General features: G+C 40.0%; 3 protein-coding genes, 1 long non-coding RNA gene and 1 pseudogene across 6 annotated transcripts; 3 read left to right on the top strand and 2 right to left on the bottom strand.

The window, feature by feature from the left end:
- Positions 1–3,215: 3,215 nt before the first annotated feature.
- On the top strand, positions 3,216–76,349 carry DDX46 (DEAD-box helicase 46). Of its 2 annotated transcripts, none has more exons than XM_072841103.1 (23): positions 3,216–3,449; positions 6,545–6,733; positions 9,763–9,906; positions 15,152–15,248; positions 18,630–18,795; positions 21,107–21,258; positions 22,804–22,917; positions 23,516–23,681; positions 24,396–24,516; positions 25,926–26,101; positions 27,034–27,155; positions 30,299–30,377; positions 32,154–32,236; positions 44,259–44,423; positions 44,934–45,096; positions 55,419–55,612; positions 57,363–57,500; positions 57,823–57,972; positions 62,930–63,106; positions 65,102–65,320; positions 65,831–65,975; positions 72,694–72,767; positions 74,529–76,349. In XM_072841103.1, the coding sequence occupies exons 1-23, from the start codon at positions 3,433–3,435 to the stop codon at positions 74,574–74,576; spliced, it is 3,099 nt and encodes a 1,032-aa protein (XP_072697204.1). In that variant the 5' UTR covers positions 3,216–3,432; the 3' UTR covers positions 74,577–76,349. The 2 variants fall into 2 exon arrangements, with proteins under 2 accessions (XP_072697204.1, XP_072697205.1); XM_072841104.1 differs by having other exon boundaries at positions 62,930–63,103.
- LOC140642069 (U4 spliceosomal RNA) lies at positions 9,976–10,057 on the bottom strand (annotated as a pseudogene).
- Positions 76,350–82,292: 5,943 nt separating the features above from the next.
- Positions 82,293–93,713, top strand: C10H5orf24 (chromosome 10 C5orf24 homolog). 2 transcript variants are annotated; one of them, XM_072841106.1, is made up of 3 exons: positions 82,503–82,643; positions 88,046–88,147; positions 89,212–93,713. In XM_072841106.1, the coding sequence occupies exon 3, from the start codon at positions 89,215–89,217 to the stop codon at positions 89,779–89,781; it is 567 nt and encodes a 188-aa protein (XP_072697207.1). In that variant the 5' UTR covers positions 82,503–82,643; positions 88,046–88,147; positions 89,212–89,214; the 3' UTR covers positions 89,782–93,713. The 2 variants fall into 2 exon arrangements, with proteins under 2 accessions (XP_072697206.1, XP_072697207.1); XM_072841105.1 differs by lacking the exon at positions 88,046–88,147 and having other exon boundaries at positions 82,293–82,643.
- An 8,845-nt stretch (positions 93,714–102,558) lies between these two features.
- Positions 102,559–113,012, bottom strand: LOC140641379 (uncharacterized). Its single transcript, XR_012037902.1, has 2 exons — positions 112,776–113,012; positions 102,559–102,770 (listed from the first exon to the last, which is right to left on the bottom strand). It is a non-coding gene; the product is annotated as an uncharacterized lncRNA (long non-coding RNA).
- On the top strand, positions 112,236–127,077 carry TXNDC15 (thioredoxin domain containing 15). The gene is made up of 5 exons (XM_072841107.1): positions 112,236–112,420; positions 117,222–117,709; positions 119,399–119,562; positions 124,329–124,459; positions 126,378–127,077. Exons 1-5 carry the CDS (start codon positions 112,354–112,356, stop codon positions 126,572–126,574), a joined length of 1,047 nt encoding a protein of 348 aa, XP_072697208.1. The 5' UTR covers positions 112,236–112,353; the 3' UTR covers positions 126,575–127,077.
- The last annotated feature ends 224 nt before the right edge of the window (positions 127,078–127,301 follow it).

Consider the following 127,301-nt stretch of genomic DNA (forward strand, 5'->3'; position numbering starts at 1 on the left):
CAGGGTTGTGAGATCCAGCCCTATGTAGGATTCCATGCTGAGCGGGGAGTTGGCTTGAGATTCTCTCCTTTTTCCTCTGTCCCTCCCCTGGCTCACACTGTCTCCCTCTCTCCCAAATAAAAAAAAAATTTTTTTTTTTTAAGTGGAGTTAGAAATGAAGTATCTTGAAAACAGCTCTGGCCTGGGTATCAGATACTTGGGTTCTGGTTCCAGTTTAGTTTCCAAAAAGATTAGTGACCTAGGATTAAGTTTGTTTCCGGAGTCTCAGTTTTCTCAATTAAAATCAAGAAATTTAAGTGTGTGACTTAAAAGATCTGTTCCGGGGTGCCTGGGTGACTCAGTCAGTTAGGCATCTGCCTGCAGCTTGGGTCATGATCCCAGGGTTCTGGCATCGAGCCCCATATTGGTCTGTCTGCTCAGCAGGGAGCCTGCTTCTCTTTCTCCCTCTTCATCCCCCTGCTTGTGTTCTCTCATGCTCTGTCAAATAAATAAATAAATAAAATCTTAAAAAAAAAATCTGTTCCAGTTGTAACATTGAGTTTTATATGGCTTCATCTAGTTTCATGGCTTCAAATACCGCATTCTTATACATCCTATAAAATACAAATAGGGGATCCCTGGGTGGCGCAGCGGTTTAGCGCCTGCCTTTGGCCCAGGGCGCGATCCTGGAGACCCAGGATCGAGTCCCACGTCAGGCTCCCGGTGCATGGAGCCTGCTTCTCCCTCTGCCTGTGTCTCTGCCTCTCTCTCTCTCTCTCTGTGTGACTATCATAAAAAAAAAAAATACAAATAGACTACTTCTATTTCTCCCTTGAACTCCAGACTCACGTATCCCCAGTGTGGCATTACCTCCTGGATATATAGTAGGCATTTTTTTTTAAAGATTTATTCATTCATTCATTCAGAGAGAGCGAAGAGAGAGGCAGAGACACAGGCGGAGGGAGAAGCGGGCTCCATGCAGGGAGCCCGACGCGGGACCTGATCCCGGGTCTCCAGGATCACACCCCAGGCTGCAGGCGGCGCTAAACTGCTGTGCCACCGGGGTTGCCCTCTAGTAGGCATTTCAAACATCACATCATTATATCAAATCCATTGATTTTCTCTCCATCCCCTGCCAAATTTGCTGCTTCGACCCCTTTCTCTACAAGATAACCACAATCCACAGCTCTCTTGAAAGCTTGAGAGTCCTCTTTATGCTTCTCTTTCCCTCACAGTTCACAGCCAATTTATCAGTATTTGGAGAGCTGCCTCTGGAATGCATCCAGAATCTGACCACTTTTCAGTGTCTCCATGTTTGTTTGATTTTTAAAGATTTTTATTTATTTATTCATGAGAGAGAGAGAGAGAGGCAGAGATGCCAGCAGAGGGAGGAGCAGGCTCCATGCAGGGAGCCTGATGTGGGACTCGATCCTCAGACCCAGGATCACACCCTGAGCCAAAGGCAGACGCTCAACCGCTGAGCCACCCAGGTGTCCCTAGTATCTCCATGTTTAAGTCATTAGTGGTTTCCTATTTCTCTGAGACTGAAACCCACACTTGTTACCTTTAGCCTACTGACAAGCAAGGTAGAATGGTTCTGATATGTGCTCTCCATTATGTCAGGCATCAGCCCCGTGCCTCTTTTGCCCTGGGCATGGATTGTACTGCTGCTACAGATGGGCAGGAAGGCACAGAAGAAGAACAGAAGCTCTTCAGTTTCTTTTTTTAAAATCAAATTTATTGAGATGAAATTTACATACAGTAAAATGTGCCAATTTTAAGTTTACAATTCAATGAGTTTTGACAAATGTGTACATTCATGCATCAGCTGCCACAATTACAACCTAGAACTTTTCAGGGATGCCTCAGGGCTCAGTGGTTGAGTTTCTGTCTTTAGCTTAGGTTGTGATTCCAGGGTCCTGAATGAAGTCCTGAATCAGGCTCCCTTCATGGAGCCTGCTTCTCCCTCTGCCTATGTCGCTGCCTCTCTCTCTCTATCTCTCATAAGTAAATAAGTAAATAAATATTTTAAAAAAGCAGTCTACAACTCCTCTTCCTTAAGTATAAAAAAGTAAAATCGTAGAGGCATGTAAACTATGACAGCCTCTCTCTTAACTGCATTACAGCTTTGCATCAAAGCAGCACTTAACATTTCTGTATGTTCTGCTAGGTGAGTCATTCTCAATCTTAAGTGTACTTCAGAATCACCTAAGAAGCTTAAACATCCCAGTGCATAGGAGGCACTCCAAACTGAGTATATCAGAATATTGGTATGGAACACATGCATACGTGTGTGTATATATATATATATATATATATATATATATATATAAAATTTTTTAAGATGTTATTTTTAGGTAATCTCCATACCTGGCCTGAGGCTTGAACTCGTCTCTCTGAGATCAAGAGTCACATGCTCTATAGACAGCCACCCAGATGCCCCATCATGTATTTTTTTTTAAAGCTTCCAAGCTCAGGGAATGTTGAGAATCACTATAATTTTAGGAATATATTCTTAGCTCTTCTTCCTCTTCTCCACCAACTTAACTCCTACTCAATCTTCACATCTCACCTTAAAGGTCACATCCTCAGGGAACTCTTTCTAAACCTCTCCCTTATGCTGTAATCTCTCTCTCTCTCTCTCTCTTTTTGTATTACATTTGCTTGTGTTTTTATGTCTATATCCCCCACTAACTTGTACTCCCTGGATGTAGGACGGACGTAACCCACACACACAACAATACATACCAATGGGACGCCTGGGTGGCTCAGCTGTTTGGCGCCTGCCTTAGGCCCAGGGTATGTTCCTGGGGTCTTGGGATCGAGTCCCACGTTGAGCTCCCCGCATGGAGCCTGCTTCTCCTTCTGCTTGTGTCTCTGCCCGCCCCCCCCCCCCGTTTCTCTCATAAATAAATAAATAAATAAAACGTTTAAAACAAAAACAATACATATCAATGAATGTAATATAAATGAATGAAAGTGAATGGAGATGTTGGTAGCATCACTCAGCGCAGATTAAGGGGGACAGTATTATAGGTCGGGAATGCATACGGCGCCTCGGTAGCCCTTGGAGGAAAGATCTTCCCAGGGCCTGCAAAGCCAAGGCATCTTCCTCCACAGCACCAAAGCGCACAGACAGACCTTCTAGGCACTGCAGGGAAAACCCAGCCAAGGTCGCGCGCCTCTCGGCGCGGCCGGCGCAGTGCGGCCTCCAGCCCAGAGGGGGCGCTGTGGAGAGCCAGCAGCTTCCGGCCCGCTTGTCCCGTCTCTCTGCCGCGGCGCCCGCACGTCCTGTTTTCGTTGGCCGCTCTCGGATGGCCGCTGCAGCTGTATTTGCTGCTCCCTCTTAGTGCTGCTACTCGCCGGGCTGGCCGAGGGCGGCGGGGCCTCCTTCTTTGTTCGGTTCTTCCGTGCGTCGTCCCGAGGGGAGCCGCTGTCGGCGCGGGCGGCACCATGGGCCGGGAGTCACGGTGAGACGGCGCGCCTAGCGGCCGAGCGGCGGGCGGCGTCCCCGGGGTGGGGGAAGAGGCGGGAGTTGAGGTGGCGGCGGGACCAGGCCTGAGCCGGTGCAGCCCCACGTGCGGCCAGCGCGGCCCGCGGCCCGCGGAGCGGCAGGGGGGCCTCGGCCGAGAGAGTGGCTGTCCTTGGGCCGGTGACGGTCACTGGGTTCCCAGCACTGCCATGGCCCGTTGCAGCGCCTGGAGCGGAGCCGCCCCTCCCGGGGGTCAGTGATGGGCACCACGTCCCGCCATTTCCGCGGGGCCCACCGTAATCCCGCAGTCACTAGTGATCCCCGTTGAAGTTCTTAGCAGTTCGCGTTTGCCACGTTTTCTGGGCGCCTGTTGCTATTTTAGTTCTTTGTGCGTGTCTCGTATTTTCCCAAGTCAGTCGAAAGGAGCCGAAGACTACGTATTTTTACATCACCTACAACATTGAACATGACTAGCCTTTTAGCAGGTTACAATACATGCTTGTGGCATGGAGATTATGTCGCAGATATATATCATATTTCTTTATTAGGTGTTTTCTATCCTATTAAAATTGTGGATTGGGGGGGAGGTCTTACTAGAATTATGGTATCTCTTCAAAACTTTAGATTGTTACGTGGTTTGGGACCTTGAGGCTTTTATCTTAGAGATGAATGTTTGCTGTGTATTTAGCAGTGAGTGAAAGGTCCTTTTTATCTGAGATATAAGTAATGAGTAAAGTAATAGTAGTTTATTGAAGTACAGTGAACGTTCAGGGAAATGGACAAAGCTTAAGGATAGAGAGCTGGATGAAAATTTAACAAATCCATAATCTGTGTAACCATCACCTGGATAAAGAGAATTTCTTTGTTTACAGAGAATCCCTGTGAAGATCTTCTAAAATTTCCTTGAAGGCTATTTATCTGGCTATGCAGACCAGGAACCTGGAAGTGATTATTTATTTGATTCATTTTTCTCTCTTAACTGTCTAAACCCAGTAAGATTCTACACTCTGTTTTCATTCTTGCTCTCCCTAACCTAATTCCAGCCCTGATCATTTAGTACTCAGAATGCTACACTTGCCTCAAATTATCTTCCTGTGATCTTGCTCTTCTAAAAATTCCTCACACTGCCGCCAGAGTGATACTTCTAGAATAAAGATTATGCCATTCCTCTCTTTTCATCTGCATTGATTCTCATTGCCTCCAGGATGAAGTCAGACTCTTCAGCACAGCCTTCAGGGCCCATCTCAAGGAAGCCTCTTATAGCCCCCCCCCCCCTTGTGCTCTAGGTTAATTCAAGAAGTTATGAAAGGCTCAGAGGTGGGATGGAGCAAGGTGTTTGAGAAATAAGAGCCTAGTTTGCCTACATATATAGGTGTCATGAAGAAAAGTGGTAGGAGATAGGTTCTGGAAGGGAATTGGGTCCAGAATGTGAGTGGATTGTAGATTTAGTTTTGAAGGTTAGAATTTGAGAGTCTTTGAAGGTTTTGAGTAAGAAATGTGTACCTATGTTAATATAATGTGGTCAGAACTCTGTTTTACAAAGATTACTGTAGCAGCAACGAGTAAAACATTTCAGGGAAAAGGGCTTAGAAGTAAGAAGACAGAGATCTTCTAAAATGTCCTAACTAGAAAGCTCTGATGTGGAATAGTGAGTGAGAACTCTGAGGAGGTGATAATAGTGTGCAGAGAATTTACAGAAGTGAAATTAGTGATACTTCATGTTCTATTAGTTGTGTAGAATGAGAAAAATACTGAAAGTAACTGGTATTTTGAGCTTACTGACTGCAAGTTGGGATGATAAATGGCTTGGGGAGGCAAAGATAGTAAGTTTGGGTTTTAAACATTGAATTTCAGGTGCTTGAGGGATGATGTGGTGCGCTTATTCCCTAGCCATCTTATCCATGTTTATTGCTTTAAGTAACCTTTGTATACTGATGATTCCCTTCAACTCTAGACTCGTGTTGCAACTACCTACTTACATATCCATGGGAATGCCTAATATCCTGATTCCCACCCACCCCCCAACATGTGTTCCTTCAGGCTTCCCATCTTAATAAATAGCAATTTTATCTTTCTGCCCAGTCCAGCCACGTAGCTCAGAAACACCCATGAATTCTCCCTTGCTGTCACGCTTGGCATTGAATTAATCCTTAAATCAGGCAGTTCTAGTTTGAAAATCTCTAGATTTTGACACGTCCTAGAAACTCTCCACCTAACATTCTCATCCAATGCACCACTTTCTTACTTGGATGATTGTGTTAGCATTCTGCCTGTTTTCCCTGCTTCTGCCCTTGGCTTCAATTTGTTCTCCCCTCAGCAGCCAGACCAGTGCTTTAAAAATATTAGTGAGGTAACATTACTTCTGCACTTAGAATCTTCCAGTAACTTCTCAACTTACAGAGAGTGAAAGAAAAAATCCTTAGAATCGCCTCTAAGGCTCTACAGGGCCTTCCATGTTTGGCTGCCCTACTGTATCTCTCACCTCATCACATGGCACTCTCTCTTGGTTGTTGAGCCTTAGCCACATCTGCCTTCCTTGCTGTTTCTTGAGCACACCAGTCAAGCTTCCTCCTCAGGGACTTTGCATTTGCAGTACCTTTTGCCTGAAAAGTTTCTCCCCCCTGTATCTTCAAGGTTCCTTTTATTTTCTTCAAACCTCTGAAATATCTGTTGATTGGCAAGTTTTTCTCTTACCACCTGGTATAAAATAGCAAACCTGTGCCCCGTCGTCTCTCTCTTCATTTACTCTGATGTGTTTTTCTCCATAGCACCACATGATGTATTGTGTATTTATTGCTTTAGTTGTCTCTCATCTCTTCATTTACCAGAATGCAAGTTGCTTAGGGCCCCAAGGCAGGAGTTTGGTCTATTCTAAAATTTTTGCTGTCCTTGCTTCCTTTTCAGTATAGTTTTTTCCTGTCTACACAGACTGTAGATAGCTACAGGCATCATTCCTTTCCCCAGATTTTAAGAGTTGATGAATAAAAAGTCATTTCAGTGTTTGTCTGTTAAGATCTTTCGGGGAAAATCTGAGTAATTAAATATAGAAGCTACCTGTGTTTGCTAAACCTAATCTTGAACTTAACATTCTAGCCACTATCGAAAGCGATCAGCATCAAGGGGGCGCTCTGGAAGTCGTTCTAGAAGTCGCTCACCCTCAGACAAAAGAAGTAAACGTGGAGATGACAGACGGTCTAGAAGCAGAGATAGAGATAGAAGGAGAGAGAGGTCTCGTAGCAGAGATAAAAGAAGATCTCGGTCAAGAGACCGGAAGCGCCTGAGGTAAGACTAGTTTCCTAAAAATGATAAAGTGGGCCTTCTCAGGTAAATCAGGCTTCTTCAAAAGTGGAATTTAGTGGCCCCTTTGTGGGCATTCTCCTTAAACCCAGTTCATTTGATGAGGTCCAGAGGTGATTTGCCTGAAGCAAAGACTATTAAACGGTGTTTTAAGTTTGGAAACGTTAGGCTATATTTCTTGTAATCCAGAGAGAATCCCCAGAGTCCCCTGAGAAAGGTGGTTTTATTTTATTTTATTATTTTATTATTATTATTATTTTTTAAAGATTTATTTATTCATGAGAAACACACACACACACACACACACACACACAGAGGCAGAGACACAGGCAGAGGGAGAAGCAGGCTCCATGCAAGGAGCCTGATGTGGGACTCGATCCCTGGTCTCCAGGATCACACCATGGGCTGCAGGCGGCGCTAAACCGCTGCGCCACTGGGGCTGCCCTGAGAAAGGTTTTAAAAACAAGTGAAAGGTAAGGTAATATGTCATCAGGGCTGTTCTGTTCTAATTCTGTCCCAAGAGAGCTGACCACTGTGTTCAGAACAGCCACTAAAGGCAACAGGAGAAGGAAAAGGGCAGAGCCATCTGCAATCCCTGTTTGCTGTTTAACACTTTAAAGAAAAATGGGGGATCCCTGGGTGGCTCACCAGTTTAGTGCCTGCCTTCAGCCCAGGTCCTGATCCTGGAGTCCCGGGGTTAAGTCCCGCATCGGGCTCCCTGCATGGGGCCTGCTTCTCCCTCTGCCTGTGTCTCTGCCTGTCTCTCTGTTTCTCATGAATGAAAAAATCTTAAAAAAAAAAAAAAAAAGAAAAGAAAAAAAAAAAAAGAAAAATGGCTTTTTAAAAGCTTTTTATTTTTAAGTAATTTCTTTACCCAACATGGGCTCAAACTTATAACTCTGAGATCAAGAATTGCATTCTCTACAGACTGAGCCAGCTAAGCACACCTGGCCCACCCGGCCCACCCACCTCCCACTTTTTAATTTCTAAAAAAAATTCTATTTATTTATTTAAAATATTTTATTTTTAAGTAATGTCTGCACACAATGTGGTGCTTGAGCTTGCAACCTCAAAATGAAGAGTTGCATACTCTACCAACTGAGCCAATCAGGCAACCCTGTTTGACACTGTTTTATTTATTTTTTAAGATTTTTTAAAAAAGTTTATTTATTAGAGAGAGAGAGAGAGAGAGAGAAAGAAAAAAGAAAGAAAGAAAGAAAGAAAGAAAGAAAGAAAGAAAGAAAAAAGAAAAGGAAAGGAAAGGAAAGAAAAGAAAAAAGAAAAGAAAAGAAAAGAAAAGAAAAGAAAAGAAAAGAAAAGAAGAAAAGAAAGAAAAGAAAAGAAGCAGGCTCCATGCTGGGAGCCTGACGTGGGACTCGATCCCGGGTCTCCAGGATCACACCCTGGGCTGAAGGTGGCGCTAAACCACTAAGCCACCGGGGCTGCCCTTGGTAGTTTAAAAAACTTTTTTTTTTTTTTTAATTTTTATTTATTTATGATAGTCACAGAGAGAGAGAGAGAGAGAGGCAGAGACACAGGCAGAGGGAGAAGCAGGCTCCATGCACCGGGAGCCCGATGTGGAATTTGATCCCGGGTCTCCAGGATCGCGCCCTGGGCCAAAGGCAGGCGCCAAACCGCTGCGCCACCCAGGGATCCCAAAAAACTATTTTAGATTTAAACAAAAGAACCTCCTAATTTTTATTTTACTTTCACTTGCTTACATATTCCTCCGCATCAGTCAAGCAGCTGTAACCTTTCTAGCTGTTGAAAACATTGTAAATAAAAATAATCTTCCTTACACCAAAAAATCGTTTGATAAGTTTCTTATTATTATAATAGGAAATTAGACAAAGTTATACATGTGCTATGAACTGATCACAAAAAAACTGTCTTTTTCAAACAGCGGAAGAAGAAATTGAAAAGGTATTACAGGGTACTCAGGGAAAATACTCATTTATGAAAATGTGCATAGTGCTAACTTACTCAGTTTTGTATCATGTGGTGCCAGGAACAGTTTCATAAAATTCATTCATGTACTTGTTAAGTGAAATTGATTTTTTGGGATTTGGTCTTTGACTTTCAGGAGTGAAAGTAGAATCACAAGAAGAGCAAGAAGGATTTTGAGATTATCTAAGTGAATTCTCCATATTATATAGATGAGGAAGCTGTGACCCAGAGAGTTGATCTGCCCTGTGTCATCTCACAGTCAGCTCTAGAATAGAAATTGTTTCCTAGTCTTTTTTTTTTTTTTTTTTAAGATTTTATTTATTTATTCATGAGAGACACAGAGAGAGGCAGAGATACAGGCAGAGAGAGAAGCAGGCTCCATGCAGGGAGCCTGATGTGGGACTCGAACCCACATGATAATCCTAGTGTAAACTCTAGGATTACACCTGAGCTGAAGGAGGCAACGAACTGCTGAGGCACTCAGGCATCCCTGTCTCCTAGTCTTAATTTCTGTGATCTTTCCTTTTTTTTTTTTTTTTTTTTTTTAAGATTTTATTTATTCATGAGAGACACATAGAGGCAGAGACATAGAGGGAGAAGCAGGATTCATGCAGGAAGCTTGATGTGGGACTCCATCCCAGGACCTCACACCGTGAGCCAAAGGCAGACATTCACCCAGGCGCCCCTTCTGTGATCTTTCCATAGCCCCATTGTGCCCATCCTTATACTTAGGTTTTGGCTGACTGAAATTTGGATTTTCTACTCTAGACCATAGATTTTTTTTTTTTTTTTTTTTTTTAGACCATAGATTTTAAAAAGATTTATTATCACAGATTTGCTGTTTTTCAACAAATACCATTTTGGCATTAGTATTGTCATTTTTTTCTTTAACCACTTGTAAGAATTGGCTTTACTTGTTCCTTGTTTATCTGACTTGATGGTTAATTGAAATCTCAGCCTTTAATAATGGTAATAGTTAAAAGGGTTCTTTCAATACGGGACAGAACCATTATCTGAAAGAAATTTTACTTGGTTCATAGAATGAATGAAAAGTGTCCTCCTTTTAGGCGTTCCAGAAGTAGAGAGAGAGACAGAAGTCGAGAGCGAAGAAGATCTCGAAGTCGAGACAGGAGACGCTCAAGGAGTAGAAGCCGAGGCCGGCGATCCAGATCCTCCAGTCCTGGCAATAAAAGCAAGAAAGCTGAGAATAGGTAATGTTATTGTTGGACCATATCTCTCCTACAGTTTGGGAACTGACTCTTCCTTATTCTTTCCTTTTTTTATTTTTTATTTTTTTTCAATTAGCAATAATCGCGCCTCGGATAAACCTCATTGGCTACGATACTGCCACTGCGCAAAGCTCTTTCCTTTTTTTAAAAATTTTATTATTTATGAGAGACAGAGGCAGGCAGAGACATAGGCAGAGGGAGAAGCAGGCTCCATGCGGGGAGCCCGAGGTGGGACTCGATCCTGGGTCTCCAGAATCACGCCCTGGGTCGAAGGCAGACGCTCAACTGCTGAGCCACCCAGGCGTCCCTCCTTTTTTTTTTTTTTTTTTTTGTCTTTATAAATAATTACTTATTTTGTCTCTTATGAACTGTTGGTTGAATTTTAATTATAAAGCTTATAATTCTATTGAAAAGTACTAGGTTCAATTAGTTTTAACATTCATAATATATTCTCTTATTTAATACCTACTGTTAATGGTCAGGAATGTCTTGTATAAATATCTTTGTAGGAACTCTTTTTTCCTTTTTTTAAAAATTTTTATTTTTTAAATATTTTATTTGTTTATTCATGAGAGACACAGAGAGAGAGAGAGGCAGAGACACAAGCAGAGGGAGAAGCAGGCTCCACGCAGGGAGTCCGATGTGGGACTTGATCCCAGGACTCGATCACGCCCTGGGCCGAAGGCAGATGCTTAATCGCTGAGCCACCCAATTGTCCCTCTTTTTGCTTTAAAATGATGATCTTAGCATTTCTGACATTGGTTGACAACTTTTTAACTCATGATGTGCATTGCTGAATTGCTCTTCAGGATAGGTGTGAACTTTGCTTGTGTTAAGTTAAATGTACATGTTTCCTTAGGATGCTAGTACCATTCAATTTTGAGAGATATATATCTGTTAGACATAGTATGTTTATCCTTTATGTTTCTCTTTTTAGTGGTTTGTTCTTTGCCTATTTCTAAAGTGGCGACATACGATAGTTGATATAGGAGTTTGTTTCTGTTTTCTCTATATTCCTCTTATTAATCATGAGTTTTTCTCATGTCATTAATTTTATTTTATGAATTTTTTTTATTTGACCAAGATTGGTATAATAATACTCACTGAGATTATTTTGAATTAAAAATAAAATATAATTCAGAAAAGTGAATGAAATAAATGTGCAATCTATTAAATAATTATAAACCAATATCCACATAACCATTACCAAGGTTAAGAAATAGAACATGTATCTCCAGAAGCCCTCCATGTCCCTTCTCTAACTCAGCTCTCTACTACCCCAGATAAAACCACTCCTGACTTTTATACTCATAATTTCTTTGTATTTTTTTTAATAGTTTTACACCTGTGTTCACATCTGGAAAAAGAATTGCTTAGATTTATATCTTTTTTAATATTACCTGAATAAGTCACATATTCTTTTGTGTCTCTGTTGATTATTGTTTGAGACTCATCTGTGTTGCTTACAACAGTTTATTTTCATTGCTGAATGCTATTCTGTGGCATAAATATACCACTGTTTATCCATTCTACTGAGGTAGGTGTTTGGGTTAACTTTTTGGCTATTGTGAACATTTTTATATATGTGTCATAGTATACATGTGCATGAGTTTCCCTAAGGTGTATATCTAGGAGTGAAATTATATGGTCGTAGAATAAACATAGCTTCATTTTTTTTTTTTTAAGATTTTATTTGTTTGTATGAGAGAGAGAATGAGTGGGAAGGGTAAAGGGAGAGGGAGAAGCAGATTCCTGCTGAGCAGGGAGCCGGGTGGAGAGCTTGATCTCCTGGGATCATGACCCAAACCGAAGGGAGACACTTAACTGATTGAGCCACCCAGGTGCGCCCCCCCCTTTTTAAATTTATTTATTTGAGGGAGAGAGTGAGTGTGACCACATGAGCAAGGGGAGGGGCAGAGGGAGAAGAATAGAGACTCTAGTAGGCTCCCTGTTGAGTGCAGAGCTCAAAATGGGGCTCTTTTTGAGCCCTGAGATCTTGGCCTGAGCTGAAATCAGGAGTCATTCACTCAACCAACTGAGCCACCCAAGCACCCCAACATACCTTCATTTTTACTGTGTAATCCCAAATGCTTTCCAAAGAGGGAATACTAATTGTACTCCAGTGAATAGTGTGAGACTTGTGTTGCTCCATACCCTTCCCAATATTTGGTATTGCCAGTCCTTTTAATTTTGTTAATTGGTTATACATGTTATACCAGTTAATTGGTTATACATGTTATACCAGTATTGTTGTGCTTTTAATCTGTATTTCTCTGATGACTAGTGAGGTTGAACATCTCTTCATATGTTTATTGGTCATTCGGATTTCTTCTTTTCTGAAATATGTTAAAAATCTTTTGCTTCTTTTCCTGTTGTAGGAGGTTTTTGTTGTTTTAAAATACTCTGGTTGTCATTTGTATGAATGGCACGTATATTCTCTTACTCTGTGGCTTGTCTTGTCACTCTGTAATAATACTTCTGGTGAACAAAGACTTATGAAAGAAGAAATATTTCTCAATTCATGTTATGTATTTAGAAGAAAGTAGGTATTAAAGCCTGACAAGGGCAGTATGATAGAAGAAAATTAAAGTCTATAATTAATCTAAACATAAAAGTTATTATACCAAATCCAAAAATATATAAAGAAAATAACTATGAACTAGTTATATTTATTCCAGGAATGGATGGTTGATTTAACATTAGAAAATAAATCTGTTTAGGGGTGCCTCTGTGGCTCAAGTTGGTTAAGCGCCTGCCTTCGGCTCTGATCGTGATCCTAGGGTCCTGGGATCGAATTCCGCATCTGGGTTCCTGCTTTGCAGGGTGGTGTGTGTCTGTCTGCTTCTCTGTCCTGCCCCTCCTCTTGCTTGTGCTCTCTTTCAAATGAAGAAATAAAACCTTTAAAAAAAAATCAGTGTAATTCTTTATTAATAGGATTCAAAGTGTGCTTGCCTCAGGAGCACATATACTAAAATTGGAATAAGATTCAAGGAGAAAAGTCATGGTTATCTAAGTAGATTTAGAAAGAGCTTTTTTTATTAACTTCAAAATATATTCATGTTTAAAGTTCTTAGTGTACATGAATATAAAAGTGTTTCACAAACTGATTATAAAATTAGAAATGCAAGGGCATAAAGAATCTTAAAGAACAAGAGAGGAGGGCTACTAGATATTAAAACTTGTCATACAATTGTAGGAATTAAGTGTGGTTTTAGTAAGGATAGACAAATAGATCAGTGGAACCATATAAAGAGCCCAGAAACAGATCCCCACATACATGGTCATTTAATAAAAGACAGCAAAGACAGCGTAATTAGTGGGAAAAAGTTCTTTCAATAAGAAGTACTTGGTGGGGGGGGCACCTGGGTGGCTCAGTCGATTAAAAGTCATACTTGATATCAGTTCAGGTCTTGATCTCAGGGTTCTGAGTTCAACCTCAGTGTGGAGCCTACTTTAAAAAAAAAGTGGTACTGGGGACATTTGCTACCATATAATGAAGTAGGATCACCTACCTCATTCTGTACAAAAAAGCAGATTAAAGACCAAATTCAGGGATGCGTGGGTGGCTCAGTGGTTTAGTGTCTGCCTTCTGCTCAGGGTGTGATCCCGGAGTCCCAGGATGGAGTCCCACATTGGGCTTCCTGCATGGAGTCTGCTTCTCCCTCTGTCTCTGCCCTGCTCTCTTTCTGTCTCTCATGAATAAATAAATAAAATCTTTAAAAAAATAAAGACCAAACTCGATGGCATAATTGTAAACTATTTAGAAGTCTGTACTAGAAAATTGTCTTCTTTTCTTCTGGATGGCTTCATCAAATCTGGAAAGTGTAAAATGTACCAAATTTAAAGGGAGAGGAAAAAAAGACTGAATTGATTGCTTTCAAATTTTTTTTTTTTTAAGATTTTTATTTATTTATTCATAGAGACACAGAGCGAGAGGCAGAGACATAGGCAGAGGGAGAAGCAGGCTCCATGCAGGCAGCCCGATGTGGGACTCGATCCTGGGCCTCCAGGATCACACCCCAGGCCGCAGGTGGCACTAAACCGCTGTGCCACAGGGGCTGCCCAGAATTTTTTTTTCTTTAAAGATTTATTTATTTATTTATGATAGATATATATATATAGAGAGAGAGGCAGAGAAGCTCCATGCCGGGAGCCCGACATGGGACTCGATCCTGGGACTCCAGGATCTCGCCCTGGGCCAAAGGCAGGCGCTAAACCGCTGAGCCGCCCACGGATCCCCAATGTTTTTTTTTCTTACAAGATACCACACATAGGGGTGAAATGCAAGCCTTTGGGGGTTTTATTTTTAATTTTTTTATTTTTAAAGATTTATCTATTTATTCGTGAGAGACACAGACTGAGATAAAGAGACAGAGACACAGGCAGAGGTAGAAGTAGGCTCCCCATAGGGAGCCGATGCAGGACTCGATCTTGGATCCCAGGATCACGACCTGAGCTGAAGGCAGGCACCCAACCACTGAGCCACCCAGGCGTCCCCCATGCTGGGGTTTTAAGCATTATATATTAAATTATCGTACAGAATGTTAATGTTTTTTTTTTTTTAAGATTTTATTTATTTATTCATGACAGACAGAGAGAGAGGCAGAGGCAGAAGCAGGCTCCATGCAAGGAGCCCAATGTGGGACTCAATCCCGGCACTCCAGGATTATGCCTTGAGCCAGAGGCAGGCATTAAACCGCTGAGCCACCCAGGGATCCCCAGAATGATACTGTTTTCATAAATTTCTTCTTGTGTTAAATTTTACCTCTCAAATTTTGTCATTTTTATGATATGTCTAATTTTTCTTGGCCAAATTGCCAAATACTTAATAATATTTGCAATTAATGTTATAGGATTAAATTTTCAACTTATTTCCAAGGTGATTATTAATATAAAAGTTAAGTTGACTCTTGGAAGTTTCTTACCTCAAAAGTAAAATGCAAGTCTTTAAATGTATTTTATTATTATTTTTTTTTTTTGAGAGAGCGTGTGTGTATGTGAGCAGGGTATGGGAAGGGGCAGAGGGAAAGAGACTCTTAAGCAGGCTCCATGCTCAACATAGAGCCCGTCGTGGAGCTTGATCCCACTATTCTGAGATCATAACCTGAGCTGAAATCAAGAATTGGACACTTAACTGACTGAGCCACCCAGGCGCCCTCTTTAAATGTATTTTAAATGTGAATTTAAAGCACAAATAGATAATGTTTCTTTCTCTCTTTTTTGGTAGGTCTAGATCCAAAGAGAAAACAGATAGTGGGGAAAGCTCTAAAGAGAAGAAAAAGGACAAAGATGACAAAGAGGATGAAAAAGAAAAAGATGCTGGCGTATGTTTACTAACATGAATAATTGTATAGTATCAAATTTGTTTCTGTGATCACAAACTGTTGGGGTTTTATTATTGCTATTGATTTTATTTTATTTTATTTTATTTTATTTTATTTTATTTTATTTATTTTTTTAATAAATTTTTATTTATTTATGATAGTCACAGAGAGAGAGAGAGGCAGAGACACAGGCAGAGGGAGAAGCAGGCTCCATGCACCGGGAGCCTGATGTGGGATTCGATCCCGGGTCTCCAGGATTGCGCCCTGGGCCAAAGGCAGGCGCCAAACCGCTGCGCCACCCAGGGATCCCTTGTTTCTTTTTTTTAAGTAGGCCCTGCATCCAACATAGGGCTTGAGCTCACAACCCTGAGATCAAGAGCTCACAACCCTGAGATCAAGAGCCACCTGAGCCAGTTAGGTGCCCCTATATATTTTTATTTTTATTTAATTTATTTTTTCTTAAAAGATTTTATTCTTTTATTTGAGAGAGAATGAGAGAACACAGCAAGGGGAGCAGCAGAGGAGGAGGGAGAGGCAGACTCCCTGCTGAACAGGGAGCACAACGGGGGCTCCATCCCAGGACCTCAAGATAATGACCTGAGCCAAAGACAGATGTTTAACTGACTGAGCCATCTAGGTGCCCCTATTTTTATTTTTAAATAAACGATAACTTATAAAGAAAGAAACAGGTTAAGGAAAGAACAGTGAAAGCTGTTCCCATTAGAAAATTTTTTTCTCAAAAATCTTTCATGTCTATGTACATTATCTGTTTTTACTTAAGAAAATGTGACCGTAACATATATACTATGCTATACCTTGCTTTTGTTCTGTTTTTTTTTTTTTTTTTTAATTAAAAAATCTCTACTCCTGATGTAGGGCTCAAACTCAACCCCCAGATTAAGAGTTGAGGCTCCACTAACCCAGCCAGGTGCCCTCCTTTTGTTTATTTTTAAGTTATGCATTATTTTATCAACACATAAGGTCTGAAGAAGAATAAACAGCAGTAGACCCACTATCCAACTTAAATAGATTGCCACACTGTTTTATTTATTATATATTGGAGGTCTGTCCTCTGTAACTGCATAAATGATATAGCTCAATGTTTTTAATGTCTGCATAGTGTTCTGTTGAAACAATGTAGAGAAATCACCTTTGATGGGATGGATATTTAGGTTGTTTCCAGGCTTCGTTATGAATAGTGGTATGTGAATCCTTTTACGCATGTCTTTTGTGAATATAGTATAGGTAAATTGGTATCAGTGAAATGGCTTTATCAGTGTGTTGCATTTAATGTTTTAAAAAATAGCATCAATTACCCTCTAAAAGATTTGTATACTTTTTAAGAGTTTATTTATTTATTTATTTATTTTAAATCTTATTTATTTATTTATTTATTTATTTATTTATTTTATTAAATTTTATTTATTAATGAGAGACACAGAGAGAGAGAGGCAGAGACACAGGCAGAGGGAACAGCAGGCCCCATATAGGGAGGCTGATGTGGAACTCTATCCCGGGACTCCAGGATCATGCCCTGAGCTAAAGGCAGGCGCTCAACTGCTGAGCCACCCAGGTGTCCCTTAAAGTTTGTTTATTTAAGTAATCTCTACACGCAACGTGGGAACATTCAATGTGGGGCTAGGCTACTCTTGCCACCTCAAGATCAAGAGTCATGTGTTCTGACTGAGCCAGCCAGGTGCCTTAAGTTTTTTTTTTTTAATTAAGTTGGAAATTTTAATTCCAGGGTACTTAACATCCAATGTTATATTAGTTCCAAATCACCATTAAAATTGTGTGGTATTGGGGATCCCTGGGTGGCTCAGCGGTTTGGTGCCTGCCTTTGGCCCAGGATGAGTCCCGGGATCTTGTCCCACGTTGGGCTCCGACATGGAGCCTGCTTCTCCCTCTGCCTGTGTCTCTGCCTCTTCCTTCCTTCCTTCCTTCCTTCCTTTCTTTCTTTCTTTCTTTCTTTCTTTCTTTCTTTCTTTCTTTCTTTCTTTCTTTCTTTCTTTCTTTCTTTCTCTTTATGTCGATCATGAATAAATAAATAAAATCTTTAAAAAGAAAGAAAACTCAGGGGAAAAGCTTTAAAAAAAAAAATTGTGTGGTAGTGGATGCCTGGGTGGATCGGTGGTTTAGTGCCTGCCTTTGGCCCGGGCTGTGATCCTGGAGGCCTGGGATTGAGTCCCACATAGGGCTTCCAACATGGAGGCTTCTTTTCCCTCTACCTCTGTCTCTGCTTCTCTCTCTCTTTCTCTCTCTGTGTCTCTCGTGAATAAATAAATAAAATCTTTAAAAAATAAAATTGTGTGGTAAATTTTCCTGTTTTTTGATATATATATTTCCATATCTGTCTATAATTATGGCATATGTAAATTATTTTTTAAAAATTTTATTTACTTGAGAGAGAGAGATCAGAAGCTGGGGGAGGGGCAGAGGGAGAGGGACAAGTAGACTCCCCGTTGAGCACTGAGCCTGAAGCAGGGCTTGACCCCAGTACCCCCAAGATCATGACCTGAATTGAAATTAGACACTTAACTGATCTAGCCACCCAGGTGCGCCAGCATATGTCAACTTTTTTTATTTCTGTGGTGCTTAATCATTAAGTTTCTGCTTATGGCTGTGAAAATGGTTTGTTGTCACCTTTCCAGAGTATTATTAATCATCTTGATAATGTCTTTAGAATGGCTGTTTTTAGGAAACCTAGACCTAAAGACTAAAAGACCAAAACTTTTTAATCATGTTAATAAATCGCTTTCACTGACTCACTTATTTGTAATAGAAGATTTCTTTTTCATGGAGGAAAATTTGGAGTTTAGTGGATTTAAAGTTGAGAATAACTAATAACTGGAATTTTGCTTGTTAATTTATCTAGTGTCTAGTTTGAGAAAGTGAATTCATGTGTGTATCTAGCTTTTAATTAAAATGTGATTAGTTTATTGTCTTTGAAGTCTGCTTTCTTAGTTGTAGATGCCTTTTTAAAAAGATTTTATCTATCTATCTATCTATCTATCTATCTATCTATCTATCTATCTATCTATCTATGAGAGACACAGAGAGAAAGAGGCAGAGACACAGGCAGAGAGAGAAGCAGGCTCCATGCAGGGAGCCTGATGTGGGACTCGATGTGGGACTCGATCCCGGAACTCCAGGATCACTCCCTGAGCTGAAGGCAGGCATCCCTGTTGTAGATGCTTTTTATTGTGATTTCATTTTGCTGGTATATTTTAAAAGATGTGTGATCTAAATCTGTTCTAATTTGAGGAATTTGTAAAAACGTCTGTTTTCCCTTTTCCTTTTTTATAATTTGGACAGTTTATTTGGAATGTCCCTGGAATAAAGTTAATCTTTTTTTCTCTGTATCTCTCATTTTCCCCCAAGAATTTTGATCAGAATAAGTTGGAGGAAGAAATGAGAAAGCGAAAAGAAAGAGTTGAAAAGTGGCGAGAAGAGCAACGTAAAAAGGCCATGGAAAACATAGGAGAACTGAAAAAGGAAATTGAAGAGATGAAACAAGGGAAAAAATGGAGTTTAGAAGATGATGATGGTATATTCATTTGTTAGACTAGTAGCCTATATAACAATTCATGTAGAATATTCTAGAAATATGAGTCATATTTCATGCTGGGAATTTTTAGGCCATTTTTTACTGTGGAAAAATATAACATTTTAACCATTTTTAAACTTTATTTATTTATTTTTAAAGATTTTGTTTATTTATTCATGAGAGACACAGAGAGAGAGGCAGAGACAGAGGGAGAAGCAGGCTTCCGGCAAGGAGCCTGATGCAGGACTCAATCCTGGGATCACGCCCCGAGCTGAAGGCAGACGCCCGACCACTGAGCCACGCAGGTTTCCCTAACGATTTTTTTAAAAAGATTTTATTTATTTGAGATAAGAGCATGAGCAAGGGGGTGGGGCAGAGGGAGAGGGACAACAGAACTCCCTATTAAGCAAGGATCCCGATGTAGGGCTCGATTCTAGGGCCCTGAGATCATGACTTGAGCTGAAACCAAGAGTCAGAAACTCAACCAATTTAGCCACCCAGGTGCCCAGATTTTAACCGCTGTTAAGTGTATAATATTGTGGCATTAAGTACATTCATGTTTTTTTTCATCATCCATCACCACTGTCCATTTCCAGAACTTTTTCGTTATTCCAAACAGAAACTCTGTACCCAATAAAGATTTTTCTTTACCTTTTTTAAAGATTTTACTTAAAAAAGAAAAAAAAAAGATTTTATTTATTTATTCATGAGACACACAGAGAGAGAGAGAGAGAGAGAGAGAGGCAGAGACACAGGCAGAGGGAGAAGCAGGCTCCATGCAGGGAGCCTAATGCGGGACCCGATCCCGGGACTCCAGGATCACACCCTGAGCCAGTGGTAGGCACCAAACCACCAAGCCATCCAGGGATCCCTCAAGATTTAAAAAAATTTTTTAAGTAATCTCTATACCTGATGTGGGACTTGAACCTACAACCCTGATATCAAGAATCACATGCTCCACTGACTGAGCCAGCCAGGTGTCCCTGTACCCAATAAAAATCAATTCGCCATCTTGCCCTTCTCTCTACTTCCTATCTCTGGTAATATCTATTCTATGAATTTGCCTATTCCAGGTACCTCACATAAGTGTAGTCATACATTATTTCTGCTTTTGCAAGTGGGCTTATTTTATTCACTGTTATGTCCTCAAAGTTCTTCCATGTTGTAGCATGTATCAGCCTCTCATTCCTTCTTTATGGCTGAATCATAGTCTATTGTGTGTATAATACTACATTATGTATACCTTTTTTTCTGTTGGATATGTGGGTGGTTTCACCTTTTGACTATTGTGAATAATGCTGCTATGAATATAGTGCAAATATCTCTTTGAATACCTGCTTTTGGTTCTTTTGGATATATACCTAGAAGTAGAATTACTGGATTCATATTGAGCTATTAAATCTCTTGTAATATTTATTAATATGTAAATTGTAGGTCAATGTTCTATTTTTTTTTTTAAGATTTTATTTATTTATTCATGAGAGACACAGAGATTGAGAGAGAGAAAGAGAGAGGCAGAGACACAGGCAGAGGGAGAAACAAGCTCCATGCAGGGAGCCTGACATGGGACTCGATCCTGGGATTCCAGAATCATGCCCTAGGCTGAAGGCAGGTGCTAAACCGCTGAGCTACCCAGGCTGCCCCTAGGGCAATGTTCAATAAGGAATTACTGATTTTACTTTAGACTGGAGAGTTGGGTTCTTATGGGCATAGTCAATAAATAGCTTTTTAATTTTTTACTACAAGTAAGAATGTTAGTAATGAAGGTAAATTAAGGGTATGTTTTTAGGTCCTTCCTGATTTTTCATAACTTGGAAGTATTTCCCTATCATATCTGATTTTGATTTTTAGGTTTTAGTGAAGTAGGCAAGTATGAAATTTTATAGGAAAATGGAAATTTGCTTCATTTTTCTGTGCAAAATACAGTGAATTTTTCAATTTTTGTGAAAATTTCAGAGTGGTTTAAATAGATGAAGGAATTGTATTCTTAAGGGACAATGATGTCTTAGTTGAAATTAAAATGTGCTATTTTTTCCTGTGATTTTAAAAATAGGTAATTGAAAGAAAAGAAACCTATAATTTAGGAGTTTTTAGTCTTTTTCAGTTTACCTTATAGTTTATTATTATTACTACTTAAAACTGATATATGTTTTATTTAGAAACTCATAAATGTATTTGCACTGCTGTGTACCTGGGTTGATTGGAAGGGAGGTTGTTTGTGCAGTGAGAGAATCGGTAGTGGTGGGATGCAACCTGAGTATGAAGTATTTCCTTTGAAAACGTGTACAGAAAAGTGATTCTGCCATTTTAGATGATGAAGATGATCCTGCGGAAGCTGAAAAGGAAGGAAATGAAATGGAAGGTGAGGAGTTAGATCCATTAGATGCTTACATGGAAGAAGTAAAAGAAGAAGTAAAGAAGTTTAATATGAGAAGTGTGAAAGGTGGTGGGGGAAACGAAAAGGTAGGTCATTTTCTCTTATTTTTATTTTATTTTTTATTTTTTATTTTTTTTTAAAGATTTTATTTATTTATTCATGAGAGACACACACACAGAGAGAGGCAGAGACACAGGCAGAGGGAGAAGCAGGCTCCATGCAGGGAGCCCGACGTGGGACCCGATCCCAGGTCTCCAGGATCATACCCTGGGCTGCAAGCGGTGCTAAACCGCTGTGCCACCAGGGCTGCCTTTCTCTTATTTTTAAAGATTTATTCCTAATTGGGTAACTTGAATTATTGTAGTGACCTACTAGGGCTGGCTTGCCTAACTTTAGGAAATTATTTCCTCTTCCATCTCAAGAATGCCGGTACTTTTTCTCAGTACTGCAGATACTTGAGAGTTTTAGCTATAAGCATTCTTTGAGAATTAATTTTTTTGTTTTAAGGATTTTATTTATGAGAGAGAGAGAGAAAGCATGTATTGGTGGGGAGGGCCGGAAGGAGAGAGATAGGCAGATTCCCTACTGAGTAGAGTCAGATGTAAGGCTTAATGCAAGGACCCCAAGATCATGACCTGAGCTGAAGGCCAAGGCTTAACTTACTGAGCCACCCAGGCACCCATGAAAAGTCAGTCTTAACACCATCATCTTTATTTGGTATCTATGTTTGCTGTTGACTTCTCAGTAGGTCCTCTCCACATTTTTTCTTTTTCTTTTTTTTTTTAAGATTTTATTTATTCATTCATGAGAGACACACAGAGAGAGAGGGAGGCAAAGACACAGGCAGAGGGAGAAGCAAGCTCCATGCAGGGAGCCCGATGTGGGGCTTGATCCTGGGACTCCAGGACCAGTGGCTTAACCGCTGAACCACCCAGGCGTCCCTAGTAGTAGTTTTTTTTTTTTTTTTTTTTTTTCAATTTATTCATTAGAGACACACAGAGAGAGGCAGAGACGTAGACAGAGGGAGAAGCAGGCTCCATGCAGGGATCCCGATTTAGGACTGAATCCTAGGACTTTGGGATCACACCCTGGGCCAAAGGCAGGTGCCAAACTGCTGAGCCACCCAGGCGTCCCCCTAGTAGTATTTTTTAAATGAACTATGTTACATAATTAGATTTTATATAAAATGATATAAAATGATAAAAAATTATAATCCACAGTATTAAGTAAAAACTATATGCTATATAATGCAGTTACATTGCATTTTAAAATTTAAACAAGTTCATAAAGAAAGACTCCTTTTGTCTTTTTTTTTTTTTTTTTTTTAAGATTTTGTTTGTTTATGAGAGACAGAGAGGTAGAGACACAGGCAGAGGGAGAAGCAGGCTCCATGCAGGGAGCCTTACGTGGGACTCAGTCCGGAGTCTCCAGAATCATGCCCTGGGCTGAAGGCAGTGCTAAACTGCTGAGCCACCCGGGTTCCCCTCCTTTTGTCTTTTTTGTCACTTAAGTTTTCAGTAGTAATTAAGTTAATTCAAATTATAAATTGTGACAGTTGTTACTGTATTTCATTTGCACACAATTTGTTTTTCATTTTTACAAATACTTTATATATTCTTGTTTCATTTTAGAAGTCTGGGCCTACAGTCACCAAAGTTGTCACTGTTGTAACAACCAAAAAAGCAGTGGTAGATTCTGATAAGAAGAAAGGTGAACTGATGGAGAATGACCAGGATGCCATGGAGGTAATTCTTCATTAATTTTGACTTTGTTCATACTATACTAGAAGTTATTTATTAGAAAGCATTGATGGAGATGTACTTTCTAGTTACAGAAACTTCTGTTAAGAGGAATTCTTGCTATTCTCAACTGTTTTGTTGCTAAATATCCAGTGGATAGAACATTCTAGTATCTGACCTTTTTCTGTATGCCCACTTTTTGCTTCCTCTCTGCCCCTCATCAGCTCACCTCAGGCATATAGGGTGGGAGAAGAAATAAAGTGACAGAATGAATTGAATTTCTTCCTATTGACCTGCATTGTAAAGATTTGTGTGGAGAGAACTATATCAAAACTTCCTTAAAGCCATATTAGAAATATTTTGTCATTTTAGCTTTATGCTGTCATTAGTAGGAGTTTTTGTGAGGGCCAAGAAAAAAGAATAAGTTGAAGAATTCAGAATGTAAATAAGTAAAAGCCAAAGAATATTTTCTAGGACAGGAGAATTTCCTTTATTTATTTATTTAAATTGTTTTTAAGAGATGAAGATTTTAAAATCTAGGAATATTGCCTCCCATAAGGTGAAATTAGTAATGGATTTAGCTTTTTACTTTTTTTTTAAATAGTATTCTTCAGAGGAGGAAGAAGTTGATCTTCAGACGGCTCTTACAGGCTATCAGACAAAACAGAGAAAGCTTCTAGAACCAGTGGACCATGGAAAAATTGAATATGAACCATTCAGAAAAAACTTTTATGTTGAAGTTCCAGAATTAGCAAAAATGTCTCAAGAAGGTAAAATTCTTTTATTAATGTATTGGCTGTTGTGGAATAGAGAGGGATATGCTTTGCTTTGCTCAGGAGGACTATGGATAGGTGTGTGTTGATGCACTAGCAGAGTCATTTGCATAGCTTACCTGAAGAAGTGAGAGAGGAAACTAGATCTCAAGAAGTCATTCTAATGAGTATGAGCATCATCTCCAAAGATTCAGACCAGTTAGGAATCAGTGTAGCTTTGAAGTTATTTTAAAAAATGAGAGTAATTAGTTTGGGTCATGTAGTTGAGATTTTTAGGGTTCAGAGTACTCTTCATTTGAAGTTACCAAATGAATTACTGTTAGTGTTTAACCTTCTAGGGTATGAACATTAGGAACCAATGTGAATCTGTATAATACTGGTAGATAAGGATAATCTGGGCAATTCTTGCTTGGAGAAATACTGTATTACCTGCCAATCATTGTTTGTTATTGATGTTGCAATATAAGACATAATAAAAGCCATATTATAGAAATTGGAGTATTTCTTTTTGTTCCCAGTTAGTGTAGCACTGATTGTATTAACCCTCCCTGAGCTGATCAATACTTGGTCCTGTAGCTTTCTGCAGAGTTAATCTTCAGTAGCACTAAAAAAAAGAATTGAAGATTCTTAATCTTACCATGCCTGATTGAAAAGTAGAAGGCATTAATGGAACAATATTTAACAGTTTATAATCTGGATTTTGTTTTGTAGAGGTAAATGTATTTCGGTTGGAAATGGAGGGCATCACTGTCAAGGGAAAAGGTTGTCCCAAACCAATTAAATCTTGGGTCCAGTGTGGAATTTCCATGAAGATCTTAAATTCTCTCAAAAAGTAAGTGGTTAGCAATTATATACACATTTGTCTTTCTTTCCTTTCTTCCTTCCTTCTTTCCTTCCAGATTTTATTATTTATTTGAGAGATCACAAGAGGGAGCTCAAGAGTGGGGGAAGGGGCTAAGGGAAAGGGTGAAGTAGACTTCCAGCTGAGCAGGGAGCCCAACATGAGGCTCAGTCCCAGGACTCTTGATCCAAGCTGAAGGTAGGCACTTAACCAACTAAGCAACTCAGGCACCCCATCTACATTTTTCTTTTTTTTTTTTAAGGATTTATTTATTTATTTATATTTATGATAGTCACAGAGAGAGAGAGAGAGAGGCAGAGACACAGGCAGAGGGAGAAGCAGGCTCCATGCACCGGGAGCCCAATGTGGGATTCGATCCTGGGTCTCCAGGATCGCGCCCTGGGCCAAAGGCAGGCGCTAAACCGCTGCGCCACCCAGGGATCCCTCATCTACATTTTTCAATGTCTTAGTATTCATAGTGGCTCTTTTATACAGTTAACTACATTACATTTTTATTTATATTTATAGGAAAAACTTACTATTTTTTTTTTTTTTTAAGATTTTATTTACTTATTCATGAGAGACACAGAAAGAGAGGCAGGCTCCCAGTGGGGAGCCCAATGCAGGACTCGATCCCAGGACCTCGGGATCATGACTCGAGCCAAAAGCAGATGTTCAACCACTGAGCCACCCAGGCATCCCTTACTATTTTTTTTCTTAAATACCTTTATTGAGATAGCATTTACCATGTTATGAAGTATACTCTCTCAATGTATAGTCCAATGATTTTCAGTATACCTACAGAGTTACACAGTCATCACCATAATCTAATATTAGAAAATTTCCTTATCCCAAAAAGAGGCCTATATCCATTCACTTCTCCCTTCTCTTTCCTAGGCAGCCACTAATCTACTGTCTCTAGATTTGTCTATTCTGGACGTTTCCTATAAATGGGATTCTACTAATGTAGTCTTTTGTCACCAGCTTCTTTATTTTATTTTTTTTTAAGATTTTATTTACTTATGCATGAAAGATACAGACAGAGAGAGAGAGAGGCAGAGACAGGCAGAGGGAGAAGTAGGCTCCATGTAGGGAGCCCGATGTGGGACTTGATTCCGGGTCTCCAGGATCACACCGTGGGTTGAAGGAGGTGCTAAACTGCTGAGCCACCTTGGCTGCCTAGTCACCAGCGTCTTTAACTTAGCATAACATTTTCAGTGTTTATCTGTGATGTAGAATGCCTTAATACTTTATTCCTTTTTGGCAAACAAAAAAAATACTTTATTTCCTTTTTTTTCATTGTTATGAATATACCACATTTTGGACAACTTTATTTTGGGACTTTGGGAGATCCAGAGATCTCACTTTTTATCTTGTCTTCCTTTGGTTTGCTTTATAAGGCATGGCTATGAAAAGCCCACACCAATTCAGACCCAGGCGATTCCTGCTATCATGTCCGGACGAGATTTGATTGGTATTGCCAAGACAGGAAGTGGAAAGACCATTGCTTTTCTGTTACCCATGTTTAGACACATCATGGATCAGAGGTCATTAGAAGAAGGAGAGGGGCCAATAGGTAAAATTCTTTTCATTAAACTATTTTTTCAGGTAACAACTTTGTTGTCAGTTAATCAGAAAGACCTAATACTTTATAATGTTCTATTATATCAATAAAGATGTCTTTATGTACATTTCCTTTATAAATTTGGCACTTTGGGGCTGATTTCCCCTTACCAGCAGGTGGAGTGAGAATCTTCAGAGCTCTGGAGTGACATCTCAGAAGTACAAAAACAGCCTCTCCTGGCACAGCTCAATTTTTAAACTCTGACTCGGCAGGTAGACTCCTCGTGCATCTATCTGTTTATTTATATTGAGGTTTGTGCTTAGCGAGTATCATGGATCAATGAACTCAACGTAGAAGACTGTAGCGAAATATATTTTCTTTTTATTTTTGGTCTTAAAAGGCTATATAGTGCCAGCATTTCATTCCGGGAGTAGGTCTTCAGATTCATTTCTTCATTCATTTGGTACAGATCTGTTTTGCAAATTCAAGTAGGGTTTTGTAAATTTGTTCAGGTCCTCTCTTGGAAAAAGAGGGCACAATATATTCCTACTCTGTCTGTGCCCCTCAGACCAAGGTTGTTTCCAGAAGCCACAGTATGGCTCTGCAGCACAGTGAGTCACTTGATTATCTTTGCTCTGTGATTTGCAGTTGAGAATGATTTGCATTCTTTTCAACCAAATGTTTTCCTGATGACTGAGTGAGGCATTTAACTCTCATTTATCTTTTCTATAGCATGTTTTTAAAATCTTAAAATTATCATACACCACAATTTCTACTATTGTAAAGCTTTTGAAATAGTTTTCAGAGGTCCATAAAACAAGTGAAAACAAAAACAAACATTAGACTAAGAAATCTGAATGTTATTACAGAGGTTAAATTTAACACTTTAAAGCATAGTTTGTAGAATTTTGGTGGTTAGGCTTTTGACATATTTATCTTTTCAGCTGTCATCATGACTCCAACTCGAGAACTGGCTTTACAAATTACTAAAGAATGTAAGAAGTTTTCGAAGACCCTGGGACTTAGAGTGGTTTGTGTTTATGGAGGAACAGGAATCAGTGAGCAGGTAGTTATAAAAGGAATATTTGGTTTTTTCATTATTTAATAATGTAAATGTGATTTGTTTTAGTGTTTTGTCTAGTCCTTGCTTTTATTTATTCATTCATTCATTTTATATTTAGTAGAGAGAATTGGGGAGGGGCAGAGGGAAGGGGAGAGAGAGAATCTTAAGCAGGCTCCATGCTCAGGATGGAGCGTTCTGTGGGCCTCCATCTCATGACCCTGAGATCAAGACCTCAGCCAAAGTCATGAGTTGGTTGCTTAATTGAGTAAGCCATGCAGGCACCCCCTCTGTATAGTGATTGCTTTTATTTGTTTATTTTTGTTTATTAATTTTTTAAAGGATTTTATATATTCATGAGAGAAGCAGAGATACAGGGAGAAGGGAAAGCAGGCTCCATGCAGGGAGCCTGATGTGGGACTCGGTCCTGGTACTCTGGGATGATGCCCTGAGTCAAAGGCTCAGCCACTAAGCCACCCAGGTGTTCCATATACTGATTGCTTTTAAAATCTTAAAAAATATGAGGTAGGAAAATAATAGGATGAATTATGCTAATGTTATATTTTAGGATCTTGAGTCTTTCTTTAAAAATATTCATTTATTTATTCCCCCCCCTATTTATTTATTTTTTAAAAATATTTAGTTTAGAGAGAGAAAGTTCAGGTGGGGAGGGGCAGAAAGAGAGGGAGAATCTTTTTTTTTTTTTTTTTTTAAGATTTATTTATTTATTTATGATAGACAGAGAGGCAGAGACACAGGAGGAGGGAGAAGCAGGCTCCACGCCGGGAGCCCGATGCGGGACTTGATCCCCAGACTCCAGGATCGCGCCCTGGGTCAAAGGCAGGCGCCAAACCTCCAAGCCACCCAGGGATCCCTGAGAGGGAGAATCTTAAACAGACTCTGCATTGAGCTCAGAGCCCACTGTGGGGCTCCATCTCATTTTCCTGAGATCATGACCTGGGCCGAAACCAAGTGTTGGACACTTAACTGACTGTGCCACCCAGGCGCCCAGGATTTTGAGTCTTTTTTTTTTTTTTTAAGATTTTCTTTCTTTATTCATGAGAGACACACAGAGAGAAGTAGAGACATAGAGGGAGAAGCAGGCTCCCTGTGGGGAGTCTGATGTTGGTACTCGATCCCAGGACCCCGGGATCATGCCCTGGGCTGAAGGCAGATGCTCAACTACTGAGCCACCCAGGTGTCCCTTGTGTCATGTTTTTTTTTCCTTGAGTCATTTTTATACCTTGTTTTTTCTGTTCCTCTTTGTCTTTCTTTGCTCAAGGAAGGCTGATCTTTTTTTCATTTTACAGATAAAGAAAAGGCCAGAAAAGTTAGCTACATTGATCAAAGGTTTTAGGTTAACAAATTAGTTTGTTCTAGACCCTAGGCCTTCTGCATTCTAGACCAGCATTTATTTTCTCTAATTCATGTGACATCTTCAAAACGTAGTGATGAGGGCAGCAGTTTAGCGCCGCCTGCAGCCTGGGGTGTGATCCTGGAGACCCGGAATCGAGTCCTGTGTCGGGCTTCCTGCATGGGGCCTGCTTCTCCCTCTGCCTGTGTCTCTGCCTCTCTCTCTGTGTGTGTGTCTCTATGAATAAATAAACAAAATCTTAAAAAACAAAACAAAAACGTAGTGATGAGTGCTTTGTGTTATATTAGTTTTATCTGTATCCTTAAATAATTTCAGCCAGAATTATTTAATCAGACATTCGTTTACTCTCTTACTTTGACATTTCTGTTTTTTTTAAATTTATTTTTAATTTTTTATTTATTCATTTAAGAGAGAGATTGATAGTATGAGTGGGAGTGGAGGAGGGGCAAAAAGAGAGGGAGATGCAGACTCCCTGCTTGGTGGAGAGCTCAGTCCCAGGACCCTGAGATCATGACCATAGCCCAAGGCAGGCACTTAACTGAATGAGCCACTCAGGTTCCCCTCTCCAAGTGTTTTCTTTTCTTTTTTTTTTTTTTTAAGATTTTATTTATTTATTTATTCATGAGAGAGAGAGAGGCAGAGACACAGGCAGAGGGAGAAGCAGGCTCCATGCAGGGAGCCTGATGTGGGACTCAATCCCGAGTCTCCAGGATCATGCCCTGGGCTGAAGGCAGCGCTAAACCGCTGAACCACCCAGGCTGCCCCTCCAAGTGTTTTCTAAAGAATGATAGTCATTAGATACTTTGCTATAACTAGAAGGAGGAAAAAAACCAGGTTCTATGATCAAGTAAATTTTGGAAATGTCACATTATGCAGTGTTAAAGTAGACTTTTTATTCTGCAGGACTTCTTAGTCTTTAATAATGAGTATGTTCTGTGATACTAGAAGAATGGGATAAATTAAGTGATATATATATATTTTTAAGATTTTATTTATTTATTCATGAGAGAGACAGAAAGAGGTAGAGACATAGGCATAGGGAGAAGCAGGCTCCTTGCAAGGAACCTGATGAATAATTCGATCCCAGGACCCCGGGATCACGCCCTGAGCCAGAGGCAGACACTCAACCACTGCGCCACTTGGGGTCCCTAAGTGATATTTTGCTGAACTTATTTAAACACAAAATCCTTTCTGAGGAATATTTGGTGTTGTTAAGCACTTTATGTTTTCTAAGCTCGTCTTCCTTGGTTGTTTTGATGACATTTTATTGTAAGAAATAATATTTACAAAAATAACTTGATACATGCATGAATATTATATTTATATAGAAGCCAAACAAAGTTTTATGATCTCTAACACATTCTCTTTTTTCCATTCTATTTCATTTTTAAAACCCTGGTTGCGACTTACATAATAATTCACTAGTGGAACCAGCTCTCTACTTGAAAATCATTGGTCTATATAATTGCTTTAAATACAGCTCTCTCATGTTCCTTTCTTGATTTTGAGGAATCATGTTAAATTAAAATTGGTAAAATTATCTGGTTTACATGGAGTTGAAAGGTACAGCCCTGTGTGCTCATGTTGCCGCTTCCTCTTCCTTCAGTAGTGCTCCAGCATTCCAAAGAACTGAGCAGGAAGCTTTGGGGTCTTTTAATCAGTCCTCACTGTCTTTACCTTATGGAGCTATACAAGGATCTTGGGCAGTATTTTCAGATCTGTTTAAATAAGAATTAGTGATAAATAGACTGTAATATTTAATCTTTTTCATTAGATTGCTGAGCTGAAAAGAGGTGCTGAAATTATTGTTTGCACACCTGGTCGAATGATTGACATGTTAGCAGCTAACAGTGGTAAGTCACGAGTGTTTTTTTTGTTCTCATTTCTCCTTTTTGAATTCTGTACATTTTTTGTTAAATCAAAGCAGATACAAGAAATCACTAAAGTGGTTTTATATTTCTTCTTAAAGCTGTAATATCTTAAAATTTGTATTGCAACACATTTGTTGTGAGCGTTCATATTGGAATTTAATTTACAACTTCTTTTGGGAACTAACTCCATCTGATCTTTTTAGCTCTTTAACATGGATTCTCAATCAAATTTTGGCCTAGCTTTGCTTTTAACAGGGGAGGGGTTTGGACTTTTTTTTTTTTTTTTTAATTCTGAACTTTAGACTTTTTCCCCCACAGGAGCTAGTATTTTCTTATAATACTGGATAAATTAAGGTATTGCAGCTTCAAGAAATTTTATCTTTTATAAATATTGCATGTTTTTTTAGCTCGTATGTTGTGCTTTGTTAAATTATTCCCTATCAAAACTGTTACTAAACTGTTGACATTATTTAACTTCTGTGGAGAAAGGCCCTTCAAGATTTATAGAACTGGGCTTCCGAGACGTAAGCCATCCAAGGTAGGTCATTTAATGCTGTTCCCAACCTTGCAGAACTAATGGGGGCTGCAGATGTTAGTGTGGAATACTTAAGTATTAGCATTTATTTTCGCTTCATTTCTTATTTTTTTTGAAGAAAATGCTTTCAAAGGTTTCCATTGCAGTATTCAGTATGTACATAATAGAGTATTAAAAACTGTGAGTAATGCATGTTTTTCATAGCATTCTGCTTGAATTTCTGTATACATTTACTTCTAATTCTCCGTGAAGTTGGCGAAGTGACATTGAAGTTGTTTGATAAAATCAGTGTGCCTGTACAGTCTACAAAAAGTTTTGGGTTGAATGCTGATAAAATAATCCCTCGTTTTTTTCTCAATGCTGCATTGATTAAGTCTCCTGAAATTCATCTTGATTAATTTTACCTTTTTCCTTTATCTGTCTTTTGGTTTATATTGAAATAACTATTTTATACGTGTTTTTGCCAGGTGATTGATTCATCATTTGATAGAAATGCTTGTGTTAATCCTTTAGAAAGGCTTTCCTGTGTATGTATTTAGTAGTTTTCACTGGCTAAGAAACACTTTGCATCTTTTTAAACCAGTGGAAGCATTTAATAAAATTGAATTTGTTATCTTTATATAGAAAAATGTATGTATGCAATACATTTGATATTTAAAGTTTTTGTGTAGTATTTTAGTTACCTAATGATGTTGAATAGCTTCTCATTAATATCTTGACATGCCCGTTAGAAGCTTCTAACTGTATGGAAGTAGTTTATAAATTAATATAAAAAGGAGGTTTTCTGCATCTAAAATAGTTAGCACTGGAACTTGCTTTCCACACATACGCTGTAATCTCTAATATGTTTTTTCCTAGGTGATGCTGTCAGATAATGGCTGATGTGGCTCGATGCTTCATCTCAGTCTTAGTTTTATGATGTGTTTTGGAGAGGGCTGTTTTCTGAATTTTACAGGTCCTTCAGGCCCTATGATGGTATGCAAGAGACGAGTTTGACAAAATAAAGGGCCTCATATACCCATTGTCAGAAAGTACTTGCCATTAGATTAAGATCTTGTAGACCAAAGTTTCGTTTCACTGTTTAAACATACCTAACTTACCCCTCTGGTTAAGTCAGGCATTTTAGTTCCCTTTACAGTTTTTTAAAGTTGTTGGTAGTCATAAAATGAATTGTGACTGATTTTTAGTTTTCCTTTTGTCTTTATTTTTTTCCCTCATTTTAGGTCGTGTCACGAATCTTCGAAGAGTGACATATGTTGTTTTAGATGAAGCAGACAGAATGTTTGACATGGGTTTTGAACCACAGGTAATCATTAAATGTCTTAGTGTTTTGAACTGTAAAATAAACCTTGTAACTGCCATGAGAATGAAATGTTCATATGGTGTTTGAGAACATATTGAATTGAAATACATTTTTATGTTTTGAATTCATCTTAAAACTGGTTCAGAAAGTATTTGTGCAGGCTTTGCTTATTAGTCTTTTAAAGGTATCCGTGGTAAAATTAAAATTGGAGTGCCAATAGTAGAAGCTTAAGCTTTCATATTTTATAGTTTTTGTTAATGCTTTTAAATAAATTCCTTCAATTCATTCTTTTAATTTTCAGTATAGTACATGCTGTTTACATTCTCCAAATGTAAAAACAAAGACCCAAGAGCATTTGTCTCTTTAGGTTTTCATGTTCCTCATGCATTCTTTGCTCAGATACAAAATTCCAGTGATATAAACTTAGAGGGACACGTTAAGAGGTGGTATTTTTATTAATGAGATAAGGAATGCGAGTTATCAGTGTGCTATGGATGCCCCTCAAAATTTACTTTCAGGGATCCCTCGGTGGCGCAGCCGTTTGGCGCCTGCCTTTGGCCCAGGGCGCGATCCTGGAGACCCGGGATCGAATCCCACATCGGGCTCCCGGTGCATGGAGCCTGCTTCTCCCTCTGCCTGTGTCTTTGCCTCTCTCTCTCTCTCTTTGACTATCATAATAAATAAATAAATAAATAAATAAATAAATAATTAATTAATAAAAAAAATAAAAACATTTGTCTTAAAAAAATTACTTTCAATCACAAACTGCATTATATGAGATATTAGAAAGGGACACAATTAAAATGATCTTTAGTCTTTTCAGTTTGTTTGGTCTCCAGAAATGCATTGCCTGTCACATAGTGACTGTATAGTGTTTAGATTTAGGAATAATCTAAATGAGAGATCTCGAGAGCACATAAGAGTAAAGAGGAGTGTAATGACCCCTGAACCATGTGAGAAATAGTTAAGGACATGAGGAATAATTAAGCTTGGAGTATAGGACTTAATAGCATCCTTTAAAAAGTCTGTCACATGAAAGAATCATTGAGGAGTGGACCTAGGACCTGTTTGGGAAATTGTATGAAGCTGGGTCTGAGTATAATGTGGGCTGGATAAACATTTGGACATGAAGCAGGGTACATTGTAGAAGGAGGGCAGATACTGAGTATGCTTTTCATCCATGAATTCAGATAGAGAGGCAGGGTGATCCATTTGTGGAAAGAAAGTAGAGGGACTTGATGAATCTGATGGTAGATGGGATCAGATCCCTTTAGTGTCTTTCCCAATCCCAGGAAATCTTAGACTTTATGGTAATATTTACAGTAGGTGTAAAAAAAAAAGTAGGTGTAGTAGTGATCGGGCCTTTATGGTCGATCAATTAAGTTTTGCCAGAGAGAGGTCAAAACAACATTTCCCATTGATATGCAGAGTGAATCATCCTTTGCCATTAGTGCTTACATCTCTTTAAGTACTCAAGGGAGAAATGCTGATTAGTAGTTTATTTGTTGATCACTAAAAACCATGAGAAGAAATTTTAGAGTAAGTTAATGATTATTTTGTGAGCTTGTAGTGTAGATTAAAAAAATGCTGGGTTTGGGTTCATTTCCACTATTTGAGTGTAAAGCAAGCAAGTAAAGGCACTCCAGTTTGAATCAAAGCTAGTTCTAATGAATGCACATGTGCATAATGGTCTCTATCTAAAGAAGAGTGGGCAGGCAGTATGTCTTCAGACATGATTTTGTACTGAAGAAAATAATGAAATTTGGGAACTAAATTAAATACATTCGCTGAATGTATATCTCTCTGAGGTCAATGTACAGTAAGTGTACATGTTGTGCAATGATATAGGCAGAAGGTACAAGACTCTACTTTTCTGTATTGACGTATGTAGGCTGGCAGGTCAAAAGACTTGAAGAAATCTTTGTGTATTGTTTTATTTTATTATTATTTATTTTTTATTTTTTTTGTGTATTGTTTTAAATTTAACACTTTCAAGCACCAAAACAAGAGTTTTTAGCATAAAGGTTAAAAGGATAAGATGATAGGATTTCTCAAGAACACCACAAGTGGTACACAAGTTTACATCTGTTTTAAACCTTATTATTTTTTTTAACTTACTAAAGAAAAACTTGTACTATCTAGTGGACATCTTCCAAAGGGCAGCAACAGAATGTGAAGAACTCCTTTCGGGTAAAAAAACCAAACAAACAAAAAGCCTTCTTTTGGAACCAAAGACAGTGGAAGAGTAGATTGGGAATCCATTTGGTCTTGTATCTGAAATTGAAATCTATTAAAACTTAGCATCTGATAGGATATTAAAAAGTGGTTTTTTTTTTTTAAGATTTTATATTTGTATTCATGAGAGACACAGAGAGGGCAGAGAGAGACATAGACAGAAGGAGAGGAAGGCTCCCTGTGGGGAGTCTGATGTGAGGCTTGATCCTAGGGCCCTGGGATCACAACCTGAGCCAAAGGCAGACTCTCAACCATTGAGCCACCCAGGCATTCTTAAAAAGTGGTTTTCCATAAGAAATTGCCCACAGTTTCTGGGTTTGTTCATTTAATTTAGTAGAAATAAAGAGTAAGAGAAGAAATTGATTAGATACAGAAGCTAATTGTTAGCTCAAGTTAGCCATAATGGGAGCTAGAAATACATGATTTGGTGAAAGTATGTAAATAATATTCCTTTTAGTTATAAAATGTTATTATTGACATGTTCTATTTTTATTGAGAAAGACAAGCATGTTTTAATTGGCCTAAATTTATTCATGCCTATGCCTAATACAAAGTGAAGGGAGCTAAAGATCCTGACGATATTTACTCTAGGTTTTTACTTTCTTTTTTCTTTTTTAAAATGTATTTATTTGAGAGAGAGAGCTCGTGTATGCAGGAACAGGGCGGGAAGGGCAGAGGGAAAGAATCCCAAGCAAACTCCCTGCTGAGCACAGAGCCTGACTCAGGGCTCTATCCCACGACCCTAAGATCATGACCTGACCTGAAACCAAGAGTCAGAGGCCCAACCAACCAAGCCACCCAAGCGCCCCACCGAGTTTTCACTTTCTTAAAAATACCAATCACATAGTAAAGTGAGACTGTAAATGTGCTTGTCAGTTGTACACTGCAAAGCACCATGTTTGCATAAGTCATTTTAAGGAGCTCACGGTCTCATGAGAGATTATTGTAACTTTGAAGCTTTCTTCAAATTAACATCAAAAATAACTCACTAGATAGATGATAAGACACTTCAGTGTCTGAGTCCTCTTTCTTCAGGCCACTGATGAAGGATTCGGTGCATAAGCAGTTACTGATGAATAAAATGGCTGCTCCTTAAGGAAATTGAGGCACTAAAAAAAGACAGAGTTTTGAAAGCTTATTGTTGAGTCTAATGTAATACTTAACATTAGAGGAAACATTCAGGGACATAATGACAGTTGACTACTCTCCCCCCAACACACACCAAGTTTTATTCCTATTTCATACTATACTCTAGTCCAGGGTAATTTTTACCAAACTACATATCAACATCTCAGGGACCCTATTCGTGATTTTAAAACTGGGATTGAGGGGCACCTGGGTGGCTCAGTGGTTGAGCGTCTGCGTTCGGCTAAGTTCGTGATCCCGAAGTCGTGGAATAGAGTCCTGCATGAGGTTTTCTGCAGGGAACCTGCTTTTCCCTCTTGCCTATGTCTCTGCCTCTCTCTCTCCGTGTCTCTCATGAATAAATACATAACACCTTAAAAAAAATAAAAATAAAAACTGAGATTGGGATATTTACATTGATGAGTAAATAAATCATTCACTTGGTAGCAAATTATTTTCTTGATGGTAAAGAAAAGCATTGCAGATCATCAGGAGAAATAGAAGACATAATGTGTTAAGCTTTTAGAACATCTCTAAAAGGAGCATATGCCAACAATCGAATTGAATTAGCAAAAAGTAGAAAACTGCTACTTGGTAAACATAGTGACTTATTGGACTAATGAATTTAATTTTAGTTTATAAGTGTGAAAGGGGAAGTTTATGGACTTGGCAAATCACAGCTGACTTGAAGTATCTGTAGTATGAGAGAAGGAACATATTGAAAAGTTTCAGGAACAGCTTTTAATCAGTAGCTCCCAATCTGATAGCCAAGGCAATCAAAATGTATACCAGTCATCACTGAAAAAGTGCATAATCATTAGAGTCATTCTACAGACATCTTCATGACCCTAAGCAGTACTAGATACTCAAAAGGTAAATCTAAGCTCCCATGTGCAGTACATTGTTATAGGAAGCACAGGATTTGTAGCTTATTCAGGAAGGTTTCTCTGCACTATGACAAGAGGAGAGTTAGGTTTGCTTCTCCAGAAAACTTTAATCCTTTGATAGTGTCTTTCTGCATATAGTGAAAATTAAAGGTTATTTGTGAATATTCTAGGAAGGCAGGATGTGTATTACTCTTTGAAGAGATTTTCAAGGCCACAGTGGGGCTTTAATATGAATTGTCTGTCTGGTCCTTGTTTCTACATCTATAAAATGAGAAGCTGAGGGACACCTAGGTGGCTAAGTCAGGCTGGGCATCTGCCTTTAGCTCAAGTCATGATCTCAGGGTTCTGGGAATGAGCACTACATCATGCTTTCGAGTCTGCTTCTCTCCCTGCTCCTTCCCCCACTTGTGCTTGTGCTCTTTCTGTCTCTCAAATAAATAAAATCTTCTTTTAAAAAATGAGAGGCTGAGACTAAATGAGCAGTCCTTTGACTTGTTTAGATAAGATACCTGAAAGTCACGATGCTTTGTAATGTCTTAAAAGATGGACACATTCAATACTATTATGTGAATTTGCAATGATACTACTGCCAAATTCATATTATCAGACCAGTCATGGTTAATGATTCCTATTTTTTTCAGTAATATACTTTAGTCATTCTGAAAGGAATGTCATTTTATGTAGGAAATTAAAGAAAGGCATTGCTGATAAGATGACATAAGAACTAAGTCCTCAGTAAAGTGAGAGGTTGAGCCAGGTGGGTATTTGGGAGAAAAGTGTTATAGGCAAAGAACCAGTACAAATGCCCTGACTTGGGAATTTGCTTGGCCAGTGTCCCTGCAGTAGAGTAAAGGAGGGGGATTTTGGTAGGAAGAGAGTAGAAAATAAGTACAGAGAGATGTGCTGATGGTGTGGTGAACATGTAAGACCCTATATGGCTGGGCTAGGAATTTGGATTATTTTTTATTTTTTATTTTTTATTTTTTATGATAGTCACAGAGAGAGAGAGAGAGAGAGAGGCAGAGACATAGGCAGAGGGAGAAGCAGGCTCCATGCACCGGGAACCTGATGTGGGATTCGATCCCGGGTCTCCAGGATCACGCCCTGGGCCAAAGGCAGGCGCCAAACCGCTGCGCCACCCAGGGATCCCTGGATTTTAATTTGATGTGATGAGTTGCTATATTGGAAGGTTTTTTTGTTTTTTGGTTTGAACACACCACCCTGAGATCAAGACCTGAGCTGAGATCAAGAGTTGAATGCTCAACTGACTAAGCTATTCAGGCTTTTCTATATTGGAGGGTTTTGAGCAGAGGAATCTGTCATGTAATTTTTTTTTTAATTTTTATTTATTTATGAAAGTCACATACAGAGAGAGAGAGAGAGAGGCAGAGACACAGGCAGAGGGAGAAGCAGGCTCCATGCACCAGGAGCCTGACGTGGGATTCGATCCCGGGTCTCCAGGATCGCGCCCTGGACCAAAGGCAGGCGCCAAACTGCTGCGCCACCCAGGGATCCCTGTCATGTAATTTTTTTACATTTTTAGTTTTCACAATGACATGTGCACATAGGTTAAATGGTGTCCCTCTGCTCCCTTCTCTTTAATCTCTTAGCTGATTTTTTTGGTATTCTACTTCTCTAAATGGTGTGCTTCTGTTTCTCCTTTTTATTTTTCTGTTTTTGATATCACTTACTGATTTCCCACAGGGGAACATAATTTCTGTTTTCCTTCTTCCTGTCACATTCTTGCATCATTTCTTCCCTTATTTTTCCAGTAGATTTTTGTTGCTGTCTTAATTGGATCAGTATATGACAATCTAAATGTTATTCAGAGCTGGGCAGTGTAGTAAACAAATTATTTTTAATTTCCTCTATAACTTTCTGTTTTCTCTAGAGATAATCATCTTTTTATGTTTGTTGCCTAGATTTCTTATATACTTAAAATTAATTAAATGCCAAACTCTGTTTGTTATATAAATCTATCAAGTAGTTGAAACACCCCAAGTTTTCTGTTTATTTCATCTTCCTTAAGGAATATCTTTCTTTTTTTTTTAAGATTTTATTAATTTATTCATGACAGACACAGAGAGAGAGAGGCAGAGACACAGGCTGAGGGAGAAGCAGGCTCCATGCAGGGAGCCTGACGTGGGACTCGATTCCGGGTCTCCAGGATCAGGCCATGGGCTTAAGGTGGTGCTAAACCGTTAAGACACCGGGACTGCCCAAGGAATTTCTTCAGAGCCTCTTGACTTGCTCCAGTCATTCATGGTTTATTGTTCTTTATGCTTGACATACATCTGCCATCCTGGAATCCATCATTCTGAGGGTCCCCTTTGTTTCTCACTTGGTTAGGATCCCCAAAGTTCTGTAATCCAAGAGTAAATCTTTTATTAATTAATTTTTTTTAAATGGAACGCTTCATGAATTTCTGTGTCATCCTGTATCATTCCAATTTCTTTTTAGTATATGTATTAACTGAAGCAAGCACTTAAGTGATTCATTTTTATTTTTTAAATTTATTTTTATTCAAGTATAATTAGCATACAGGGTTATATTAGTTTCAGTACTCACTGTTCAGTACAATATTCAGCAATTCTATACATCACTCAGTACTCATCATGGTAAGTGTATTCTTAATCCTCTTCACGTATTTCACCCATCCCCACACCCACATACCCTCTAGTAACCACCAGTTTGTTTTCTGTATTTAAGAGTCTGCTTTTTTTTTTTAACTTTTTTTCTTTGTTCGTTTGTTTTGTTTCTTAAATTCCACATGTAAATGAAATCCTAGGTTATTTGTCTTTCTCTGACTGACTTTCACTTAGCATTATACCCTGTAGGTTCATCCATGGTGTTTTTTTTGTTTGTTTGTTTTGTTTTTTAAGATTTTATTTATCTATTCATGAGAGACAACAGAGAAAGAGGCACAGACACAGGCAGAAAGAGAAGCAGGCTCCATGCAGGGAGCCCGATGTGGACCTCAATCCTGGGACTCCAGGATCACACCCTGGGCCAAAAGCACAAGCTAAAGCACTGAGCTACCCAGGTGTCCCAGTTTATCCATGTTGTTGCATATGGCAAGATTTCATTTAAATGGCTCATTTTTTCTTTTTTTTTTTTAAGATTTAATTTATTTATTCATGAGAGATACAGAGAGAGAGAGAGCCAGAGAGCCAGGCAGAGGGAGAAGCAGGCTCCACGCAGGGAGCCCAACATGGGACTCGATCCCGGGACTCCAGGATCATGCCCCCGGCCGGGCCAAAGGCAGACAGACGCTCAACTGCTGAGCCACCCAGGCATCCCCTAAATGGCTCATTTCTAAAGATTGCCTTCTACCGACATAGGATTTGTGTCCTCCAAATTGATTTTCTATTTGCTTTGGTTTCTGTATTCAGATCAGAGGCATTCTGTAGATGTCTGGGAATCTGTAGTTATCTACTTATCTTTAAGAGGTGGAGAAAAGGCAGCTTAAAATTCAAAGCTCTCTCTGCCAGAGCAGAACCTACTGACTACCTAAGTTTCACTATTGTGATCTGACTGAGTCTTTCTTTTGGTTGGGGACTGTCTTCTTCCTGTCTTCTTGGGCTGAGCAGACTGTCCCTGGAGAAATATTGGCTAGTCTCCGGCCAGAAATGTGAAGGCCTGTCTCTCGTTATGGGTTGAGAAAGAGGACTTGAGGGAGAGACGGGAGCCTCAGCATCAAACATTATGTATTTACTAAATGCTTTTCTTCTTGGGATGTTATCCTTGCCTCATCCAGTCATGCTTTTTTGTTTTATTCTCTCCAGAAGCTAAACCTTTAGGTTTTTGGCTAGGATGAGAGAAGGGCCCATTGCCTGGCTGAGTAGCAGTTACATAGAGGTTGGGTGATTTGATTGCTTCTTAAGCAGGCTTTGTAGCAATTCTCCTTATTTTGAGACCCCACCTTTCATCTCCATGTAGGGAAAACAGCTTTGTTCTCAACTTTTCTTCACTGCTAACGTGGGGCTCTGCTTCCTTGAGCTTGATTTATCTTTTACTGTCTTCAGGATTTTGTTGCTTTTTGCTTGTTTTGTTTTTGTTTTTGTTTTTTTTAAGATTTTGTGTATTAGAAAGCATGCCTATGAACTAGGAGAGAGGCAGAGGTGGAAGAAGACAATCTTAAGCAGACTCCCTGCTGAGTGCAGAGCCCGATGCAGCGCTCCACCTTACAATCTTGAGCTCATGACTTGAGCTGAAATCAATAGTTGGACGCTTAACCACCTGAGCCACCCAAGCACCCCTCCCATCTTGCTTTTATCTTTCTTTGTATGCCAGTACATTTGAAAGCTTTAAATTAAACAGACTAAAAAATAAGAAATAAATTTTTAATTTTCCCACAAGGAAACCACCAGTTCTGTTTCTTTTTTTTAAAGATTTATTTATTTATTTATGATAGAGAAAGAGAGAGAGAGGCAGAGACACAGGAGGAAGAACAGTTCCTGTTTCTCATTAGCAAGTTCTACCAGATATTCCAGGAATGAATAATTTTGTTCCTAATTATATTTTATTTCAAAGTATGAAGAAGGGTTAATATTCAACAATTAAAAAATATTCAACAATTTATAAGATCATTGTAATCTTTTTAAAAACATTTTCTTTTAAAAAATTTTTTAAAGACTTTATTTGAGGGGATCCCTGGGTGGCTCAGCAGTCTAGCACCTGCCTTTGGCCCAAGGTGGGATCCTAGAGTCCCGGGATTGAGCCCCACATCAGGCTCCCTGCATGGAGCCTGCTTCTCCCTCTGCCTGTGTGTCTGCCTGTCTCTCTGTCTCTCTCATGAATAAATAAGTAAAATCGTTAAAAAAAAAAAAAAAGACTTTATTTGAGAGGTAGAAAGAATGTGAGGGGGGAGGGAGGCACAGGGGGAGAGAGAAAGAGAGAGAGAGAGAGAGAGAGAGAGAGAAAATCAGACTCCCTGATGAGCAGAGAACATGATGTGAGGCTCAATCCTAGTACCCTGGGATCATGACCTGAGCTGAAGGCAGATGCTTAACTGACTGAGCCACCCAGGTCCCGCCTAAGGGCTAGGATTTCTGAGTTGTGTGGCAATTTGTTTGACTTTGTAAGGAACTGTCAGACTTTTCCATAGTGGCTATTTGATTTTATAGGCTAGTATAATATTGGTATCAAAATTCATCTACAATGATACAAAAGCCTAAAAATTATATTGCCCAATAGAGTAATGCTTAAAATAAATAAACAATAAACCATGCTGAAGTTGGTGTTTTTTTTTTTTTTTTTTTTTTAATGATAGTCACACAGAGAGAGAGAGAGGCAGAGACACAGGCAGAGGGAGAAGCAGGCTCCATGCACCGGGAGCCCGACGTGGGATTCGATCCCGGGTCTCCAGGATTGCGCCCTGGGCCAAAGGCAGGCGCCAAACCACTGCGCCACCCAGGGATCCCTGAAGTTGGTGTTCTTTAGATGTAAGGCTAGTTTAAGATTAGAAAAATCAAGTAAGGGACGCCTGGGTGGCTCCGTCATTTAAGCGTCCGACTCTTGGTTTTGGCTCAGGGCATGATCTTATGGGCCCTGAGATTGAGTGTTTCATTGAGAGTCTGCTTGAAGATTCTCTCCCTCTGACCCTACCCTCAGTTGTATGCACTCTCTATGTCTAAGATACATAAGTACATCTTTTCTTTAAACAAAGAAAAATTAAGTAATATAATCCTTCCTCTCAGAAGAGAGGAAAAAGCCATACATTATCTAAAATGTGGAAAAGGCATTGATAACATTTTATGATTTAAAAATTCAACATAGACTAGTGAGGAACCTCCTTCCCTAATAAAAGGTATCTACAAAAAACTCTGTAGTAAATGTTATACTTAGCGGTAGAACTTTTAACTGTTAACATAAAAAAAGAAAGTAAGGGAGTACTTGGGTGGCTCAGTTGATTAAGCATCTGCTTTTCGTTCAGGTCACGATTCCAGGGTCCTGGGACTGAGTCCAGCATCAGCCTCCATGCTCAGCAGGGAGCCCGCTTCTCCCTTTCCCTCTGTCTACCACTCCGCCAGCTCTTGCTCTCTTGCTCTCTCTGTCAAATAAATAAAATCTTAAAAAAAAAAAAAAGTAAAGTAGTTAACACCCCATTCAACATTTTACTAGAACAGAAAGAGTATAATGTTTAGAAAGGAAGTAGCAAGTGTGATTTACAGATGCTGGGACTATTTTTGTAGAAGATTTAAAACAATCTACAGATAAGAAGACTGTAAAGTTTCTGGGTACCAACTCAGTAAACAAAAGTCATTTACATTTCTTTTTTCAGCAAGTTAGAAAATGTACTTTAAAAATAATTTACAGAAGCATGAAAAAATAAACCTGACAAAAGATATCTAAGATCTTTTGTAGAAAATTATGAAGATTTACTGGAAAACATTACAGAGGATTTCCAAAGTTATGTAAAGACCAAGCAGTGAAGAGTAACCCTCCTGTGGAAGAGAAACAGGATAGTGTGCTTCTTAAAAATCTAGTTAATTCTTATTTTAGAATTATGTTTTCTTGGGTCTGGGTACCATTTAGTCAGAATGTTGTTATCATCTCCTATCTTATTTTCTTACTGTCTTCGCTGGTTTGTGCAATTTTTAAAAACAATCCCCGTACTGTTACCTTTTACAGCGTTTCTCAGGGGAATTGAAATAAATGTACGTGGTCAGCCAATAGTCTTTAACTGAGAGTACTGACACAAAAGCCATCATTTTGGTTGCTGGATAGAGAATAGCTTGGGTAGGAGTAAAAGCTGGGAGATAGTTGGAATTAGCCAGCTCAGAGATGGTTGATGTTTAGGCCAAGAACCCAGATTTCCAAGTGCATTCGGTAGGACTGTCTGTTTCATAGATTTCACATCATTGATTGGAGTGAAGATCTGGTCTTAGAATTCTGTATATTCCTGGCAAGACCTTCACCCTTCCCATTTTCCAGCCACTCACCACTATCTACCTTGAAATCATTATTGGGGCAGCCTGGGTGGCTTGGCGGTTTAGCACTGCCTTCAGCCCAGAGCCTGATTCTGGAGACCCGGGATTGAATCCCACATCGGGCTTCCTGTGTGGAGCCTGCTTCTCCCTCTGCCTGTGTCTCTGCCTCTCTCTCTCTCTCTCCCTCTCTGTGTTCTTATGAATAAATAAAATCTTAAAAAAAAAAAAGAAATCATTATTAATGATTATTCGTTATTTCTATTTTTCTTGTTTATTCCAGTCATAGTAAGACTCCTAGGATTTCTCCAGGGATCTATAGAGGTACCTATATCCTACTCCCTCAGCAATGTGTCCGCTTGAATTGTTCTCTTTGTTTCTGTTGCTCATATCAACCTCTGACACATAATATGTGTCTCTCTTCCTTAGAATAGAAACTCCCCAAAGACAAATTTTTATTTCTTTTTATTGAATATTCCAAGCACTTCGAGTGATGCTTGACACATAATAGTTGCTCAACAAAAATGTTGAATAAGTGAAGGAACAGTGATACTAAGAGAAAATAGTTGTATTCCAGATAAAATTTTAAGATTAAGAATATTGAATTTGTGAATTAGGGGTGAGATGAGTGAAAGAGACTAGTGACAGGTGACTCTTCCATCTTTGCTCTAAATTTGTGGGTAACTCTAGATGCCATTCTTAGGAGGGGGAGACTGAGTGGAACAATGAAAGGTAACAAGTTTCAAAGTCACTGAATAGATGTTCTCAAATTTTCCTTTTACTTGGTTTTGACATTGTATGGTTTTTGGAGACTATACTCACCATATTTATTTGCAAATATGTTCTCAGGTGATGCGCATTGTGGATAATGTCCGTCCTGATCGACAGACAGTTATGTTTTCAGCTACTTTTCCCAGAGCTATGGAGGCTTTGGCTCGCAGAATCCTGAGTAAACCCATTGAAGTGCAGGTTGGAGGCAGGAGTGTGGTTTGCTCAGATGTAGAGCAACAAGTGGTAGGTACAATCTTTAGGAAATCCTCAGTTCCCTGTGTGTTGTTTAGGCAATATATAATCCTTTGGGGATCATTGTGATGAAGGCACATAATTTCTAATGTTAAATAGGATACAGTTGCAGCCATTAATATTTTATCCGATAAACTTGAATATGCTGTTCCTTGGAACTGCGTGTTTAAAATGCTCTTTTTAGTTCCTCTCACCAGAAGAGGTGGGGCTAGTGGATGGAAATGTTATATACCAATCTTACTCTTTAGTTAATAGGATATAAGGTCAAGAGGCAAGAGAGAACTAGATGATCATTTGCCCACATTTGCAAGCCCCTTCTCTCAAAGTTAGAAATTTCTTTTGGTCTAACTGGTCTATCAGCTAAAATCAGTATTTTCCTACCCATCCCTAAGGATATAGCAAGGTGTTCTCAGCCATTTGCCACAAATAAAATGAATATTTTTGTTTTAGAGATGTATTTGCATTTTACTCCCTTAACATGGTGCAATTTGATATTTTCAGATTGTGATTGAAGAAGAAAAGAAATTCTTGAAGTTGCTTGAGCTTCTTGGCCATTATCAAGAATCAGGATCTGTTATTATATTTGTGGATAAGCAAGAACATGCTGATGGTCTTCTGAAAGATTTAATGAGAGCATCTTATCCTTGCATGTCTCTTCATGGAGGTAACGTTTAGTAAAATACCTGTTGAGTACTTAATTTGGCCAAGCACTATTGTGTTGTTCTGAATGATAATATTTACTGTGTGCTGTAATGGAGAACCAGATTTTGTATCATCTTTCTTAGTTTTTATTCACAACAACTCTTTGGGAAGGGTAAGCATTATTGTTCCATCTTAGAGATAAAGAAAATAAGACAAAGGTACGTTGGTTTGATTAAATCATACAGCCATTAATCAGTTGGGGAGAAAATGAACTTAAAATTTTCTGTTTTATGTTAAATTGTTTCCATTGTGTCATGCTACTTAGATGTTTTCATGATTGGCATTAGATCTTTAATTGAAAGTAACGTTTCATTTTGGTGTAACATCCCCATTGTTACATGTATGTGGGACTTATAATAGAACACTACACATATGAAATAGAGACGATTTGAATCACCTTCATTAACTAAGTGTTCTGGCGGTCTGTGACTTTGTAATGAACCATCCCAAAATTTAGTGGCAACTGTCACTTATTTATAAATCTGTATTTTGGATGGAGCTCAGCACGTACTGTCTAGTTGCTGTTTCATGCTCTTATCTACTGGGATGACTTAATTGAGACTGGGGATCTGTTTCTAACTTGTCTTATTAACTTATATGGCTGGCAAGTTGGTACTGGCTTTTGACTGAGCTCTGTCAGGCTGTCGGCCAGGGGTCATGGCTCTTTCCTTTGCGAACCTCTCTGTGGACTGCTTGGCTAGAAGGTAAGAATGAAAAGCTGACAGACCAGTTAAGGATGATACTGGGAATTGGCAGAACTTTCATTTTCACCATACTCTGTAGGTCAGAATAGTCCCAAGAGTGGCCCAGATTCAAGGGAATGGAGGGATAGACTCCAGTTCTTTTTTTTTTTTTTTAATTTTTATTTTTTATGATAGTCACAGAGAGAGAGAGAGAGAGAGAGGAGAGAGAGGCAGAGACACAGGCAGAGGGAGAAGCAGGCTCCATGCACCGGGAGCCTGATGTGGGATCCGATCCCGGGTCTCCAGGATCGCGCCCTGGGCCAAAGGCAGGCGCCAAACCGCTGCGCCACCCAGGGATCCTGGGAGGGTCAGACCCTTTATAGAAGAGAATGTAGAATAGGCCATGCTTTTGCTGTCATCTTTGGGAAATAGTCTACCTTACCATGTGTCATTGTGGATGTAATTAAAAGGGCTTTGAGCATATGTATTTGGTTAGCTTTTAATGTTTGAAAATGCCTCATATTTTCCCCCCTTTTTTTGTTATTGGGATAAAATATACATTACATAAAATTTACCATTTTAGCTGTTTTAAAGTGTATAATTTGGTGGCATTAAGCATTCACCATGCTGTGTAATACTACCATTCTCTACTTCCGGAAGTTTTTATCATCCCAAACACATACTCTACCTATTAAGTGATAACTTCATCTCCAACCCCACCCCCTAACCTAGGCAGGGAAGCTGTATTCTACTTTTTCCATTTATGAATTTCCCTGTTGTAGGTACTTCACACAAATGGAATCATCCAGTATTTGTCTTTATATGCCTGTTTCTTTCACTTAGCATAATTGTCTTTGAGGCTTATCATTGTTTTATCATGTATCAGAATTTTCCATTTTTTTAAATAAGTATTTTAATTCTAGCATAGTTAACATACATTGCTATATTACTTTCAGTTGTACAATATAGTGACATAGCAATTCTGTACATCACTCAGTGCTGGTCCTAAGTGTACTCTTAATCCCCATTACCTATTTCACCCATCCCTCTACCCACCTTTCCTCTGGTAACCCTCTGTTTGTTCTTTGTAGTTAAGAGCCTATTTCTTGGTTTGTTTATCTCCTTTTTTTTTCCTTTGTCCATTTGATTTGTTTCTCAAATTCCATGGGAGTAAAATCATATGGTATTTCTTTTTCTGAGTTATTTCATTTAGCATTTTGCTTTCTGTGTTCATCCATGTTGTTGCAAACGGCAAGATATTCTTTTTTTGTGGCTGAATAATATTCCATTCTAATCACACCACATCTTTATCCGTTCATGTATTGATGGATACTTGTGCTCTCTTCTAGGATTTTTCTGGTTTCAAGTCTCACATGTAGGTCTTTAATCCATTTTGAGTTTATTTTTAAGTATGGTGTAAGAAGATACTCCTTTTTTTTTTTTAACATTAAAAAATACTCCATTGCATGCATATACCACATTTCTTTTATTCATTCATCTCTTGATGGACTCTTGGGTTGTTCCTGCCTATTCGCTACTGTGAATAATGCTATTTTGAACACGGGTATATAAGTATATGTTGAATTTCTTTGGGTATATACTTGCAAGTATTGCTGGGTCATATGGTAAGTCTATTTTTAACTTTTTTTTTTTTTTTTTAAGATTTTATCTATTTATTCATGAGAGACAGAAAGAGAGAGAGAGAGGCAGAGACACAGGCAGAGGGAGAAGCAGGCTCCATGTAGGGAGTCCAACATGAAACTCGATCCCGGGACTCCAGGGTCACGCCCTGGCCTGGGCCAAAGGCAGGCACTAAACCACTGAGCCACCCAGGGATCCTCTATTTTTAACTTTTTAAGGAACCACCATACTGTTCTTTACAGTAGTTGTACCATTTTGCATTTTCACTAGCAGTGCAGTAAGATTCCGGTTTATTCACGACCTGGCTAGCACTCATTGTTTTCTCTTATTTTGCTAGTAGATGTGAAGTAGTCTGTCATTGTGGTTTTGATATGCATTTCCCTAATGACTGAGATTGAACATCTTTTTATGTGCTTATTTGGCTTTTGTATATATTCTTTGGAGAAATGTCTGTCCTAAGCTTTTGCCCATTTTTAATCAGTTTTTTTTTTTTTTTCATTGCTGAGTTGTAGGATTTCTTTATTCTGGATAGCAGTCCCTTATCAGATGTACAATTTGCTTGTATTTTCTTATATTCAGTGGGTTGTCCTTTCAACCTTTGGATAGTGTCCTTTGATGCACAAAAGTTTAAATTTTGAAGTTCAATTTATATATTTTTTTTTGGGGATGCCTGGGTGGCTCATCAGTTATGCGTCTGCCTTTGGCTTAGAGCGTGATCCTGGAGTCCTGGGATTGAGTTCCGCATCGGGCTTTCTGCGTGGAGCCTGCTTCTCCCTCTGCCTATGTCTTCTCTCTTCTCTGTGTTTCTCGTGAGTAAAAAAATAAAATCTTTAATATATATATATTATGTATATTTTCTTTTATGCCTCTCTTTTTTTTATTTTTAAGATTTTATTTGAGAGAGAAAAAGAGATAGCAGGGGATAGGCAAAAGGAGAGGGAATCTCAGGCAAACTGCATGCTGAATGATGAGCCCATTGCAAGGCTCAGTCTCATGACCCTGAGATCATGGCCTGAGCCAAAATCAAGAATCAGATACTTAACCAACTTAGCCACCCAGGCGCCCCTGTTGCATGTTCTTTTGGTGTTATATCCAAGAAACCATTGCCAATTCCAAGGTTATGAAAGTTTTCCCCATTGTTTTCTTCTGTGAGTTCTAACATTTTAGCTGTTAATTCATTTTGAGGTAATTTTTATGATGCATATAGGTCCAGCTGCATTCTTTTTCATGTTTGTATTCAGTATGCCAGCCCCTTTTGGTAAAAAGACTGTCTTTTTACCCATTGTAGAATCTTGGCACCTTCATCAAAATCATCTGACCATTTATCTGAGGGTTTATTTCTAAGCTCTCTATTTAATTTTGTTGGTCTGTATGTTTTTTTTTTTTTTTTTTAAGATTTTATTTATTCATGAGAGACCCAGAGAGAGAGAGAGATAGAGAGAGAGGCAGAGACACAGGCAGAGGGTGAAGCAGGCTCCACACAGGGAGCCTGATGCAGGACTCAATCCCGCGATTCCAGGATCATGCCCTGGGCAGAAGGCAGGTGCTAAACTGCTGAGCCACCTAGGGATCCCATGTATATTTGTCTTACACCAATATCATTTCATTTTAGTTTTGATCTTTTTACATTTATTTTATTCATTTTTTATTTTTTAATAAACTTTATTCCCAATGTGGGGCTTGAACTCATGACCCAGAGATCAAGAGTTGACTCGGTGGGGAGCCTGCTTCTCCCTTCCCTGCTCCCCTTCTTGTGCTTTCTCTCTCTCTGTGAAATAAATAAAATCTTTTTTAAAAAAGTTGACTGTTCTACTGAAGGAGCTAGCCAGGCACCTGTTTACATTTCTTTTTTTTTTTTTTTTTTTTTAAGATTTTTATTTATTTATTCATGAGAGACACAGAGAGAGGCAGAGGCATAGGTAGAGGGAGAAGCAGGCTCCCCACAGGAAGCTCAATGTGGGACTCAATCCCAGTACCCTGGGATCACAACCTGAGCCAAAGGCAGTTGCCCCAGGTGCCCCTACATTTCTTTTTTTAATAAACTTTTTTTAGAGCAGTTTTAGGTTCACAGCAAAATTGAGTAGAAGTTAGAGTTTCTATATATCCCTTGCCCTACACATGCAAAACTTCTCTTCTATTGCTATCCCACACCACAGAGGTACATTTCTTAAAATCGTTCAGACATAATTGTCACCCAAAGTCCATAGTTTACATTAGGATTCACTTTTTTTTTTTTTCTTTTGTAAGATTTTATTTTTGAGGGATGCCTTGGGTGGCTCAGTGATTGAGCGTCTGTCTGCCTTTGGCTCAGAGAGTGATCCCGGAATCCTGGGATTAAGTCTCACATTGGGCTCCCCTTTAGAGAGCCTGCTTCTCCCTCTGCCTATGTCTCTGCCTCTGTCTGTCTCTAATAAATAAATAAATAAATAAATAAATAAATAAATAAATAAATAAATAAAAAAATCTTTAGGAAAAACAAGATTTTATTTTTGAGTAATCTCTACACCTGATGGGGGGCTCAAACTCAGATGGATAACCCCAAGATCAAGAGTTGGATAGTCTACTGACTGAGCTAGCCATGGGCCCCATTAGGATTCATTCTTGGTGTTATGAATTTTGTGGATTTGGGCAAATTTATAATGACCTATATCTAGGAATATAGTACCATAATGTATTATTACTCACATAGAAAATACTACCATAAAAATCCTCTGTGCTCTGCCTGTTTATCCCTCTGTCCCTATCCCTTGGCTGCCACTAATCTTTTTACTTTCTCTACATTTTTGCCTTTTCTAGAATGTCCACATTTACATTTAGTCATTAGGATAAATAGACAGTACTGACATACATTGATGTTTTATTTTAGCCCTGTTAATGTCATCATCCTGGAAATGTTTGGTTGCCATTAGCTGCAAAGCTTTTAGTCTAGAACTTTGTCGTCCTCATTTGGAACATTGGGCTCCGCTTTCTTTCCCTGGATGATTTCTCCTCTGCCCTATGTTTAGTGTTTGCTTTTGTTTTTTGTTTTTTTTTTGTACTTTTAAATTTAAATGTTTTTATTAACACAGGTATGTCTATGTAGATCTTGTGGCTCAAAGCAAATACTTCTGTTTATTGTGCATGTAAGATTTATGTGTTAGCTTAGACTTTTTTTTTCCAGTTAGTTTGTAGTGGAACAGTGCCTGACAACCACTGATATGTTCTCATAAGAATATTTGTAAATGCAGGTCATACATTATGCACCTTTTTTTTTTTTTTTTTTTTTTACTCAATATGATGACTTTGATGTCCACTGAAGTTATTGGACTATTTATTTATTTTTATTGCCCAGCACTGTTTATTGTGGATATACCAGTGTTTGTGTCCCTTCGTTTGCTGAAGGCTTATTTGGGTTTTTCCCAGTTTAAAATTTTTTTTAAATTTTATTTATTTTTAAAGATCTTATTTATTTATTTGAGCGAGAGCACGAGCGGGGAGAGAGACAGAGGGAGGGGTGAGAGAGAATCTTGGAGCAGATTCCCTGCCAAGTACAGAGCTGGACACGGGGTCAAGTTGAGGACCCCAACATCATGACCTTAGCCAAAAACAAGAATTGGCCACTCAACTAACAGCCACCTAGGCACATCCTGGGTTATTCCTCATTTTTGCTAATAGGAATAGAGCTGCTACTGAATGTGCAACTACAGGTTTTTGTGTGAACATAGTTTTCATCGCTGTAGGGTAGATAACCAGGAATGGGATTGCTGGGTAAGTATGGTAAGTGTTTATCTAGGAGGGATCCCTGGGTGGCTCGGCGGTTTCGCGCCTGCCTTTGGCCCAGGGTGCAAGTCCCGCGTCGGGCTCCTGGCATGGAGCCTGCTTCTCCCTCTGCCTGTGTCTCTGCCTCTCTCTCTCTCTCTCTCTCTCTGTGTCTAATATAAATAAATAAAAAAATAAATCTTTAAAAAAAAAAGTGTTTTTTTTTTTTTTTTAATTTTTATTTATTTATGATAGTCACAGAGAGAGAAAGAGAGAGGCAGAGACATAGGCAGAGGGAGAAGCAGGCTCCATGCACCGGAAGCCCGACGTGGGATTCGATCCCGGGTCTCCAGGATCGCGCCCTGGGCCAAAGGCAGGCGCCAAACCGCTGCGCCACCCAGGGATCCCAAAAAAAAAAAAAAAGTGTTTATCTAGGTATGGTTTTCTTTGTTTTTATTCTACTCATGGTTCACTGAGCTTGTAGATTCTGTAAAATTTATGTTTTTAGGACATATTTGGGAAAATCTTGACTATAATTTCTTAAGGTTTCTTTTTTTTCCTGTGCTATTTTTCTTTCCTTTTGAGACTCCATTATGTGTATGTTCAGCCCTTGAATACTGTGACATTTTTTTTTTTTTAATTTTTATTTATTTATGATAGTCACAGAGAGAGAGAGAGAGAGAGAGAGAGAGAGAGGGAGGCAGAGAGAGAAGCAGGCTCCATGCACCGGGAGCCTGACGTGGGATTCGATCCCGGGTCTCCAGGATCGTGCTCTGGGCCAAAGGCAGGCGCCAAACCGCTGCGCCACCCAGGGATCCCAATACTGTCACATCTTTGATCCTTTATTCACTTTTGGTTTTTCTTTTTTTTTTTTTTTTTTTTAAAGATTTTATTCATTAATTCATGAGAAACACAGAGAGAGAGGAAGAGACACAGGCAGAAAGAGAAGCAGGCTCCCTGCAGGGAGCCCTATATGGGACTTGATCTCAGGCCTCCAGGATCATGCCCTGAGCCAAAGGCAGGCGCTAAACTGCTGAGCCACCCATGCATCCCTTCACGTTGGTTTTTCAGCCCTTTTTTCTCCCCTCCTTAATTAAGGTTGGGTTGTTTCTTTGACTCCAATCTTCAAGTTCACTGTTTTCTTTTTGCCATCTGCTGTTAAGTCTATCCAACTCTCTCTTGTATTTTCCTGTTTCTCTAATTAGATTTCCTGGCCATCTATTTAAGTTTGACTTCCTTCCTTAGCTTTCTAGGGCCTTTCCTCAAGCAAAATCTTTAAAATAAATAAATCAGGGATCCCTGGGTGGCGCAGCGGTTTGGCGCCTGCCTTTGGCGCAGGGCGCGATCCTGGAGACCCGGGATCGAATCCCACGTCGGGCTCCCGGTGCATGGAGCCTGCTTCTCCCTCTGCCTGTGTCTCTGCCTCTCTCTCTCTCTGTGACTATCATAAATAAATAAAAATTAAAAAAAAAAATAATAAAATAAAATAAATAAATCAAATCCTTTAAACTCAGCGAGTGCCATTATTATTCTATATTATCAAAAATTCCAATTTCTGCTTATTTTTAGTCACTCTCTTGTGCCTTCAGTTAATGGTTTTTTTGTTTTTGTTTTAATACTTTCGTTAGAATTTATAGTTTTTATCTGTAGGTGGGTTGGTCCAATAAATAGCTTTTCCTACATTGAGGGAAATGTATGTTTTTTCTTTTTTTTTCCTTTTTTTAAGATTTTATTCATTGATTTGGGAGAGAGAACGGGCATGAATGGGGGGAGGAGCAGAGGGAGAAGCGGGCTCCCCCGCTGAGTGAGAAGCCCAACCCAGGGCTTGATTCCAGGACCCTGAGATCATGACTTGAGCCGAAGGTGGATGCTTAACCGATTGAGCCACCCAGGCACCCCAAAAATGTGTTGTGCTGTTTTTATAAGTAAGGACTTCCCCCCCGCAAATAATCCCTTGTCTGTACTTCCCTTTGGTCAGAATTACATCACATGCTTCAGGAGTTCATGAGATCACAAGTATTTGTGTAATAACCTCACTATGTGGTTTGCCTTTTCTACTTTAGTTTTGTTAGGAATGTATAGTGTTTTAAAAGCTTCATGGCATATTATATTTACACTAGACTGGATGCAGAGATATGACATGCCAGCTATCCTCTACTAAGCCAGACATTAAAGAGATTTACAAAAATGTGAAACATCTTAATAAATTACTATTTTGGAAGGGTTATTTTGCACGAAATTTTTAAAATTTATAATATGTGCTTTATTTTTATTTTTAAATAGGTTAAAAAATACCTTAAATTATTTTCATTCTAGTTTCTTTTTTAAAGGATTTATTTATTTATTCATTCATTCATTTGACAGAGAGCACAAGCAGGGGGACAGGGACAGGGAAAAACAAACTTCCCCACTGAGAGTGGAGCCTGACACAGGGCTTGATCCCAGGACCCTGAGATCATGAACTGAGCCAAAGCCAGATGCTTAACTGACTGAGCTACCCAGGTGCCCCAGTTCTAGTTTCTAATAAATTAAATATTGATAGAGATACTTATGTAGAGGGTTTAATCCTTATTAATTTTAAGACTTGAAAGGCATCCTTTGCACAGAAAGTTTGGGAGGGGTTCATTCACCTCCTAAAATGGAGACGCTCTTCTCTGGTTTGATATACATTGACCATGTGTTGGGTGAATTTTTGAACAAACTTGAGGTTATGTTTATTTTTTTTTAATTTTTTTAATAAAGATTTTATTTATTTCTTCATGAAATACACGATAGAGAGAGAGGCAGAGACACAGGCAGAGGGAGAAGTAGGCTCCATGCAGGGAGCCCAATGTGGGACTCGATCCGGGTCTCCAGGATCACACCCTGGGCCGAAAGCAGGCACTAAACCGCTGAGCCACCCAGGGATTCCCGAGGTTATGTTTAAAAGGAAGAGGGTTAATTGCTGCTAGGCAAGTATCCCATATATTTAGCATATCATATTCATTTCACATAATAAAGCATATGCAGTTGACTTAGGTAGTCAAGATACATTAGTCTAAAGTAAAAGTTTTTGTACTTCATACATTTAATTTATATTAATACTGATTCCATTTTTCTTACAAGACTTTTAGGTTCAGTGTTGGATTCCACTTGTTTTGATATTAGATCCAAATACTTTCTTTAATTCGGTCTCTGAAGAGTACTTAAATTTTAGGTAATAATATTAATTAACATTGATGCATATTTAGATGCTAAGTTATTCTCTGTGTTTTAAACTCAGATCTTATGTGAACCCTTAGAGTATCTCCTGCTACAGAAAAGAATTTCAAGGTTTGAGAATTTACCCCATTCTGTTTTTTTTTTTTTTTTTTTTAAAGATTTTACTTATTTATTCATGAGAGACATAGAGCGAGAGGCAGAGATACAGGCAGAGGGAGAGAAGCAGGTTACCTGCAGGGAACCTGATGTGGGACTTAATCCCAGGACCCTGGGATCATGATGTGAGCCAATGGCAGTAGCTCAACCAGAGTCACCCAGGCGCCCCTCCCCGTTCCATTTTGTAATTACTAGAAATTTGCCATCATAAAATCAATTTGTGATCTGTGATCATAGAACATTTTAGCATTTTATACCTTCCTTTATCACTTATCCGGAGGCTCTATGGGTACCATATTTAAAAGAGATCCAATTGGGTGTTTTTTAACCAGTGGATTTCAAACTGTATTTAAAAGGAATGTATAATCACCTAAGTATCTTAAAGTGCAGAACCGGATTCAGTAGTTTGGTTAGGATCAGGTTCTACATTTTAACAACAGGCCATGTGATGCTGCTTCTGGTCCTCGGACAGAAATAGCAAGGCTCTAATAACCCATAGGAGGAGAAGGATGTGAATCCTGTTAGTGTAGGCTAAGTATACCTGCCTTTTCTTCTTTTACCTCTTAAACAGGTATAGGTTAATGAATCGGAGATGGGGCTTCTGCAGTTACAACCCGTATACACAAGAAAGGGGGCAAAACAAGGGCAGATTTAGAAGATTCATAAATGAGTTAAAAGCAGTAGCCTTTGATCTTGCCATTAAATTCCCATAATATTTTATTTTCTCTATTGAGTTGGTGGACTTGTGGGCAGTGTAAGTTGGATTTATTCTCTACTGTACATTTTTACTTATTTCTGTGTCAGAGGAAATGAAAAATTTAATTTCATTGTGTGGTTTTATAACTTTTTAAAAATTTTCTTGCAGGCATTGATCAATATGACAGAGATAGCATCATAAATGACTTTAAGAATGGGACGTGCAAACTTCTCGTAGCTACTTCTGTTGCTGCCCGAGGTCTAGATGTGAAACATCTGATTCTTGTAGTAAATTACAGCTGCCCCAACCATTATGAGGATTATGTGCACAGAGCAGGACGGACTGGAAGAGCAGGCAATAAAGTAAAAAGAATTTTTTAAAGTTGATTTCCATTACATTAAAATATATATATTTTTTTTTAAGATTTTTAAGGAGTAAATAATAGGAGTTACAGGAACATTTTGAAAATGCTCAGTCATCAGAATATGGGGACTAACTGATGTTCATCATTTCTATGTATAGTAGTATTAAAATTATCATAACTAGCCATTCTGTTTTGGCAGATAGTGTTATGTCTTCTTTTAGGATTTTTTATTTTACACTACCTAAAAATTTCTGCCTACACACGTACATGTATATGGTTTGGGATCTTTCATTACTATTTTTAAAATGTGGGATCATAAAATATACTCCTCCCTGAAACTGTCACCCTTTTTTTCATTACTTCCCTGTCCCACTCTGTACACTATATATATTACTTGCTGTTTTAACTCACTTATGGTCTGGTGAGTATATATAGTCTAACTCATTCTTTTTGAAGATAGCAGAATATTCTGTTGTTGGAATCACTGATGATGATATATTTGATATTCCAACCCTGAACATTCAAACTGAAGCAATAATATTAATAATAATAGGATATTCTTATGGTTTATTGAATGCTAGATGCTGTTCCCTGTGATATACATATATTGTCTCACTTTATCCTCATAATTTCCATTTGAGGTAAATGATATTACCCCATTTAATAGATGAGAAAAGCTAAGGCACATGGAAATTAAATTAGTTGCCCAAGCTTGCATAGCTAATAAGTAGTGATGGCTTTTATTCTTTTAACCTGAGTTATTTTGTAGATTTAAGGAAGTGTATAAAGGGGCATGCAGTAAAAATTACAGCCTTTTTGGTCCACATACAGTCTTTGTCATATGGGTATGGTTGGGTGTATGGGGGTGTGTGTGGGTGGTGTGCAAACCTCAAAAAAGAAGTGATACCAGTCTTAGCTCATGGACAGTACAGAAGCAGGCCATGGGTCAAATGTGATAATTAGATATTCCTGAAATACTCTATTAAGCCATGTTTTAAAATTTGTAGCACTTCTCTGGTAGAGGCAGAGTATATTGTAGAGATGACTGTCTTGATTGTGGTGTGCTATTCCCCTACTCCCAACTCTAGCTTTTGTCTTGCCTGAACCAAAAAGCTCCTGGAGACATGTGAAACCTTTAACTTTGGAGAACCCCAGGGAGATGATGTAACTGACTTCATTTCTGTATATAAAAATTTTTGTAAAAAAAAAAAAAAAATTTTTTTTGTATGTGTGTATATATGTATATGTGTATATATATGTGTGTGTGAGTGTATGTATACATACATATATACACACACACAAATGTTTTTATATCTTTTATTGGTCTTAAAAACTGTGTGGAGGAAAAATTATGTGGAAAGATACATCCCAGAAAATAAGTAGAAGTTAGTTGGGGTAGAGTGGTGTTGTAGGTAGTGTAGAAAAGGAGTGCAAACAAAAGGGGAAAAATAATGTATTATATTAAAATTTATTTCTATGACAATGCAGTTTTGCATTTATGTAAAATCATATATTTCTACTTAGACATAAAGAAATTAGAAATTTTCTGGTTTCACATATATTTACATATTAAACTTGGACATTTCACTTTGAGGGGTTAAAGAATTTAGTAGGACTCTTCTGTTGTTTAAAATTATTTAATAACGAAGTCAGTCTTAAGAGGATTTATTAGGTGGGTCAGATTCTGTCTTGTGATCTAAGTTAGGGTCATGTTGTTAGTGTCTAATCTACTTTTCATCCTTCGTTAGGGTTATGCATATACTTTTATCACAGAAGATCAAGCTCGCTATGCTGGTGACATCATTAAAGCACTTGAATTATCAGGAACTGCAGTGCCTCCGGATCTGGAGAAACTTTGGAGTGATTTCAAAGATCAACAGAAAGCTGTAAGTTTTTTTAACTCCCATTATTTTTATGCAGCTCATTATTGTGTTCTAAACTTCGAATATTTAATACTTGTAAACTTTGATAGAATTATTTTATCTCTTTAGAGAGGTGGGAAAAGGAATGAAAACAAAATTCTCTCTTTTTCTTCAACTCAGTGTTTGTATAATCTACATAGAGTTCTTTTTTTGTTGTTCACACACTAGATGAAGTGTTTTTTGTTATATTGGTGTGCACTACCTTGAAAAATATTTAATGACTCCTAAATTCCTGAACACTGAGGTTTTGTAGTATGAAATTAACTTTTTTGTTTTTCCTTGAAAGGAAGGGAAAATAATTAAAAAGAGTAGTGGGTTCTCTGGTAAGGGATTCAAGTTTGATGAAACAGAACAAGCTTTGGCTAACGAGAGGAAGAAGTTGCAAAAAGCGGCTCTTGGTCTGCAAGACTCAGATGATGAGGATGCTGCAGTTGATGTAAGTGTCGTTTATCTAAGCCTCATTCTTCCCAGTTGAAGCATTTGTTGCTTTCGTTCTGGAGGTCTTAACATTTGCTTGTTGAGAAAGCCAGTTCTTGCAAGCCTTTCTGGTGTGTGCCCTTCCCAACCTTTTCTTTCTCTCTCTCACTCTCTCCCTTTTCTGTCTCTCTGTATATTCACGTATGCTCTACCCTATTTATGTATTTTCATAAAAATGAAGCCATACTTGCCTTATAACCTTTACAACAGTCTTAAGTTGAAATCTACTCATTTTAGTAAATTCATTCTTGCTTTTTTTTTTAATACATTTTTTTTAAAGATGTATGTATTTGAGAGAGCAAGCAAATAGGAATGGCAGGAGAGGCAGGAGAGAATCTCCAGCATACCCCCTGTTGAGCACAGAGTCCAGTGCAGGGCTTAATCTCACGACCCTGAGATCGTCCATGATCTGAACTGACTGAGCCACCTAGGTACTCCTAATTCTTACATTGTTCTTTGATGGTTATATAATATTTTGTTATATGAATGTCCCACAGTTTAATGAATCTGACCCCTAATTTTCAATATGTGGGTCATTTCTACATATTCATATTTAGAATATAAATATACTTTATTATCATAAACTGTACTTCAGTGCTTATCCTACATTTAATTTTGCACATTCATTCAGATTAAGTTTTGAGGTTAAGTGTGTAAATGGAATTGCTAGTCTAAAAGGTGTATCTGATTTGGTTCTCAAACATTGTTAGATTGTCCTCCAGCAAAGTGAATACCAGTCTGCATCCCCTCTAGTAGTATGAAGAGTACCTGGCTCCCCATGTCTTTTTTTTCCCCCGTGTCTTTAATAACATTAGTACTAATATATATTTTTTAAATTTTATTTATGTATTCATGAGAGACACAGAGAGAGAGGCAGGGACATATGCAGAGAGAGAAACAGGCTCCCCATATGGAGCCCAATACTCTGAGATCATGCCCTGAACCGAAGGCAGATGCTTAACCACTGAGCCATAATATTTTTATTTTTTAAAACTAGGGGCAGCCCCAGTGGCGCAGCGGTTTAGCGCCGCCTGCAGCCCAGGGCGTGATCCTGGAGACCTGGGATTGAGTCCCACGTCAGGCTCTCTGCATGGAGCCTGCTTCTCCCTCTGCCTGTGTCTCTGCCTCTCTCTCTCTCTGCATCTCTATGAATAAATAAATAATATCTTTAAAAAAAAAAGAAAAAGAAAAAAAACTTAATCATTATAGAATATCCTCACTTACAGTAATACTCAGTGGGGCTCCTGGGTGGCTCAGTAGGTAGAGCATATGACTCTTGATCTTGGAATTGTGATTGCAAGCCCCACCCACATTGGGTGTAATAGAGCTTACTTAAAAAATAAAGAGCAATAATTGTTAGCACTTTTTGAGTGTTACTAAGTGCCATGCATTGTGTCAAATGCTTTACAGGGATTATTTCATTTACTTCTGCACATTATCCATAGAAGGTAAATACTCAAGAGTATTCATGTTATAATTGAGGAGACTAAGACTTAGGAGTATTAGTCTTTTCAGGTGTACAAAGCAATTAATGGGATGAGCTGGGCCCTATACCTAATCCATTCTTATTTTAGAGCCCTTGTTCTTAGCTAATGGCATTATTTGTGACCCAGTGAAGAGGGACCCTGAGGACTCAGCAAATTCAGTGTTTCACAGAGTATTCTTTGGAACCCAAAGAAGCTTGAGCTTTAGCAAAGGATGTTTTCATTATAAAATAATTTTGGAAAATCTTCCTAGTGTATACCACTAGTAGTGATATAAGCATATCAAAGTATATGTAAAGTCCTCAATTCAAGAAACTTGTTTAACTTTGTTTAACTCGGAAGTCCTGGGGATCCCTGGGTGGTTCAGCGGTTTGGTGCCTGCCTTTGGCCCAGGGCGCGATCCTGTAGTCCCGGGATCGAGTCCCACGTCGGGCTCCCAGCATGGAGCCTGCTTCTCCCTCCTCTTGTGTCTCTGCGCCTCTCTCTCTCTCTCTCTCTCTGTCTATCATAAATAAATTAATTAATTAAAAAAAAAACTCAGAAGTCCTCCACATTTGATCATTGATCATAGTTGTTTTGTGTTGTTTTTTGTTTGTTTTTTTAAGACTTTATTTATTCATGAGAGACAGAGAGAGAGAGAGAGAGAGAGGCAGAGACACAAGCAGAGGGAGAAGCAGGCCCCATGCAGGGAGCCTGACGTGGGACTCAATTCCGGGTCTCCAGGATCACACCTGGGCCGAAGGTGGCACTAAGCCGCTGAGCCACCGAGGCTTCCCTGTTTTTTTGTTTCTGTTTTTGTTTTTTACATATTCTATTAAACCTTAGCTCAGGACACAATTTTAGAATCAGGAATTCAATCTGATCTAGTCATTTGAGAATTTGAGGCCCAGAAAAGGTATTTGGTCTACAACCACATTGGCTGTTAGGTACAAACAGCAGCAGACCCCAGATCTCTCACTAACCCTATGCCACTTCTTTCTAGTATACCATATTGTCTTAAAATTTTTTTTTTTTTATTTTTTTTATTTTTTATTTTTATTTATTTATGATAGTCACAGAGAGAGAGAGAGGCAGAGACACAGGCAGAGGGAGAAGCAGGCTCCATGCACCGGGAGCCTGATGTGGGATTCGATCCTGGGTCTCCAGGATCGCGCCCTGGGCCAAAGGCAGGCGCCAAACCGCTGCGCCACCCAGGGATCCCCATATTGTCTTAAAATTTAATTAGGTCAATGTTTTAGTTATTGGTTATGGTGTAACAAATCAATCCAAAACCTAGTAGTTTAAGACAAAAAACATTTATTTTCTTACATTTCCTTTAGGGTAGAAAATCAGGAGCAGTTTAGCCTGGTAGTTCTGGCTTAGGGTCTCATTGAGGTTGCAGTAAAGCTATTGTCCCAGGCCGTGGTCATCTGAGGGCTTGACTGATAGAGGATCATCTTCTTTTGAGATGGCTCACTCACTGTGCTGTTGGCAGAATACCTCTGTTCTTTCCTCTGCCTGTGTGTCCTCACAATATGGCAACTGGCTTCTCCCAAGGTGAGTCAGCTAAGAGAAGGGGCAAAGAGGAAGCCTTTAAGGCCTTTTATGACTAATGTCTGGAGTCACACTGGAGTTACTACTTTATTCTGTCTCTTAGAAATATATCACTAAGTCCAGCCTACATTCAAGGAGAGGCTCCACGTTTTGAAGGGGAAGAGTATTAAAGAATTTATGAACTTGCTTTGAAACACCTCAGGTTTTTGAGGGGAGGAGGAGCAGAGGGAGGAAAGAGAGAATCTTAAGCATGATGCACACCCAGTACACAACCTGACTCAGAGCTCGATCTCAAAATCCTGAGGTGCATGATCCAAACAGAAATTAAGAGATGCTTTAACCGACTGAGCCCCCAAGCACCCCCAAAAATCCACCTCAGTTTTTTAATGTTACTTTGAACATTATTTCAAATCTCATTGTATGAAATATATCAATTCTTTCTCTGGTTAATTTTTTTAATATATATTTATTTATTTTAGAGCATATGCATGAGTGGGGAGAAGGGCAGAGGGAGAGGGAGAGAAAGAATCTCAAATAGAATCAGCACTGGGCATGGAGCCCTATGTGGGGCTCAATCTCATGACCCTGAGATCATGACCTGAGCTGAAATCAAGAATCAGATGCTTGGACTAAGCCACCCAGGCACCCCATCTAATTAATTTTTAAAACCCTAAACAAGCTCTTCTCTGCATTTGAGATTTAGTAGATAAGTCCTTATTAGCCTAATTTAAGTGTATAAAGGGATTTGCATCTCTTTAGTTGGCATTGTCAATAGTCATTGTTGGGCAAAAGGCATCCTTAAAAGATGCTTATAGATAGATATGTCCAGCCTCAAGATGACCTGGTGGCACTTGGACTCAAGTGGCTCCTGGAAGAGCTGAGGTATTCACGCTTTGTTCTTGCTTTGATGGGTAAACCAAACCTTACTTGTTTTCCTTTTTTGGCTCAAAGGAATAGTGCAATAAAGCCTTCTTTTCTGGGGGATCCCTGGGTGGCTCAGTGGTTTGGTGCCTGCCTTTGGCCCAGGCGTGATTCTGGAGTCCCGGGATTGGGTCCCGCATTGGGCTCCCTACGTGGAGCCTGCTTCTCCCTCTGCCTATGTCTCTGTGTGTATCTCTTATGAATAAATAAATAAAATCTTAAAAAAAAAAAAAAGGCTTCTTTCCTGATTCTGTTACCCAATTTTTTATTTGAGAGAGAGCATGAGTGAGGATGCACAGAGGGAGAGGGAGAAGACGACTCCCCATTGATCAGAGAACTGGATGTGGGGCTGGATCCCAGGATTGTGGGATCATGACCTTAGCTGAAGGCAGACACTTAACGTACTAAGCCACCCGGGTGCCCTGTTACCTATTTTTAAGGCAAATCCATTTACACTTTAGAAGTTGGAAAGGATTTTGGGAGCCCCACCTTAGGATCATATACCATTCACCCTCAGAGCTTGTTGACTATATTTTTAGTTGCCCATTGGCCTTGAGTTACTGCCCTTCTTCCAGCCTCTTTCACTGCAGTTTAATTTTGCCTCAAGGCTTGAGCCCTGAAGCATCTCAGCTGCATTATGTTGGGTACTCTGTCTTGACAGCACATGGTTCTCAATTGCTGAACTGGCATGTATATTCTGGACCACTTAGGACTGTGTTCAGTAGGTTCATGTGGCATTGCATCTCTGTTTTTTCTTTCTCTTTCTTTATCCTGCCATAGATACCTGACTTTTAAAGTGTGCCATCCTCAATAATTACCTGGTCTATTTTCCTATTGATATGTGTGTTTGAATTAACATAAATACAACTGTCTAAATCCAGTCATTTGGTAGAAATATTCTTTATTAGTTTCTGTGGATATATCTAAATTGGTATTTTTAATCCAATTTTTATTAATCCTTTTTTTTTTCTTGTTTAGATTGATGAACAAATTGAAAGCATGTTTAATTCAAAGAAGAGAGTTAAAGATATGGCTGCTCCTGGAACATCTAGTGTCCCTGCTCCAACTGCAGGAAATGCTGAGAAATTAGAAATTGCTAAGAGATTGGCTCTTAGAATCAATGCTCAGAAGAATTTGGGCATTGAGTCTCAGGTATTAAGTAATTTGTTCCGAGTTTTAGTCAGTATTTTTGTCAGCACAAGTGAACAAGTTGTTCTAGATGTTGAGTTAGCAGGAATTTAACATTAATCTAAATACAGAATTATTTAATTATTTCATGTGGATGATTCTTCTAGTATGGTTAACGGAGATCTTTTTTGTTGTTGTTGTTGTTGTTTTTGTTTAACTGAAATCTTAATGCTTATTTTAGAATGCCTAACTGAAGCATGTTAGCTGTAGATACTTTTATAAAATAATATTCTGATTGAACTTACCAAAATCTTAAGGAAATAACTCCCTTTTCCTCTTTTTTTTAAGACTTTATTACTTAATTAATTCATTTATTAAAGCATGAACAGTGGGGAAGGACAGAAGGAGAGGGAGAAACAGACTCCCAGCTGAGCAGGGAGCCTGATTCAGGGTCAATACCAGGACCCTTGGATCATGACCTGAGTTAGAGGCAGAAGTTTAACTGACTTACCAACCCAGGCACCCCTGCCTTTTTCTTTCTTGATTTTTTAAAAAATATTTTATTTATTCATGAGAGAGAGAGAGAGGCAGAGACACGGGCAGAGGGAGAAACAGGCTCTATGCAGGGAGCCCCATGTGGAACTCGATCCTGGGTCTCCAGGATCAGACCCTGGGCTGAAGGCGGCGCTAAACCACTGAGCCACCAGAGCTGCTCCCCCACCCCCCTTTTTAAAGATTTTATTTATTCATGAGAGACACAGACATAGGCAGAGGGAGGAGCAAGCTCCCTGATGGGACTTGATCCCAGGACCCTGAGATCACTTCTTGAGCCAAAGGCAGACGCTCAGCCACTGAGCCACCAGGCATCCCGCCATCTTTCTCTTGAGAGCTTTTTTATTAAGTTAATTTTTAACAAATTATTATCAGTTAATTTTTAACTAAGAGTAAACTTTCTAGCATTCCCAAATAATAGTTTGTTAATTTTAACAGTGTTTTGGAGATTTTGAGTGTTTGTGGATTTATAGGGCCCTCTCTCCAGTAGGCTGGATAGCTTCGGGAATAGCTGGAAGATCCAAGCTAGATACTAGTACACTTGACTTAGTGAGGCAGCCACAATCAAGGCTTAGAGTCTCGGGTTTCTGTGTTGTTTAGCCAGTGAGAATCATGTGTCTGCTATACTCAGGCCTGTACTTTCTCTGGAAACAGGGATTAATGCGCCTAATATAATATTCCCTGGGATTATTACTGCTAGTAACTCCTTATTTGTGACATCAAATAGCCCTACCTTCTCATTGTTAAAAAAGCTTGAGGTTTGAGTCATGTATAACCTACAAAATTCTGTCCACATTAGGCATAAAGTCAAATTAAGTCCAAATTAGAAAGGTTTGAGTGTAAAATAAAATTAGAAAGTCAGTCATTTACCATAATTTAATGAATATTGGCTTGGGCTATGGGGGGAAGGAAGAGCTCAATGGTGGTAGTGGACAAAGATTCTAATTTAGAGGAAACTCTTAGGAGCCACAAAGTTATATAAATGATTTTAGATATATTTTTTAAAGATTTTATTTATTCATGAGAGACACAGAGAGACAGAGGCAGAGACACAGGCAGAGGGAGAAGCAGGCTGCACGCAGGGAACTCGATGTGGGGCTCCATCCCAGGTTTCCAGGATCACGCCCTGGGCTGAAGGTGGCACTAAACCGCTGAGTCACCCGGGCTGCCCGATTTTAGATATATTTTACTATATTTGCTATCAACAGTTATCTAATTTTCTATGATCCAGTAGAATTTTTAATGATAGAGTTGAGTGTTCTTTAAGTGTTCTTTATTTTCCCATCAAAGTAAGGAAGATAGATTTATTATTAAACTATTAATATGTACTGCTAAATTGCACATGAGTAGGACTCTGTATTAGAAAGGTGGTTCTAGTTAGTGGCTTTCCAGAGAATAATTTGTGGTAGGATCGTTGATCTTGTCTCTGTCCTCATTTGAGATTTGACTGTAGGTCTTCTTTAACTGCAGGATGTGATGCAACAGGCTACCAATGCAATTCTCAGAGGTGGCACCATCCTGGCTCCCACTGTGTCTGCCAAAACCATTGCAGAGCAACTTGCTGAAAAGATCAATGCCAAGCTCAATTATGTGCCTTTGGAGAAACAAGAAGAGGAGAGACAGGATGGTGGACAAAATGAGTCTTTTAAGAGATATGAGGAAGAATTAGAGATCAATGACTTCCCACAGGCAAGTAACAGTTTTAAACCTTTTTAAAATCATGGAGTAAAAACTCTTGCTTCTTTAGGAACAAAAATTTCTTCTTAAAAACCCATGAACATATATTTTTTTAAGATTTTATTTATTCATGAGACACACAGAAAGAGGCAGAGGGAGAAGCAGGCTCCATGCAGGGAGCCTCATGTGGGACTCGACTCAATCGTGATGTGGGACTAAATCACAGTACTCCAGGATCATGCCCTGAGCCAAAGACATACACACTTAACCCCTGAGCCACCCAGGGGTCCCTCCATGAACATTTTAATAGCTACTCTTTATCTAGATGAGGAAGACAACAATAGAAGTTGTATTTTTATGAATATATTCTAGGTGCATTAGGATCTAAATGATTTTATGTGAAGGTGTCAATTATATTCTTAATATTGACCGGAATATTATTTAGCCAACCTATTCTTTGTCAGTACACCAGGGATTTGTTCTATTGTAAAGTGATTTTTCCCCCGACCCTTTCTTTCATAGACTGCTAGATGGAAAGTTACTTCTAAGGAAGCTCTGCAAAGAATCAGTGAATATTCTGAAGCTGCAATTACAATCAGAGGAACGTATTTCCCACCTGGCAAAGAACCAAAGGAAGGAGAGCGGAAAATTTACTTGGCAATTGAAAGTATGTATTATTGGTTCTGTTGCCGCCTTGAATTAGGTCAGAGTTGATACAGATGTAATAGAAATGGAGAGAATGTAAAGTCATTTCTAGAGAGGATAAAAATAACATGTATAAGAAAATAGTTCCATATATCATTTAAGGTCTTTATTTAGAAATTCAGGATATATAGAAAGGTGAATGATCTTTATATAGAACTCTTTCAGTCTTGACAGTTCAGTCACATTAGAAAATCACTCTAAAAGAAAACATGTATTTTAAGGACTAATATGTTTATTATTCTAAAAGGTTTTTTTTTTAATTTTTTTTTATTTATTTATGATAGTCACACACACACAGAGAGAGAGAGAGAGAGAGAGGCAGAGACATAGGCAGAGGGAGAAGCAGGCTCCATGCACTGGGAGCCTGACGTGGGATTCGATCCCGGGTCTCCAGGATCGCGCCCTGGGCCAAAGGCAGGCGCCAAACCGCTGCGCCACCCAGGGATCCCTGTTTATTATTCTAATAAGAATATTCTGGCCAGAGTTTAGGTTAGAACGTAAATCAGTAAAAAAAAAAAAAAAAAAAAAAAAAAGGAAATCAGTATATTAGTTCACTTAATGAATATTTATCCAAGCAAGTATTCCCTGTGAAATTATGCCCATAAAAGTTCTTGCATATCTTTAAAAAAATGAGAGGACAAATAATACCATAAGACAAAGTGTATGAGATATGTATTATCTAAGACTGATCAGATTTGCACTTTTTTTCCCCCCAGATTTATCTTAGAGACTGTGTGTGAGAAAGTGTATACAAGTAGGGAAAGTGGCAGAGGGAGCAGAAAAGGGAGAGAGACTCAAGCAGACTCCTTGCTGAGTGTGGAGCCTGACATGGGGCTTGATTTTATGACCCTGACTGAGATTATGACCTGAACCTAAACCAAGAGTCAGACACATAACTGAGCCACCCAGGCACCCCAATCAGATGTGCTTTATAACTTTATTTCACACATTCATGAATGAGTTTAACAGTTTCCTTTTTGATTTTCCCCCTAATGTAATATTCTCCTGCATAGTAGGACAATTTGAGATCAATGACTTTCCTTCATTTATATTTAATCTGAATATCTTTGTAATAGACTTAAAAGTGTAGAACAGCCACATCCTCTTCATCTATTTAATGAACTAAATATTTTTTGGATACTGTTTTTGGAGCTGTGGAGAGGTTGATTCTGTGTGTTCTGTACATTCAAAGTCTGCATACATGGTGCTTTAAATGGCTTTGATGGCTGCTGAGAAGCCGCTCTCATATCATGTATTACCTCAGGCACTGGCCTAGTTACTTTAAGGTGCATACATCACTTCTGACAAAGAAGCCTTACCTCATCCCTCTTCACCACTCTGTAGTTCTTTACCTATTTGTTTTTCTTCACAGTACTCATCACATAGAAATTGTAGTATATTTTTATTTGTCTATGTCCCCCCTACTAGAGTTATAGGAATGTAGTGACTTTGTCATCTGTTCTCTTCCCAAAGCAAATGGTTAAACACTTGATAAATTTTCTGAGTAATACATCTAATTAAGCCCTATAATCACTTGTCTTCAGAATACAAAGTATTATTTGACAGGCATATCCTCTATTTGATCTATTTAGAGCTGTACTGTCCAGGAGAATGCTCTATGATGGCTATGGAGCACTCAAAATATGGCCAGTGTGACTAAAATTTGTAAATTTAATTTTTTATTAATTAAAATTTTTGTAAAGGAATTCATTTTTTATTTTTTTAAAGTAATTTCTACATCCATCGTGGGGCTCAAACTCCTGATGGCAAGATCAAGAGTTGCATGCTCCACTGACTCAGCCAGCCAGGACCCCCAATTTTTATTAATTTAAGTAGCCACATGCTTGGCTAGTGGCTACTGTAATGAATAGTTTTCCTCTAAAGTTTGTGGTTGGAAAGATCATTGGAAGGTATTTAGATCCATTGAAAGTGTATTGTAAATAAGATTTGTCTCTTGGTGACACAGTTTGTTCTTGTTATATTTTGGCATTTATTTAATTTTGTGAAGACTTTATAATTTTAGGGAAGTTCTTTACTGAATATAATCTACAGATGATTTACTTACGTGTTAGGATTTGATTCTTTCCAGGCCAAAACAAGGAATCCCACAGACATGACTAAAAATTGATTAGTGCTGTGCCTGTTTAGTCACTTTCCTTTGAATTGGTGACCTCAGTTGTTTTTGTGTGGCATCTTAGCATAAAGACACAAGAAGAGACACACATGTGCAATGTATCCCATCTACCCCTAGGTAGAAATTGTTTGCTGCCCCAAAGTGCGAGATGGGGTCAGAGTATGTTAAAGCACTGAAAAGTGCTGTTGCCAAGATTCTGCTGGTTGGGATGGTTTTTGTTTTTCCTTTAATCTTTTTTCTTTTCCTTTTCTTTTCTTTTCCTTTCTTTTCTTTTTTCTTTTCTTTCTTCTTTCCTTCTTTATTTTTTCTTTAGTTTTTGCCTGATTGCTATAAACTTTTGATTAGCTTTTATAGTTCTCATACAGTTGATTTCAGGTTTTTGCAAGTTTATTCACTTTTTGTCAAAGATCAGGCTTTTGGAGTTCTAGGCTGCCATTTTCACTGATGCCCTCTCACTATTGAACTTCTTAGGTTAATGATGAATTGTAGTAATGGGGAAATTCAGATGTACCCTTTGTATGTTCCATTTTATTCCCATTCTGCCATTATTTTATGGATATTTAAAAATTCATGCATATTTAAGATTTATGTATATTTTTAAATGGTATACAAAAGATGTAGAGCTGGAACTGAGCAAATTGTCTATTTTTGTTTGTGATTGTGACTTTAAGTCAGTTTTTTTTTTTTTTTTAAGTCAGGTTTTTAAATGCATCTTTTTATGTGTCCTGAAAGACTTTTATTCTGCCAATGACTGTGTGTTTCTAAATCATATGATACTCTTCTTTATTGTGTAGTACAATGGGATTGCTGGCACCTAGTTCTTTAAGGAGAAAAAATTATGCTGACATCTTTCTGTGCTTGGAACTGGACAGGTCTTTCCTATTCCAGTGTTCTTTAGGAGGACGTACAGGATGGAGACACAGTGTCATCCAATGGAATCTGATGATAAAACCCTTGGTATACATGCAATCATACTTTTATTTTCGGCTTGAATATCATGGGTGTCATTTAAGCAAAGCCAATACTTTTTTAAATGCCTGCCTTACAAAGAGCTGAATCAGAGAGAGATATGATTGTTTGCTTTGAAAAAGGATCCTTTATGTAGTTTTTGAATTTAAAGGTAATTATGTTTAGTATAGTATAAATATATCAGAGTTCATCTTACATATAATTTTATCAGAACTTATCTCCTCTACTGCCAAGTGAAGTGAGAAGCCCATAGCTTCTGCTTAACTTTTGCAGTCACTTCGAATGCTGGTCATTTCTTTCCATTGTCAATTTGTACTTAGGAAATAACCTCAAATTTTTATGATCTAAGCCAGCTTTTTTCTCCCCCTCTGTAACAAGACAATCTTGTCAAAAATGAATCTTTAGAATTCTAGAGCCATAGTGATGCTAATTAGTGGAGATTAGTAATTAAAATGATCCAAATCTTGGAGATTTTCATAGATGATTAGTTTTTTAAAGGATTTTTTTTCTTAGTTTTTGAAACGCCAGCCAAATCAACTGAACTCTAATAGGATGAAAACAGGTGTTGGAAGGAGCCTAGTGTCATCTGTTTCTAGTTCTGTAATTGGAGGGACCCTACTGCCTGGCTCCTTGGAGGCTCTGTGTGGCTCAGCGGTTTCAGGCCTCCCACCAGGCAGCGGGAAGGAGAACAGGAAGGACTTATGTGCCTAGCCATCCTGTATAATTTATGGCCTGTTTTGTGACCCTCTCTTTTTACTAGTGGAGAATCCCTTAAAAGCAGCCAGAGTTGTTTTAGGACCAATGAAAGGAAATGCCTCTTTTCCATGGCAGCTTATAAACATATGTAACCTATTACCTAAAGAAGCTTTATAAGTCAAAACTTTAAACTGGTCCAAATGGTCAGGCACTAACTTAAGTAGGAAAATTACTTTTCTACTTGAATTTAGGTGAGAGTGTCATTTTCTTTCTTTTTAAAACAGCACAGAATATCAGCAAGCTTCACACCAGTTCATGCCAAGTGTAGCATATTTTCCTCCTGAATTTCATTTTCTTTGTAATTTTTAGTCTGGCTTTGCTCTTGATTCTACTCTTTTGTTTACTTTCATCCACCTCTCTTCTCTTCCAGCACCCACAGCTTTAGAATGTGTGGTTGCTGGCTGGTGGAGGTGTAGGATTTAGATTAGATATGTTGCTATGTCTTCACCCATATTCCCAGCTCTTTCCTTCCTATTGTTAAACTGTTTCTTCTTTCTCCTCCCCTTTCTCTCCTTCTCCCTTTCCTCTCTCTAGGGTCAGAAAAGGTCGTTCACCTCTAATAAGGGGAATTCTTGTAGCTTGTAGCTTGTTTTCCTCTTTTGGTTTTCTTACATAGAATGATAAATATATAGTTCTCTACATTGCATCCCTCGTTCTCCTTATATTCTTTAACATTTCACTCCTCATCCTTTAATTTCTAATCTATTGGTCCAGCTCTTTCATTTTTATGTGTGCACAGTGCTACCTATTGTTTTTATTTTTATTTTGTTTATTCACTTTTTTGGGAGAGAGAATTTTAAGCAGACTCCACGCCAACGCAGAACCCGACATGGGGCTCAGTCTTATAACCCTGAGATCATGATCCATGCCGAAATCAAGTTGGAAAATTAACCGACTGAGCCACCCAACTGCCCTCCCTTTTTAAAAAACTTTCATTTCTTTGTTTTTATTATTATTTTGTGTGTGTGCTACCTACCTAGACTTACACCTGCTCCCTGGCCTTGTCCCTTGGCTTCAGATCCCTTCACACGACCACCCTTCATAGCTCTCTCTTGTGTCCATGTCTCCTTTACTTCTGGTTCATATTTCCATTGGCCTTACTGATATTTCCAACTAGATGTCACATGAGCACCTCAATTATAGCAATATCAGAAGTGAATTTCATCCAGCATTACTGCTGATAATACCTGTTTTTGGATTTGGTATCTTCCTTATTACTTTATTTATCTCTCAACTCTTAGTCACTTAACTCTGCCTAGAGAAGTGAGGGAGAGGTTTTTATAAGAGTGATATTTAAAAGTCATTCTAACAGACTATTTCCTATCTTCTCATTATGTTGTAATATCTTTACAAGTTTGTTTTTCTCATAGTCTGCAAGATCATAAAGAGCATGAATCAGTTCTTTGTATAATGAATCTCTAACACTGTATCATATATGATAGGTGCTTAATGTTTCTTGAATTTAATAACTATGGATGAATGTGTCCAGAATGCTTCATCCTCTTGGCTATCTTACTAATGTTCTTTTACACTCTTTTCCAACCGCACTATACTTCTCTTCAGGAATTAAGCATGCCTTTTTTTTTTTCTTTTAAAGGTTTATTTATTTATTTGAGAGTGAGAGAGCATGAGAGGGAGAAGGGAAAGTAGGGAAGGGGAGGGAGAAGCAGACTTCCCGCTGAGTGGGAGACCTGATGCAGGCTCAATCCCAGGACCCTGATAATCATGACTTGAGCCAAAGGCAAACACTTAACTGACTGAGCCACTCAGGCACACATAAGCATGCCTTTCATTAATTTGTACTGCTGCACGTGGGATTCCCTTTGCAAAATATTCCGTGGCATAACTTCTTCAATGTGGCTAGTTCTCCATCTTAAGGAATATAATAAATGCCCAATAAATATTTGTTAAATAAATGAACCAAGGAATTTATATATGTATTTTTATGATTATATTTATTCATGAGAGACAAGGAGAGAGGCAGAGACATAGGTAGAGGGAGAAGCAGGCTCCCTCTGGGGAGCCTGATGTGGGACTCAATCCCAGGACCTGGGATCATGCCCTGAGCCAAAAACAAACACTCAGCCACTCAGGCACCCAAGCATCCCAAGGAGTTTATATTTCTCTTCAACTTTTTCTTAGTCTCTTTTAGACAAAGTGCTAATCATCTTTTCTTTGGTCTTTTTTTTTTTTTTTTTAAAGATTTTATTTATTTATTCATGATAGACATAGAGAGAGAGAGGGGGAGAGGCAGAGACACAGGCAGAGGGAGAAGCAGGCTCCGTGCAGGTAGCCCGACGTGGGACTTGATCCCGGGTCTCCAGGATCAGGCCCTGGGCCAAAGGCAGGCACTCAACCACTGCGCCACCCAGGGATCCCTTCTTTGGTCTTTTTAATCATACCAAGAACTCTTTTTTTTTTTTTTTTTTAAGATTTATTTATTTATTTGAGAGAGAGAGAATCTCAAGTGGACTCCACCCTGAGCTTAGAGCAGGATGCAGGGCTCAATCTCAAGACCCTGATACCATGACCTGAATCGAAACAAGAGTTGATCACTTAAGTGACTATGCCACCCAGGTGCCCTATACCAAGAATTCTTAACACTACATGTAATGTGATCTCACTGGTTACATTTGAAACTCTACAAGTAATTGGAATAATAATGTGGATGACATTCTACCAAGTTCTGAAAGGCTATCTTGCCAGGTAGTACAGTGTTTCTAAAAGTCATCTACAGTATTTCCTACTGGATCTCCATGACATGGATAAACATCCAGTGTAATTCTAGTAATACGAATAATGTTTTCTTCTTACTCACCAGGTGCCAATGAACTGGCTGTGCAGAAAGCAAAGGCAGAAATCACCAGGCTTATAAAAGAAGAACTGATTCGGCTGGTGAGTGAAAACCTCAAGGACTTATTTATTTGTTTTAGTAAATATTTTATTGAACTATAATATAAATTCAAAAAAGTACACAATTCTAAAACATACAGGTTGATGAATTTTCACAAAGGATGCACCATGATGTGATAACTACCCAGATCAAGAAACATGGTACAATACCAGCATTCCAAAAACCTGTCTCATGCTCTTCCTGTCACTGTTCATTTCCCCCAAATGTAATGGTATTCTGACTTTTAACCTGGTAGATTAGTTGCACCTATTTTTGAACTCCATATAAGTGAGCTACATTACTGTATACTCTTTTGTATCTAGTTTCTTTTTCTTTTTTTATAATAAATTTATTTTTTATTGGTGTTCAATTTGCCAACTTACAGAATAATACCCAGTGCGCATCCCGTCAAGTGCCCCCTCAGTGGTATCTAGTTTCTTTGACTCAGCATTACTTGGAGGAACTCCATATTGTTGCTTGTAGCAGTAGTTAATTGTCTTTCACAGCTGTGTAGTATTTAATTTGTGAATATACCCACAATTTTTGTATTGACTTTGGGGCTATTTTGCTTTTTTGTTTTTAAGAGTAACACTTCTATAAGCGTTCTTTAAAAAAAAAAAAAAAAAAAAAAAGATTTATTTATTTATTTAAGAGCGAGAGAGGGTGCCGGTGACAGGGGCAGAGGGAAAGGGAAAGATAGTCTTAAGCTGACTCCATGCTGTGCATGGAACGAAATGGGGCATGATCTCACAACCCTGAGAGCACGGCATGAGCCAAAATCAAGAGTCAGATGCTTAACCAATTGAGCCACCCAGGGGTCTCTTTTCTGAGAATTCTTTCATGTCTCCTTTGTACATACAAGTATGCTTTTTTCTTGGTTATATGCTTGGAATAGAATTGCTAATTATAGGTGGATATAGTTAGCTTTACATAAATTTTGCTAACTAATTTTCCAAAGTTGTTATGACTTGGAAAAGACATTGTTTTATAGACCACCATGCCAAAGAAAGTGAACATATTCCAGTGTCTTTTTTTTTTTTTAAAGGCTTATTTATTTACCTTAGAGAGAGAGAGTACACTCTAGCAAGGGAAGGGGCAGAGGGAGATAAGCAGACTCCCAGCTGAGTGTGAAGCCTGCCGAGGGGCTTGATCCCACAATCCTGAGATCATGACCTGAGCCAAAATCAAGAATCCAGATGATTAACCAACTGAGCTGAGCCTCCCAGTTGCCCCCAACCCTGTGTCTTTAGTGCCAGTCGAAGCTTGTAAACTTCCTATAATATGTGTTTTGGGTGAGGACCCTTTGAAAGGAGGCTTTGTCCTTTCTCTACAAATGTTTTTTGGTTTTTTTGTTTTTTCTTCAGAAATTCCCCTTACGGAACTTCCCTTGAGGGGATAAAAAGTTTAAAGAATAAAAGATACACAAAACAGAAAGGAAGAAGAAAAACCTTTTTTTTCCCCTTTTCTTTTGAAAAACAGTCTTTTAATCAAGTTCTTTTTAGACTGTCTCACCAAGGAGTGATAGAAAAAGAACCTTGATGCCACCACCATTAATTGATTCAAAGCTATTGTACAAGAGTAGTCACATGAACACAAAGATGATTGATTATTAAAGAGTTTTTTCTTCCTTGGTATAATAATACTAACATTTTCTGTTCTAAATATCTGATAATGCTAGGCATTTGGAAAAGAAGTTTATTTGACATGTATTCCTTTTTTTTCCTTTGCTTTTTCTGACCATGTATCTTTTTTTTCTGTTGCAGCAAAATTCATACCAACCAACAAATAAAGGAAGATACAAAGTCTTATAAAACATCTGGAAAAAACTTTTTACCTGTGCTGGCCTGTGACACATGTGGCATTTGTTGTCTCCAGTTTACAATGTATTGTATATTAACATTTTTAAAATTCTGTCTTGCTGATTTTTTTAAATACATGAAACCAGTATTTGCTAAAGAAATCTTCTTTCAGTAAGTACCACCAGAATTATCAAACTGTATTTAAAACAGGCCTGTTTTCAGAGTATGATATCCTTTAATGTAAGCTTTAAATATCAATATTTTAAATATCTGGATAATATTCCAGAAGTTTAAAAAAAATGGAAATATTTGGACTTTCTATTGACAGTAATAAAGTACACAAGTCACTAAGGAGCTCTTCACCTTATCCTCTTGAAATGAAATTCTGATCATCTTCTCAAAAAAAAGGTAAAATTCTCTAATTTGTGTCTCCCCTTGAGCTTAAATTGTACTTGACTCAGTGGAACAATATGAACTGGATATAAGAATGTTATAATAGAATTTTTACAAAATATTTCAGTTTTTGTTTCAATTTTAATCATCATAAATGGGCAATAGTTGGACTGCTTTTTGGTTTTGTAAAATTAAAGATTTGTAGTATAAGAGTTTTTGCATTTCTTTACACTGCAAAGAGCTTTAGTATTTACTCCTTTTAGGTTCCCTCACAACCTCTAGCTCTGTGTCTAGCTACTGACTCTTTTTTAATCTTCCCTAAAAGAAAGTGATTTGTAGCCTATAAATATTAATGTTTCCTCTCTCCTCTGAAGCGTTTGTTTATACATCTGTACATAAAAATACATTGCTAATTTTAATCCACATTTTCTCCAGGATTATTGAGTAGGTCATGAACTTTCTTTCTTAAAAATTTTCAAGCATAATGGTACCTATGTTGTAGACTTAGATTTAAAGCATATCTCGGTGAAATCTAGTTCACAAGGAGTCATAAATTATATCTTTGACCCCCCCAGATATATTTCCTGAATATTCTAATTTAAATTGTTATAATTGGATCACCCAGTATTCTTTTCAAGACTGCTGGTGTATTAGAACTTTGTATTGTTGTCATTTCTTGAAAAAATAAAATTTCTAGGAATTAAATAGATATTTCTTAAATTAAGAGATAAAGTTTCTGAATATTCTTAGAATTTAAAAAAAAATAAAGCTTACCAAAATATTAATTGTACAATAAGTGGTTAAAATGACAAGGGGTATCAATCATTATTTCTTCAATATAGTTATTCTTATTGAAAAACTAAGATGAATATAACTGGGAAATACTTTTGGATCCCTTCCATATCTACTTTCTTTCTTAGGAGAAGAAAACAGACAAAACACAAGTAACAAGAGAACCAAATAAACCATTTACTCTAAAGTGCAGGCATCTTGGGTTCCTTTCTCCCCCTTCCCCCAGTTTATTTATTTGCTTATTTTTATTACGTCTGGATAGTTTGGTTCTTTTGATAGAATATGTGGCAGTCTCACATTGGTGACAATTGGTGCTCCCTTCAGCCTCTGGATCACTTTGAGATTCAGAGTTTTACATCATTTTAGCATTACTATCTTTATGTTTGTATATCTAGTTGTAATAAACCACTGATAGTATTTTGTCCTGAAGTGAAACACATTTCTCTGTTACTACATTTTTTAGTTTCACACTGACTCTTTGATTTTTAAAATTTAAATGATGTACAGACTAATTTCTTTTTTTAATGCAGTATCAATATTTGCTCATGTTTTCTAAATTCCTTATAAAATAAAGTTAATTCAACCTACACTTTCTTAAAATCATCTCTGCTGAAATGTTTTATGCTGTTTTCTCTAATTTGGTTTACATTGGTAGGCATGTGAGAGAAGTACTGTACTCTCCGTATCTTTATTTAAAAATTTGAACAACCTTACCACTGAGAATTTACAGTTCTATCCAAAAATATCTTTCTGAAGAAGGCTTGTAGTCTTAGATTATGTTCGTGTTTGGCATAATACAGGCTATAGGTAAAATAATAGTTCATGTGACAGTTGGCACTTCACCACAGTGCACTCATTTTACAAAATGGAAGTATAGAATTTACCAAAGATGGCTAAGTTCCTTCCAAGTCCTTGTAGATGCTTTATTATTTGATATGTTTCATTTCTTCTTAGCTTTGTCAGTGTACAAATGGTGGTCAGCTAGTAGCACTGTACACCAGAGACTGCAGTCCTTCCTCTGAGGCAGGCAGCCCCTACATGTGAAGTGTTTGGTTTGTTTGAGCAGAACCAGCCCTTTAGTACCTGGTATTTATAAATCCTATAAAGCCAGTTGTGAGATCTGCTTCTAAATAGCATATCAGCACTTTAAGGATCACAAGCTAGAAAGCAAAGACTCCAAAATTGTAATTTAGCTTAACCTATGATGTCTTCCTTTTCTTCATTAAACCAGCTAAGATTCTTTAATGACAGATAACATAGTGCTTAAGATAGGAACTAGGGGGAAAATGGCATTTGAATTCTAGGGCAAAAAGCTACATTTGGTTTAGTAAAAGGTTCTCTTTTGGTGTTTTATTGATGATGGATGCTAAGCTCTTATAGCAGGCAAGAGTTCTAAGTAACTAGCCCAGTGTGATCCTTGAGATCAGATGCTTCCTCTTAAGATTTGAGTCTGGAGCTACTAGTTCTTTACAGTTTGGTACATAGTTTTATTTAAGAATTGGAATTGGTTGGCATTTTTTTATGCCTTCTGCTTCTGGCATGAAAAGCTTAAGATGGCTGTGTAAATATAAAGACAAAGAGTAAATGAATATGTGTAGAGGGGATGTCTTAGCTTTTTATTCAGTTTAGGTGATGTAATCTTCAGAAAACCTTAATAAAATCTCAACTTGAGTGGGCTGTTTGGCTTAGGAATATAATCAACAGCTTACTGTTTAATGTTAGGCAAGCTCTCTAGAGCTAAAGATGGCTACATTTCCCTCCCTAGTTAAAGATTCCCTAGTGTTCTCAATTGCAAGTATTTGAAGGTCTTTTTTTTTTTTTTTCCCCTCCCTCCTATATCAACGTATACTTTTCCTGAGGCAGGAATCCAAGTAGAAATGTGAAGAAAAACTGTAAACAATTTCTTTGCAAAATCCCTGCAGAATCAGTGATCTCACCTTTATGGTACGTTCTGGCTTAGCTGGTATTTATGTATTTGTAAGTGCATACTATCAAATCTTACATGACTGGAGAGGATTTTTTTTTTCTCTTTTTAAGATTTTATTTTTAAATAATCTCTTCACTCAGTGTGGGGCTTGAATTCACAACCCAAAGATCAAGAGTTGTATGCTCCACTGACTGAGCCAGCCAGACGCCCCAAGGAATTTACTTTTGATTATTTTTCTTGACCTTATTCTTTTCCTAATACGGCTTCGGCTTATAGTTGTTCATGATTTTGAAGCTCTAGCCTTTAAAAAGAAATTCTAGCTTTGCATTACCTTGGGAGGGAAAAAAAGTGGAATAAAAAAATAAAGTTTTAACAACCCTTTGGAAATCTGGAGCTCAGTGTTATCCTTTCAGATATTATTACAATCACTGTAGAAGCTAGAGTTTCAGAATGAAAAAAATTCCTAACCATTTTTGATATATGGAAATACCTGATAGTCCATGTTTTGAATATTAGACTCTTTTCACAGTTCTAGCTATTATGGAATAAAGAATATGTGAAGATTCAGTATGAAAAATGGGCTTTGTCCATAGAAAAAGCGTATCATTTTAACTTGGCACTTGGTAGTAGATAGATTAATAGTCTGTCAACTCTTCTTAGTACTCAGCAGCCTTGGATTTAAAGTGTCCATAGCCTTTATTTCTGAATTCCTAGTAATCTATTAGGTCCCTGGGTCCAGCAGTTCAAGGATCTTTGAAGGCAGTATTTTCTCTCTGTGCTTTTGCCTGTGGAAGTCTTCTGGAAGCTGAGACCCCCAGAACTATACTGTTGACTTTTGCAAAAAGAGTCCTTTCTATTTCCCAAGTCGGCCCAGGGCCCAAGTTACCAATTTGGAAAGCTTGATGGAAAGAGCAGAGGAGTGAATGCCTAGGAGCTTCAAAGAGAACACAGGTTCCTTTATTTAAGGGTGTCCTGGGGTCTTTATGATTCTGTGATGCACGTTCAAGTTTGAAAACTAATTACTTTCTTTCGTTCCTGGGTTTTGACTGCCTGCGATCTACCTCAGTGGTCTCCAAAGTGGGGCACATGTGTAGTAAGCCATTTGGAAAGCAGGAAAAATATACTAGAGCTATTTATGTTACTTTTTTAAAAAGATTTTATTTATTTATTCATGAGAGACAGAGAGAGAGAGAGAGAAGCAGAGACATAGGCAGAGGGAGAAGCAGGCCCCATGCAGGGAGCCTGATGTGGGACTCGATCCCAGGTCTCCAGGATCACGCCCTGGGCTGAAGGCGGCACTAAACCACTAAGCCACCTGGGCTGCCCTATTTATGTTACTTTTTAAATCTCATCCTTTAAGATACTTATTTGAGAAGGCGAGAGAGCTCCTGTGAGGTAGGTGTGGGAGGGGCAGAGGGAAAGGGAGGAGAATCCTCAAGCCAACTCCCCAATGAGTGCAGAGCTGATCCCGGGATCCTGAGATCAAGAGCCAGTCCCCGTGACTGAGCTACCCAGGCACCCCATCCTTTAAATTTTTTTCAGTAGCTTTTATAATATGTTGTTTTATGACATACTGTGTTTAAATATATTGGTTACAATAGTGGTAAAATAGTTTATGCACATAATTTTAAATAAATTTTTCTATATTGGGGATACTTGAACAACCTTAGGCAGGTTGCTTAAATGCTTTATTTAAAATGTTTGCTTTTAAAGCATGTAAAGATAGGGCCTGGCATATGGTAAGCATCCAGAAAGTGTCAGTACTATTATCATTACAGTGGGTTTGGGTTTCTTTATGCTGTCTTTCAGCATTGCTGTTACTTTCAGTATTGCTATAAGCTGTATACCTAGCAAGGACAGTCCATGGCTACTGATAAACTAAATCTAGAAAGTGAGATTCATTTTTTCTATGTCTTTCAGTTCAAGTGAAAGTGTTTAGGAATACTTGTTGCCTCAGTTCAAAGGTCTTTAGAGGCAGCCAGCTCCCAGCTCTAGACAAATACTCCTTTTATAGCCTTTCTTTTGCATGTGTACAATCACCATTTATCATTCAAAAACTTAGTAGCTGGTGGTCTGTCCATCTGATCTGGCCTGCCCTGAGCCAGGCTGAAGCTGTTGGAGAAGAAATGAAGAATGTTGGATCAAGTCCAAATTATATTTCTTGGGTATACATTTCTGAGGAAGAAATGTTGGTTGATAAATCAAAGAGTGTGACATTTAAAAGTGTGCTCTTGGGGATCCCTGGGTGGCGCAGCGGTTTGGCGCCTGCCTTTGGCCCAGGGCGCGATCCTGGAGACCCGGGATCGAATCCCACATCGGGCTCCCGGTGCATGGAGCCTGCTTCTCCCTCTGCCTGTGTCTCTGCCTCTCTCTCTCTCTCTCTCTGTGTGACTATCATAAATAAATAAAAATTTTAAAAAAATATTAAAAGTGTGCTCTTGTTGCCCATAAAGTGATAATAAACGGCTCTGCTCTTGAAAAAAAACTCGACATTCAGGACTAGCTTTATGTTTTGCGTGTACTATAGTATCTCATTAAAGCCAACCTGAGATGATTCTCAGAAAACAACAGATTACTGTATTTAACACTATATTCTAACTATCAACTTGATTTTTTTGTCTGCCTCACCAGAATGTAAACTCCCTGAGGTCAGGGACCATGTTAGTCCTGTATCCTCAGGACTTTGCATTCAGTAAATACATGTTGAATTGATTAGTTGCTTGTCCAGTCATATAGTTAGTTAAGTGGTAAAACTGGATTTAATTCCACCTCTGTCTTTACCCATTAGCTCATTTAATTTCTTATCCCTGCAAGGAGGACTTTGTCTTCATTTCACACATACAGAAACTTCTGGAAAGAGCAATGACTTGCCCAAGGAACCACAGGAGACAAATGGCAGAGAGGCATTCAAACCCAGGATGTCTGACTTCATCTGTTATTCTGGCTACCTCTCCACTGGGCCAGCAAATCATTTGACCTTATTAGGACAAAAGTTTTTTTTTTTTTTTTTTTATGATTTTATTTATCTATGAAAGACAGAGAGGCAGAGACACAGGCAGAGGAAGAAGCAGGCTCCCTGCAGGAAGCCTGATGTGGGACTCTATCCCAGGATCTCAGGATCACAATCTGAGCCAAAGGCAGACACTCAACCACAAAGCTACCCAGGTGCCCCAAAAGTTTCTGTTTCTAAAATGGTTTTATGTACAAATCCCATTTCAGAGAAAAATACAGAGTTACGGATCTGGAATAGTCATAGTATGGAAGTGTTACAGTGCATTCTCAAATTCCACTTCAAGAATAAAAAAGAGGACTTGAGTAGAGAAAACCAATTTTAATGTTTTTTTGGAAGGCTCTTTAACATGTCCTCACATCCGTGTATATATTTTAGCTGTCTTCTACATTTTCCTTCTGTATATCACAGTATGGTATAATCAGTCCCATTTTGTAGTATTTTATGGAGGTAATGAATCAGATTATTTAAAATCTTGTTAGGAAACTGCCTGCCAGAAAATGAACAGGCTAGGGTTTTTTTGTTTTGTTTTGAAAGGTTTTATTTATTTATTCATGAGAGACAGAGGCAGAGAGACAAACAGGTCCCCTGCCAAAACCTGATGCGGGACTCCATCCCAGAACCTCGCGATCATGACCTGAGCCAAAGGCAGACGCTCCACCACTGAGCCAACCAGGTGCCCCGGGACTGGCCTGTACTGTATTTGGTTTTGTTTTCCTGTTGCTCCTCATGTCTTTCCTACTGGCAGCAGTGCCTGGACAAATGCTGTGCTCAAGGCAGAAATCAGTGCTAAGAATTACCCTCCCCAGTCTTCATTGCATAGGCAAAAAGGAGAAACACTGTCCCTAGCCTCTTCGCACTAATACAATGTTTTTCCCTGGACTGCCTTCCCAATTCTGGCTCCTACCCTTTCTAGCATATTCGAATTCACAGGGGGAAGACCTGGGGAAACCGATCCCCTTCTGCTAAATGGCTTGTATGGGGTGACTGATATGCTAGAAATTTCACAATAAACTACATAAAGGTGGGGGGGTTGTAAGTAAACTACTTCTAGTCCCATCCCTTCTTGTGATGGTGTCATGAAGAATATGGCAATTCTGTTTATAGGTATAGGTATAAAAACTTTAAAAGTTATACCATGTTCTACAAAATGCGGCCTTTCATTAACACTGATCCTAGGCCCGAGGGTCCAAATGCCTTATATTTGAATATTCCCCATCTTGTTAGCAGGTGGAGGTCTCCTCCTACCTAACCATAACCAGTAAAAGGCAGAACCTGAGTCCTTCTAACATGCTTTGGACACTACATGACACAATTAGGCATTAATTTACCAACAGCGATCAAAGGCACACTTTCTGGAACAAGACAGCTGGATTCAAATCCTGACTCCATCATTTATTAGTCTTGTAATCTGAGAAGTGGGGTCAAGTAGGAGTTCCAACATCACAGAATCGCGCTAAAAATCAATCCTGTAAAGAAGTTACTCCCGCTTCCGGTGGGTCTCCGGCCCTTCCGCGGCGCCGGGTCTGCCCCGCCGCGCGAGCGGCCCCGGCCCCGCCCCCTGCCCGGCCCCGCCACGCGCAAGCGCAGTCGCGCTCCGCCAGCCACCCTCCCAAGGCTTGCGTGCTGGTCGTCGGCGGGAGATTGGGTCTCGCGATGTGCGTCTGCGTGTGCGTGCGCGGTCCTCGCGAGCTCGCGCACGCCTCCCCTCGCAGTCCTGGGCCGGGGCGGCCTCTTCCTCCTGCGTCTGGGGCAGGACCCTGAGAGGTGGCCGCGGCGAGAGCTGAGAGTCAGCGTCCGGTTCGCCGCCAGCGGCCTCGCTGCCTGCCCGTCTGACGTGGGCTCTTCGCGCAGCGCCGAGGCGGCGGGCTGTGGGAAGGGAGCTGGGCCGGCGGGAGCTTCCCAGCTGATGGGCAACCCCTGGGCGCGCTGAGGGGCCGAGCTACCAGCGGCTGAGGTAGGTGGGCGCGCGGGGTTTTGTCAGTCTGGCTCCGAGCGGAGTCGGGGCGGCGGGAGCTCGTGGAGAAAGGCGAGGAGGCGGCCAGGACGGGAGTGGCCCAGCCCGCCGGTGCGGAGAGGTCTCCGACCCACGTCTGAGGAGGGGCTCTGGCCCAGCCCGCAGCGGGAGGAGGGGCCCCGGACGTAGCCTGCTCGTCCCTCGGCGTGGAGCCATTATTGGGGGGAAATGCCTCCTGCGGCGGGGGGGAGGGGTCACCCTTTCTTTTCTTCGAGAGGTCTCAATTAGCCGTCCTCCGTGCTCCCCGTGTTAAATTAAAGCCTGCCGGCCTCGAGGTAGACGTCTAGATTGAGTGGCCTGTGGACTTCTGCAGCTTGCACAACTCCCAAGTGCACGGATAGCGGGCTCTGAATTTTGCTTCTTGGAGATTACACGACTCTTTCTCTAGTGTGGGCGTGTATCTTCTGCAAAGTTTTTATTGCTAATACATTAATAATCTCTTTTGGTTACAACAGGTAATGCATTTCCAAACGGCTCTTGTCAAATAAGGATTCTGGCCCCGGGGAAACTGCGCGTGGGGCACAGTTAAGGGGTAGAAAGAAGACAAAGAAGGCCGTTATTTATGATCTGTCCTGGTATCAAAACTTTCCGTGGTGGGACAGGATGCATAGCTTCTGGCATTCGTCTTGGCCTTTGCTGAATAGACTTTGAGTGATGTGGGTCACAAATGGACTTTGGTTTAGAATTATTAAAAAAAATTAAAAAAAAAAAAAAGATTCTATGTAATCGTTACAACCCAAACCAACCTGAAAAAAATCTTTGAGAATTACGTGATGTTTGGATCTTTGGAAGAGAGCAAAACTTGGATTTCTTGAAAGGAAGATTTTTCTGCATGTTTAGAAAGCTTCAGGAATGCTTTGTGAAGTTACTAAAAATAGTTTTAGTTCTTTATGTTGGCAGTAATGCGTGCCACATTCAAGAGAAGAGAGGAATTGCTTCATAAAGAATGGCGCACCCAAGCTTGGACTTTTGGGTTTAAACGCAGTAAAAGAGCTTTGTGCATTGCAAGTTTTAGTGTGTGTGTGTGTGTGTGTGTGTGTGTGTGTGTGTTTTAAGATTTATTTATTTTAGCGGATGGGGGAGGCTATGGGAGCAGCCGAGGGCAGGAGAAGAGAGAATCCCAAACGGACTCCCCGCTGAGCTTGGAGCCGGACGCGGGGGCTCAATCCCACGACCCAAGCGGAAATCAAGAGTCAGTCTCAACCCACTGAGCCACGCAGGCGCCGCAGTGTGTGGTTTAAAAATCCTGATTTAGTCTTAGTTAAAATATGTCGAAGCTCTTAGTTGACTCCCTTATATTCAGTGAACCATCTTTAAGGTAATTAATCTTTGAGAGTCTACGCTTTGTTTCGTAACTCTTGGCTTTCTTTCAGTCCAAACTTTATAGAAATGTATTCATTCTGACTCTCTTAAGAAATGTGGCCTGCATACTTTGAACTCTGTACTGTATTGTGGGAAGAGTCTTACAAGAAGGAACAGTAGGCTGACCAGCCCTGAAGTAGGAGTAGGAGACATTATTAAGAGTAGGATTAATTAATGCCTGTGTATGTAAATAGTACTTACAAACATTCATATCCTGTGTGTGTGTGTGTGTGTGTGTGTGTTGTGTGTGTGCAGATGATGATGCACACAAGGATCTAATGGTGTTGATTCCCATCTTAAAAGGTTGGAATTTGAATATAGAAGGGATTGGTTTTAGCTCTGTTTCCTTATTAACTACAGAAGTGACTGTCATGGTGAATTTCTTTTCCAACTCTTTTTTGTTTGTTTAAGAGAGAGCTGGCTCAGGCCTATGGGTGAGCAGAGTAGGGAGGGACAGAGGGAAAGAGAATCTTAAGTTCCACACTAGCGTGGAGCCCCACTTGGGGCTCAATCTCGCCCCTGTGGTCATGACCCTAGTGAAATCAAGAGTTGGACGCTTTAACCAGCTGAGCCACCCAGGTGCCCCTCTTTTCTAGCTTTTTTTTATTTTTTTAAGATTTTATTTATTCACGAGAGCCACAGAGAGAGAGGCAGAGATATAGGCAGAGGGAGAAGCAGGCTTCATGCAGGGAGCCCAATGTGGGACTCCATGCAGGACTCGATCCCCGGACTCCAGGATCACGCCCTGAGCCAAAGGCAGGGAGCCACGCAGATGTCCCTCTTTTCTGGCTTCTTAATCAGTTATTGAGTAAACAAAATGCTGATTTTTTTGACAGCAGGGAAGGAAAACACAAAATATAGATAGAAGACTAGCCCTTAGAAATGATCTTTAAGTCAGTGTATCATTGTATTTCCATTGGAATAAACAACTTTACTCCTGTTTTGTGTCCTAGAGCTTAGAATAGTGTTTTGCATGGAGTTGGCTCTCGATAAATGTGAGCTGTGTCAGAAGTAAATTAACATAATACAAACCAAATGCCTAAATTCCTAGAGAAGATTAAAGGAATTGGTGAGAGGTGCTTTTTTTTTTTTTTTTCCAAGTTACAGGTCTACTTTTTATTTATTTATTTCTTAAAGCTTTATTTATTTATTCATAGAGAGGCAGAGACACAGGCAGAGGGAGAAGCCGGGTCCATTTGGGGGAAGCCTGATGCGGGACTCTATCCTGGCTCTCTGGGATCACACCCTGGACTGAAGGCGACGCTAAACCGCTGAGCCACCCGGGCTGCCCTACAAGTCTACTTTTTAAGTAGTGTATTTTTTTTTCAGTGTTTGTTCGTATCTGAGTAGAAGATACATGGCAGCATCTTGCCTTTAAAAGCCTAATGTAATATAAACTGAGACTCGGTATCTCTGTATTAGCTGAGTGCTGATGTATCGTGAATGTTCTGCTACACTAAAAGAAGGTAAAGTTAAGGGAAGTAAGGTCCAGAAGAAAGGTTTAGTAAATTAATGATAGGAACTGAAAAAGCATGAAATGTAAAGCACTGAAATAGACTGTGGGAAGAAATGTTTTCTTCCTTTACTGTCAGTGCTACTTGTGGAAGGGAACTTGTACCTTTCTACCTCTTTTTTACTAGAGCTTTCTTTGCAGCAGAGGAATTTGTGAATAATAAAATTGAAAAAGGCATCACTTTTTCTCTTAAAATCTTCTCAGAGGTCTGTTTCTCTTTTTTTTTTTGTATGTTGTCTCTAGTTCAGCCTTATTGGCAATAAACTAATATTTTGATTCCTGCCTAATTCCTGTTTATATTTCTGAATTAGTTTATAACTTGAGGGGGGAAAGGAATGTGGTTAGTTCCTTCACAAATTCCAACATTAGCTTTTCTTGAATATGAAAAACAAAGCTGTTTGACTTTGTAGATATTATCAACAGAAAGGTTTTGTGGATTTTTGGGGAGAGGAGCTAAAGACATGAATAAAAACTTAAACAGGATTTTTTTTTTTAAGATTTTATTTATTTATTCATGAGAGACAAAGAATGAGAGGCAGAGACACAGGCAGAGGGAGAAGCAGGCTCCTCGCGGGGATACCGATGCGGGACTCATCCCAGGTCTCCAGGGTCACGCCCCGGGCTGAAGGTGGCACTAAACCTCTGAGCCATCTGGGCTGCCCAGAATTTTTTTTTTTTAAGATTTTATTTATTTATTCATGAGAGACACACAGAGAGAGGCAGGCTCCATGCAGGGAGCCCTATGTGGAACTCGATCCTGGGACTACAGGATCACGTCCTGGGCCAAAGGCAGACAATTCAACCACTGAGCCACCCAGCATCCCTAAACAGGAATATTTTAAAGTGGGTCTTATGTTTTCATTTTAGTAGAGCTGGGTGATTCTCATGGCAGGGGTTGAGTTTTGCCCTCCAGGAGATATTTAGCAACATATGGAGAAACTTTAGATTGTCAAATTGGGAGGGAGAAGAAGAGAATGTAGCTACTGACATCTAGTGGGTAGAAGCTAGGGATGTTCCTAAGCATCTTAAAATATACCAGACACCCACTCCCCCCAAGAATTGTTTGACTCAAATGATAATGCTATTATTGAGAAACCCTGATGTATTTGTAGATTATGTTGAAATTGTTGATCTGAAGTCAGGTTACCTGAATTCCTTTTTGGCTTTACCATTTCCTAATGAGTGCCATTGTCAGGTTGCTAAAAATCTCTCAGTTTCTGTAAAATAGGTCTAATAATAGTATGTTCCTTATAGAGTTGTGTGGATTAAGTCAGATAATATGCAAAGTCCCAAGCTTATTACCTGGCACATAGTAAATGTTCAAAGACTTAACTTTCAGCTCCTATTACTACATGTGGAACACATTTTGATGATCTCTCTTAATTTCTGAGCTGAAATTAGAATTTGAGCTGGTGAAGTGATGATTAATAACCTATTTCTTCTTATATCCTTAGGGACTGAGTGAAGAATTGCTCCTTTTAATATTTGTGTTTAACTCAATCTTGTTTTACAAGACTTCAGCCATAAACAAGTAGCTTTTTATTATAGATATTCTTTCTTTATAGTTAAGACTTTTTTTTTTTTTTTTAAGATTTTATCTATTTATTCATGAGAGACCACAGAGAGGCAGAGACACAGGCAGAGGGAGAAGCAGGCTCCCTGTGGGGAGCCTGATCCGGGACTTGATCCTGGACCCAGGATCATGCCCTGAGCCGAAGGCAGACACTCAGCCACCGAGCCACTCGGACATCCCTATAGTTAAGATCTTAAGATAGTTGGCAAATAGCTTTGTATGTGTTGATTTTCAGGAATTATTTAGTAATTTAACAATTCAATTCTGTGACTTGATTCTCATTTCCTTTTACCTTTATAACAGGTTTTGGTGCAATTTTACATATATGGTATAGGCAAACATTAACAACTTGGGGGCTAGATCTTACTATATACATCTGTGACTTTTTCTAAAACTGAATTAGAACCTGTATCTTTATACCTTATTGAAATATAATACTGTAGTGTCACCAAACTCATTCTCTATGTGTCCAGATAATATGGCTGTTTAGGGCTGGCTTGTTTTGGTGGTGATTGTAATACATACTTTATAAAGAGAAAAAAATCACAGGGATGTCTTCACAGACAAAACAGAGACTGGTCTGTTCATTAGTCACAGGGCTCTTTTAAGGGAAGAACATCCACACATGTTTATAATCAAGGAGGAAGCAGTATTGTACATTCAACTTTCTGTCTTGATAACCATACCTTCAAAATAGGAAGTATTTTATTATGATTGTTACCCATATTTTTGTAGTATAATTCTCACTTGTGGAAGAACTCATTTTAGCTAATGGAAACCTCTGTTCACCCTTTATATTAGTACTTCCTCCTATTTAGATAGATTGGGGTTTTTTGTTTTTTGTTTTGACTGATTAGTTAATTTTTTAAAAAAGATTTTCTGTATTCATGACAGATGTAGAGGCAGAGACACAGGCAGAGGGAGAAGCAGGCTCCCTGTGGAGACCCTGATACAGAACTCAATCCCAGGACCAGGGGATCACGACCTGAGCCAAAGGTAGATGCTCAACCACTGAGTCCCCCAGGTGCCCCTGATTGGTTAATTTAAAGGGAGTCAGTACCTTGAGAGATTGTGTTCTTTGCTTGGCACATTCAGTGCTTTATAAAGTGTAGTACACTGAGAATTCTTTTTTTTAAAAGATTTATTTAATTTAGAGGAAGCATGCATGTGTGCGAGTTTAGGAAGGGCAGAGGAAAAGAATCTTCAAGCAGACTCCCTGCTGAGTGCAGTGATAGAACCCATGGGATCTTGACTTTAGCCACAACTAAGAGTACGATCCTTAACTGACTGAGTCACCTAGGTGTCCCTTTACTAAAGATTCCATATTAATAATAAATTATAAGGGCAGCCCAGGTGGTTCAGCGGTTTAGCGCTGCCTTCAGCCCAGGGAGTGATCCTGGAGACCGGGGATTGAGTCCCACGTCGGGCTCCCTGCATGGAGCCTGCTCCTCCCTCTGCCTGTGTCTCTACCTCTCTCTCTCCGTGTCTCTCATGAATGAATAAATAAAATCTTTAAAAAATAATAATAAGTTATAATAAGGAGGAAGTGTCCACCTTGTGGCAGCTGTGGCCAGATCAGAAGTGTATGTATGTAAGAAACAGAATAAAAGGCCAAAAGAAGACATTCTAAGAATGTTAAGCAAATGAAAAAAAAATATTGTTACTAAGAGTTCTTGTGTTTGTTGTTATCCTTTTAAGGTTTCATGATCTAGAAGAGCCTATAAAATGTAACAGATTTATTCTGTACTTTATCCACTTTTCCAATTCCTAAGCAGAAAACATGGCTACTAATGTAGTATTACAGTTAAGGTATCTCGTGTAAAGTAAGTCCATATCCTTGATTAAGTTGAGGAAAACAAGTATCTCTGAATCTGTTGATGTGTGTTTGTTTATAAGTGGTCTAGAGTCTTGCCTGTTAGCATAATTTTTTTTTTTCTGTCTGTAATTTTAGATAGCCTGTATAGTTTTCGGAAGATGGGCTATTTTCCCACTGAATGCTGTCATACAGGTATATATTTGTATATGTGTGTTTATGGATATTCGTCTTTTATTTTTGGTAGAAAATGATGCATCCTGTTGCCAGCAGTAATCCGGCTTTCTGTGGCCCTGGCAAGCCTTCCTGCCTCAATGAGGATGCCATGAGAGCTGCTGATCAGTTTGACATATATTCCTCCCAGCAAAGCAAATATAGCCACACAGTCAGCCACAAACCAATGGCTTGTCAGAGGCAAGACCCGTTAAATGAAACACACTTGCAGACTACAAGTGGCAGAAGTCTAGAGATAAAAGATGAACTAAAGAAAAAGAAAAATCTCAACCGATCTGGAAAACGTGGCCGACCTTCAGGAACCACCAAATCCGCAGGGTACCGTACCAGCACAGGCCGACCCCTGGGAACCACCAAAGCAGCTGGATTTAAGACAAGTCCAGGCAGACCTTTGGGTACAACTAAAGCTGCGGGATACAAAGTAAGCCCAGGGAGACCTCCAGGTAGCATTAAAGCTCTGTCCCGTCTTGCTGATCTTGGTTATGGCTGTGGCACCGCTGCTTTTCCTTACCCTATGATGCACAGCAGAGCAGTTCATGGGGTAGAGGAAACCAGCAGCGAAGTCAAACCACCCAATGAGTGAATGAGGCAGGAAAGGAGGGCCAGGTTTAGAAGGAAGATTGTGAATAATCCCAAAGCTTCTTGGATTTATTTTGACATACATAATTTTATGGCCTGGGCTTTCCAAATTGTTTCCCCATTTGATTTGTTTTCTTCCTTTTGCTCAGAAACTGCCATATGCTGACAGATGCACTCAGGGCATGAGCAGTGGCATTGTATTTGTATATAGGTTCAAGTGTAATACCTAACTAAATCATTTTTGCTTTTCTTTTAGAGTTCTGGTTGTGTCTCATATTTCATTACTCCTTTGGGCCATTCTAAATAGATGCTTTATGTACTAAACAACTGAAACCATTATACCTGTTAGTTTGTGAAGTAAACCTACAGTATAATAAAGGTAATATCCAAGGTATTTTTAACTGATGGAACAAAGCAAACTAATGATTCAGGATTACTTGAGGTAATGGCTGTGAGTTTTTGTAACATTTATTTTCATGAGACTAGACTCAGATATTTGTATGCTTTGGCATTTACATAGAACTTCAGATGTTAAAAATCTTACTTTTATTGTTCTAGGTTTAAGCAGCAGAATCTTATTTATTTTATTTTATTGATTTACATGGTGTTAATTGATTTAACCCTTATTCCTAAAAACTCTTTAGTGTTTGCCTTTCAACAATGATATGTTGTGTATTTCTTAATTGCCTAAGAGCATATATACCAAACACTACAAACAATTCATATTTACAGAAAAATTCAGCTTTTTAATAAAAACTGCACATTACATTTTTGGTGAAATATGCATTCTGAGAATAGCATACTTAATAGAAAAAGAAACATTCTTAAGGTCTGCATGTAGCTGTAGTCACTACAATTTGCCTTTCATATATTTAGTTTTAAAGCATTATGCTTAAAACATTTATTAATGTTCATTTATTAAAAATGTTTTTTAGTTTTTTCCCTGAGAAATTGTCCCATTACATTAGCACTTACTGTGGTTTCAGGTTTATATCTGCCAAAGGACGCAAATCAAGTGGTAGAGTCTAAAACTGTTATAAATAAACTGCAATTGTCTGTCAGAACCCAAATATTAAGGAATACATAGGAATACCATCTATGCATGCATCATGTAAAAAAAATATGTTGATAAGTTTCATTGAAATTTAATTGTGGCTCCAGTGAGACCACTTCATCTAAAAAAATTTTTCCAACGTTTGCTTTAGAAGCAATACAGAAAAAAAAGGTATTGGGTAGATATGGATGGTAGGGACAGAGAAAAATCACTTTTCTCCCCTTTCTGAAAGTAATAGTCTTTGTTAATAGACATTTTATTTATTCTGAGTTTGTTCTAAATAAAATAAACTATTACAAACTTCGGATTTGAAAAACAATTCCACTCAAATCGTGGAATTTTAAATGCCTTTGAGATTATAGTATAGATTTGCAGGACCCAAAAACTTTTAAAATAATTAAAATTTTAAAAGGGCACACATTGTGTTGTTGGGCTTGCTCTCAGTTAATGCAAACTCTGATTGCAAATGGATGTCATGTTTCGTACCTTTTTTATTAGGAAAAAAGCAGCAAGCCTTCAGGTGTTCCAGTGATGCCTGACACAATGAGCTGGACTTATGCTGCTCTTTACAGTTAGAGGTGTTGCATTGTATGTGGGGACTGTGTGTGCACTGGCATCTAAGACAGTGACCTCAACAATTTTAGCTTTGCACAAACCATAGAGAACAATATTCGATGACTATATAATCAGTTGTAACATTCTGGCAGCTAAATTGCTACAAGAGTTTCTCCTTGCAGAAGCTCAAAATACAAAACTTTGAATAATTTACTCAGAACAGTATAACTTCTGACACACACAAATGCTTACATCTTTATTCATATATTCGTGTATCCACTTTTAATATTTATGTGTCATTTAGTTGTTTCTCAAGATGATGTTCAGCAGTTGGCTACTTAGAAATATACTTAGAAGTCCTCTTCTGAGTTCCTGAAAACAGTTGTTTAATTAAATGTTATACTGCAAGGTAATATAACTGTCAAGGATTTGGTTTCCTGTTGTTTTTATACTGTGTCCATTTGACATTTCCTTTCAGTTTATTTTCATTCTTGATTTTGATGTACATACCCTTCCCTTTCTCTCTTCCCTTTGCTTCATTTATTCCCCTCCTCTTTCCCCATCCTCCAGCACATCTACTCAGTGGTGCTGTGCTGTGTGTCAGAAGATAAAACAGGTGTATTATTGTATAATGAATTTTGTATACATGTTACTGAAATGGTGAAATCAGCTAAAGGAATTCTGTTCATAACCGTGTTTATTAATATCAGGAGCTATGTCCCAGGATAAAAAAAGGGGGACAAATGGCTACAGTTGTGAATGGTTAACAATGTTTAGAAAGCTGAATTTTCTGTTCATGTAAGTGTTTACCTGGAGTATTAGATCTGTATGGTGGTGAGCATCTCCTGATTCCACTTCCTTTTCTCCTTGTGAACAGTTTATTGGTGCCATGCTGAAGAGAAAGACATCTAAGTGATAACATGAAGTCTTAAAATATAAAATATTTTTACTTCTCTATAAAGACTACATTGTGCATCTTTTGTAACACTGTCTCGTCATGATAAACACTGAAATAGCATGTTAAAAAATTGCCTATACTTTAATATAATCAGTTGGGGAAAACTGGCCTTTTCCTCCAATTGTATGATTGTTTCTTAAAAGGTAAATTGCTAATTTTATATTGTAGAATTCTGTTCTTCACATAATAGGTCTCACTATTCTGTATTAAAACTGTTGGTCAGAAAATGATCTATTCAAGTAAGTTTGCTTTACTTTTTTTCTTTGAAAACTATTTTAACATGCCTTATTTATTATCATGTTAACAAATAAGCAGTAATACAAATGAAATTTTCATTTTTTGACAGATAAAACCTTGCATAACTAATCTTTGGTATGGGATGATTTTGATACTATCTTTGGAGTTTTGCACTGGATATTAAAAAAATACTGGCACAATGTATTGGAAGAAAACAAGTATCTGATTAATTTTTAATATTTGGGGACATTTTTAAAATCAGTGTTCAGTTAGACTGAAATATTCTTTATATTTTTTATTTACTTTTTAAAGGAAACATCTGTTGAAGTAATAAAAGTAATCTTCATTCCAGACTGATGTTTGTGTGAATTTACATGTATATTTTCATGAAGTAATAGAGTTTCTTTGAGTCAAGGAGGAAAAAACAATTATCTGGACCCATTTGTTAGGTTAAAGGTGATCCATCCAGTGTAAGAAAAACCAGTGTATGAGCTAAAACAAAACAAAACAAAACCCCTTCTCCTTTATATTCTAAGAAGCTTTAAAAGAATAATTCAGGGGATGTTGGCAATACCTGCTGCTCTGTCAGTCATTGTCTCTATATGCAGTAAAATTTTATCCCTCTATAACATAAACCTTCACAACAGTTCAAAATGTTTTTTTCCTTGGACATAAAATATTTAGATGGTATTATATTTTTGTTTTTATTATGGCTTAACTATATGCTATTAAACTCTAGGATGTATCTAAATCTTTCCTTTGCTTTTCCCTCCACCTCCTCCCAAGTAGGTAAATCTGTACTTTCACAATGTATTTAATTTTTGGGAAATTTAATGCTGTAGTAAATCAAGTGTGTGATTTATAGTAATCAGACCACTTTGATTCTTTAAGTTTCACAATTTCCTTTTTCCACAGATAATTACAGAGAAAATAATTACCAAGTAACTGATATAAGCACGCTGTCCTCTGCTGTAAAAAGTCCAAATAGATACTGTGTATGTTTTTATGTCCATGAACTTGAGCTACTCGTGTGCAATTATGTGTATGGGAATGGAGTAGTGTTCATGATTTGTATCTACATCATCATATGGATGTATATTTATTAATAAAGTCATTACTTTAAAACCAACAATGTTTACTGCTTTATTAGCACAATATTTGTGAAGTAGAGGAATGGCAAGTAGTAAACCTTTATCATGACTGGATCTTGTATTTTCTTGGCTTTCTGAAATCTCCCCTGTAGTTTGTTTTTCTTAAAATATTTACATAACTGCAATTTAAAATCCTAACTTATAAACAAATCTCACATTGTTTGCTTTTTCTTCCCATTATTAAAATGCAGCAGGCTACTAGTTCTGCCAAAGGCTTATATTTAAATTTGAGTATGGTTGATCTTTTTAGTTTAAAAATTTCAGGTATTGGGGCCCCTGGGTGGCTCACTCTTGGTTTCCACTCAGGTCATGATCTCAGGGTCATGGAATTGAGGCCCCTGTTGGGCTCTGCCCTCAGCTCAGAGTCTGCTTGTCCCTCTCTCTCTGCTTCCTTCTCCTGCCCCCACTCACTCGCTTGTGCACTCTCTCAAATAAGTAAATAAAATATTTCCCAACAAATTCAGGCATTAAACATGGCTAATTTGTTGTTTTAATGTGGGTTTGTTTTTGTGTTTTGGTAGAGAAGCTTGCACAGGGAGCAGAGGAATGGGGTGGGTAAGGGTGGAGGAAGAGGGAGAAAGAGAATCTCAGCAGGCTGCCTGCCCAATGTTGGGCTCATCTTATGACCCTGAGATCATGCCCTGAGCCATAGTCACTTAACTGACTGAGCCACCATCCAGGTACCCCTGTTTTAATGTTAACCTCAGGAAGAACAGCATGTGCATAATTGTAGTTGTTAAATATTGGAGATATAAAAGGAAAACACTTTCCCCTAATTTTTTGAACATCATTTTTTGAACCTTTTTTATTTTCTCCAAAGCCTGTGCAGGTCGCCTAGACAGAGGTTTGCAAACTAAGGCCCACTGTCTATTCTTGTAATTAAAGTTTTACGGAAATAGCCATTCTCATTTATTAAAGATTGTCTATGGCTGCTTTTTTGTCAGAGCTGAGAAGTTCTGACATAAGATCAGCAAGGCATAAAATACTTAATAATGATTCCCTTATGGGAAAGTTTGCTGAGCTCTCATTTAGAAGGATAAATTGGAGTAGGAAACAGAATCAAAACCTGAAAAAAGATGGGTTTTTTTATGCTTTTGAATAGTTGTAAATATTCTTCAGATTATACCTAAAAGCATTTTTATGTGTGCTTTTCCTCAAATTATTGAAGTACTTTGACTTCTATGTGAGAATGTGCTGTTGATTATAGGTTTCCTGTTCCTAATCTAAGGATGAGATCTATACTGTCATAGTACCAGACCATTCTCTGTGGCTCAAAGGATTAGTTATTTACAATGTCTTTACCACATTTTCTGCAGGTTTTTACATAGAGTTTTATAATAAAAACATATTCATTATAATTAAACTTGCCAGAATTCTCACTCTCTGGCAATTGTCAGCAAATCAGTATCCTGTTTGGTGAAAAGCCAGCCAATTGAAGATTTGTAGGTTGAAAAGAAGGCAATCTCCATTTACCACCTAGAATTCATGCATTGAATATTATTGACATACTTGTGGTTTTGATCCCATTAGTCACCAGTGGTGTGTGAGAATCACGAACAACTTTTGGGAATATAAATGAATTGACACTTGATAGTTTTATGACAACAGAAAAGCATGAATTTTAGAACAAATACATAGAATGTTATACCTTTCGGTGAGAATGTCCTACTAGAATGAAAGTAGGTCTGCTGCACAGGGCACCTGGATGGCTTAGTGTTTGAGTGTCTGTCTTTGGCTCAGGTGGTGATCCCTGGGTCCTGGGATCAAGTTCAGCACTGGACTCCCCGCAGGGAGCCTGCCTCTCCCTCTGCCTGTGTCTTTAATGAATGAATAAATAATAGGTTACCAAAAAAAAGGTCTGCTGCTACCATACATTTTCCTTTCTCAGCACCCAGATGTCTTTGTTCTGAGTTTATGAGAATTTTATTCTCAATATCAGTAGTTTCAAGATGTGCATCATGGGTATCTCATCAAGTACATGGGAATTTTAGTGCCTGATTTTTGCAAGAGCGTTAGAGTAGTAGAGGTGAAGTAACACACAAATGCTTGGGGTAAGCTGTTCGCAAACATAGAATACACTACAACGTGGCCTTTTTGGTGATAACCATTATAAAAAGTCACCCTTAAAGAAACTTGTTGCTTCAAAATTAATGCCAACCATAAATCCTTTCTGAAAATGAAAACGCAAAACCCCCATTGGAATGAAAGTATAATAGGGTACAGTGGTAATGGCTTCAATATAGTACTTGGCATAAATAAACACTTTACATGTTTTCATTAAGTCACTGCAGTTTTGGGATGCCTGGGTGGCTCAGCGGTTGAGCGCCTGCCTTCTGCTCAGGGTGTTATCCTGGAGTCCCGGGATCCAGTCCCACATCGGACTCTCTACAAGGAGCCTGCTCCTCCCTCTGCCTGTGTCTATCTCTGTGTGTCTCTCATGAAAAACTAAAACCTTAAAAAAAAAAAAAAAATCACTGCAGTTTTATAGAATGGTATCAAAAAAATACCCCTTTTCCTGGTAGGAAAACTTGAATCCCATGGAAGAAAAGTTTACCCAGAATTACACACCCAGTAAGTGGTAGTCAGCTCTTAACTTCTAATCTTCTACTCCCCATTGGAAAAAAAATTTTTAATGGGGTTCTGCTTTTAGTAGGTATTTTTGTTACCAGCCCTGAGACAAATGTCACTTTGCAAAATTAATATATTCATTTTGTCTTCATGCCAGTGGCTCTTCTGAGAATCTAGGGACTCTGAACTAGCTTCTAAGCAAGGAGAGTGACTGAAAAAGTTAGACTTTCTTTTTCTCTAATTTGTCTTTTTCATTACTCTTAAAATCTTTAGTCTTTTCTGTTAGGTTTTTATTGCCATATGAGGTAGGCATGGTTTTGAAAGTATAGTCTGTCCATTTTGTTTTTGAGCTTCCTGGTACTGGTTAGTGACTGCTAAGAAGTTAGTATGTGATATATTGTCTATCTATCCCTTTACGGTTAGGCTAGCTCTTCCTGGGGTAAGAAGTTGTGTGTAGAGGCGCCTGACTGGCTCAGTTGGTTGAGCGTGTGACTTAGTCTCAGGATCGTGATTTCAAGCCCCATGTTGGGCATGGAGCCTACTTAAAAAAAAATTATAGAGTAGCAGTCATACCTTTTGCTGCCTTTCAGCTCCTTGTGATCTGTCACAACAGTTTCTTTTCCCTTGTCATTTTTGTGTTGATTTTATTTGCTGACTTTAATATGCCTCAAATAACATTTCAATCCTTTCTCATCAAAGAAAAAACATATATTTTAAAGATTTTATTTATTTGACAGAGTTCACAAGCAGGCCAAGAGGTAGAAGCAGGCTCCCTGCTGAGCAAGGAGGTCATGGGATCATGACCTGAGCCAAAGGCAGATGCTTAACTGACCGAGACATCCAGGTGCCCCTCAAGGAAAATATTTTTAATTAGTTTTGAAAAATCCTAGTTTCTATATTTGTATGACCCTTGGTTCATAATAATGCTGTTTTTGATACTGGAAATTTTAATCTTTATTAGGTTAATGTCTTTCTGAATATCTGAAGTTTCCCATTTCATCTGCCTATCTGCATGTATCCTATGTATCAGGGTTCACAGTGATAGGTTTTTTTTAAGACTGTTTACTTTTTTAAGGATTTATTTTATTATTTTTTTAAGATTTTATTTATTCATGAGAGACACAGAGAGAGAGAGAGAGAGAAAGAGGCAGAGACTCAGGCAGAGGGAGAAGCAGGCCCCACGCAGGGAGCCTGACCTGGGACTCAATCCCTGGTCTCCAGGATCACGCCCCGGGCTGAAGGCGGTGCTAAACCACTGAGCCACCTGGGCTGCCAAGGATTTTTTTTAAAGCTCAACTCCATACCCATTATGGGGCTTGAATTCACAACCCCAAGATCAAGAGTCATGTGTTCTTTTGACTGAGCCAGCCAGGCACCCCTCCAGTAATGATAGTTGTAACAGGGAGCCCAAAATGCAGTGGTTCTGATAAAGGTAGCGTACGCCTCACCACATAAATGTCTTGTGCAGTCTTTCAAAGACCTGGTCTCCAAGTGACTTTTGCCATTTTCAGAAGATGGTTTCCAAGATTACTCTTTTTTTTTTTTTTTTTTTTTTTTTTTTTTCCAAGATTACTCTTTATTTTAGCTGGCCTGAAGGGAAGGGCCCTTTAGGTAAGTTGTGTCACTTCTCACGGTTCTTTGACTAAAGGTTGGTCACATGACTGCCTGTGGCTTGCAAGAGGCACTGAGAAGTCTAGTTCACCTTTGGGCAGCCATAATCAGTTACAGATGGAGAGAACGGTTTTAGTGGCAATCTTTACCATGTCCCTCTGGGTAAGGGTTGTGGGCTCCAGTTGGAGTAGAATGAAGAAGCAAAATCCTACAGATTACATGAAACCATACGAATGTTTCTGACGCTAATTTAAATCATTGCCTAGGTGTTATTTATTTATTTTTGAACAATTGTTATTCATTAAAGATTCTGAGTGTCATCTTTGGGCCAAACACTATTATGAGTGCACTAGATGACTGGTTTGCAGTCTAATGGAAGGTTCAGTCAAGTAAACAGACAATTACACAATATAATTAACGCTATTTCTGGAGTAAATGAGGGAGGAGGCTATAAGAATATCCCAAACAAAATGACATTTAAGCTAATAAGCACTGAAAGATGAGGCAGATTGATGTGTGGAAGAGGGGAGAGCATTGGAGATGGAAAGAAAACACAAAAGCCTGGAAAGCGTGATATTCTTCAACAACAAATAATTATATGGTGAGTGATGGTGGTGAACAAGGGTTGAGAAGGGGAAATGGAATGGACCTGATTATAGAAGGGTCTACAAAATCATTTTAAAGAGTTTCTATTTTGAGGACAGTGGTGAGCCATTGGAAGGTTTTTAAGTAAAGGAATGATTTATATTTGTGGTTTAGGTTGGCTTGGAGGAGAGATGAGAGGCAGGCACAGTGGTAAAGTCTCATTTGGGTGAGATGCTAAGATAAGGATTGGGCAGTGGGGAAGAGAGAGGGGACAGATTATGATCTGAGACACAGTTGATAAAACCTAGTATCAGTATTAAGGGAAAAAGAGGAATCAAAGATAATGGTGGGGAGGAGTACCTGGTTGGCTCAGTCAGTGGATTATGTGACTCTTAATCTCAGGCTAGCAAATTCAAACCCTATATTGGGCATAAAGATGTGATTTAAAACTAAAAATATTTTTAAAATAAAGATAGTATTAACTAGACTAGGAACATGGGAGTGTGCGCACATTGGGGAGAGGTTGTTAGATGGAAGCTACCCAAGCCAAGTATGACGATTAAGATGGCCTCTGCCTACATCAAAGGGTTGTTATTTCTAGAATAACCCCAAATCTACCCCTCTGTGGATGAAAGTAAATACTGGTTTCATAGCTGATGGAGGGTGTGAAGCAAAAAGGAACTTTTTTTTTTTTTTAAATTGAGGCATATTGACATACATTATATTAGTCTCAGGTGAACAACATTTGTTGTTGTTTGTATATATTTGTATATATTGCAAAATGATCTCTATAAGTCTAGTTAACACCTGTCACCATACATAGTTACATGATTTTTCTTGGGATGAGAACTTTTAAAATCTCTCTTAGCAAGTTTCAAATATGCAACATAGGGATCCCTGGGTGGCTCAGAGGTTTAGCGCCTGCCTTGGGCCCAAGGCATAATCCTCGAGTCCCGGGATCGAGTCCCACATCAGGCTCCCTGCATGGGGCCTGCTTCTCCCTCTGCCTGTGTCTCTGTGTCTCCCGTGAATAAATAAATAAAATCTTAAAAAAATCCCAAATATGCAAAACAGTAGTAACTATAGTCCCCGTGTTGTACATTACATCCCTATGATTGTTTGATTGATTTTTGTAACATCCTTTTCACCCATTTTGCCCACTTCCCGCCTGCCTCTGGCAACCAATGATCTATTCTCTGTATCTATGAGTTTATTTTTTTCTTGTTTTAGATTCTGTATATAAGTTAAATCATACGGTATTTGTATTCCTGTCTGACTTGTTTCACATAGCATAATGCCCTCAGTTCCATCCATCTTGTCAAAAATAGCAAGATTTACTTTTTTATGATTTAAAAATATTCCTCTGCGTGCATGTGCGCGTGTACATGTACATGTGTGTGCAAACTATATTTTCTTTATCTGTTCATCCACTGATGGCCTCTTGGATTGCTTTCATATCCTTATTATTGTAATTAATGTTGCAATGAGCACGGGGGTGCATATGCCTTTCTGTATTAGTGTTAATCATTTCCTTTGATAATTACCCAGAAGTAGAATTGTTGAATCCTTTTTTTAAAAAGGAAACTTTTTTTTTAAGATTTTATTTATTTATTCATGAGACACACAAACACAGAGAGAGAGAGAGAGGCAGAGACACAGGCAGAGGGAGAATCAGGCTCCATGCAAGGAGCCTGACGTGGGACTCGATCCTGGGTCTCCAGGATCATGCCCTGGACTGAAGGTGGCACTAGACCACTGAGCCACCTGGGCTGCCCGAATTGTTGAATCCTATAGTAGTTCTAAGTTTAATTTTTTGAGGAATCCCTGCACTGTTTTCCATAGGGTCTGCACCAATTTATATAATCACCAAGAGTGCACAAGGGTTTCCTTTTCTCCACATCTTCACCAAACACTTGTTATTTCTTATCTTTTTGATAATAGCCAATTGTTAGATAATTCTGACAGTTGTGGGAACTAGAACATAGAAAATTTGTTAATATTTTAGGTAAGATAAAAAAATTTTTTTTAAAGATTTATTTATTAATGAAAGGCACAGGCTGAGAGAGAGGCAGAGACACAGGCAGAAGGAGAAGCAGGGGGATCCCTGGGTGGCGCAGCGGTTTGGCGCCTGCCTTTGGCCCAGGGCGCGATCCTGGAGACCCAGGATTGAATCCCACGTCGGGCTCCCGGTGCATGGAGCCTGCTTCTCCCTCTGCCTATGTCTCTGCCTCTCTCTCTCTCTCTCTCTGTGTGTGACTATCATAAATAATAAATAAAAATAAAAAAAAAAAAAAAAAAAAAAGGAGAAGCAGGCTCCCTGCAGGGAACCCAGTGCGGGACTCGACCTCTGACCCCGGGATCACAACCTGAGCTGAAGGCAGGCGCTCAACCGCTGAGCCACCCAGGCATCCTAAGACAAATATTTTATTAGTTGTTTTCTCTGGCTTAATAAATTCAGTAAATCTTAGTAACTATTGAGCATCTCTGTAGTGTGGCAGCTCACATACTGAACAAATCCCCACCCTTAAGGAGTTCATAGTAGAAAACATATGCCTTACTATGTAGAACTTAATTAAGCCATGCGATGGCAATTTTATTCATCCCAAACTGATATTTTAACATGCTTTATCTCTCATGTTAGCTAGTTGATTTTAGTACAAAGACAGTGAAATGACAGCTCATTTGCCTAGTCCTAAGCTTTAGGCTAGTTTTTAGATGAATTTCACAAAAGAAAACTGAGAGTGACTGGCCGACTTGGTCTGTAGAGCATGTGACTCTTGATCTTGGGGTTGGGCATTCGAGCCTCATATTGGGAGTAGAGATTACTTTTTTCTTTATAAAGATTTTATTTATTTATTCATGAGATAGAGAGAGAGGCAGACATAGAGGAAGAAGCAGGCTTCCTGCAGGGAGCCTGATGTGGGACCCCAGGATCCTGGGATCATAATCTGAGCCAAAGGCAGACACTCAACCACTGAGCCACCCATGTGCCCCAGAGTCGTGAGATCGAGCCCCACATTGGCTCTGTGCTGGCATGGAGCCTGCTTAAGAGTCTCATTCTCCCTTTCCATCTGCCCATGCTCCAGCTCATGCTCTATCTCTCAAAATAATAAATGAATAAATAAAATCTTTTGAAAAAAGAAAACTACTTATAAGCTTGTGATGATGTTGGCTTTATATAATGTTGGGAGTTACTTATGTAACTATTGTGCTCCCTCTGTCATACAAAGAAGTAAGAAGTATAAAGTGTTATGCATCCTCAGTAAGCCAGGTACAAAGTTAACTGATGACTGAAACTGATTATGGTGTTTTGGAGTAACCAACTGAACTACCATCACAAAAACACTAAAAGTCATTATAAACATTTTGTGTAAAAAATTTTTTTTCGGAAATTTCAAACATAAAATTAAGCAAAAAGAGAGTATATAGGGGGGCCTGGGTGGTTCAGTCAGTTAAGTATCTGCCTTTGGCTCAGGTCATGAGCTCAGGGTCCTGGGCTCAAGCCTCACATTGGGCTCCCTGCTCCGTGGGGAGCCTGCTTCTCCCTCTCCTCCCTGCTGCTCCCCCTGCTTGTGTTCTATGTCAAATGATTGTATAAAATCTTAAAAACAGGGATCCCTGGGTGGCGCAGCGGTTTGGCGCCTGCCTTTGGCCCAGGGCGCGATCCTGGAGACCCGGGATCGAATCCCACGTCGGGCTCCCGGTGCATGGAGCCTGCTTCTCCCTCTGCCTATGTCTCTGCCAATCTCTCTCTCTCTGTGTGTGTGACTATCATAAATAAATAAAAATTAAAAAAAAAATCTTAAAAACAACAACAAAGGGACACCTGGGTGGCTCAGTGGTTGAGCATCTGCCTTCGGCTCAGGACGTAATCCCGGAGTTCCCGGATCGAGTCCCATGTCGGGCTCCCTGCATGGAGCCTGCTTCTCCCTCTGCCTATGTCTCTGTCTCTCTTTCTCTCTCTCTCTATATATATATCTCATGAATAAATAAATAAATAATCTTAAAAAAACCCAAAACTAAACAAACAAAAAACCAACAACAAAGTGAATATACAGCCCCTCAATGTGACCACCATCAAGTTTTAGTAATTGAAAATGAAAGCCCCTGGGGCATTTGAATGGCTCAGTTGATTCAGTGTCCAATTCTTGGTTTCAGCTCAGGTTATGATCTCAGAGTCATGAGATTGAGCCCCGTGTCCGGCTCTGTGCTGTGCCCAGTGTGGAGTCTGCTGGAGATTATCTTCCTCTGCTCCTCCACTGCTTATGCTCTCTCTAAAATAAAAATAAATAAAATCTTTTAAAAAGCATCCCATGCAAAAAATAAAATTAAAAAACAAGAAATAAACTCAAATAAATAAAAACAGCACAGGCTATTCCTTTTTTTTTTTTTTTTTTTTTTTTTAATAATCTCTACACCCAGTGTGGGGCTTGAATGCACAACCTGGAGATCAAAAGTAGCATGCTTTACCAACTGAGCCAGCCAAGCACCCCTGCAACTCCTGAGAAGAAAGATATAAATAATTTAGAACAAAAGGGTGGAGGTAGGGCAAATCTGTTTGTTTGTTTGTTTGTTTGTTTGTTTTTGCTTGAGGCGGGGCATCCATCTTCTCTTATCCTCAGACTTCGGTGCTTTTAGTTCTGATACTTGAACTTGCATCATTTGTCCTCCAGTTCTTGGGTCTTTCAACTGGGATTTACACCATTGGCTCCCCTGGTTCTCAGGCTTATGGACTCAGACTGAATTCTATCACCAACTTTTCTGGTTCTCTGGCTTGCAGATGGCAGATCTTGGGATTTCTAGGCCTCCTTAATCTCATGAGCCATTCCTATAATAAGTCTTCTCTCTTTTCTTTTTTTTTTTAAGTTTTTATTTATTTATGAGGGACATACAGAGAGAGGCAGAGACATAGGCAGAGGGAGCAGCAGGTTCCCTGTGGGAAGCCCACTGTAGGACTTGATCCCAGGACTCTGGGATCATGACCTGAGCCAAAGGCAGATGCTCAACCACTGAGTCACCCTGTCCCTCTTTTCTCTTTTTAAAATATTTTATTTATTTATTCGTGATAGAGAGAGAGAGAGAGAGAGAGAGAGAGAGAGGCAGAGACAGGAGGAGGGAGAAGCAGGCTCCATGCGGGGAGCCCGATGTGGGACTCGATCCCGGGACTCCACGACTGCGCCCTGGGCCAAAGGCAGGCACTAAACCGCTGAGCCACCCAAGGATCTCTATCTCTTTTCTATTGGTTCTATTTCTCTGGAGAACCTTGACTAATACAGCTACCATAATCATTCATTAAGTGAAAAGCTGAAGAGGAATTTTATTTTATTTTATTTTTTATTTTTTATTTTTTTTGAAGAGGAATTTTAAAATGGATGAATCAGGCAAAGGACACCTGAATCCACAGACCAATTTTAATACCATAGCAAGAGACAACTAGTTATTATGGGCAAACTAATATGATGCAGTAGGAAATACAAAATACCACCTAAACTGACTAAAACATCAAATTGGAATTTCCTCACACCTGTAGATCTCATTACCAGTTTACAGAAAATACAGAGTTTAGAGAATTTAAAATAACACCATGTGGATACAATCAACAAAAAACAAAAGTTAGGGGAAAATGACCTAGTTTCAACAAATAAATTACAAGGAGTAAGAAAGGGAAGTGGAACCCACAAGAGAGACTTAAGAGACACATCAACTGAATGCAACTGGGGGCCTTATTTTGATGTTGATTCCAACATTTATGTGACAAAAAGTCATAAAATATTAGCAAACCAAATCTAGCAATATACAAAGGGAATTCTGTACCATGACAAACCTGGGTTTATTTCAGAAATGCAAGACTAGTTTAGCATATAAAAATCTATTAATGTGGGGCTCCTGGGTGGCTCAGTTGGTTAAGCACCTGCCTGCGGCTCAGGTTATGATCCCAAGGTGGTGGGATCCAGCCCTGCATGGGGCTCCCTGCTCTGCGGGGAGTCTGCTTCTCCCTCTCCCACTGTCCCTGCATGTGTTCTCCTTCCCTCCTTTTCTCTCTCTCTCTCTGTCAAATAAGTAAATAAATCTTTTTAAAAACCTATTAATGTGGGACGCCTGGGTGGCTCAGTGGTTGAGCGTCTGCCTTGGGCTTGGGACATGATCCCAGAGTTCTGGGATTGAGTCCCGCATCGGGTTCCTATATGGAGCCTGCTCTCCTCCCTCTGCCTGTATCTCTGCCTCTCTCGGTGTCTCTTATGAGTAAATAAATAAAATCTTTAAAAAATCTGTTAATGTGATATACCACATTCATAGAATAAAGTAGAATAAACCATTTATACAGTAATGTCAAATAAGTCATATCAGTAAATACAGAAAAAGCATTTTACAAAAATCCAATGCCCATTCATGATTTTTTTTAAAGTTCTCAAAAAAGTGAGAAAAGAGAACCTTCTTAATCTGTAAAAGGCCATGTGGTTTATGTATCATAAACATACAGCTGACATCATACTTAATGATGAAGACTGACAGAATGTTTTCCCCCCCAACATCAGGAACAAGGCAATAATGTCCATTCAGACTATTTCTATCGAATAATATATGGAAAGTTCTACCAGTGCAGTCAGCAATAAAATGAGATTCAAAGTATATAGTTTGGAAGAAAAGAACAACTGTCTTTTTTCACAGATAATATGATCTCAAATGCAGAAAATCTTACGGAAGCCACCCAAAAAACTTCCCAAAATAAGTGAGTTTAGCAAGCTTGCAAGATACAAGATCAAAATGGATTTGGGGGCAGCCCTGGTGGCCCAGCGGTTTAGCACTGCCTTCGGCCCGGGGTGTGATCCTGGAGACCCGGGATCGAGTCCCACATCGGGCTCCCGGTGCATGGAGCCTGCTTCTCCCTCTGCCTCTCTCTCTCTTTCTGTCATGAATAAATAAATAAAATCTTTTAAAAAATGGATTTTGATGGACTGTGTTTCTATATACTGGCAATGAAACAATACTAAAATGAGATAAAGAAAGCAATACCATCTATAATATCATCAAAAACAATAACATAGGGGCACCTGTGTGGCTCAGTGGGTTAAGTTTCTGCCTTTGGCTCAGGAAATGATCCTAGGGGCCTGGGATCGAGCCCTGCCTTGGGACTTACTCATCAAGGAGTCTGCTTCTCCCTCTGCCTCTTCCCCTGCTCCCACTCATGCTCTCTCTCTCTCTCTCGCAAATAAATATATAAAATATTTAACAAATAAACTAAAACCCCAATAACATAACTAGGAATAAATTCAACCGAAGTAGTTTAGGTTCTGTACACTGAAAACTATAAAACAATGCTGAGAGAAATCAAGGAAAACCTAAATATATAGACAAATATACCATGTCCTTGGATTAAAATATTGTTACGATTGCACATCTTTCCAAACAGATGAATACATATAGGGGTGCCTGGGTGGCTCAGTCCGTTAAGCAAAGGGAGGAGAATTCGAAGCAGACTCCGCACTGAGCTTGAGGCTCAACATGGGGCTGGATTCCACTACCCTGAGATTAGGACATGAGCTTAAACAAAGAGTAGGATGCTTAACCAACTGCACCACCCAGGCAACCCTTGGTTTGGATTTCTTTATTTTTATTTTATTATTTTTAAAAGATTTTATTTATTTATTTGACAGAAGGAGAGAGCGAACACAAGCAGCGGGAGCGCAGACACAGGGAGAGGGAGAAGCAGGCTCCCCATGGAGCAGGGAGCCTGATGCAGGGCTCAATCCCAGGACCTCAGGATCATGACCTCAGCCGAGGGAAGACATTTAACCAACTGAGCCACCCAGGTGCCCCAAATTTCTTTTTTCTTTTCTTTTTTATTTTTAAAGATTTTATTTATTCATTCATGAGAGACAGAGAGAGAGAGAGAGGCAGAGAGACACAGGCAGAGGGAGAGCAGGCTCCATGCAGGGAGCCCGATGTCGGACTGGATCCCAGGTCTCCAGGATCACACCCTGGGTTGAAGGCGGCGCTAAACCGCTGAGCCACCCGGGCTGCCCATCTCTGGTTATAGTAAGTTTTGAAATCAGGTAGTAATGTCTTCTTACTTTGTTTTACTTTTCTTTCCTTTTTTTTTTTTTTTTAAAGTAAGCTCTACATCCAACATGGGGCTTGAATTCAGGACCCTGAGATAAAAAGTCACATGTTCCTGAGGCAGCCAAGTTATTTTTCTTGCTTTGTTTTTCTTCCTCAAAATTGTTTTGGATATTTTGGCTTTCATGTTTCCATACAGAGTTTAGGATAAGTTTGTCAGTTTGTACCAATTCCTTTGATTTTGTTAGGGATTGTATTATATCTATAGATCACTATAGATCAATTTTTTAAAAAAAAGATTTTATGTATTTACTCATGTGACACACACAGAGAGAGAGAGAGAGAGAGAGAGAGAGAGAGAGAGGCAGAGACACAGGCAGAGGGAGAAGCAGGCTCCATGCAGGGAGCCCGACGTGGGACTTGATCCCAGGTCTCCAGGATCACTCCCTGGGCTGAAGGCAGCGCTAAACCACTAAGCCACCGGGGCTGCCCTATAGATCAAATTTTTAAAAAAAGATTTTATTTATTTATTTTAGAGTGAGAGAAAGAGAAGGAAGGCAAGCCAGGGGAGGGGCAGAGGGAGAGGGCAGAGAATCTCAAGCAGACTCTGCCTCAGGGTGTGGAACCTGACATGGGGTTCGATCTCATGATGTCACTTTTAATATTGTGAAGGCAGGATTAGTGACTCAGTTTCTCCAAATACTACATTGGATACATTATCAAACACAGTAAACTGAATTACAGTTTAAGGATTTATAGCTTGAGGGTTTGGTATTTCCTAAACAGAACTTCACAAATCTGTTATAAGCTCAAGTACTTATCAAAATTAGATTCAGTGAATTGAAAAGAGAAGGAAGCCTATATTGATCATTAGGTGATGGCTTGGATAGGTATTTTTTATGTTTCATATTATTTATAACAGTATTTTTTTCAGTTACTACTTTTTACTTTTTATTCTTTTTTTTTTTTTTAAAGATTTTATTTATTTATTCATGAGAGACACAGAGCAGAGAGAGAGAGAGTCAGAGACACAGGCAGAGGGAGAAGCGGCTTCATGCAGGGATCCCGACATGGGACTTGATCTTGGGTCTCCAGGATCACGCCCTGGGCTGAAGGCGACGCTAAACTGCTGAGCCACCTGGGATGCCCCAATCACTACTTTTTAAAAGTTTTTTATTAACACAATATTATGTACAACATCTTCAAGTGTTAATACTATAGGAATCCAAATATTATTACTCACTGTGGTAAGCCAGCCTCCAATATAGCTCCCAATAAAATAAAAATAAATAAAATCTTATCTTCTGGTATTTATGTCCTTGTATAGCCTCCTCCTACATTAAATGTGGTGACATGTGTAACTAATGGGATACTGCACGAACGGTGGTGTGTAATTTCTGAGGCTAGGACATAAAAGGTACTGCAGCTTTAGCGCTGCTCTCTTATGTCGCTTGGTCGGAGGAAAGCCATCTGTCATGTCATGAGAACAAAATGTCCTACAGAGAGATCCACATGTTTAAGCACTGAGCTCTCCTGCCATCAGTTGCCAGCAACTTGTCATCTTGGAAGCGTATCTTCCATTCCCAATCAAGTATTCATTTATTTTAAAGATTTTATTTTATTATTTATTCACGAGAGACACAGAGAGAGAGGCAGAGACACAGGCAGAGGGAGAAGTCCCTCATGGAGCCTGATGCGGGACTCGATCCCAGGACTCCAGGATCACGCCCTGGGCCGAAGGCAGGCACTAAACTGCCGAGCCACCCAGGGATCCCCCCAATCAAGTATTCAGATAACTGTAGCACTACCCACCATCCTGAATGTAATCTCATCAGAGATTCTCAGCCAGGAACACCCAGCTAAGCCAGGGATATTGCCAATGCCTGAGTTCCTAACCCGTATAAATGGTGTAAGATAATGATTATTACTGTTTTAAGACACCAAGTTTTGGGTAATTTGTTATGTAGCAATAGACAACTAATGCACTGATTATAAATGTTATAATAATTGTTTTATCAAGTATTCATATAACTAAGAAATGAATGGCCAACTCATGAAATTTCCCTTTCAGGATAATGTTAAGATTCAACTAGGCTCATGAATCACTGTATTATACACCCGAAACTAACATCACACTCTATGTTAACTATACTGGAATTAAAGGAAAAAAATTTTTAAAAATATTTTATTTATTCATGAGAGACATAGGGAGAGAGAGGCAGAGACACAGGCAGAGGGAGAAGCAGGCTCCATGCAGGGAGCCCGATGCAGGATCCAATCCCCAGATGGGGATCACACCCTAAGCCGAAGGCAGGCACTAAACTGCTGAGCCACCCAGGCATCCCAATAACACTAGTTTTTTTTTATCTCTGCATCTGTGGGTCAGGTCATTTCTGGCTGTGGTCTCTTAGGCAGTAGGAGTTCAGGGATAGCCGAAGGCGGAGCAGAGTATAAGTGGGATCAGGGAGTGATGGTGGACATTCCTCAGTAGTGTCTGGGCTTCTCTGGGCAAGCTGGTTTGAGCTTCGTCAGAACATGGCAGCTTAAGACAGTTCAACTACTTTGTGTTTCAGTTTAGTGCCTCCATGCAAATCTTCCAGGGAAGAGGGTAAAACTGTGTAGCCTCAGAAGTTACACAGGATCTCTTCACGTACTGTTACATTCTCCTGGCTCCTTGTGAATCACAGGCCCACCCAGATTCAAGGAAAGGGGAATTTGATTCTACCTGTTGACTAGGCAGGGGCATAATTATTTTAAAGAACAGCATGTGGGAGGAGGGGTATTATTGTGGCAGTCTTTGGAAAATGTACTTTGCTATAGTGATCTAAAGGAAAGTAAAAAAAAAAAATAAATAAAAAAATAAAGGAAAGTAAATACTCATTTGTTCATGAGAGAGAAAAACACCGAGAAGGAGAAGTTCTCATGACTCATCAGATTCAAAACAAATTAGGCAAACCTATGAAGAGGGACAAACTAAACACTAGGTATGTGGGTGTGTATTTATGCATAACAATTCCAATTATTATCAAATTATTATCATTCACACGAATGAACAATCCCAGGCCAAATGGTGTTGGTACATGGAGTTCATTTCAGCCAAAGGAAGAAGATGATGTCAACTTTTTCACCCCTCAGAAATGAAAATAAAATGGGAGTTTCAAGATAAACCTGAAGGCAATTTTCTTGCTGAAAATAAATGCAAGTGCCCCCTGGTGGTGAGACAGTCAAATATGGATTCTGTCCTGTTGACAGCATTTCCTGCGATGTCATTAGAAGAGTGAATACACAGTATTTAACCAGACAACAATTCTAACATCTGCAGAATATCTGTCCCAATAGCTAAAGCAAAAACACAGGGAGGGAAAGGACATAATAAAAAGGAGATAGTAAACACAGAGCATTCACTTTGGAGTGTCTAGACCAATCAAATCACTCTCCTTTTTGTAAGTCCTAAACTCCCTTAATCCTCTGTCCTATTGGCTTTTATGCATCTTTGAATTAGGTATGAAGGGTATGGGAAAGAAGAAGTGAAAGAAAATAAGGTTTGGGGCACCTGGCTGGTGCAGTTATTAAGTTGCTGACCAACCATATACTCTTACAAATGTTGGAGTTGGGTGACACCTGGATGTCACCCAGGTGGTTCAGTGGTTGAGCATCTGCCTTTGGCTCAGCTTGTGATCCCTGGGTACTGGAAACGAATCCCGCATCGGGCTCCCCCAGGGAGCCTGCTTCTTCCTTTGCTTATGTCTCTACCTGACTCTGTTTCTCATGAAAAACTAAATAAAATCTTTAAAAAAAATGTTGGAAGTTGGGATTCGCCACGTGGCCAAAAAATAGCCTAGTTCCCTCTCAAAGTTGGGGTAACTGTCAGGTTTAGTCAAAAGTACCCACAGGGGGGCCATTGAGCCTGGTGGTGAGAAGAGAGAGGCTCCCCAACCAGCGTGGGGCCTCGATCTCCTCTCGGGTTTCGGCACCAAATGTCAGGTTTAATCCGATCGGTAGTGAAATGGAGAGGCCAGGCAAAAGTTGGTCGAAACAAGCTTTTAATGGGACACGCTCTCCAGCGAGGTTCCGCGGCCCCCAGGGGAGAGAGAGAGCAGGGAAGTCGCGCCCAGGCAGGTCGCAGGAGGGTTTATAAGGAGTTTTTGGCGGGAGGGTTAGGTAGGGAAATATGGGGTGAGGTTTCCTTATTTGGTGATGTTTTTCAGGTTTTCGGTCTTTTCCGGGTCTTTTTTTTTTTTTTTTTTTTTTTTTTGGTTAGGGCAAAGGTTACGGGTTTCCTAAGCTAAGTTAGGGTAGGGCAGCAAGGTGGCGTTGGCGGGAAGATGGGGGTAGGGCGGTGTTATTGGGGGGTTGCTGGCCTCGGGTGGGCCATTTTGAGGTCCCCAGACTCGCCAGCCCAACTGTAACTACCAAGGATTTGATGTAAGATCTTTAACATCTATTTCTGTGTTTTTAACCTCACTTAATGCAAGTTTGAAAGCTGCACTGATGTAGCACTGCAGGATGCCCAAAACTTGCTTTACTGACTTTAGGAGGCCCTTCCCCCTAACTGCTGACCTGGAGAGTCATTGTTTTCATCTCAGCTTGCTCTCTCAGGTCCCTCCTCCCTCCCCCCTAGCTCTGGAATGCGGAGCCCTGTTCCTCTGCTACTCCGCTCCCCTCCTCATCCGGGCTGTGTGCTTAGAGGTGGCCCAACCTCCTCGGGGACGGGGCTTGAGGGGAGGGTCCGGGAGTCGGAGACTGCCCTGCGAGTGGGTTAGTTACACCAACCAACCAACCAAAACTGCCTGCCCTGGGTTCACAGGAGGCAGGATTACGGTTATCAGACTCCTCAAATACAATTACAGGACAAAGAAAGCTCCATTGAAAATCCGGGTTGAGCATCTGCCTTCCGCTCAGGGCGTGATCCCGGGGTTCTGGGATCCAGTCCCGCATCCGGTGCCCCGCGGGGAGTCGGCTTCTCCCTCGGCCTATGTCTCGGTGTCTCCTTGTACACTCTTACAAATTAAAAATAAAGAAAAAGAAAAAGAAAATCTGTATGTTTCGGAGCGCCTGGGCGGGGCAGTCGGTTAAGCTTCTGCCTTAGGCCGAGGTCATGATCTCAGGATCCTGGGATGGAGCCTCACTGCCCACTCCTCGCTCAGCAGGGAACCTGCTTCTTCCTCTATCACCTCCCCCTGCTTATGATCTTTTAAAATCTTAAAAACAAAAAAAAAGGAAACAAAATCCGTATGTTTCTTAGAGTAAGATAAAAACCTATTTGTTGTTTCTGCGAAATTCAAATTTAGCTGGGCGCCCCGTGATCCGCGCGGCCCGGGCAGGCAGGGCCGGGGGGGAAGGCGGAGATTCCGGGCACTCGGCGGAGGCCTCGGAGCCTCTCCCGCCCCGGAACGCGGCGCCGTACAGACGCAGCGCCTGCTGCCGGCAGCCAGGGCGCCTTCCGCGCGAACAAGGCGGGCTGCGGGTCTGTGTTGGAGCCCCGCCCGGGGCTTGCGGGTCGGGAGAGCTCGAGACGACCGGAGGTGTCTAGCTCTGGGATCCTGAACAGCGGCGGACGCCAAGGACTAGAGGCCTCTAGGCCACAAGCCAGAGGCAGGCCGCCCGACTCCAGGATGGCGCTCGCGGCCGCCGCCAGCTTCCAAGATGGCGGCACGGGCTCGCGCTCGCGCTCGCGCTCGTGCTCGCGCTCGCGGCTCCCCTCCCCCAGGAAGCCAGGAGCGCGCCGCGCCGCGCCCCGCCGAGCGCCCGTTGCCCTGCGGCTCGGGCAGTGGTCCCGAACGCTCCTAGCCCCGCGCCATGCGGCTCCTCGGCTGGTGGCAGGTCCTGCTGTGGGTGCTGGGGTCTCCCGCCCGCGGCCTGGAGGGTGAGTGCGGGCTGGGGCCGTGGCCGTGGCCGTGGCCGTGGCCGGCGGGGGTGGGGCGGCCGGCGGCGGCGAGCGAAATGACGCGCGTGGAGGTCGGCTCGGGCGGCGCTCTTTCACCTGCGCGGGGGCCCGCGGCGCGCCCCTCGGCTCCTCGTGGCGCCGGCCCGCGCGCCCAGCCCCGCGGCGTCCCGACCCCTTTCCGCGGGGTGGGCTGGGGCGGCGGGGAGCCCGTGCAGGCCCGCGCCGCAGGCGTCCGTCAGTCGCCAGCGGCAGCGTGTGGGCGCCTACGGAGGCGCGCCGGTCATTAGGGGCGACGCGGATCCTAGCGAGGAGCCGACCTTCCCGGCGCACCCACCTAGGAGACCGGCTGCGAGTAGCTCCGTGTCCGGGCGGGGCCGGGTTTGCTCTCCGGGGCCTGTCACAGCCTGCCTGTCCGCCTGCAGGGCCCACGCTTTATTTTGCACTTTGACGGATCACTTTTTTTTAAGAAGGCCGCGCTCGGTCAGCTGCCTGTAGGCAGGACAGACGGGCGTACCTAGAGGAGGCTCCCCGCGTAAGCCGCTGCTAGCCACAGACGCTCTCCGGGCCTCCCGGGGGGAGGAGCCACGCCGGAGCCCGGCCCGACCCGCCGCCGAGGCTGCGGCCTTACCCTGCAGGGCCGGGTCGTCCCGCCCCTCGCGCGTTGTTCAGGTCCCGACCGTTTGGCCGGCTATTTTTTTTTTTTTTTTTTTTTAAGATTTTATTTATCCATGAGAGAGAGAGAGAGAGAGGGAGAGGCAGAGACACAGCGGAGGGAGAAGCAGGCTCCATGCAGGGAGCCCGACGTGGGACTCGATCCGGGGTCTCCAGGATCATACCCTGGGCCGAAGGCGGCGCTAAACCGCTGAGCCACCCGGGCTGCCCACCTAAAAAATATAGATATTTTTAAAGATTTTATTTATGATAGACACACAGAGAGGTAGAGACACAGGCAGAGGGAGAGGCAGGCTCCACGCCGGGAGCCCGACGCGGGACTCGATCCCGGGTCTCCAGGATCGCGCCCCGGGCCGAAGGCAGGTGCTAAACCGCTGAGCCACCCAGGGATCCCCAATAAAATATTAAAAAAAAAACATTTTATTGGGCAGCCCGGGTGGGATCCCCTAAAATATTTTAAAAAAATAGTTTATTGGGCAGCCCGGGTGGGATCCCCTAAAATATTTTTTTAAAAATATTTTATCGGGCAGCCCGGGTGGCTCAGCTGTTTAGCGCCTGCCTTCGGCCGGGGGCGCGATCCTGGAGACCCGGGATCGAGTCCCGCGTCGGGCTCCCGGCGTGGAGCCTGCCTCTCCCTCTGCCTGTGTCTCTACCTCTCTCTGTGTCTCTCATGAATAAATAAATAAAATCTTTGAAAAAATTTTATTTATTTGAGAAAGAGCGGGTGTACAGACAGGAACGGGGGAGGGTGGGGGGAGGGACAGAGAGCCAGGAGAAGCAGACTCCCTGCTGAGCAGGGAACCTGCCATGGGCATTGGTTCCAGGAACCTGGGATCATGACCTGAGCCAAAGGCAGATAGATGCTTAACTGACTGAGCCACCCAGGCGCCCCCCTAAAGTATTTTTTTCTTGTGACGAGAACTTTTAAGATTTACTCTCAGTAACTTTAATATATGCAATGCAGTATTAGTATTATTAACTAGAGTCACCATACTGTGAATCTACATTCTCATGACTTATTTTGTACCTGAAAGTTTGTACTTTCTGACCATCTATACTCTCTTTCTTTTTTTCTTTTTTTAAAAGATTTTTATTTATTTATTCATGAGATACACACAGAGAGGGAGAGAGAGGCAGAGGGAGAAGCAGGCTCCATGCAGGGAGCCCAACGCGGGACTCGATCCCCTGACTCGATCCCCGGACTCCAGGATCACGCCCTGGGCCGAAGGCAGGCGCTAAACCGCTGAGCCACCCAGGGATCTCCCTCCCCACCCACCCCCTTTTTTTTAAAAAGACTTTATTTATTTGACAGCACAGAAGCAGGGGGAGGAGCAGAGGGAGAGGAGGAAGCAGGCTATCTGCTGAGCAGGGAGCCTAATGCAGGGATCAATGTGTGGCTCCATCCCAGGACCCTGGGATCATGACCTGAGCCAAAGGCAGATGCTTCACTGACCAGTCATCCAGGCGCCCCCATCTTCACCCCCTTCCACCACCACCTCTCATAGCCACCAGTCTGTTCTCTGTATCTCTGAGCTAGTTATTTATTTATTTATGAAGATTCCACATGTAAGTGAGAGCATAGGGTAATCTGTCTTTCTGGGATTCATCTCAATTTAGCATAATGATCTATGCATGTTGTTGCAAATGGCAAGGTTTCCTTTTTTGTGGCTGAATAATGATATCGTGTGTATAGATTCTATGTTCTTTATCCTTCCTTTGGTAGACACCTAAATTGCTTCTGTGGCTTTTGTAAATAAGGCTGCAATGAACATGGGATGCATATATTTTTCAAATTAGTGTTTTTGTTCCACCTGGAAGTGGAATTGCTGGATCATATGGTAATTATAGTTTTAATTTTTTGAGGAACCTCTATACTGTTTTACACAATAGCTGCCCCAATTTACATTACTTCCAAGAGCACATGAAGGTTTCCTTTTCTCTCCATATCCCCAGCACTTGTTATTTCTTGTCTTTTTGATAAAAGGTGTGAGGTGAGATCTCTGTGGTTTTGATTTGCATTTTGATGTGGGTCTTTTATATCTCTATACTTGCTTAACTTTCTGAACATAGTAATAGAGTTATAATTACTGTTTTAATATCCTCATCTCCTAATTCTGACATCTGCAGGCTTTGGGTCAGTTGTAATTGGTTAATTCTTGTTCTCATTATGGATCTTATTTTCCTGCTTTTTGGAATGCCTGGTAACTTTTGATTGGATGCCGGACATAAGTTTGATCTTATTGAGTGCTAGATATTTTAGTGTTCATCTAAATATTCATGAATTTTGTCCTGGGGTACAGTTAAGTTAGCTGAGCCTGGTTTGAGCCTTGCTTTTAAGGTTTGCTAGATGGGTGCACAGCTGTATTTACTGTAGGATTAATTGTGCACAACTACTTTTGCATCCTCTCTCCGGTGCTCTGTGAATTGTGAGGTTTTCTAGTCTAGCTGGTGAGAACAGGTACTCCTCCCAGCTCTCTGTGAGTGGTGGGTACTTACTATTGCCTCTGATCCTTTTGGGTGGTTCTTTGCTTTGCTTTGGGAACTTACTCCCATGTAAATGTTGATGAGTGTGTTTGATGGGGGTCTCTCTGCAGGTCTCTGGGTCCTCTCTCTGCAGCTTGCCCATCTCCACTATTCTGTCCTGCAGACTCTAGATTTCTTGGTCCCTCTGAACCCTCAGTACCATCTCCTCAACTGGAGGAGTCTGCTGGACTCCTCAACTGGAGGAGTCTGCTGGACTCCTGCTTCCCCCCTTCCTGAGCTGTGGCAGGCACTCCCTCAGGTGGTAAGCTAGAGCCCCTGTAGGGCTCTCCTCTGTTTCTCTTCCTGTTCTGCAGGGATCCCTATCCTTCCTTGCGGGCTAACTAGTCTCCTGAAACTTTTGCACATTTTTGGCCTTTTGGGGGTTGTTTCACTAGGGAGGGTAAATCTGGTCTCTCTTCCTCCAACTTAGCCAGAAGCAGGATTCTGAGAGAATGTTCTTTGAATCTGCAAATCTCTATGGGGATATTCTTTGAGCTCTTACACTAAGTGTGCATACCTTAGGAAGCTCCCAGACCTCTCCCCAACTTTAAAGTCAGTTGGTTATTCACACTTGGGTGACATGCTGTTGACAGGGCACAGCCCATTACATGGCTGGTGGTTTCCTAGCCGCAAGGTGAGCTTGTCTGAGTACAGCTGGGCTCATTTGTTTCCGCTGCCCCGTGGTTGGCACTGAGTCTGGCTGCTTTTATTGAGTTAAGGGGAGTTGGAAGGCAGGAGTCACTGTTAAAAAAGGTGAGTGGAGATTGCTCAGTGAATGAGACTTCCCTAGGGTCTTCCCTTACCCAAAACATTTTGCCCACTCCCTGTCTAGTGGCTCCAAAAGTGGGAGGAAAGTCCTCCTTACCTCTGCTGTTGCCTTGGCACTGTGGGGTGTACCTCCTGGCACTCCCAAGGGTGGCAAGCAGGAGAGAGGCTACCTCATGCAGGAGCTGCTGTATGGCTGGAGTAGTGTTCTCAGGTTGCGAGGCACAGCACTCCCTGAGGTATTATGGGGGCAGGGTAAGGCCTGATCTGGAGTAGCAGTCCGAAGACTTCACTCAGAGACCTGGCTCTGCTGCTTACTAGCTTGCTTGGGTTGGGCCTTATGCTGCTTCTCTGTGCCTCGGCTTGGTCATCCGTTAAGTGGGGATGGTGATCCTTGTCCTGCTGGGCTCTCAGAGCTGTTATGATGTGTGCAAGGTTGCCTTGCTATAGTAGAATCTTCTATAAAGGCATCATTGTTTTGTTGGATATTTCCATCAAGCATATGAAATTGTTGAAGTATTTGCGTTATATTTTCCTAATCGGATATTTGCAGTGGAATGTTTTTGCTTATAATCGACAGGACAAATAGCAGGTATCACATGAAGGCATGTAGTTGTCCATTTGGTATCTGACATTCATTGACCTGGTACCTTTTTCTTCATGATCTGGAGAATGATGGGTGGCCCTCTGATAGTTTTATGGGAAAATTACCCTTTTTTCTTGGTAGGGGAAAATTTCTTGTTTGAGGATAACTGTAATTCTTTGGGGGTGCGTGTACTTTGAAGTGACTTACACCTGGGAACATGCTGGCATGTTTTAGTTGCTGAGGAAGGCAGTCACTTGCAGTCGGAGGAGCAGCCTGCTCATGCTCTGCTGGCCGGAGTCGTGTCCACAAGTGAGGAAGAGCACCCACGTGGCCCTGGGGGCCAGGACAGGTCAGCAGGAGAGGCAGGCACGGTCCTGGGGCTTGACGCGGATGGCGACCATGTGCTGATGCTGTCCGTGATCCCCGGGGAGACGGACGACAAGCTGAGTTCCGAGCCCAGTGGCGGCACCTGTGGGGCCCAAGGGGAGGAGGACTCGCGGTGCAGCCTCCGAGAGCACCTCTTCTCTCTGGACGGCACGGGGGCCAGCTTCCAGGACAGAGAGGAGGAGTATTACTCAGAGCCCGAGGTGGGCGAATCGGACCCGGCCCCACACGAGGACTCCAATAACACGGAAAGTCTGAAATCTCCCAAGGTGAACTGCGAGGAGAGAAATGTGACCGGCTTAGAAAACTTTACTCTCAAAGTTTTAAATATGTCACAGGTAAGAAAGGATGGCTTAGTTTCTTCCTCCTTTTCTGCATACTGATTTTCCTATTTAATATTCTATCAGCTATCAAACGGAGGGTCGGGATCTTTATCATTTTCTGACGGCTGCATCAGTGAAAATTGACTTTGCTCTCATGTTTGTAGGGAGAGGAGAGGAGGCAATAGAACTAGTGTCAGTTATCAATTATGCTTTGTAGGCCGCTTAAGCCTAGTCATCCTTGGGGTCTTCTCTCCACCAAGCCTCATGATGGAGATCCCAGGGGCATATAGGTGGCTCAGTTGGTTTAGTTTGAGTCTTGGTTTCAGCTCAGGTGGTGGTCTCAGGGTCGTGAGTTAGAGCCCCATGTTGGGCTCTGCGCTCAGCCCAGAGTCTGCTTGAGATTCTCTCTCTCCCTCCGTTCCAACCCCCCACTCATGCTCTCTCTGTCTCAAATAAATGAAGAAATCTTAAAAAAAAAAAAAAATCCCATTGGACAGATAGGCACTTAGCATCAGAATCCTAGCATTTTTCTTCTTCCAAATGAGCTATTTATTACAGAGGTAAGTTAAAAATATCTGAATTACTAAGATTGTGATTAGCAGTGTTTAGACTAGTGATACCCCTGGGAAGCAGGTTATATTAATGAAAAGTTTCTTCAAAGACTATGATTCCAGTGTTTTCTCCGGAGTGAGTTGTCCCCAATGCAGCCATGCTTTTCCAGCCCGTTGGATAAATAATAATTCCAAAGAGAACACTAGGATAATGTCTGACTGTTTCTGTGGGATTGTTGAGTCAGGTAGCAGGATGAGTTTAGGCTGCTTATGTAATATGAGAAGAAATCCTAGCTCTGCACGCTATGACTGCTTATTTTAAATGAGGGTAAATGGTATATGGAGTGTCCGTGGCCCCTTGAAGTACAGGGGTCCGCGCTGGCCTCACACCCTCCCCTTAGTGCCTGGTGAACAGTGTGCCTCAGCCCTGCTGGACTGTTTCTTGAGTGTCACACACTTGACCAGGAGAGAGCAGTTTCAGCAGTCTGAGTTAGGGTGGTGGCAGGGATGATGCACCCTGTCATTGAACTAGCCTTTGGGCAAATACATTGATTTGACTGCTTGCAGATCTGGATCTACTGTTCAGTGCTTTAATAATGCCATTAGAATGTGTGAAAGGCACAGGTCAGAGGTGGGGACAATGGCTTGTGCCTTGTGGGTACTTAGTATTTGAATTGACGAATCCCGAAAGATACTGAAATTGCTATACAGTACTATCAAGAAAGCCTATGGGAAAGTTTATGATTCGTTATTTGCCAATACTTTGCTGCTGATTCATGCATTCCTATGGTTCAAAACCCAAAAGGTTCTTTATTTTTTATTTTTATTTATTTATTCATGAGAGACAGAGAGAGGCAGAGAAATAGGCAGAAGGAGAAGCAGGCTTCTCACAGGGAGCCGGATGGGAGACTCGATCCCAGGACCCCTGGATCACGACCTGAGTGGAAGACATACTCTCAACCACTGAGCCACCCAGGTGCCCCCAAACCCAAAAGGTTCTTAAGGGGATATCCTGTAGTCTCCCTATCGTGTCCCTGCCTCCTCTCCTTGGAGGCAGCAGTGTTTCCACTTTCTTGGGCATCCTTCCAGAAGAATGTACATGAACATTTACTGCTGACTTTAACACTTGTTTTTTTTTTTTTTTTTACTACAGGACCTTATGGATTTTCTGAATCCAAATGGTAGTGACTGCACGCTGGTCCTGTTTTACACCCCATGGTGCCGATTTTCTGCCAGTTTGGCCCCTCATTTTAATTCTCTGCCCCGGGCATTTCCAGCTCTTCATTTTTTGGCACTCGATGCTTCTCAGCACAGCAGGTATGTTCCCTGAATAGAGCTTACACGTCATCCTTCTGGATGATGGTTGCAGTTATTTGGAGGTAGTCATTTAAATTCAAAGATGAGAATGTAGGTGTGAGCATGGAAAGTGGACTAGCAGGAGGGATGGGCAAGGGTGAGTGGTAAAGACTCCTCAGGGAGCTGAGACTCACTTTCTGGAGGCCCCTGAAGAGAAGGGACTGTTGTCTGCAGGGTGGAATTTGTCTTTTTTTTTTTTTTTTTTTTAATTTATATATTCATGAGAGACCCAGAGAGAGAGGCAGAGACACAGGCAGAGGGAGAAGCAGGCTCCCCATAAGGAACTCAATGTGGGACTCGATCCCAGGACCCCTGGGATCCACACCCTGAGCCAAAGGCAGATGCTCAATCACTGAGCCACCCAGGCTTCCCTATCTATCTTTATGTTAATTACATCTATTGTTTATGGAGGGCCTACCATGTGCTAGACATTGGGGAAAGTACTTTTCATTTGTATCTCATTTTGTCCTCAAAATGGGTATAGTGAATATGTACGATAATTTCCCCCCAATTTTGAACAGAAGTAAGTAACTAGCCCTGGGTTGTATTATATAAATGAGTGAATTACTATGACTAAGTTAATAATTTTTTTAAAAATTTAAATTCAATTTGGTTAACATATATTGTATTACTAGATTCAGGGGTAGGCTTTAGTGATTCATCAATTTCAAGTAACACCCAGTTCTTCTTCTTTTTTTTTTTTTTTTTTTCTTTTTACACCCAGTTCTCATTACATCACATACCCTCCTTAATGCCCATCACCTATTTACTCATTCCCCCCCATCTCTCCTTCAGCAACTCTCACTTTGTTTCCTAGCATTAAGTCTCTTAAGGTTTGCTTACTTCTCTGTTTTGTTTTGTTTTTTAATATTTTATTTATTTATTCATGAGAGACCCAGAGGGAGAGAGAGGCAGAGGCACAGGCAGAGGGAGAAGCAGGCTCCATGCAGGGAGCCTGACGTGGGACTCGATCCCGGGTCTCCAGGATCAGGCCCTGGGCTGCAAGGCGGCAGCCAAACCGCTGAGCCGCCCGGGCTGCCCTACTTCTCTGTTTTTACCTTATTTTTCCTTCCCTTCCCCTACGTTCCTCTATTTTGTTTCTTAAATTCCATATATGAGTGAAATCGTATGGTATTTTTCTCTGCCTTATTTCACTTAACTATATTACCCTCTAGTTCCATCGACATCAATGTAAATGGCAAGATTCATTCTTATTTTTTTCTATATATTTATTCATGAGAGATGCAGAGAGAGAGAGGGGCAGAGACACAGGCAGAGGGAGGAGCAGGCTCCATGCAGGGAGACCGACGTGGACTGGATCCCGGGTCTCCAGGATCATACCCTGGACCGAAGGCAGCGCTAAACTGCTGAGCCACCGGGGCTGCCCAGATTTCATTCTTATTAATGGCTGAGTAATATTCGATTTTATATATATACTATATCTTTATCCATTCATCTGTCACTGGATATCTGGGCTCTTCCCACAGTTTGGCTCTTGTGGACATTGCTGCTATAAACATTGGGCTGCAGGTGCCCCTTTGAGTCACTATGTTTGTATCCTTTGGATAAACAACCAGTTGTGCAATTGCTGGGTGGTGGGGTAGCTCTATTTTTAACTTTTTGAGGAACTTCCATACTGTTTTCCAGAGTGCCTGCACCAGTTTGCATTAAGGATGGAATTTAAAGGTGGGTCTGCTTGATGGTAGTGGAGGGGCCAGAGGACTCTTCAGGGTTTTGGTCTGCCTGAATTAGCAAAATTAGTGTCACATGTGGAACCCTCCTGAGACTCATCTGCAGTTTAAGTTTCTCCCCTTGGTAGCCTGATTCAGCACCCTGTTGTGTGTCTGCTCAGGATTTCTTTCTTTCTTTCCTTTCCCTCCCCCTTTTTTCTTTCCTCTTATTTACATTTATTGTATGCATGTTCCTTAGTGGACAGTCAATAAATTGATTGAATGGATTAATGTAGCCCTTTAAAATGGTGTTTACTGGGCAGCCCGGGTGGCTCTGTGGTTTAGTGCCGCCTTCATCCCAGGGTGTGATCCTGGAGACCTAGGATCGAGTCCCACGTCGGGCTCCCTGTGTGGAGCCTGCTTCTCCCTCTGCCTGTGTCTCTGCCTCTCTCTCTGTCTCTCATGAATAAATAAGTAAAATCTTTACAAAAATAAAATAAATAAAATGGTGTTTACTTTTGTTTTATGTTATGCAGTGGGCTTTTGTCTTTTTTAGATGTTCAGTGAGATAAGGTATAAAGAGCTTTGTTCAGATGTGTATTTCCCCCAAGGGCTGTGACTGTGCGAGGGTTTTATTTATTTATTTATTTTTTAATTAAAAAAATTTTTTTAAAAAGATTTTATTTACTTATTCATAGAGACACACACACACACACAGAGGCAGACACAAGCAGAGGGAGAAGCAGGCTCCACGCAGGGAGCCGGATGTCGGACTCGATCCCAGGTCTCCAGGATCACACCCTGGGCTGCAGGCGGCGCCAAACCGCTGCGCCACCAGGACTGCCCTATTTATTTTTTAAAAAATATTTATTTATTTTTGTGTGTGAGAGAAAAAGCTTGAGCATGAACATGAGTTGAGGGAGAGGAAGAGGGAAAAGCAGACTCTCCACAAAGCAGGGATTCCGATGTGGGGCTCAATCCCAGGATCCCGAGGTCATGACCTGAGTCAAAGGCAGATGTTTAACCCACTGAGCCACCCAGGCGCCCCTGTGCATGGGTTTTAAAGTGTGTCCCTCCTCCTCTGCATCACATGCCCTTTAGCAGGTTACAGGAGGTGGTGGGTGGATCACTTTGGAAAGTCTGGAACATGGTCAAATTGGTAAAAATGAAGTTGAGTAAAAAAAAAAAAATTTTTTTTTGAAGATTTTATTTATTTTTTTCATGAGAGACAGACAGAGAGAAAGAGAGAGAGTGAGGTAGAGACACAGGCAGAGGGGGAAGCAGGCTTCATGCAGGGAGCCCGATGTGGGACTTGATCCCTGTACTCCGGGATCATGCCCTGAGCTGAAGGCAGATGCTCAACCACAGAGTCACCCAAGTGTCCCCTCAGACTTTTTAAAAGATTTTAATTATTTATTTGAGAGAGAGAAAGAGAGAGAGAGAGAGACCAAGTGAGCAGAGGGAGACGGAGAGAGGGAGAAGCAGACTCCCCATTGAGTGCAGAGCCCAACTTGGGGCTCAATCCCATGAGCCTGAGATCATGGCTTGAGCCTAAATCAAGTCGATGCTTAACCAACTGAGCCACCCAGGCACCCTTCAAGTAAAAATTTTGAGTAAAAATTTGCACTCCACTGATCTTCCATGTGGGTAATGTAACTGCCAACATTTACCTAAACTTGTTTAGGGAGAAAGAAATTGCAGCAAATTAGTAATTCTCACAAGGGCTTCAGGGAAATATCTAGGTGGCCTGGCCCAAGGTAAGAGACTGGTGGGAAGGACAGTCTAGGTCAGTGTCAGACTTGGACTGGACTCCCCCTACCCCACTGGCAGGGCTGGCCCCTAGCACCAGCTTAAAGCTCTAGGTTTGGGTCTCACCCTGCCGTTTTCTGCTGGCCTTTATCATCTGCTTTCTTCTGTCATCTCCGTGCATGCCTCTCAGTGTCTGCTGATCATGGAGAGTAGAGACTTGTTATAAGGCCGGGGCATGTGTTTGCCTTATGTGTTATATTTAAGGTACACCATGTTTACAAAATAAATAAATCCTGATTTTCCAATACTATCATTTTACTAATGGGGGAAACTGAGGCTTAAAGAGGTTAAATAGTCTGCCTGAAGCTCACACAACTGGTTCAGTGACAGACCTGAGGCTTGAACCCGAGTGTTTTGACTCCAGAGCTTATAGGACCGACTGTATTATGTAAAGGTGAAGCAGTACCACTCAGATCATGTTATGTCCTGCCCCAGTGGTGAACTTCCTGGTGTGTCTGCTAGACCATAGATCCACGGGTCCTGACTTAACCAAACTAACTGCTCACCCTAAGTTGAATCTCATATATGAAGGATGGAGATGGGCATTCTGGAGAGTCTGAAATTTCTTTTGTCAAAAAAATTGACATAGTATGCTTTGTCCATGAACTAGAATTTTCTGGTCTGACCACTTTTGGCAGTTAGCAACTTAAATAGTGTAATCACTAGGGGAAGCTTGGTTGACTCAGTGGAGTGTGCACTTCTTGATCTTGAGGTTGTGAGTTCCAGCCTTACATTGGGGGTAGAGTTTACTTAAAAAAAAAAAAAAAAAAAAAAAAAAGTGGAATAACTGTGTGAAGAATAGTGCCTTATTATAATAGAAAGCAACTCAGCAGAATAGGAATGCCCCCAAATTTAACCCATAAGGAAAAAGATCAGAAAGGGGGACACCTGGGTGGCTTAGTGATTAAGTGTCTGCCTTTGGCCCAGGGCGTGATCCTGGATCCTGGGATCGAGTCCCACATCTGGATCCCCATAGGGAGCCTGCTTCTCCCTCTCCTGTGTCTCTGCCTCTCTCTCTGTCTCTCATGAATAAATAAAATCTTTAAAAAAGAAAGAAAGAAAGAAAAAGGTCAGAAAGAGCTATAAGCATAGAGTTTGAGTTATCAGAAACCTCTCTAGGTCACAGGAAACTGATACTGATAAACTGATAAAAAATGGATTTATGGCCATCCATTCTGATATGGTAACTGCGTGAGAAAACCTGCTGTTGGTTCTGGTTTTCTGACTGACTTCTTTCTGTGATGATAGCCTTTCTACCAGGTTTGGAACCGTAGCTGTTCCCAACATCTTGTTATTTCAAGGAGCTAAACCAATGGCTAGATTTAATCATACGGACCGAACATTGGAAACACTGAAAGTCTTCATTTTTAACCAGACGGGTATGTAGAAATAATATGCCATTCAAGGGATTTTATTTTGCTCAGGTATATTAATTCTGTGGGTTCCTGTCTGCTCTTCTTAAGTGAAAGATTCAAGATTGGTTTTCAGATGCAAACCTTCTTTTCTGGTGAACTGCTATGGTTCTATTAAAAGTTTCTCAATCAGTGGCAAGCTTCACATGAATAGGTAATTTTAATGATTATCAATACCTTTATTTTTTTATTTTTTATTTTTAAAAAATTTTTATTTATTTATGATAGTCAGAGAGAGAGAGGCAGAGACATAGGCAGAGGGAGAAGCAGGCTCCATGCACTGGGAGCCCATCGTGGGACTCGATCCCGGGTCCCCAGGATCGCGCCCTGGGCCAAAGGCAGGCGCCAAACTGCTGCGCCACCCAGGGATCCCTATCAATACCTTTAAAAAACAGTTTTATTATTCTATAATTCACATACCATACACCTGTAGATAATTTCTTTTTTTTTTTAAACATTTACATTTCTTTTCTTTTAAGATTTTATTTATTTATTCATAGACAAAGAGAGAGAGAGGCAGAGACACAGGCAGAGGGAGAAGCAGGCTCCATGCAGGGAGCCTGACTTGGGACTCAATCCCGGGTCTCCAGGATCACACCCCAGGCTGCAGGCGGTGCCAAACCGCTGCACCACTGGGGCTGCCCCTTGTAGATAATTTCTTACATACATTTTTCATTAAAGTGTAATATTTACCCAAATGTATGCATTAATTATTGGTGTGCTGGGTGATAAATTTTCACAATATGAACACCTTGAGTAACCAGGATTCAGACCCAGAGAGAATGTGACCAGTCCACCCTCAGCACTCCTGCCCGCAAAGATAACTACCACCTTGACTCCTAACACAATGGGCTAGTGTTATCTGTTTTTGAACTTTATATTAATGGAGACATCCAGAATAGATTCCTTTGTGCTGGCTTATTTCAGTCACCATTGTGTTTTTGTGAGATTCATCTGCATTGGTGGGTACAGTTGTATTTTCTTCTTTTTTGTTGCTGTGTGTTGTTCCATTTATTCACCCATATGCAGATGCTATTTTAGTCCCTTAATATTTGCCAAAACATGTAGCCTAATTTTTTTATTCTGTAGAAGTTTGAACACTAAATATTGAAGAAATTTTTTTCTTTGCATAAGTTTGCTCTTCAAAAGCTTGAATATCTTAATTATGAACCCCACTTTTTCCTGAAGTATATTTACTGGGAATAAAAATAAGTTAAAACATACCTTACATATACATGAAATCTACTTATATCTCACAGTAAAGAACAAAGAGCTGAGTTACCTCATATGAGTGAAAGGGTTGTTGGTGGGTAGTTAGCTATTCCAAGTCTTAGAGTTCCATACCCCTGCTTATCAATCAGACAGATATGGAAAGAAGGTGCCATTTTGCTCAACGTTCTAGGAAAACCTAGAACCCAAAAGAAATCGAGGAGTCATAGCATCTTTGGTAATGGCGTATCTTAGTGGTGGTTAGTTCTAACAATGTTTTCAGTAAATGATTTAAAGGCATTTTGAATTTAGCATTCATTCACCTGTGAAAACATTCTGTAGATTCCTGAGACTAGCTTTAGCAGTTACTTGTTGAATTTTGGTGTCACAGAGAACAAAAGACAACTCTTACCCTGCACTAAGACCCTTCTGGGGAGTTCATAAAAATTTTAGCATTTAGGCTTTGAACAGCTGAATGGGTTCCTGCTCCTTTGATGTGTGGTGGGGGAGAGGCAAACACAGATTATACCAACAGACAAGTGAAATCCGTCCCAGATACACCAGTGTATTTATTTTAAGACTACATATCTTTTTTGCATACCACACAAAATGCTTGAGAAAGATCTTTAGCGTGTATGTTTTCTGTCTGATTTGAAACAGCTGATTTCTTTTTCAGGCATAGAAGCCAAGAAAAATGTGGTGGTAACGCAAGCTGATCAAATAGGCCCTCTTCCCAGCACTCTGATCAAAAGTGTGGACTGGCTGCTTGTATTTTCCCTGTTCTTTTTAATTAGCTTTATTATGTATGCTACCATTCGAACTGAGAGCATTCGGTGGCTAATTCCAGGACAAGAGCAGGAACACGTGGAATAGTGACGGGCTGAAAGAAGTTGGAACGAGGAATTTCAGAAATCAGTGCTGCCTTTTCTTACATCTTCTCCAGTGAAGTGTAGATTTACAACTTCAGTTAGATTAAAAGAATCATGCATTTGTTGAACTGTTAAATGTGTTAAAAATTATAAATTGGTGTTTTAATTAGTACTGCAATAAGCAAATGCAAAAATATTCAGTGGCGCTCACCATTCTTGTTTTGACTAATCCAATGTTTTAAGGGAGTAATCCAGTTTCAAATGTGGAGCTGTATTCAGGTGGAATAGTGGATAGTGACAGTTTGCTTCATAGAAGGAAGAAATAGGAGTTTCACATTATAGTTTTAGGAAACTCTTGATTCCTTATATATGTGTAAGAAGATTGGTTTCTGTTCATTTGCAGTTTTTCTCTCCGTGCAGGAGAGTGTTCTGTTGCAGAAGAATAACTAGAATTGATAAGTGTGACCTTCTTGAGTAACTGATGGGAAAATAAAAGAGTCAAGTACTTTGGTGTTTGTAATGTTTAATTTCATTGAAAGAATTTGAAGTGGTTTAAGTTGTTTCTGGATACGACAGATGTTAGGAGAAAGTAAATATTATCATCAAACTAAAGCTTATTTATTACCAGATCTAGGCAAAAGCATCACTCAAATTTTAGTCACAGTTACCTACCCAGCATGCACTGATTCAGCCTTAAGAGGTTCTTAGCACTGTGTGAGTTTCAGTGAGAG

Source organism: Canis lupus, chromosome 10, assembly GCF_048164855.1.
Source record: "Canis lupus baileyi chromosome 10, mCanLup2.hap1, whole genome shotgun sequence".
In the NCBI taxonomy this organism is placed as follows: Eukaryota; Metazoa; Chordata; class Mammalia; order Carnivora; family Canidae; genus Canis; species Canis lupus.

Excerpts from the sequence above, each read along its gene's own strand:
- C10H5orf24 (XM_072841105.1), top strand. The coding sequence starts at position 89,215 with ATGATGCATCCTGTTGCCAGCAGTAATCCGGCTTTCTGTGGCCCTGGC.
- TXNDC15 (XM_072841107.1), top strand. The coding sequence starts at position 112,354 with ATGCGGCTCCTCGGCTGGTGGCAGGTCCTGCTGTGGGTGCTGGGGTCT. Across the intron at positions 112,421-117,221 it reads TCCCGCCCGCGGCCTGGAGG|TTGCTGAGGAAGGCAGTCAC; the intron begins GTGAGTGCGGGC and ends GGCATGTTTTAG. Across the intron at positions 119,563-124,328 it reads GATGCTTCTCAGCACAGCAG|CCTTTCTACCAGGTTTGGAA; the intron begins GTATGTTCCCTG and ends CTGTGATGATAG.
- DDX46 (XM_072841103.1), top strand. Across the intron at positions 6,734-9,762 it reads AGAGACCGGAAGCGCCTGAG|GCGTTCCAGAAGTAGAGAGA; the intron begins GTAAGACTAGTT and ends TCCTCCTTTTAG. Across the intron at positions 26,102-27,033 it reads AGAAGGAGAGGGGCCAATAG|CTGTCATCATGACTCCAACT; the intron begins GTAAAATTCTTT and ends TTATCTTTTCAG.